The following is a 121,896-nucleotide window of genomic DNA, read 5'->3' on the forward strand; positions in this document are numbered from 1 at the left end:
ACCTTAAATTCTCCAGACTCAAAATCCCGGGGCCTTTCACTCACTGACCCCAAGACCCCTTCCCAGCCCCGCACTAACCTTCCCCCGACCCCCCCGCGCCCAGCGGGGGGGCCTCCTTTTCCTCCCCGAACACCAGCTTAAATTCCAGCTCCTCATCCTCGCAGCTCGCTGCCCCCATGGATCCGGACAGAGCCCCCAGGTCCCGGCCTGGGTGGGAGGGGGGAGCTCAGGAGGCTGCTGTATCTTCACGCGAGTGGCTCCCTCCCTCCCTTTTTCTGAGACGCCCCCTCCTCCGTCTCTGCCGCCTCCCTCCGGACGCCCCCTCGTTATTATAGAAACTTTTCCAAACTTTTTTCCCCCAAACTTCTTCAAAGCGGCCCCCCCAGCCTATCTCTGATTGGCTACTCGGGATGCTCCGGCCCCTCCTACAGGGATGAGATGGGAAAACCACGCGCCCCTCGTCCTCCCCCACCTCCCTCCCTCTTTCCTTTCTCCAGTCCCTCCCCCTCAATTAAAAAAAAAAAAAACTGAATTGGGAAACGATGCCTCCAAGAGTGTTAAGACCCTAAAGATGCCTATTGGCCAGGAGTTGTGACAATCATTTCCCGCAGGGCGCCCAGTCCCCACCCCTCTAGGTCTCTTTTCGGGGTTGTGGGTCCGAGCGTCTTAAAGGGGACACATCCTGGGGCCCTAATGTAGAAGGTCCAGGGTACACAAATTCCCTAAGTTCTTAAAACTTGTGTAGCCAGCACATAGCAAGGAAGGACTACCTCTCTCCCCCTTTCCCTCTTAACTTGGGGTCAGGCGGGCTGTGGTGTAAAGAGTGGTTCCAAGTTGCTTTGAAGAAGAAAAGGACTTTCCTCCCAAGTCTCTGGCTGAGGCCACTTTGCCTGGACCTTATAGAAACCTTTGCCCTCCTGAATCAGCAGCTCCACGCACCATCCCTCCCCATTCCCGGAGGTGAAGAACTTCTAGCAGAATTGGATGTCTCTCAGAGAAGTCCGAGCTCAAGAGGCTTGGAGATCTAGTCAAAGACCCACAACCCCTGATGGGCGTAGATCCAGGCCGGGCTTTGCAGCTACCTTTGTCCCAGTCACCCAGAGGGGTCATTAATTAGCCTCCAAGGGAAGTTGGCTCCCTCCTCTCTAGAACTGTAGTCTGGAATGAATCTTTGAATCGATGGCATCCCGCTCCGGCTCTCCTAAAAATCCTAGCCAGGTTTACTAGAGACCGGGGGCCTGGAAACCCACTGGGCCTCTGGGCTGGACACCTGTCACCTGGCTAGGGAGAGAAAGGAAGTCCCGGACTGGACTTTCCAGGAAGGACAGGCATGAAATGGCAAGGATTGTGTGAGGGTTGAGTTGGGAGATTGGTGACTCGGACGAGTCAGCGGAGAGGCATCGGAGTGCATTTACCATTTCCCACCCCCACGCATGCCACATGGTTCAAACTTCGAGGGGCCTGAGCGATGTCAAATCTCTAAATCCCTTCGGCTCCGGGGCGCACCCCCCCATAGCAACCCCAGACCAGCGCCTGGAGGGTTAAGCGACAGCCCTCGGGTCAGACGTTTACAAACACTGGGAGCCGGGCGGGGACCGCGCCCGTTACTCTAATGAGAAACAGGCTCGGTGGGGCTGGAGGAAGGGGGAGCTGGTCGGGCGGGCCTGCGCTCCACTGCGGCGGAGGCGGCTCCCCTCCCTCCCCTCAGTGCTCCCTCGGACCCGCCCAGGGGACCCCCCCCCGGCCCCCGGGGACCCCAATGACGTGCGGAGCTGCCCCGGCTGCGAGCCCAGGGCCGCGACGCAGGAGGGGCGGGAGAAGAGGCCAGGCAGGCGGGGAGAGAAGAATGTTCCGAAGCCAAGCGGGGAAGCGGCCTGGTTTGATTTTTCTCCACCCCCCCCCACTCCCCGCCTTTTCTGTTGGTCTTCTCAGGTTACATTTCCCTTCCAGCTTCAACGCGGAAATAAAGGAGAGACCGACGGGGAGGGAGCGTGGGGAACACCTCGAGACCCTTTACCAACTTGCGCCTAAGGGGGAGGCAGAGAAGGTGGGCGACTGAGGCCAGAAGATAATGGATAGAGACCCAAGACTCAGACCCTCCCTGCTCCCCTTCAACCCCCGCCCCCAGGGCAGCACAAGCAGACGCGCACATTCTTTTCAAATGTCATATTTCCTTTGATCCTGGGCAGCGTTTCTCCATGTGTCTGGCTCAGCTCCTGCCCAGCCAACCTCCCCCCCTCAGCGCCCGCGCCTTGTTTTCCTGGACAGCCCGCCCCCTCCTCCTAGCATCTGGAAGGCCCCGAGGGCTGGCGTCGGCTCTCATTCCCCTGGTGACTCAATTTCCCCTCTGCGGTGTTGGGGGATGTGACGGGGGCGGTCAGAGGGAAGAGTTGTTTAGCCCGAGTGTGGTTCGAAGGAGCCCAGAGACTGCTCAGAGTGCCAAGCTTCTTTGGGTGCAAGGCGGGGGGCGCCCCCAGACTCTGAAAACCCTCCAATCTCTCTGGCTTTCGGCAGAGGGATGGAACATATGACTTCTGAAATGTCTCAGTTGGCCTTGGAGCCAGGGGGAGAACTGGTAGTTTTAGATTAAGGTTGTTCTACACTCCTGCCCCCTGGCGACCACATAGACCCAGCCACCTTTCCTCCGACCTCGAGGTTGCTCTGGTCGCCTGACCTTGGTTTTAGCTTGCTGCCCCCTACCGCGTACACCTGGGCACGTTAGCTTTTCATACAGTGGCTTATGGCGCGCTTTGCCTTCTGCTGTCTATCAAGCATGGTTCAGTGGCTTTGGAGGCGGATTTTATCTTTTTTTAATCACACAAGATATATTCTCTTTTTAAAGACTCCAGCCATACAAAAATATGTTGTAAACTGAGATAGTCCACCCTTTTGTATATATTTACTAATGTGTATGTACACTCATGCTCTTTCTATTGAAGCAGGCCAGAGACCCCCCACCCAGAAGACCCTTACTATAATTAAATAAAAACCCCCACCATATTGTGGCATGTAAGTTCTTCTTATCAGAGAGCTTTTTGCACAGGACATTAGCTATCAGCAAAAATCTGCAGAAGATATTGTGGTTTGTAGCTTCCTCTTTGCTTAAAATGTCAGGTTTGTGGAAAAACATCTGTGAAACCCCTGTCTGTCCAGAGGATGGAACAAACGCACTTGTCATATGAACCTCCTAGTCCCTCCCTGCCACTGGATATAAAGTTCAAAAAATTTCTATACTTATTGTTCAGAGGAAGAATTCTTAGGGCAAGAGCCACCTCTGAACCCTGCAGTCAATAAACTTGCTTCCTGAAAATTCCTTGGGTGTCCAGCCTCTTCTGTCCTACTTCATTATGAGAATGAAATAATGCAAAAATGCATGGACTCTCTCTCATCCAGCGAGGAGGTCCATGGAACAGGGTAGAGGACAGTGTGGCTGTGGAGTCACTAATCAAGATAATCAAGACCTCCGGAGACCAAGCAGGAAGCAGGTCTGATTTTATTGCGCAGTTACCATGTATATATAGCCAAGCAGATTACAGGCAGCCACCAATACAATTTCTGGCCAACTGTGCTTGTAGCAACCAATCGAGGAGTGGGCTGTGGAGCAAGAATGGGCACTGCAACACTCGGCCTCATACCCAGGGCTGTGCCTACTGGGTAAGCAGTTTGTGGCTCACACGACTAGCACAGCGGAGTGGTTTGCCACTTAGACACTGTTAACATATGCCGTGTATACAGTACTCCATGCATTTGTCCCCACACTAAAATCCTGATTTGTTTTTCCCCCTCAATTAATGTTTTGTAGATCTCCTGCTAGTATAGATGCATCTGAAAATGGTGACCAAAGTGCCACTTTTCCTATTAATAAAATAAAGTGGTTTTCACAAATCAAATTAGTAGCAGTTAAGTCTGGAACCCAAGCCTCCTAAGTCCTTTTGCAATGCTAATTAACTACCCTACATTTTACATAGAAATCTGTCATAGGCTTGGTCTACCTACAAAAATGAGCCTGAGACAAGATTAAGATGCAGGCAGTTTATGGTAGAAATCAATCACAAAGAACAGAAATGGAGATCTGTAAAGAGTGAAACCAGAAAATATGTAAAGCCTACTCAAAGGTGTTTGTTGAACTGGTGACCACTCTGAACACCTGAAGATAATTTCATTGTGGTTTCTGTGGAACCATATAGAATGTGAAGAGACAGAGACAGAGAAGAGGAATTCTCTGGTTCCCAACATCCCACCCCACCCCCCAGTGAAAAGTTGTGAATTCCCTTGCTCTTCCAGGTTTACACAAGTGTCAGCATGATAGGTTTCCCACAAGGCTACAGCAAAGAAGCCCTTGGGCAAAACACAAAAGATAGAAACTGTAGGTGTAACCAAGTACTGTGAAATGACAGCTGCAAACAGTTGGTTACCACAGCAATAGCTAGAGCAAAAAGATGAATGGAATGTACATGAGGCAAGGTCCTATACAAGATCATTCATTCAAATTCATATTAACCTTTGTATTCAGAGACAACTCTAAGCATTGAATACATGTATTTATAATCCAAGCTCCCCCAAATAGCTAATTTTTTAATCAGGCTGGATACACACACACACACACACACACACACACACATGTGTGTGTATGTGTTTTTCACCCTTGACGTTTCCTTCTTCCTTGACCTCTTACTTTAGAAACCTATCAGTTTTATTCCTTCAGTATGTATAGTCTTCATTTCCATTGGTATTATTGCCATAGTTCAGACCAGATGCTGTGTTGCACACCCATCAACTCAGTAGAATTGAAAGTTCGAGGCCATCCTCAGCACTTTAGGGAGGCTCTAAGTAATTTAGGAATATTCTGTCTCAAAATAAGAAAAATTAAAAAGACTGGGGATGTAGATCAGTGTAAAGCATCCCTACAGTTCAATTCCCAATATAAAAAAAAAAAAAATGTGTGTGTGTGTGTGTGTGTGTGTGTGTGTGTGTGCGCGCGTGCGCGCACATTACCATTGGCATGCCCACCATGTGGAGGGCAGTCTATTTATAGTTCACCAATTCAGCTGTTAATCTCATCCAAAAATACCTTCTAAATTGATATGCTAAATTAACCATTAGAAGGTTCTTCTCCCACACAACAGGAGCTTGCTCACCTCCTCAGCCACACTGTTACAAACAGCCAGGAAGTACAGGAGAGTTAGTGCTCCCAGGTCTAATAATTAACCAATGAGTACACACTTTGGTGGATATATGTTCCATTCCAGCCTCCCATCTTTTGTGTGGACAATTCTTGGAGGCTTTCTCTAAATGGAGCTTCTACTTCAGTGGAGCCTCCATTGAGTACAACAGCTATCTCAATAAAACCTTTGTATCAGCTGTTCCTCCTTCCCTATGTCACTCTCTGTTCCCTCCTCCTTGCTTACTGGGATCCCCTTCCAGAGCATTTTCTGCATTTAAACCTGTTTAGATTCTTTGGAGAAACCCAAATTCAGACGCCTTCTTAGTAGCAGCTAACTAAGATGATTTCTCTCCTCTCTCGATTCAGATTCATTCTGCTCCTGCCTCTCTGTTCTCAGTTTTTCTCAATAGTTTCTCTCTCTCTCTCTCTCTCTCTCTCTCTCTCTCTCTCTCTCTCTCTCTCTTTGGGGGGTGGGGAGGCGCTACTGGAAATTGAACTCACAAGTGTTCTACCACTGAGCTAAATCCCAGACCCCCACCCACAACATTTTTTTTTTTTGAGACAAGGTCTAAGTTGCTCAGGCTGGCCTCAAACTTGTAAACCTCCTGCCTCAGTCTTATGAATTGCTGGGATAGTAGGCATGTGCCACCACACCCACCTTACTAGTTTCTCTTCTGCTGGCTAACCTTGAAGATTCAAGTTTCTCTGTCTTTCTTTTTCTTCCCTTCTCCCTCAAAGGTCCTCTTGATTAATTCCATTCATTTCAGCTTAGATCTCACTTTCACAGGAGGAGAAACAACTCCAGAAGAGTGTCCCAGGAGCTTGGTGGGGGTGGGGGGCTCCACTCAGGACAAGTAAGGTCCTTGATATGTGTGACTGAAAAGAATGTCAGCGCGTGTCAGTAGAGACACGAAGTTTTATCTAGGAAATCAAGGACTACACATTCACTGGAGAATGTGAGCCATCTTGAGAGTGAGAAATGTATTTTCAGGATTCCTGGTGAGTTCAAGGTTGGGTATGAGAAGGTATGTAAAGATGACATGAGTCTGGTGATCTCAAGACAGTTTATAGTGGTCTTGATGTTCTCAAGATCCTCAGGTTGACATGGTCTCCATGACCTGATCAATAGATAATACTGAAAGTCCCCTATATTATAGGTTTCTCAAAATGTCATCTCTCTCCTAGCTTAATCTATTGGTTGGCTAATTAACAGTGCACAAGGCAATTATCATAAGCACATAAATTTTCAGTTAAATTTAAAATTTGCAGATTTCTCAGAAATCTGGAAGTGACAGGCCTGGGAAAGAGACTGGTTTGGGGAGTGACAGGAAAATATATGAAAATATATGAAACTCTAACTTAAAATTACATTTCTTGTCTTTCCTCTATATCTTCTTTCTACCTATTTTTTATTCCTTCCATCCTACCTTATCACCACTCTCCCTGATCTGGTCTCATATTTTCTCCTGCCTGCTGGGGTCCCTTAAGGCAGCACATAGCACATAGTGTGTGCAAGCATTCTCTCCACCTCTGTCTCTCTTCCTCCTTCTCTCCCTCCCTTCCTCCAGATCCCTCTATTAATGCCTCAGATTTAGCTCTAGACTGGGTTTCCTCCTCCCTACCTGCCCTCCCACTGGCATTAAGTTCTTGTCTCTCATTTGAATTTCTCTGTCTGCGGTCCTGGTTTTCCCAGTCTTTAGTTCTCCCCATCTCCATCCACCCTCCAAGCAGCCACTGGCTTGGTCTTCCTAAATCACATGTTGCAAAATAACTAAAACCTTTCCACTGTTTTTAATCTTAAAGCACAACCCTTTAAGCCTTGGGTAGAGAAAAACTCTTGAAGACAATCTTCAGATAAGAACAGTGGTCATGTAAGCATCCTTGACGTTCATCTAGGTTAATTCCCCACTCCATTCCAAACTTACAGATGTGGAAAGCACCATTTTCCACCTGAAACATGGCCTAAGCTACAGAAATTTCCTGTTGGTAGTTCTTTTATCAAAAGTGAGTCAACCAAAATAAATAAATAAATAAATAAAGTGAGTCAACCTAAGACTTTCAATATAAACTTCCTTAACAGCGGGCTGGGGATGTGGCTCAAGCGGTAGCGCGCTCGCCTGGCATGCGTGCGGCCCGGGTTCGATCCTCCAGCACCACATACCAACAAAGATGTTGTGTCCGCCAATAACAAATAAATAAATAAATATTTAAAAAAAAAAAAAAAAAAACTTCCTTAACAGCTAAGGGAAACGTTTAAAGGACACATGAGCACTATAAGCAAAAATGTCTAAACCTTTAAGAATCGATTTTTTTTGGGGGGGGCGGCTACTGGAGAATGAACCCAGGGATGCTCTACCACTGAGCTACATTCCCAGTCCTTTGTATTTTTATTTTGAGACAGGGTTGCTGGGGCTGGTCTCAAACTTGTAATCCTCCAGCCTCAGCTTCCCACACTGCTGGAATTATAATGTACATCTCTATGCCAGGCTTAAATCTATTTTTAAAAAATTTTAATAAATATAAATGTAAAACTTAAACTCTACAACTTAGAAGAAAACATAAAAGGAAATCATTGTGACCTTGAATTATGCAAAGTTTTCTTACAAATGAAACCAAAAGCATGATTCATAAAACAAAATAAGTTGGATTTTATCAAAAGTTGAACTTTTGGCCTTCAAAAAACACTTAAGAAAATTTAAAGGGGGGCTGGGGATGTGGCTCAAGCGGTAGCGCGCTTGCCTAGCATGCGTGCGGCCCGGGTTCGATCCTCAGCAGCACCACATACCAACAAAGATGTTGTGTCCGCCAAGAACTAAGAAAAAATAAATAAATGTTAAAATTCTCTCTCTCTCTCTGTCCCCCTCTGTCTCTCACTCTCTCTTTAAAAAAAAAAATTTAAAGGATAAGCCATAGACAGGAAGAACATTTTTTAAAAGATACTATTATTATATGGGGCTGAGGCTGTAGCTCAGTGGTAAAGTGCTTGCCTTGTATGTGTGAGGCACTGGGTTCAATCCTCAGCACCTCATAAAAATAAAGATACTGTGTGTTCATCTACAACTAAATAATTTTTTTTAAAAATGCTATATCTTGCTGAGAGCCATAGCCAAGTAGGAATGATGCATGGCAATTTCCTTGTCAGCCTACCCAATGTTACTTAGAGGGAGGACTCTCCATTGTGGAAATGGGCTTGCCTTGGACTCAGGTCATTTGCAGTGACATTGCATAAATGTTTGAGAAAGGTGACCCTGCTCAAGGACCAGGGTGGATCCAGGTTTAGGGCGGTTCCAGATTTGGGGTGTGGATCCTGCTGGGAATTGGAGGGTTCCAGGTTTAAGGTGGATCCTGCTGGGAATAGGGTGTATCCTGCTGCCTCAGGCACCTGCTCCTTGAGTTCCCGTTGAGTTCTCCGGGATTCAGAGAGTATTTGGGATGCAGAGCCCGGTGGAGGTGTGGATTTTCCCAGAACGTGCATGTAGAGTGCATGCGTGTAGAGTGCCGGTGAGAGTTCGGGAATAAAGAATTGCTGTTTGAATCTACAAGACTTTTATGGTGGCTTGGTTATTTTGTGCCCAGCCAGACTGTGGCAATATCTATAAAAGGATTTATATCCACAGTTAAGAACTCTCAAAGCTCAATAAGAAGACAACATAATAATCCAATAAAATGCGGGCAAAATTTTTGAACAGATACTTCACCTAAGAAGACTCAGGGTAGCAAGTAAGTATGTGAGGAAAATATGCCTGTATTGTTAGTCATAAGGGAAATACAAATTAAAACCACAACAAGATACTTATCAGAACAGTTAGCATTAAAAGGACTTGAACACAACAAATGTTGGCAAGACACAGAAGTACTGGGACTCTTGTACATCCTGTGAGAGTGTGAAAGAGCATATCACTCTGGAAAATGATTTGGTAGTTTCTTAAGAATTTAAACACACACACACACACACACACACACACACACACACACACATATAGTATGTTAGGCATGTTGTATTCATACAATGGAATACTACCCAGCAACAAAAAGAACAATTTATTGAGACAACAATATGGATGAATCTCTAAAATATTGCATTGAATGAAAGAGACAAAAAAAGAATATATGCTGTGGGATTCCATTTCTATGTATCAAGGAAGGAGACCAAGGTCCCGTGTACTTTATTTCTGCGTTTCTTCCTCAGCTGACAGAAGTGTGGGGAGGAGAGGAAAGTTAATGTTCCTTTGAGGGCAGTCCTCTGCCCACGGAGGATACCAGTCAGTGCCCAGCCTCCTGATCCTTTTGAGGTACATGCTACAGCTTTTCAGAGGGTCTCTGATGGGCTAGCTCAACCTCTACCTTCTTATTGGCATTTTCTCCTTCCTTGATACATAGTTTCTGCTCCCTTCCTCCTGATCCCTGGGACCACCCCCCAGGAAATTTCAAATCTAGGTCCAGGCACTGTTTTCAGAGGAACACAATCCAAGACACACCCTGGACTCTGTTTCCTCCCCATTGTTTCTCCTCTGAATGTCTTTATGATTAGGGTTCCCATCTGCAAGGAAAGAGGAAAGCGGAGGAAAGGAAGGGACAGAAACAAACCTGAAGACCTCACAGATGGGACCTAAGGTATACTGCACCTGGAGTACGCTAGGGACTCTCTCCTCTGTCTCTTCTTTCAAATTTTAGCAATAAACTTATGAGGCAGAATTATTAGCCCCATTTGGTGGATAAAGAAACTAAGGAGGCTGTGGGGTTAAATAACCCACCCAAGTCCTTATGAAGAATTTGTGGCAGTTTAGGGTTTTAAACCCAAATCTATGTTCTTTCAGCTACTTTCCTTTTTGGATGAGGTCCTTTGATAGAACCTGAAGAGGCACTTTCAATCAAGTAAGACTATTACTTGTTTTGTTTTGTTTTTTAATTAAATAGTTTAACAGCTCTATTGAAGTAGAGTTAACACTGAGTGAACTGCACATATTTAAAGTGTACCATCCGATCAGTCTTGACATTTGTGTATACCCATGAAATCATCACCACAATTAAAATGAACATCTTATTTAACCTCAAGTTTCCTTGTGACCCTTTTCAACCCTTTCCTTCTGTTCTTCTGTCATTCCCTCTTTCCTGGTAACCACAATCTGCCTTGTGTCACTTTAGGTTGGCTTGCATTTTCTATTTTATAGAAATTAAATCACACAGCATGTATTCTTTTTTTTGTCTCTTTCATACGTACCACTCATGCTTTCCCTCTCCTGGCACAAAGATGCTCAGGGTTAAGAACATTAGGCTGCTGACCCAAGGATGGCTCTGGGCCTGAGGCAGCCCCTCTGGGTACCTTGTGCCACACATCTTCAGGTGGCCTCTGATTTGTGCCAGGCAGGCATGACCCTCTCAGCATGACCCATGCGTCTGCTCAGCCCACAGGCAGGGAACACTGACTGATTTCCTGAGTAGCTCCCTGAGGACAGGTGTCTGGGGGAAAGGAGAGGGAAAGCCCTGGGTGGCAAGCCATTGAAGGGACCCTGAGGAAAGGGTGGGGCTGGGAATTCATCAGAAGGAAGAGTTGGCTGCTTCTCTGAGCAGTAGAATAGTTCAATCAGTTTTCTCTGCTCTTACAAATAGTGAACTAGAAATGTTCCTCAGATGGGAAATACAATATATGTTTATTTTATTAAGAACTATCTCTTACCAGAGAAATGAAAAGTTGTACTCCGTTTGCATATAATGAGTCAAAGTGAATTCTACGGTCATGTATAACTAATTAGAACAAATAATTTTTAAAAAATTATTGTTTATTGAGCATTTAATACATGCCTGAAAATATGCTGTGACGGGTTCTCGCGACTAAAAGGCTCAGGGATCACTCCAGTTGAACTGGGCTGACTGGGCTGCACGAAATAACCACATAAGAGGCACAAATACCTTTTTCTTTAGGGTCACTGTGATGGCTCCTCTGACCTTAAGGGTCCAAAGAGAGAGAGAAGAGAGAGAGAGAGAGAGAGAGAGAGAGAGAGAGAGAGAGAGAGAGACGAGCGCATGCGCGGACCCCTTTTATTGAGGAAAAGCTATTCAAATGAAGCAAGGGGTCAGGTTTTTTCAGGGGGCTGAGTCTATCTTCATGATGTCCACTGTCAGCAGGTTGACTGACATCTGGGTAGGCCACACCCAAAGGCACAGTAAGAGAAGGGGATACACACAAGGCACTTCCTTGGAAGATTCTATCCTAAACAGATCAAGGGGTTATATTACAAAGGAACAGATGAGCATAGCTTCATCCATGGGGTTGTAGCAAGACACAGCTATGCACAAGACACTGTCCCTCGAACCCAGGAGAAAGCTTTGCCACATTTCTGTGATTGAGTGCCTCAGCACCCAGCTGGGGAGTGTGACTCAGTCACGTGTGAGGTTGGTCTCCCACAATGCTATGTTCTTTCAAGCCTTATTTCATTTCATCTTTGCAACAACCTAACCCAGGAGGCACTACATTTAACCAAAGCTCAGAGATTGAGTAACTTGCTAACAATTAAATAGCGAGTAATTGACAGATTGGAATTCCATTCCAGATAGCCTGATTCCAGAGCTTCACCATCAACTCCCTGTTAAAAAAAAAAAAAAATAGTAGTACATGCATCTGGGGTATCCATTTGAAGCAGGGGCCTGCCCCACTGGGAGGAGAGGGGCTAGGAGAGTGCAGAAAGTAGTTTTTTTTTAATATACTTATTTTTTAGTTATTTTTTTTAGGTGGACACAATATCTCCATTTTATTTCTATGTGGTGCTGAGGATCGAACCCAGAGCCTTGCACATGCCAGGTGAGCACGCTACCATTTGAGCCACATCCCCAGTCCAGAAAGTAGATTTTTAACATTAATTAGACACAGTAAATGGAGAGGAAGAACTCTATGCTGATGGAAGGTACATTATGGGGGTATATGTGTGGACATTTGGTAGTTACAGCTGCTCAAAATCTTTGTAGTCCTTCTATTAATATAGAATCAATGGGGAGGGGGGATAGTAGGAGATAGGAAAGGTAGCAGAATACAACAATTACTAATAGGGCATTATGTAAAATTGTGGATGTGTAACCGACATGATTCTGCAATCTGCATTTGGGGTAAAATTGGGAGTTCATAACCCACTTCAATCTAATGTATGAAATATGATATGGCAAGAGCTTTGTAATGTTGTAAACAACCAATAAAAAAATTAAAAAAAAATAAAATTAAAAAAAATATATATAGAATCAAAAGAAATTCCCCTTCCCAAACATCCTGCCCTTGAGAAGTTACAGGCAGGTGAGTTAGGGTCTGCCAATGCGACGCTCTGGTATACAACTCCAAGACACAATTCCTCATTGGTGAGGAAACAGATGAGGTGCAGTTATTCCATTTTGCTGATACAGGAAAGCACAAGGTGGACAGGTGAACAGCATAGTTCTTTGTGAAGGTATCAGTCTCAAGTTTGCTATGGAACTACAAGCAAAATGGGGATTTCAGACTGCTTGGAATCCCACAGAAGAGCTTGGGCAATGGGGGGCCTCCCCAAAACAAAAACAAAAACAAAGGGGAGGGAGCAGCAGGGGTCACAGTGGACAGGTTCCCTTTCCAAGTGGAAAGTTTTCCTATCACTCCTGTCAGCTCAAACACTGGAGTTTGTTTTGTGGCTTTTCCAAGTTGAATACAGACCAGTTTCCAAAAGTGACAGTTTGTTTGTGCCCACTACCCTCCTGTAAGGATTTGATTCTCAGTAGCTATGGGTAGAGATCAGGGTTCCCCCATGAGCAGAAGTAGCCTTGTGCCAGTGAAAGGGATCTGTACTGCCCCAGTAGAAAGGATTCCTTACCTTTTGTTTGTTCCCATCTAGACCAAAAAATGGGGCATTCTTATTTGTTCATCTGCAATAAGCCCAACCTCATGGGTTCGTGAGTATTTCCTGCAAAATGCTTTCTGAACTATCAAGTTGAAAAAGACCAGCATTATCATTGCTGATGATAATGAAGTGATGGTGCCTGGGAGCCAAACTAAACAGAAACTGAAACAGAAAAAGCAGAACATTCAGTCATACACTCTCACAAGGTTCACACTGGGAACTGTGCCCTCGGCTCACAACATCCTCTCTGACTAAATGACCTCTCCCAAGTTTATATCTGTCAAAATCTTACTGATCAGATGGAAACTCCAAGAGTTAATGAATGCAATCAAGCATCAAAAGTCAGCAGCAAAGAGTGAATGTCCAGGAGGCAGGAAAGGGGAGCCACCACATCCCTGGCCAATGTCCTAGGGAGATAGAGGAGGCTGAAGTGTAGTATCACTGTACACAGTTCACAGGTTTGTTGTAGGAAAATTAGGAAATACAGATGAAAAAATAAGGATACAGATATAAGAAAATAAATATCATCTATAAGCCATCTGTGAGCCCACCAACCGGGAATAACTACTTTAATTTTTTTCTTCTTGTCTACTCAAGTATTTTTCTAAACACATTCATTTTTTCCCCAGTAAAGTGTAATGTTTACACATAGCTAAATGCTTATTAATATAAATTTCACACATTCCTTTCTAGTACATAGCATTTATCTTTAGAATATTCTAAAGATAGCAGATCCATAAAATTTACCATTTTAACCATTTTTAAGTGTACAGTTCAGTGGCATTAAGTCCATTCACACTGTTGCATATCCACCCCTACTATCCATCTCTAGAACAAAACTAAAACTCTGGTAGCCACTATACCTTAATTTTCTTCATTTCCCAAACTAACATTTAACACCACAACTAAAGTCTACCCATTTCATTAACAGCACACACTGGACTAAAAGAACCCCCAAATTATTCCCTTAATTATTGGGCTGAAAACATCCACTAGGATTAACACAAAAGTAGCAGAATTAAAAGCCTCTATTCACTACAAAAACTGTTGGCGCAGGTTATTACAATTATCCAACTGATTTGGTGCTGACTTTACAAAAGCAGGTAGACTCCCTGGCAGTTGTGGCCCTCCAAAATCCATGGGCCTTTGACCTTATGCTGGCAAAAGAAGTAGGCGCATGTGTCTTCCTCCAGGAGGAATGTTGTTATTATTATTTTTTTAGTTTTAACGGATTTTTATTTAATTAATTTTTTATATGCAATGCTGAGAATCAAACATAGTGCCTCACACATGATAGGCAAGTGCTCTACCACTGAGCCACAACCCCAGCCCCAGGAATGCTGTTTTTATATCAACAAGTACAACATAGTTAGAGATGCAGCAGATAAACTTAAAAAACTGGCCACAAAAATAGCTAAAAGAGACCACTCCTCTTGAGGTATGGGCCTCCTAGGGTGCTTCTGGCCCTGGATAGCCCCCCTCATTGGGCCTTTTCTAATGATTCCCCTAGTACTTTATATAGGTCCTTGCATTCTCAGTGTTTCCAGAATTTCCTGATGGACCAGATAAAGATCTTCACCCATCGGACAGTCATCCAAATGGTCTTGAATAATATATGAGACTCCAACCTGAAGGGCTCCTAGAAGGTTACAGGATAACCACATCCGGAAACTATTAAAAATCCTAAACCCCATCCCCCCACCATTCACCCAGAGAATGCAGCCCCCTCCCAGCAAAAAGTAGTTACAGAAAACTGACTTCCAGCCCTCTACCATAATAAAACAAAAAGGGGGGAATAATGGGATATCCTGAACATGAGTGACTCCATTTTGGTTCTGGAATTGCCTCTTGACCCTGGGGCCAAGGCTTATGAGCTACCAAGAAAAAGAAACTCAAAATACCCTGTTCCCATAGCCCCCCACCTCACCCCCTTCCAAGGTCCCTAAATACAAAGTTCTTTTATTGTCCAGCTACCTTGCACTCAAGGTCAATTCTAGCTGCTACACTCAAAGCCATATTGAACTTGCTCTTATACCTTGTTAAAAAATATAAAAACCCTATTAAGATAACTCTTTCTGCTGCAAACCACTCTACTGGGCAGCCTGGCAGTCTTTCCCTGCTAATAAACTTCACTTACTAAACATGAGACTTTGTCTCAGCAGATTTCTTTGAGTGTTCTGTCCTAACAGCTGAGGCTGGCTTTGAACTCAACAGCTGAGGCTGGCTTTGAACTCACAATCCTCCTGCCTCAGTCTCCTGAGCCACAGGGATTACAAGGTTGCAACACCGCACCCAGCCCAGGGACTCTTAACCACTGAGCCACATCCTCAGCCCTTTTTATTTTTTATTTTGAGACAGAGTCTCACTAAGTTGCCTAGGGCCTTGCTAAATTGCTGACTTACCTCAAACTTGGGATCCTGCCTCAGCCTCCTGATTATAGGAATGTGCCAGCATGCCTGGCATGAACAATATTTTTTAAGACTGAAAAACATTTTATTGTATGTATATAACAAATTTTGTATATACATTCATCTGTTGATGAACACTTGGGTTTTTTTTTTTTTTACCATTTGGCTATTGTGAATAATGCTGCTATAGACATTGATGTACGAGTATCTATTTGAATTCCTGCTTCCATTTCTTTTAGGTACATACAAAAGATGGGGGCAAGTACTGGGGATTGAACTCAGGGGCTCTTGACCTATTTGAATTCCTGCTTCCATTTCTTTTAGGTACATACAAAAGATGGGGGCAAGTACTGGGGATTAAACTCAAAGGCTCTTGACCACTGAGCCACATCCCAAGCCCCTTTTTGTATTTTATTTAGAGACATGGTCTCACTGAGTTGCTTAGCGCCTCAGCTTTTGCTGAGGCTGGCTTTGAACTCATGATCCTCCTGCCTCAGCCTGCCAAGCCAATGGGATTACAGGCAAACTCCACAAGGCCAGGCCTAGATTAATTCTTGTATCACAATTCGAGGAAGGCTGGAATGGATTGACCTTGTTAGTACATCCTTTCCCAGTGTTAGCACAGCATATGAATGCAGGAGACAGTATTTGAAGGGCTCCTACAGTTGGTGGAAGACTGAAAAGAACTAAATTTCATTCCTAGTCTAAAATTCTGTAATCCTCACTGGTTTTAGGAAATGCACTTGCATCAAAAAAAAACTTGAGGTTTGAATACAGAATGACCTGGATTTGATTTCATTCTTAGATACCAACTATATGACTTTATATATGTGATTTACCTCTTGTGCCTCATTCTGGCCCTGGGAAAGAGGATAATCATCACTACATCAAAATATTATTATAGAATTAGAGATGAGGTTACATAAAAGCACAAAGTAACCACAAAATAAATATTACTATCTACATGTAACTCCTATAGATCCTTTAAACCTGGTACAGTTGCAATGTTGTATTGCTTTTTATTTAAAAAATTAACTTATTATGAATTTTCTGACTCTTTATCCTCTTTAAAAATTATGCCTTAACAATAAAGCCTAGTGACTACAAAAGGAAAAAAAAAAACTCTTCTAACATTTAATGAACCAGAAATTTACTCATTAAAATAAGCACTGGGGCTGGGGTTGTGGCTCAGTGGTAGAGTGCTCGCTTAGCATGCACGAGGCACTGGGTTCAATCTCCAGCACTACATAAATGTAAAATAAAGATATTGTGTCCACCTAAAACTAAAAATAAATAAATAAATAAATAAGCACTCAAACAAATTTGGGGGTTCTTATAAATGCCAGGACTTTAGAAGTTATCTCGTTGAACTCCCATTACAGGAATCCTTTCTTTCATTCTCTCATCCTGATGGCTGTTCATGCTTCTTAACCCCTTAGCCAGAAAAGGGTGAGGCAGAGAAGTTTATATGTGTTTTTGTAGCACTGGAAATTGCATTTTGTATTTTATTTAGAGACAAGGTTTCAAGATGCTTAGCATCTCACTTTTGCTGAGGCTGGCTTTGAACTCATGATCCTTTTGCTTCACCCTCCTGAGTGGATGGGATTGCAGGTGTGCACCACTGCACCTGGCTATCTGGGCATTTTTGATAATCTGTTGTTCCTTACTTATTTTTTCTGTTTCATCTTTTATTTATTTAAACATTTCACAATAGCTTCTTTAAATTTTTAATCTGATCATTCCCAACTTTGAAGTCCCTAAAAGTTAAGACCTGTCAATTGATATTCTTGCTACCTCTCATGGTAGTTTGAATTCTTATGTGTTAGTATTTTTTTTTTTTTGGGTGAGTTCATATTTGACTGACTTTAATCCAGCAGACTAGATTGAGCATGCTTTCCTCTAAGGAGAATTTGATTTGCTTCTGTTGGGTCTACTTCTTCAGGTGATATTAATCTGAGGCCACTAGAATTTTTTTCAGTTTATGGTTTACTTAAGTAAAGGGAAAGTAAAAATTCCACAGGTCCATATGAGAACAGGTCTTACATGGAAATTAATGTTTTTATTAATTTGAGCATCTAGTATTACAGCCAGATAGTTTTTCTTGTAGGCTCTCTCTGGAAGTAAGTGGACTTTCACCTTTTAACTAAGAATGTAGTGGCTTTGAGGGTTCCAGCTTCATGAAGATACTATGGTTTGTCCCCACCAAAACTCATGCTGAGGCTTGATCCCCAATGTAATGGTGTTGAGAGGTGGTAAAGCTTTAAGAAGTACCTAGGTCTATGTCAAAATGGACCCCACTGTTATCTATAAATATAATGCACCAAAAACAATAATTCAAAAAGAGATAACTAGGTCATTAAGAGTCTTTTGCGATGGGTTTGCTACCATGAGATCAAGATGTTATAAAGTGAGGCAGCTTTTTGTGTTTTCCCTCTTCTGCATATAACTGCTTGCCCGTCCACTTTCTGCCATGAGTTAAAGCAGGACAAAGCCTCAGCAGAAGACAAGATGCCAGTGCCCAGTCTCAGACTTCCCAGCTTCCAGAACCCTGAACCAAAATAAACCTCTTTTCTTTAAAAACAACAACAACAAAAAACGAAACAACAACAACAACAAAACCAGTCTTGAGTATTCTGTTAAAGCAACAGAAAGCAAACTAAAACAAGAAAATAGGGGACCCTCAAGTTTAGCTTTCCTATCTTTCTAAGTCCCCAGACTTATCATCTGGTTCTTCCTCAATCCGCATACTTAGTCCTCAAAGTTTCTAGTGAGTGAACCTCTCAGTTTACTTTTGGTTTATATTATTTCATCTCATTGCTTTTAGGAGATGCCTTGGGGGATTATCCTTATTTTCTTAGGAGCTCACTAGTAAACTTAAAATATTTATTGTGTTTTAAATATCACAGGTATTATGCCATGGAAAGTTCTTGAGAATATCAGGTCTATCAAACTACTAGAAGAGGATTTTTTAAACAAACAAAAAATGTGACTATATGGTACATATTGTTTTAAAACCTGCTTTTTTTATTTGATACATGATACACACCTTTCATATTGAAATATACGTCTGCAGCATCATTTCAATGGCTGTAGATTCTTTCATTACTAATTTATTCAACCTATTTTTCTATTACTGGATATTTAGTGTTCCGTTTTTTCACCATTACAAACTACATAATTCAGTGTTTTACATTATAACTAAATCTTTGCATTCGTTGTGATCTTCTTCCCTGTTTTTTTTTAATTTTTAGGTGTAAAAGGACATATTACCTTTATTTTGTTTATTTATTTTTATGTAGTGCTGAGGATCAAACCCAGTGCCTCACACATGCTAGGCAAGTGCTCTGCCTCTGAGTTACACCCCCAGCCCTTTTTCCCTGTTTAACAGTTTATAAAAGTCAGACGTGCTCAATGTGAAAAAAAAAAAAAAATTCAAACAGTAAGGAAAATAAAAATTCTCCATAATGTTCATTACTTCACCTTAATATCATTAGTTCTATAATTGGGATTCTTTTTTTTTTCTTTTTTGAAACCAGGGATTGAACCCAGAAGTGCCCAACCACAAAGCCACATGCTGAGTCTTTTTTATATATATTTTATTTAGAGACAGGGTCTCACTAACCTGCTTAGGGCCTCATTAAGTTGCTGAGGCTGGCTTTGAACTTGTGATCCTCCTGCTGCTGGAATTGCAGGCCTATTCAACTATGCCCAGGTATTCTTGAGATACCTTAATAAACAATGGGTGAGAATTAGGACTAGAATATGCAAGAGAGATCACACACCTGCCTCCTACTCTCCCAACCCCACAAAAACCAGGGAGAATCAGAACTCCTACCAGGGATGGGCTAAAGGTAATCAAAAACAATTAGGAGCTGAAGGAACTAAAGATACCAAAACAGACTCCAAAAACCTGGGACAACTGGGGTCAGGGACACCAGGCCTCAGGGAAGGCCAGAGTTCCAAAATCCAGGAATCAACTCTTCCTAAGTCTACCACCATCTGGCCCTCCCCCACCTCCCTGAGGCTCCTTGGAAACTGAAGGTTTAAAGTATTCATTCAAGGTTTTTCTTTCTGCTCCCTCTTTCTTTTAAAGGGACTCAGTTTATTTTGAGTCAAAAAATAGTACAGGCTCTGGCACCACTCCCATCCCTATCTATGCTTCATAGTGTCTTATCCCTGATTCTCAGGATCTTTTCTCAATCTAAGGAGAACAGGGAGCCATAAAAATTCACCCTTCTATCTCTTTTCTTCTTGGTCCCTTCAAATGCAAGCATTGAGCTCAGGATTTTCTCCCTGAAGAAAATCACAAAGGGATTTGTGATAACTTTTAGCTCCTCGTCCTAGGCTTTCCTGAGGATACTGCACTTGTCTTCTTGGATTCTGTGGGAGTCTACCACATCTCTGAAATTAAGCCTACTTTAGATGGAGTCATACATATGAGGACCCCTAAACCATAAAGAAGCCTGATCTCCCTCCACCCCTCCATGAATATGAAGTTCCATCTGAGGTGAGAAGCATTTTTAGGAAGTTTCACATGTTTTGGTTGTTCCTTTATTCATTCAATTCAGCAAATATTTATTGGGCACTTATCATGTCGTGATTTTTTAGGAGACTACAGTCTTATCATTCCCAAATTGCCCAAAGTAGCAAGGGCCAACCCTACTTAAATCCATGGATCTTGAAGTTCTGTTATTGTGGAAACCATTAATGGCTAATGTCTTCTGTTCCCACCATTAGAGCTTGTGGACCACAGAATGGAAAGCATGTACCAAAGAGAATACTTTTTAGTGACAGCTGACACTCAACCCATAGGGTTGGGTCTCCCTATGAAGGACTAAGTACCTAGAGCTGGCTCCATCTAGTTCCAACAACCTGCAGCCATGGTTAGGTCTTGGTGGGATAAAATATGCACACCTTTTGTCTACCCTAAATCCTTAAGTTTCCCCATGCTCCAGAGTTCTCAAAGGCCCTATCCAGAGTATATACTTGTCAAGAAATTAGGTATTTGCATAGAAGAATTATGTAAAGGAGAGGTCATGAAGCTCTAAAATATCTACTGCAATGAACCACAATGTCAGCAACTCTTTTGCTGGGTCAACACACCTAGCCTGATCACAACATCCTGAGAGAGGGTCTTGGGTCTTCCAGCCCCAGGAACTCCTGATTACTGGGCAGACAAGTCCGTTTTAGTGCAGGGCTTGCCTCAGCAAGAGCAGCTCTCAGGGACAGGGCAGGAATATGGATGTCAGCTCTTCACTGTATTGTCGGATGCTTTAGACCTTCCACTGTCTGCTTCACCATCAGAGGAATGGTATGGCCCTGCAGTTTATGTGAAAGTAGGATAACTTGAGCCTGGCATGAAATTTCATATGAACTTGAGCAAGGTACTTAAACCATCAATGCCTCCATTTCCTTATAAATAAAAAAAGGTAAGAAAAAGCAGTACCTATCTCCCTTTAGGTTGATGTGAGATTAAATAAATTAATATGTGGCCCTGGCACATGGTTAGCTTCATAGCTGTCTTACCCATGATCTTGGGCATCTGCAAGTGCTTGGACCACAAAACCCTCTTAACCACAATCTACACCTCACCCCAGTCCTGGCAGATGGTAGAGTTGGGATGCATTGGAGAAGGGAGAGCAGTGGCTGGAGGAGTAGGTTGATTGTGGTTGCCCAGAAGGTGAGGACTCCTCCCGTGGCACCTCCAGGGCTCAGCTACACCTAATCTGGTCACAGAAACCAGCAGGTGCACAGGAAACACTAGACAGAAGAAAAAGGCAGTAGTCTTCATTCTGCCCCACCCCGAGTGGGGCGGGACTGAAGAGTCGCTGAATGGGGAAGGAAGTTGTTCAGTCACTCCAACTAGGGGGAACGATCCGGAAAGCGGAATTCGTGCCGCGAGCCTAGAGACTGACCTCTGTTCAGACCCCATCCTCATCTCTGCTTAAAACCCCAGCCCCCTCTCCCCCCAGAAATCACTCCATCGGTGAAGCTTACAACTTCCAGAAGTCCCTAGCACCTTTCAGTCTGATGTCTTGCGTCAAGCTTTGGTGAGTGGGGGATTGGGATGTCGAGTGGCAGCCTCAGACACTCCCCCAACACACAGGACACGCTCACAGAATGCCTAGGTGCCACAGTCCAGGTGCCACAGTCGGGACGGTCGGGGCGGGCGGAGATGTTGGAGATTGATCTCACCACCCCCAGTCGGGGGAGCAGTGCGGTCGTGGGGCGTGGCCAGTTAGTGCACAAGACCCCTCTCTCAGGCCCAACGGTGCCTCCGCCCCCGTGCTGCCTCTCGAGGAATTGATAAACCCAAAGTATGTCGGCGAAGGCGGCTTCGGCTCAGTGTTCCGGGCACAGCACAGGACGTGGGGCTATGATGTGGCAGTCAAGATCGTGAACTCGTGAGTGACCTGGGCTGTAGCCGAGGTTTGACTTAGAAGGCGGGACGCAGCCTGAATGGGGAAGGGAGGGAGATCTTCCCAGGACGGGAACCTGACTGCAGCTCTCTCCCCGGTGTGTAGGGAGGCGATATCGAGGGAGGTGAAAGCCATGGCAAGTCTTCGTAATCAATACGTGTTGCTCCTGCTGGGGGTCACCGAGAACCTGGAGTGGGGCTACGTGTCCGGACCAGCTCTGGTGACCCGATTCATGGAGAATGGCTCCCTGGCTGGGCTATTGCAGCCAGAGTGCCCTCGGCCCTGGCCACTCCTTTGCCGCCTGATGCAGGAAGTGGTGCTGGGAATGTGTTATCTGCACAGCCTGAACCCAGTGCTCCTGCACCGGGACCTCAAGCCCTCCAACGTCCTGCTGGACCCAGAGCTGCATGTCAAGGTCAGCCCATCTAAGCTCCACTCCAGCCTTGGGACAATGCCCCGTTCCAGAGCTGTTCCAACCCCACGCACTGGATTCAGGACCTGTGGCAGCCCTGTCTATTGAATACCCTCATCCTTCCCCTCTGGACTCAAGACTGCCCAGGGAGTTTAAGCCAGGAGTTTAAGCTCCTGGCATATCAGGTGACAAAGGCCCTGACCCACCTGTTCACTTCCTCAGGCCCAATCCACCAGGCCTTCCTAGGAGCCATGGCAAACCCAGCCCAGTAGACTCACTTTTCCTCTGACCCTTTGTACCCCTTTTACAAAGCAGGACCTGTACCTTCTGGAGGGTGGGGACAGATTATTCTGGAGACTGTCCGGTTTTCTCAGTCTAATATCTCCTCCTTCCCTTCCTTTGCAGCTGGCAGATTTTGGGCTGTCCACATTTCAGGGAGGGTCACAGTTAGGGGCAGGGTCCAAGGAACCTGGAGGTACGGTGTCATACTTGGCCCCAGAACTGCTTGCTAATGTAAACCGGAAGGCCTCCCTGGCCAGTGATGTCTACAGGTAAGGTACCCACATCAAGTGTACATCCCAGATTTCTACCTCTGGGTCCTTGTTGGGATGGTATATTGGAGAGGAGTTTTGCCAGTGGTTGGCCAGGCTTCTATCTTGTGTCTCCTGCAGCTTTGGAATCCTCATGTGGGCAATGCTAGCTGGAAGAGAAGCTGAATGTAAGACTCGGCAGCCCTAGCTGCCTCCCTTTGAAGATCCCAAGCACTCCCTTTTCTTCTGAAACTGCCTCTACCCTCCTCACTGCCTCTACCCTCCTCACCTCCCCCTTGGGCAACACTCCCTGACCCTGCCTAACGTACAGCCTTTTCTTATCACCACCCTCATCCCACCCCAGTTGTGGGAAAGATATCACTGGTGCAAGAAGTAGTATGTGAGAAGCAGATCCGGCCCCCATTGAATGAGATACCTCTGCCCAGCCCTGAGACTCCTGGCTTGGAAGATCTGAAGGAATTAATGCAGCACTGCTGGAGATCTGAGCCCAAGGACAGGCCATCCTTCCAGGGTAAGCTGGCCATTTCAATGGCAACTGGGGTAGCCTTGGGTCTGTCTGCAGGGGACTTGTCCCAGGGAAGGACATTCTGCTCACCTGCAATCCATTCTGCTGTCTTTCAGAATGTCGACCAAAAACTGATAAGGCCTTCTTCCTGGTCCAGGGAAAGATAGATGCTGCTGTCTCCAAGGTGAGAGACCAACATCAGCTCTCCATCAGGAGTTGGTCAGGGATGGCACATATGTCTCTTGTTCATCTATTGACTCCTCACTAGCCACTGTTCTATCATCCCCACCTTCCCACCCTACCCATGAGTTCTCAGGCAGCAGACTACAGACCAAGCTACTACTCCTTCAAGTTTAATCTGGCTCTTCCAACTCAAGTTCTTCCGTCCCTACAGGTGAAGAAGTTTCTGTCTGAGCAAGGAAGCAACAACAGGACGTTGCCTGCCCCAGAAACAAGTCAAAGAGGGACAGAAATGGATGGCCCTGGGGGAGCCACAGGAAGCCAGTTCTCTTGGACTGATTCCACAATTTCTGAGCAGCTGAACAAGATGAATCTGGAGGAGTCCCCCAGCTCAGTCCCTGAAAAATCCACAAGCCCTCCTGAGGGGAGTAGGACACAGGAAGAGCAGATTCAGCATGCCAGGACAGCAAGAAGATCTTCAGATTCAACGACTCAAATTCCCCAAACACCGGAGACCTTACCTTTCAGAAACCAGATGCGCAACCCTATCTTCACTAGGATTCCAGGTCCTGAACCACAAGGGAATCAGGTGAGACATTGGCAGGACTCAGGGATGCTCCAGGACTCCTGTAAATTCTGTTCCCTTAATAGGGAAAACCTGGGACTGCGGGGGGGCGGGATGTAATGGGAGAACCAGACCCCAGGACAGAAAGCTTAAGAACTATGTGTTGTTTTTAGGGATCTAAGAGATATGATGCCAACTGGTCTTCCAGAGACCCAAAGTCAAATCCAACAACAGGTACCTATTCCCTACTCTCCTCTTTTCCCCTACTCAATTTTCCACCACCTTCTTCTTCAACACCTATATGTAGATCCAGGGTATTTTTAGGGTGGGGAGAAGAACTAGAGATCATCTAACACAATCTTTTAATTTCATAAAGAAAGAAACTAACATCTACTGGGAGAGAATCCTGCTGAGGTCACACAACAAAGTCTGGACATGCCCCTGGGTATTCTGACTTTCCCCAGCACTAGTCCTACGAGAGCCCTAAATTCTGTTGTTAATACAGAAGTACAGCAGAACTCCCAGCAAAAACACCTAAATATAGGTTATTATTTTCTTGAGTTTCTGCAAAATCAATCCTAGAGAGGCAGCCTGAGGGAAAGGCACACTTTGACATAGCCACTGGTAGGCTCAGAGACTCCATGCTTGCATTTCCCCAGGCTGAACACAAGATGCCGCTGCCCCTCTGCCCCAAAGTGCCTACTAACCTCATCTTTTTGACCACTACCACTCTTTCTCTTAAAGGGTCTATTATCTTAGACAATTGCTCTGCGGTGCAGATTGGAAGCAACAATTCCTTGATCATACAAGAGAGAACTACATTGCCTAAGCAGGGCCCAACACCCTTCAGCATGGGTAGGGGCAAGAACCCCCCCAAAAAATAGATTCAAAAGAAGGCTTGCCAAAACTTGAAGACTCCAGTGAGCCACAGAGCCAGCATAATCACAATGGGAATTAAAGCACCAGAGCCTAAGTTGCCAGCAGAGGCTGAGGCAACCAGTGTCACCCCTCAATCCATGCCCAAACTGACTTTGTGATCTGCCTCCTAAAAAGTCAATAAATGTGATGGACTATAAACCAAGCCAGATGAGGGAGTCTGACGTGTAATTGTCCTCTGTTATGGGTGGGAGAGACAGGGATGGGGGCAGGGCAGGAGCTCAAAACCAGGGAATAGGAGGTGCTGCAACTGGATTGACCAAAGCAGGAAGGAGGATAATGGGGGTTGGGGATGGGCAACCTTGTGGCACACAAGGTCAGGGCACAGCCAGTGGCAGGAAGGAATCCTAGAGGCCTGACTGCCCTGGTGCTCTTATTTCAGGGTGGGGTGCTTCCTCTAGAGCTCAGGACTGACCCCACCTTAAGCCTAAACTCACAGATCCCCTTTTCTTCTGGATTTCAGAGACTCAGCTTTGGGTCCCTGGGGGAAGGGGTGTTTGTGGGAAATCAAAGATGCCAGCCCTTCTCCTACCCTACTGGAATCCCTGCAAGCCCTCTCCCATCAGCCCCCTTACTGTCGTATTCCCCCCCCCCCTCTCTCTCTCTCTCTCTCACACACACACACACACACACACACACACACACACACACAAACACACAAGGCTACCACAGTGGCTCACAAACACCTTGCTTCCTAAGCTTGGGGAGCATTTTTGAAATGGAAAGCTATAGCTCACAAAGCTCCACACAGACTTCCCTGCTCCCAGAGCTGGACATGGTGAGAGTATGGACAATTCAGATTCTGCCACAACTGCTGCCAGAGAGGCCAGGAGTGGAGAGGAGTGTGTGTCCCTATTCTGACTTAGATTCCAGCCCCCAACTGGCCCACCAGGACTCACACTCTTCCTTATATTCTTGCCAGGCTTCACTCTAGCCCTCCTTCGGTCTCCCCACATCCAAATGTTCAGTTCCCATTTTGGCACATCCCATCAGGCAGACCCCACAGTCTCTCCCACTGTCCATATTCCCCTTTCTTGAGCGGACCGAGGACTGAAGGCGATAGTTCAGGAACACAATCCGACTCGGGGAGGAAGCCAGGGGAGTCGGCTCCGGCACGGGAAGGGGCCGGGCTGTCCTGTCGGGGAAGTGGGAGGGGGCCGTGGCGCCGAGAGGGAAGCGCCTGTCGCCCCAGGCTCTGAGCCACTAGTGTAGCACTGAGCCTGACTCCACAACCAGCTTCCCAGCTGCGGGAGTGTGGCGCGCTGTGAGTTGGGGGAAAGTGGGAACCCAAAGCCTTGCAGCGTCAACTCCAAGCCCTGTCTCCCCGGTGATGAAACTTTGCTAAGGCACCTCCACAGCCTGAGTTTGCGGGAAAGGCTGGGGTGAGCAGGGAGTCCGGTCACCGCCAGCTGGGAGCCAGTTGGGAGCGAGCTGGGAGGCCGCAGGGAGCGCCTGTAAGCAGACCGGGATTGCCTCAAGTTTGGGGGCGCAGAGGGAAGGGCCTTGGGGCAGGTGAGAAAGACACCGTGGAGCCGGTTGGGCTTTGAAAGTAATCCAGCGTCCGGTCCACCCCAGGCCTGGGGCTCGGGACAGGGCTACCATGGCGCGCCTCTTCAGCCCCCGGCCACCTCCCAGCGAAGAAGACCTCTTCTATGAGACCTACTACAGCCTGAGCCAGCAGTACCCGCTGCTACTACTGCTGCTGCTGATCGTCCTCTGCACGCTAGTGGCGCTGCTCCTCGTCGCCTGGGCCAGCGGCAGGGTGAGATGGGCCTCTGGTTCTGAGGCATGCTCCAGAGCGGCGACTCTGCTGCAGCCCAGAGAAGGATAGCTGCCTAGTTGACATTTGGGGAGTTGGGATTTATGGGATCTTCTTTTTCAACGTTCTCTTTGCTGGGAGCGGGAAAAGAAGCATTGAGCCTTGTTATGAACTGTGGTGACCCTGGGCAAGTCACAACACCCTGTGGGCCTTGGTCTCTGAGTCTGCCCAGGAAGGTTAACTGAGTCCTGGATATTTCCCATTTCACTCTAACAGAATTCTAACAGACCTTATAAGTTTTTGTGGTCTGCTGATTCTAGAACAATCCAATACCGAATTTTCCAGTTTTCCAGAGGGGAAATTCTACTCAAGCTGCTGGAGGAAATAAGTTTCTGGTTTTCTCTCCCACATTGGGAATGTGGGATAGACTCCCAGAAGGCACCTTCCATCCCGCTTTCATTTAGTCCCCAAAGAAACCCATTTTTAGTTTTTCCTTTGAGGAAGAAGAGGTCTTCAATTGCATTTCTGGTAATATACTGCTCCAGGGTTTCTTTTCACTCCTCGGAGAAAAGGTGGGGAAGTCACTGGGTGCGGCCAATTCACCCGAGTCCACCCCCAAAGTCCGGAAAGAGGTGGGGACAAAGGGCGGGGACCGAGGGGGACTACGCGTCAGGGCAGGGGCAGGTGGCGAGATCTTAGTCCTCCGCCGCTAGGGAGGTGCGGGACCAAGGCGGAGCTCAGGCGCCCCCTGCTGTTTCCCGCCCACCCCAGGCTTCCAACCTCTGACTCCTGGGGCGGGGATTCTTCCTAGCAAATCATCCAAATCATCTGATTTGGAGACTTTCTTTCCTAAGTGCCATCTTGTGAGTTAAGATTGGTCACTTATTTCCAGAGGCCAGGAGGGTGCTACAATTCCCGTTTGAAAGAAAACTGAGGCGTGGAAAGATCATAGATTGACAAACAGCCAGCCTGGCGTTGAAGCCTGTTCTGGGTAGATGTTGCAGGCTTGCAGCATCATGGAAACAAAATAATAGGTCGAACGATATGAAATTACCCATCCCTGTCGATAAAAACAGCAGGACATAGACAATTTCTTAGAGTTCAACCTAATATGAATGGCAAGTAGAGGGGTCATGCTTCTTTTGTACTTAGGTTTGAGGTGCCCTTTCAGAACTGCCGTGAGGGGTTATCTATTCTTCCTCTATCTAGTCGTCTCTCCTCACCTTTGGTGAGCTTCCCAAGCTTTTTTATCTTGCCTAATGCACTCTTTCCCCACAGGAGCTGACCTCAGACCTGAGCTTCCTGACCACAGTGCTATGCGCTTTGGGTGGCTTCTCCCTGCTGCTGGGCCTAGCTTCCCGGGAGCAGCGACTCCAGCGCTGGACTCGACCCCTGTCAGGCCTTGTGTGGGCTGCGCTGCTGGCTCTAGGACACGGCTTCCTATTCACTGGAGGCATAGTGAGCGCCTGGGACCAGGTGAGAGGGATGGCAGGCAAGGGATGGAGGACCACCTTAGCCTGGACCTGGCCCCAGGCCTTGTGAAGCATAAGTAGGCCTTTTGCTACTCCCACCCTGCTCCAGGTGTCCTTTTTCCTCTTCATTATCTTCACGGTGTATGCCATGCTGCCCTTGGGCATGAGGGATGCTGCTGCTGCAGGTCTCACCTCTTCTCTCTTGCACCTGCTGGTCGTGGGGCTGTACCTTGGGCGGCAGCAGGACTCCCAGCCTTCACTGCTGCCACAGGTAAGAACATAAGTAGCCCAGGCAGTGCCCAGGGCCAGCTCTGCTGCATTTGCTGAGCTATGACTGCAGTAGGGTGCAACACTGAGTGCAAGATACAAACACAAATCCCCACAGATACAAATACAGATCCCCTTGGTGGAGCTGATACACCAGTGCAGATACCTACTGATACCAGAAGAGGGCTCCGGACCCAAAGGGAAGGACCTCATGGCTCTTAAGAGAGCCAGATATGGAGATACAGATGATGGAACCATCACAGAGAATGTAAATCAGGACTTGAGTAGTTCTGTGCAGCTACAGTGGGCAGAGGATGAGGATGGTGGGATGGTATTCCATATATGCAGAAATTTCTAGACCTAAGAGCCCATAATGGACCAACAGTCAAGAATCTACAGCAGGGAAGATGAATGACCCTAGGGATGCTTAGGTCACTAACTATAGAGCCCAGAGGGTCTTGGAGACCAATTCCAACTACAGACTCCCCCAACTTCACCTGGGCACACACCTGTAATCCCAGAAACTTGAGAGGCTGAAACATGAGGATCGAAAGTTTAAAGCCTCCCTCTGAGGGTACTCCTCATCTACAGCTGGCAGCAAACGCAGTGTTCTTCCTGTGTGGCAATGTGGTGGGAGCATACCACAAGGCACTGATGGAGAGAGCATTGCGTGCCACATTCCGGGAGGCACTCAGTTCCCTGTATTCTCGCCAGAGGTTGGACACGGAGAAAAAGCATCAGGTCAGCTGGGCCTAGAAAGAGGGTTGGGACCAGTGCTCAGAGAAAAGAGTTGTTTAGATTACACAAGTGGGTTTCTTCACAAGCTAAGTGACTCATTTGATCTTCTATGGCATTTTCTCCTTTGTATAAAATGTGGCTATTGCCTATCTTGGAAGGTTGTTGTTAAACAAGCTGAAACTTAAGATGGTTATGAAGTGAAGAATTCTAATCGAGGTGTTAGTACTGAGAGTTCAGTCCCTAAAGGTGATTAGTCAGGATGGGGTGCTGGAGCATGGCTGGCCGTGTGCCCTGGTGGGCCTCTGGGGGAGCATCCTAGTAGAAGTGGAGCATTCTGTGGGCTTCTGGGAGACTGGGGGGCTGGGGCTCCTGGTTTTAGGGTATAGGATGGTTGGTGCTCAAAATGACCTCCTCTAGGAACACCTTCTCTTATCCATCCTACCTGCCTACTTGGCCCGAGAGATGAAGGCAGAGATCATGGCACGGCTGCAGGCTGTACAGGGGTCACGACCAGAAAGCACGAACAATTTCCACAGCCTCTATGTCAAGAGGCACCAGGGAGTCAGGTATGAGGAAGGATGGCTGAAGGGGAGAGCCTGTGGGCTGAGACCCTGACCCCACTGATGTGGTCTATCCTGTGCAGTGTACTGTATGCTGACATTGTGGGCTTCACGCGGCTGGCCAGCGAGTGCTCCCCTAAGGAACTGGTGCTCATGCTCAACGAACTCTTTGGCAAATTCGACCAGATTGCCAAGGTCAGAGAGGGCCTCCTTCCCCACTCAGAGATCCTCAAGTACCCCATCCTGGGGAGCCCCTTCCAAGGATAGCTTTTGTCTTCTAAGATCCCAGTCCTACCTCAGAGCCCCAGATACTCCCGTGGAATTAGGAGACTCTCTCAGATATTCCTAGTCTGAAGCTACTCACCATACACCTCAAACCTGAAGAGACTTTTCAACCTCTCTCCAGATGTCCCAACCATGATGCCCCCAAGTGTGCTTAAAGCTCCAGCATAGGTATCTCTACACTTTATGTTCCAAATCCCAAATGCCAGTAATCCAAGATTCTCAGGGGGATGAGGCAGAAGGATGGCAAGTTTGAGGCCAGCCTAGACAACTAAGAAAGACCCTGTGTCAAAAATTTAAAATATAGCTAGGTGCGGTGGCACAAGCCTGTAATCCCAGCAACTTGAGAGGCTGAAACATGAGGATCACAAGTTTAAAGCCAGTCTCAGCAATTTAGTGAGGCCCTGAGCAACTTAGCAAGATCTTGTCTCAGAATTTAAAATAAAAGAAAATAAAGGGCTGGGGATGTTGCTTCGTGGTTAAGCACCACCCAATTCAATCCCTGGTACAAAAAAAAAAAAAAAAACTCAAGAAAACCTTAAAAAGGGCTGGGAATGTATACCCCTTGTTTCATTCTAAGTACTGAATGAGGGCATGTATTTCTAAAAAATTTTTTTTAAAAATCTAGAGAGATTTTCAGGTCCTCCAAGTTGAGAGAAGTTGGAGGGGGAAGAGAAATTTCTGTCCTCTGCAACCTCAGCAGCACTTACTCAAACCCTAGGATTCAATCTGTTATTGCACCCCTTCAAGCCCTTCCATACTGAGATTGCTTCCATCCAAATCTAGTTACACCCTACACACACCAAACTAGGGAGAACCAGAGACACTCCAGAATTTGGGAATTCTTTCTTAAAAAAACATCCACAGGGGACACTTTAATTAGCCCCATATCAAATTAAGGGAGTCCCTAGATCTGACCTTGATATTCAGAACCTCAAAGACTCTCAGGAATACCACATTCACTCCCCACTTTTCTCAACTCCCTCCGACCCCTCTGACCTCTAATCAGGTTCCTCTATACACTCCCCTCACCACATTACCAGGAACATGAATGCATGCGGATCAAGATCCTAGGGGACTGTTACTACTGTGTCTCTGGGCTGCCCCACTCGCTGCCAGACCATGCCATCAACTGCGTGCGCATGGGACTGGACATGTGTCGGGCCATCAGGTTAGCATGGGCAAGTGGGCAGGAGGGATACGGAGGGATGGATGTGGGAGGGGACAGTCAGGGTGGTGGAGTTCTCCTTGAGAGAAAGAGGAATGTGGAATGGACAAGGCTAAAGGCAGGACTCAGACTGTACCACACACTCTGCTCAGGAAGCTGCGGGCAGCCACTGGTGTGGACATCAACATGCGTGTAGGTGTGCACTCAGGCAGTGTGCTCTGCGGAGTCATCGGGCTGCAGAAGTGGCAGTACGATGTCTGGTCCCATGACGTCACGCTGGCCAACCACATGGAAGCTGGTGGTGTACCAGGGTGAGACCTGAGGCCCCAGGCAACCACGCAAGAGATTGCCCACATGCTGCCACCCTTTTCATAGTTCCGTAAGATGAACACAACCCCATGTGGAGCTCATGGAGATCCTGGGGCATGGGGGGGCACCCCTTGTAACACAAGGCCTTTCTTGAAGTCGCTCTTGCAGGAATGATCTTTGAAAGAAATGGAAGGTTTGGAGGCCCTCCTTGATGACTCCTACTACCCTCTCCTTCCAGACGAGTGCACATCACAGGGGCTACCCTGGCCCTGCTGGCAGGGGCTTATGCTGTGGAGGATGCAGCTGTGGAATCCCGGGACCCATACCTTAGGGAGCTAGGAGAGCCTACATACCTGGTCATTGATCCTCGGGTAAAAGACCAGGAACCCCAGGGACTACACCATACTAACCACCTACAGGCAATAGGCCTGATCTCTTCTTCTATGTCAGGGATTGAGTTCCTGGGTACTAGTGGAGGGCAGGGACAAAAGCCTCTCAGGGGACTGGGGAGAAAAGGGGAAATGTCTGTGATCTTTATTCTCAGTCTTCCTGTGCCCCAGGCGGAGGAGGAGGATGAGAAGGGAACTGCAGGAGGCTTACTGTCCTCTCTGGAGGGCCACAAGATGCGCCCATCACTACTGATGACCCGCTACCTGGAGTCCTGGGGTGCGGCCAAGCCTTTCGCCCACCTGAGCCACGTAGACAGTCCTGTGTCCACCTCTACCCCTCTCCCGGTATGTGCACCTCCATTATAAGCCCCAGCACAGCAACCCCCATTGTCCTCAAGTCCCACTCCTAGCATCCCTCACCACTGGACCAGTGAGTCACTGGAAGATTGTGATATCCCAAGGTCATGAACTGTCTGGTAGCCCCAGCCATTGGTCCAGCCTGTCCTTGCACTTCCTTTTGTGGAAAGAGCAAAGACCACTGCCCTCGAGCTCACCTCAGAGAAGATGCGACATGTGCATTGTTCCTCAACCTCCCCTTGCCTTGACACCACAAAGGAAGTATACACTCTGCTTCCTCCTGTCTCACTCCAGTGCTGCACACCCATCACAGCAGGAGATGTCACTGCTTAATGCAATTCCTACAACTACACGCTCTCTTCTTTTAAAAAGAAATTTTAGTTGTAGATGAATCTAATATCTTTATTTTTATGTATTTATTTTTATGTGGTGATGAGGATCAAACCCAGGGCCTCACGCCTGCAAGGCAAGCGCTCTACCACTGAGCTACAAACCCCACCCCTCTTCTTTAACTCCCACTAGAAATGGGGAGATGGGGTCAAATTAGTTGTTGCCCCAATTCCCCAGAATTTGTGCATGGATAAAATGAGTGGAATTGAAAATCACACATGGCCTTGAAGCAGGAAGTCACCATGAACAGGAAGGGTAGTAGGGAAGGAGAGGTAGTCACCCACTCCTTGTCTAGGTGGAGCTAGGGTAGGGCCAATCACTGCCAGATTCCTTATGTAGCACCTGGAGGTAACTAGTGATCCATATATGGGTAGAGGAGCCTGCGTCTACCCTGCAGGCTGGCTCTTGAGGTTGATGCTCCATGATGAGCTGTCAAAACCCCCTCATACAGGGACTCTGGTCATGTTCCTAAAGGCATGTGCCAGGGTAAAGTCCCTGCTGTCTCTCATCTTTCTTAGACTTCTCCATATCTGTTCAGCATTCCCATCAACTTTCCACAGATCTCCCTGGAATCTTCCCTGTTGGATAGACCTGGTTGCATTTATAGGATGTCTTCAGAGTGCTTTTTCTTTTTTCCATTCTTCCTCCTCTTGCATCCAGCAGGAAAGAAGGCCAAAGATCAATGAACACTGGGAAGTCAGGGAGCATTGGCAGCAGTGGTTCAGGAGAGGACTAATTCTTAGTCTTAGCATGGGGAGAGGGAAAGGTCAAGGATTAAACTGGCAAAAGGCAGAGGAAGGAAGAATTCAAAGCCCCACTGACTATTTCAGGATGAAATCTCCAGGGTAGGAGTGGAGTTGTGTGCGGGGTTTACCATAAGCCCAGTACCACAAGATGACCTTGGGTGCAATTCCTGTGGTAGGAATGCCCACCAGAACCTACGATAGACCTCCTGGAATATATCAGAGTGGAGGAACAGTCACCCCTCTATCTCCTAAGGCAGGACCTTGCTAGCCCAGGAATTCCACTTCTCAGTCCCTGAAGTTCCAGGAACTCCATCAAATGTTAGAAATCCTGCCAGGCACTGTGGCAAATGCTTGTAATCCCAGAAGCTAAGGAGGCTGAGGCAGGAGTTTGAGGCCAGCCTGGGAACTCAATGAGACCCTGTCTCAAAATAAAAGATAAAAAGGGATGGGGATGTAGCTCAGCGGTAGAGCCCTTCTGGGTTCAACCCCCAGTACTTCCTTGCCCCCCCACACACAAAGAAGTTCTGAGAGTCACCATCAACCTACTTTGTTTTAAACAAGGTAAAACTTGGTTGAGTGTGTGCAGTATTTGTATTTACCATTCATCTTTGTATGCCCTCCAATTTGTGTGTGCTGGGGGGCAGGGGCAAATAACTGGGAGCACTGAGGATGGAGCCAGGGCCTATGCATACTAAGCAAGCACTCTACCACTGAGCTATACCCGAGGGCCCCCTTTATATTAAATTTTTTTTAGTTGTTGTTGGACCTTTATTTCATTTATTTACTTTTATGTGATACTGAGAATCGAACCCAATGCCTCACACATGCTAGGCAAGTGCTCTACCACTGAGCCACAACCCCAGCCCACCCCTCCATATTTTTGAGCACCTATGTGGCAGGTACTAGGCTAATTCTTTTCTTTTCTTTCTTTTTTTTTTTTTTTTTTTTTTGTGCTGGGGATTGAACCCAGGGCCTTGTGCATACAAGGCAAGCACTCTACCAACTTAGCTATAGCCCCAACCCTAGGCTAATTCTTGAGAAGATTAAAATAAATGTTTTCCCTGCCATTAAATAACTTACAGATATTGGAGGATAGGTAGGTAGTTTGAAAAAAAAAAAAAGGTGCATATATCAATGCCTACATGGGTCCATACAATATCCCCTCCCCCAACCCCTCGTTCCACATACCACGTTTTGGTTTAGGGGAAGATGTAACCCTGTGACCTTACTTCCTTCACATGAACCAAGGGAACAGGAAGGAATGAGGAATGGTCACTATACTGCTTGACTGGACTGTGGCCCACTGTACTTCATACTCTCCTTGAGCAGTTGCTTTGCATGCTCATTTTCCTATTTCTTCATACCCTGCATTCCTTTCAGTGAAGAAGAGAATATCTATAATCAGGTTGATTTCCTTTCCTCTTCTCTTTTCTTCTTCATTCCTTGTTATCCACCCCCACCACTTCTCAGCTCAGCCTGGCTAATCTCACAAAAGGTCAGAGTCACAATATTCTGAATTGTCACTTCAGTTTAAATTAACAAAGTTTTTTTTTCCCTCTTTTGGCATCCAATGGTGATGGGAAAGTCCCTGCCTTTGAATTTATGCAGTCTTTAGGAAATGGAAACACAGAATCAACAGCCCATCATGAATATAAAAGACAAAGGGTCGCTGGAGTTAAAAGTTATGGAAAACTATGAGGAAATAAAGAGTATAAGACCCTGGGGATCTCTAGTCAAGAGGAAACTTTAAAGAATAAATGGTTTGAACTGTTCCTTTAGGGAAGAAGGGATTTGGTGGGGAAGAGAGAAATATCAGTAGAAACAGATGAAAAAGCGAGATCAAATCTCCAAGGTCAAGGACATGCACAGAGCATACAGTACAGTTTGTGATCTCCCTCACTGTGGAGGTGACACTCACTGCTCCCTCATGTTGTCCCAACAGGAGAAGGGCCTGGCTTCTTTCAGCCCCCAGTGGAGCCTGGACCGGTAAGGAGACCTGAACCGTTTTGACAATGGAGCTGACTGGGTGACCTATCTCCATTCTCCCTGGTGCGGGGGCTGCAGTTTTTGCTCAGATACTTTGAGAATCTCCATGGTGATAGATTTGTTTGTCACCATGCAGGAGCCGGACCCTCCGGGGACTAGATGATGAGCTGGACACTGGAGATGCCAAATTCTTCCAGGTCATCGAACAGCTCAACTCACAGAAGTATGGAAAGCAAAGATGACTGGGTGGGCTGCAGGCCCCAAAGTCATATGGTGGAAGAGGGATGATGTTCCCCTGAGGGCCTGGAGGGAAGTGAGGAATTGTCCTGGAGGGAAGACCCACCTGACCACCTCCTCCTGCTCTCTGCTTTGCCCTGCCCTCCCCTGCCCTGCCTGGTCTTCTCTGGTGCTTACTGCCCTCTGCCCTACCTCCCACCAGACAGTGGAAACAGTCAAAGGACTTCAACCTGCTGACACTGTACTTCCGAGATAAGGAGATGGAGAAACAGGTAGGCTGGGGAGAGGGGCACCAAAGGATTTCCCATCTTTATTTCCTTGGTCCTTCCAGAGAGGTCAGGCCTTGTATGTCCCCTCCCCTCCCCAGGTCTGCTAAGTCTTTGACCCTGGGGTGGGGATGAGGGCTTTTGCCTTTCTCATAAAGGACAAATTATCCAGTAGATTGGATGATTATTGGGAGGGAATAGGAGGTATGGGCACAGTTCCTTTAAGAACTGGTAGGGGCTACATGGAACTGAACTGGAGGGAGAGCTATGAGGCTAGTGGTAGGCAACTGTCAATGCCCACCTACCTGTTCCCTTGCAGTACCGGCTATCTGCCCTTCCTGCTTTCAAATACTATGTAGCCTGCACCTTCCTGGTTTTCCTGTCCAACTTCATCATCCAAATGCTGGTGACAAACAGGTGAGAGCACCAGTCAAGGGAGGTCCTGGCTGTCATACACTGACTGATCGCCTTGCCCTTCCTGACCCCTGACCCACATATTCTTCCTTCACCCCTTCCCTTCAGCTTCAGGCACTTACTAAGGAAACGTGTTCTGGAGAACCAGGGATAACCACAGCCCTCATCTAAATATTATGTACCCAAGCACTTTCACCTGCTCACCTCTTTGGGCGCTAACACCATTCCCATGAGAGCAGTTGTATTCTCATTGAGAAGCCCAAATCTCATAGTAAATGAATAAGTTTAGAAAGCTCACCCTCATAGGGGCTGGGGATATAGCTCAGTTGGTAGAGTGCTTGCCTTGTATGTACAAGGTCCTGGGTTCAATCATCAGTGCGCGCGCGCGCACACACACACACACACACACACACACACACACACACACACACACACACACGGGACACCCTTGTTCCTAGTCCATTGCTATGAGGGGTATAAGTCTTGTTCAAAACTCACCAGAGCTGTAAGCAATGGTACACATTTTTAATCCCAGCCATTTAGGAAGTTGAGGAAACAGAATTGCAAAATCAAGGTCAGCCTGGGCAACTTAGTGAGAAACTGTCTCAAATAAATTTTTTTTTGTAGTTGTAGATGGACAGAATGACTTTATTTTATTTGTTTATTTTTATGTGGTGCTGAGGGTCAAACCCAGTGCCTCACACATGCAGGCAAGTGCTCTATCACTGAGCCACAGCCCCAGTCCCTCAAAGTAAAATTTTTTTTAAAGAGCTCAGGATGGGGGCTGGGGTTGTGGCTCAGCAGTATAGCACTCACCTAGCACGTGCAAGGCCCTGGATTCTATCCTCAGCATCACATAAAAAAAATAAACAAAATAAAGGTATTGTGTCCAACTACAACTAAAAAATAATTTTTAAAAGGGGAGCAGGGCTCAGGATGTCACTAAATGGTAAAGTACTTGCCTAGTATGTTCAAGGCCCTGGGTTTAATCCCTAGCACTCACTCTGCCCATATGTGCGTGAGCATACACACACACACACACACACACACACACACACACACACACACACACACTCAGCCAGGTTAAAGAGCTTTGGCCCAGAAATTGGACTGATACAGTCTCAGCCACTCTTGTGAGCACCTCCCTTCAGTGTTGTCCCCACCCTATTGGTTCCTGTTCCACCTAAACCCTGTCCTAGACCCTTCAGCTTTCTCAAAATACCAGAACATAATGTTCTTTATCAGCCTGGACCACTTTAACTAAACTAGATCCCCAGGAGCACCTCTAACCCACCTCCCCCTGCCACCTCCCAACTGGCTGCCCTAGCACCCACACAGCACAGAGAGCCTATTTTGGCACTTCAAAGCCTCCCTTGGTTTTCCCATAGGCCCCCAGCTCTGGCCATCACTTACAGCATCACCTTCCTCCTCTTCCTTCTCCTCCTCTTCATCTGCTTCTCAGAGTACTTGACGGTAAGGTGGATGGGGGTGGTAGGGACAAGCTGAGCCAAGACATGACCTGGCTTGAAGAATGTAACCCAGCCCAGTGGTTAAGACACCTGTGCTCCCTCCACAGAGGTGTGTCCAGAAAGGTCCCAAGATGCTGCATTGGCTACCTGCACTGTCTAACCTGGTAGCCACATGGCCTGGACTGCGAGTAGCCCTGGGCACTGCCACCATCCTGCTGGTCTTTACCATGGCCATCACTAGCCTGGTGAGGGCAAAGGAGGCCCTATTCACCTCCATCAGTGACTGAAAAGGGATCCCTGGCTTTGGGAGGGCAGCTGAATTTAGGCCAAAAGAAAATGTTGTAAAAATATAAAGGAAAAAATTATAGACTCCCACAACCTATCATCTGAGCATTATTATTATTAATAACACATTGACATCTTTCCTATCTTTTTCCTATGTGGGCAGATACTTATTACTTTATTTAGTAGGCTGGTTTTTACAGAACTTACAATAGTTCCTAGAATTCTATCTGTGAAATGCAGCAGGAAATTATCCCCCAGCCAAGATACAGAAAAGGAAGCTAAGGCTCAGAGAGGTTAAGCAACGGGGAAGAGTTGAAAAGGTGCATCCATGGCAGACTAGTACTCAAGATACCCTCCTACACTCCCTTCCCTCAGTGAGGACCCAGGCTGAGGCTTGCTCACCAACCAGAAATAACAGAATCTGCCTTTTGTGGGAGTCTGGCCCTAACTCATCCCTAGGTTGGCCAAAACTCAGCTAAAGCCACCATTGTGCCCAAGGAGCTGCCTGCCCCCTCATCTTCTCATCTCCTTCTGCAGTTCTTCTTACCAGCATCATCAGACTGCCCTTTTCAGGGCCTCAATGTATCCTCCATGGCTTTCAACCTCTCCTGGGAACTGCCCGGTTCCCTGCCTCTCATCAGCGTCCCAGTGAGTATTCTGCACAGCCCTGCATCTCCCTCCCCAGAGCCTTCCTCAGTAACCCCACCTCTAGAGTTGAGGCACACTCCTTACTATGGATTGGAACTGTGTCTGTGTGGATGACATTCCTGTCCCCCTGATAGAACCTGGGCCCTAGAAAGAATAGGACAGGAACCCTTGGGTGTCCTATGGGACACGCCCACTCCTGATCACCTTGCCTGGCCCCACAGTACTCCATGCACTGCTGTGTGCTGGGTTTCCTCTCCTGCTCCCTCTTTCTGCACATGAGCTTTGAACTGAAGCTGCTGCTGCTCCTGCTGTGGCTGGCAGCCTCCTGCTCCCTCTTCCTGCACTCCCACGCCTGGCTGTCTGACTGCCTCATCGCTCGTCTTTATCTAGGCCACATGGACTCCAGGTATGCATGGCCACTGGACAGTGGTTTTCAGGACCTCAGGGAAGGGGGTCAGAGAGGACACAGCAGAGCTGTCCTGGCCTCACTAACCTGAACCACCCACAGGGCAAAGGAGGAGGGGGGATGAGGGGTTACATGGACAAGGGAAGAAGGGACAGGGAGGTGGCCATCAGGAAGGGGCAAAGCAAGGGACAGCCCTGATCTGTGGCCTCCTCAGGCCTGGAGTGCTGAAGGAACCCAAACTGATGGGAGCTATTTCCTTCTTCATCTTCTTCTTCACCCTCCTTGTCCTGGCTCGGCAGGTAAGTCCTCAGCTCAGCCCTCTAGAGTCTGCCTGTGAATGGTGAATCTGGAGTCCCCATATTGGTGACTTTTCTCTCTCATCTCCAGGGTTAAGCCCAAGGGGTGTGCTCTTTGGAAGCTTCTAAGTGAACCTTCCTGTTCCTTTTCTTGCTTTTTCACTTCCCAAGAGGAGTGCCCTCAAGTTCTCTGGTCCCTCTTTCCCCCATCCCCAAATCTGGGAAAGGCCATGCTTTATTTAGTTGGCTGATTAAATCTTCTGCCAGTTCCACATACCCTAGTTTGAATCTAGTTTCCAGAATACTCTCTCCAAGGAGAGTTACCCATTTAGCCTTATCTCTAAGCTGGGGGTAGGGATGTTTCTAGGCATTGTGGAGTGGGGACATGAACACTCAGGAACTGAGGCTTCCCCTGCACTGTGGCTCTTCATGGTCCCCTGCTGACCCTCCCTAGAATGAATATTACTGCCGCCTGGACTTCCTGTGGAAGAAAAAGCTGAGGAAGGAGCAGGAAGAGACAGAGACAATGGAGAACCTGACCCGGCTGCTCTTGGAGAATGTGCTCCCTGCACACGTGGCCCCCCAGTTCATTGGTCAGAACCGGCGCAATGAGGTAATTCCTTATCTCTGGCTCCTAAGCCCCAGATGCTATAGGGAGTATGTTTGGATGAAAGCCTGGGCCCTTGTCCCATCCTCTCTGGACTCCCCCACAGTGGGTCAGACATTCATCAAGCCCTGTCCCTGTCAGGCAGGTGCCTCCATTTTCACAAGATTTTGAACTCTGTCTTTGGTGAGGACAGAATTTCTGCATTTCAAGTTCTTACTTGGGAGCGTGTCTTTTCCAACTCATTACCACTCCATACGTTTCTTTAGTCACATGTTGATGATAGTTATTTGGAGGATGTAATTCATCCATCTCTCAAGACTTAGTTTCTAATATGGTAGCCATTAGCTGTATATGGCCCTTCTAATTTAAATTTAAATTAATTAAAATTAAAAATTCAGTTCCTCTGTTACATTAGCTACATGTCAGGTACTCTATAGCCACATATGATTAGTGCCCATCATATTGGACAGCACATGATGGCAGAAATTCCTATTGGATGCTGCTGCTCTAGATACTCAGAAATCTTGCTACTATCAGACCATTGGAAAGTTATTGAATTTTGCACTATCTTTTTTGTGCCACCATCACCTGACACTCTTTACTGTGGAAATGTTCTTGTCATATACTGGAGGAAGTTAAAAGAAACACTTCAAGAGCTATTTCACAGACTTGTGTCCCTACCACCTACTCTCTGATCTCAAAATCAGAAGTAGTTCTACTTCTGGTTTCTTCTCTTGTGGACACAGGAAATTTTGTAACTGGTTCTGTTTCTTTCTTCACATTGGCTGTTAGAAAACTCAGAACTGGAATCTAGGATTAACAAGGACTTCATGGCACCCATTTTGTGAACTAATCTCAGACCTGCTTCCATCTTTATCATTTTACTCTAATTTTCCCTTTTTGTCATACTCACTGTTGATGCTTTATTTTGTGTTCCAAACTTTGGCTATTTTTGTAAGCTGATTTATCTGACTTAACATCTTTTAGCAATAATTTAGCAATAATTCCCACTGACATGATCCCGAGTCTAAGAGTGAGTCCCTTCATATATATAGCTATGAGGTTATCCTGACCCCAAATCTCTTGTCTTTCCTGGAATCACAACAACACCAAATCTTTGATTCCTGAGTCATATCCCTAGGATAACCTGGCCCTACTCCTTTCCCTCCTTCTCAGTGCTTCTTAAATAGAGGGACAAAGAGTGTGGCTTCAGTAAGGAGGACCCCGTACAGACCCAGAAAGGGAAAGCACATGACATACACCCCTCCCTCACCTCAGCCTCCTGTCCACTCCAGGACCTCTACCACCAGTCCTATGAGTGTGTTTGTGTGCTCTTCGCCTCAGTCCCGGACTTCAAGGAGTTTTACTCGGAATCCAACATCAACCACGAGGGGCTAGAGTGTCTGCGGCTACTCAATGAAATAATTGCTGATTTTGATGAGGTGACAACTCCAAAGGCCCCCCAGGACCTGTGTCCTGGGTTCTGGAATTTCCACTAGTACCTCCTTCTACTTTACTTTCTGGCCATGAGGCCAATTCTATCCACCACTCACAGTACCCCCTCTCTTCCTCTGATGCCACATATCTACTCCCTCCAGCAAATTGCTGACTATCAACTCTCTCCTTCCTACCACCATCCCCTATTCTACAGCCTGGTCCTTTAGCCTCCAAAGGCCTGAGGCTGAGCTTCTGGGAGAGGGGAGGGTGAAAGCAAGAGAGACTAGAGACAAGGCCTCCTCTCTGTACAGCTGCTCTCCAAGCCCAAGTTCAGTGGGGTGGAGAAGATCAAAACCATTGGCAGCACCTACATGGCAGCCACAGGCTTAAATGCCACCTCTGGACAAGAGGCCCAACAGGTATAACAACCCTTCCTTACCTACCAACCTTCCTTTGGGCTCTCACTGGTGGTCCCATGAGTGGGACTTATTCCTGTGCCCTCATTGGCCCATCCTGGTGGGCGGGCCCATTGCCAGGATGCTGAGCGAAGCTGCAGCCACCTTGGCACCATGGTGGAATTTGCAGTGGCCCTGGGGTCCAAGCTGGACGTCATCAACAAGCATTCATTCAACAACTTCCGCCTGCGTGTGGGTGAGAGCCCCCCCCCTTGTTGGGGTAGTGTGGTATCTCTCACCTTCCCAAGCTCTCCCCACTCCAAGTGCTTTGTTCACTGCACTGCACCCCATCCCTGGACCCCCTCGCCAGACTCACTCCTATGAATGAAGCATAAAGCTGCTGGGCCAGGAGCTAAAAGGCATGCCCCCCTCCTTTCCCTCAGACCCAATCCTCCAGCCCCAGAGACCCCTCCTCTCCTTTAAGTCCCCCCAGGTCCTTCCTCCTTCCCAGTTCCTTTAGCTTCCTCTTCCCTTTTCCCTCTTCAAAGTTCCCCCCATCAAACTGGGCACAGTGGTGCATGCCTGTAATCCCAGTGACTGAGGCTGGAGGCTGAGGCAGGAGGATCACAAGTTCAAAGCCAGCTTCAGCAATGGCAAGGCACTAAGCAACTCAGTGAGACCCTGTCTCTAAATAAAATACAAAAAAAGGGCTGGGGATGTGGCCCAGTGGTCAAGTGCCCCTGAGTTCAATCCCTGGTACCAAAAAACAGTTCCTCCCATCAGGGTTCCTCTTTACCATTTTCCTTCTCAGGACTGAACCATGGACCAGTAGTAGCAGGAGTGATTGGGGCTCAGAAGCCACAATATGACATCTGGGGCAACACAGTGAATGTGGCCAGCCGCATGGAGACTACAGGAGTCCTTGGCAAAATCCAAGTAAGTAAACCACATTGGAGGCATGTGGGGAGGGGGATAAGGATAGGCATGCCCCATACTCCCTCACACCGCCCCCTCCAATTGCAGGTGACTGAGGAGACAGCCCAGGCTCTGCAATCCCTGGGCTATACATGCTACAGCAGGGGTGTTATCAAGGTCAAAGGCAAAGGGCAGCTCTGCACCTACTTCCTAAACACAGACTTGACACGATCTGGACCCCCTTCAGCCACCTGGGCTGAGACCTCTCATCCCTTCTAAGATCCTCAATAAAAAGACTCTGGAGGGCTGGGGTTGTGGCTCAATGGTAGAGTATTTTTCTAGCATGTATGAGGCACTGGGTACAATTCTCAGTACCACATAAAAATAAATAAAAGTCCATTGACAACTAAAAAAGATATTAAAAAAAAAAACTCTAGGATGTCTAATGCCAATTGATGTCAGAAGTTGTGGATGCAGCTGAGAATCACCCCTCAGTTTCTTTTTAGGTTAAACTGAGTATGTATACATGTGTGTGCACATGTACCTAAGCAAGTGGGAAGGGAGTGATTGTTTTCACTAGCTCAGGAGAGGACTCTCTTGGCCGGCCTGCCTACACACTAACCTGATTCCAATATTTTGTATACCTTGGAAACTTAAAGAATTTTAGGCACATAATTCAAAACAAAGATATGTCCTTTCCTGCCCCTACTCACAAACACTGGAAAGAATTTCCAGGAAAATGACATTGAACTTTTATTCATTCAACGTAAATGCAGAATGGGCAAGAGGCCTACAAAATAATCTATTAGGTTCCTTCCAGTCTCAGCTGCTATTTTCAAATTGTCCCACCATGCTTTCTTGTAAAGACCTGTAGACAATTTAGGGGTTCGCCTGTACTCAGGGCCATTGGATGCCTGCCTTGCTTGCTTCTGCATCTTTCTATGCAAATGCTGATATAAAACACGTGACTTAGGTCAATGCTTCATTCTCGCCTGCTCATATTTTGAAGTCCACAGGAGATATCTTAATACTCTGCATTTGTTACAGATGTTGCACATGGACTTTTGGTTTTCCTATCCTCTCTCTCTCTAATGGACTCACACTGGTTCTTTGTTTGTTTGTTTGCTTGTTTTGTCTTGTTTTTTATGGGGAGGATCCACAGAACACAGCACTGCCACTGCTGCTGTCATCATCCTAAAATGTCATCAGAACAAAGCTGGGCCAAAGGTGCTCCAAGACAACAGTCACCCCTATGAAGTACTAGCTCATCCCTCTCACTTAGGGGAGTCTTTGTTTCCTGTGGGTGACCATAGCCACAGAGGGCCCTCAGGCTCACTCTGTACCAGGGTATATTGTGGGGCTGGTAGATGCTGAGATGCAGAATTCTAGGAGACAAGATGTAATGACTTTCATCTCAAATGAGAACTCCTTGGGAAATGGAGGAAAGGAAGGTAATGCCCTAGACCATCTGCTGAGAGGATAAAGATTCCTAGCAGGAAGCTGGACACTTACCAGGGTGTCAGGGAAGATGTTTCACAGCAGCACATTATCTCAGAAGGTTCCCTGAGTCATAAGCCTGCAATGAGAAGCCTACATGGGTGGTCTTTTTTGACAGTCTCCTTCAGTAGTCTGTGAACGCTGTTCAAAGTGGGATCTGCAGATCACCTACCTCAGAATCTCCTTTTGTTCTCTTTCCAAAACTGGAAATCACGGGGAACTAAAGAATGTGACTCTCAACAGTTGAGAGGAATCTCACCATGGTGCCTGTGAGCACTCCTACACCCCATAACACATGTGCCCCCACTCACAGGGTTGACGATTTCAAACTTTGAGTTTTAATTGTAAAGCTTCCTGCAGGAATCTGGCCAGAGAATGCTCTCTCATTCTGCCCTGACTTGCCCCACCCCACCCTCTTCTTTCCGCCCCACCCGGTCTCCCGCGCAGATTCTTCTCCCCGGGTACAGAACTGGGTCAGGCAAGCGTGGGATTCTCCGAGGAGGAAAGCGAGCTTCCTTCCACCAGATCTCATATAGTTAGCTTCATTGGAGAGGCTCAGAGGAGGCCGTGATGCTCTCGGCGGGTGCAGGCTCCGGAGAGAGAATGGCTCCCTTTACGGTCTGGACCATGGTGCCGCCGCGGCGTGTGCTGGACACCTCAGAGCCGGTGCCCTCCAGCAACTTGGCGACGAAGCCCAAGCCGGCCGAGCGCAGCAGGCCGCCGCCGGCGCACGCGTACAGCACCGGGTTCACGCTGCTGCTCAGGAAGGCCAGTGCGATGAGCACGTGGCGGGCCAGCTGCAGCCGCTCCCCGGCGGGACCCGACCCAGCGCGCAGACCGGCTAATGCGCGGAACGCCTCGGCCAGGTTCACCACGTGGTAGGGCAGCCAGAAAGCGGCGAAGGCCAGGATGATGAGTGCCACCAAGCGGCCGGTGCGGCGGCTGCGACGGAAGCGCCGCGCCCGCAGCCTGCGCCCGATGTCGGAGTAGCTGGCGACCACGGCCAGGAAGGGCAGCAGGAAGCCGGTGAAGGCCTCGAAGAGTAGATGAAATGCCCTGTGCCTTTCGTTGGGGTACTTCGGGAAGCACACCAGGCTCCTGTTGTTCAATCCCAAACTCACCGTGCGGTATGCAAGAACTGGCGTGGCCAGCAAAAAGGACACCACCCAGATAGCTGCCAACAACGGCCGGACAATCTCTTTGGTGCGCAGCTTCTGGGACATAAAGGGACGGGCCACAGCCAGTGACCGGTCCAGACTCATGACTGTAATAAACAACACACTAGCATACATGCTGACTCCACAGATATAGTGGCACAGCCGGCAGCCGGCCACTTTGAAACTCCAGGTGCCACGAGCCAGGAAGTGCAGGAAAAAGGGAGCAGTGAGCAATACGGCCAAGTCGGCCAAGGCCAGGTTCAACACCAGCAAGGCAGTGACAGAGCGTTTGTGCATCCTTTTCAAGATGCTCCACACCACAAAGCTATTGCCAGGAAGCCCCACAGCCAGTGCAATTGACAGTAAGATGATAGCCAACAGAGATATGAGCATGACACCTCGTGAGGAGGATGCAGCAGGAGATGTAGTGTTCGTGGCCATCACAATGACCTGGAAGTGAGGGTGGACACTCATAAGGGCAGGAAGCCAAAGGTTTCCTGACTCCCTGACACACTTAGCCTGAAAATGCTGATCTGTCTTCAAGATCAGCATCATCAGAGGCACCTCTGAAACTGCCCCATCACCACCAACTGACCTGACTTAAGGGGATCCGGTTGAGTAGAAAAACTAGTTTCCTAACTGGGCCACGGGGCCCCTTCCTGTTCACAGACCCAATTACAAAATAAACAGCCATCCCCAGTAACAACATTTTCATATCTTTTCAGACTCCTTTCTTGAAGTCCAGAATCAAACTGGGAGATTTTCCTCACCAGTGCTGTACCTTTTGAAAGCACCCTTGTCCCCTGCCTGAACCTTAGCCCCTCAGTCCCTTTGACTTCTTCCAATCACCTTCCCACTCTGACCCCAGAGACTTCCAGGGGTTCACCAGAAATAACAGGGATGGGGATGGAGTTAATGGGTAGGCTTTGAGGTCAAATCCTCCCAACTCCGTTTACACTGGTTGGGCTTTCTTTAGAGATTCCTTTGCACGTTCTCTCATGGCTGTAGCTGGTCCCCCACACCACCTTCCCAGTTTCTAGGATACTTACTTATAAGCTTTGCCAAACAGCTGAAAGCTGATGCCAATCCCAGAGCCAGGGCAAGGTGGTATAGCTTAATCTGGATCTGTCCCAGTGTCGGAGGCGTGGGCCTTGGTATGAGTGCTATCAGCTAAGTCAACCAGAGAGGAAGTACCACAGAACAAGGGAGGGGGAAGACACATCTTCCTGAGGGTGGGGCTGAAACCCCCACCCCCTCCCTTAACTGGGAGGAAGGGGGATAGTCTTTGTGCTCCAGGGCAGCCCAGCTAGAAGGAGGACTCCTGAGGGGTGAGATGCAATGAAAAAGAACCCAGGAAAGGGCATTAGAAGAGGAAATAGGGGTGCCAGTATGAGTTGGCTGGGGTGTGGTCTAAAGATGCAGGTCTAGACTGGAAAATTGAGCAAAGTTATGAATTACAGGAGGAGGGAAGAAGGCAGGAGAGGGGAAACAGGCTCAGACTGAAAGGCTAAAATGCCAATATCCAAATTTTTTCCTTAAATTTTTCATATGTTTCACAGGTACAATGTAGATCTTTAGATAAATGAGATGTGTAGGTTGAAAATGTAAGAGATTTGGGGTCTGGATGTGAGTTAGGTAACATTGTGATTTAAAGATAGCATGTTGGTAAACCAAAGAGGGCAGCATCCTGTTCTTGGCTTCAGTTGGGCCATGATCCTGCTTGTGGGAAAAGAGCCCTCTCCCCAGCACCTACCATCTCTCCCTTCATTTAAGGGGATTGGTTCCATTCTATGTTAACCAGTTCTCCATTCTCTGTTGTAGAAACCAGTCTAAGTGGTCTTTTTGGTACCATACAGAATGCAAATTTCTTCCCCTTCCCCCAACCACTTGCCTTGTTCTTGCCCATGTGGCTACCCTGCCAAGTTTAGATTTTTAAGAATAAGGGGCTGGGCAAGGAGACCAACATCACTTCTTTCCTGTATTCCCACAGACTTAGGTGGTCCAGTTCCACTTGTGAAAAGTAGAGGCTGAAGCCCTGGGCTGAACATGAGAAGCAGAAGCAAGGGCACAGTGACAAGAAATGCCTCACACCAGCCCTACCAAGAGAGAAATCCAGGAATATGAAAAGAGAAAGAGTCCCTTCTTTTTCCTGAATGGAAGGATGCCTTTTCTCCTTGAAATCTCCTGTAGAACATAAAAATTAAGAATACCTTCCTGCTTCTGTTTCAACCCTGTCACTTCTCAAGAAAGTTGCAAGGTCCCTGATACCTCACAGTGCTCCTACTTGCTCTGAGCAGAGTCGACCCAGTAATTGTCAGGCAAAGGATATGATGAAAAGAAATGGGCTGAAACCACAGCAAGAACTGAAGGCAGGGCTGGGGCTGGGGCTGAGTGGTAGAGCGCTTGCCTAGCATGTGTGAGGCACTGGGTTCAATCCTCAGAATCACATAAATAAATGAAATAAAGGTATTGTGTTCATTTACAACTAAAACAATTTTAAAAAAACCTGAAAGCAGAGTTGAGGAAGGGCTCTCTGACCAAGCTGGGTGAGAGAGATGGGGAACATGTAACAGGAAGTTAGGGAACCTCTTTCTGCCCTAGAACACCAGGACCGGAAGAAGCCTGTGTTTGGAAAAAGAAGCTCTTGGCTCAGAGCTCCAGGAAGAAGAAGCCCTTCAGACAGAAACTGGGCTGTCTTTGCCTCCCTTCTCTCCCCATCTTCCTTGAAGGTCTTTCTTCTCCCATCAAGGACTAGGCACTCTGAGCCCAATCCCTGTCACCCTAGTTCATTCCAACCTTAGTTTTGGTGACCCTGGCATGACCCTGGGGACTGGATTTCTTTTGCTGTCTTGACATCTGCCTGGAAGATGTGAAGATTTACTAAAGCAGGGCCTGGCTTAATGGCCAGAGTAACCACTCATGTGACCAACCATTTCAGTTTGTTAGGGGGATAACAGGACTGGGATAAGGGATTTACAGTGCTAACCTGAGAAAGTTCTGGACCAACTGGGATGAATTGGTCACCTGTGGGCTTGTGGATGGTCCCTGAAAACAAATCCAATGCTACACCCCCAAATTAAAAGTGTGAAGATCCAAACAGTTTTTAGATCCAGAAATAGAAAAATTCCAAAAGATAGGGCTAAGAAATATTGAAGGAGGGATTAGGAATAGCTAGCAGTCTTGGGAGAAGATAAAACTTAACAGAGAGAGGAGTGAGGAGGGGAAGGAGAAGAGAGGAAAAGAGAGGAGAGGAGAAGAGAGGAGAGGAGAGGGAAGGGGAGGGGAGGGGAGGGAAGTCCTCCCTCCCTGAAAAATTCTTCCTGTTTTCCAATATTCCTGTCATTCCTCATAATCCCTTAACTTCCAAACAACCCCTGGTGAAGCAAGAACAGGCTCCTGAGCTCTTTTTCAAGTTAAGTTGCTTTGGGGGTGGTCAGAGAGGGACATAAATCTCAGATTTCCAGGCCCCTACACCACTGCCCACCCATGTGCCTCTTTGTACCAACAAGACAGGTAAAACAGACCAATATCAATGGAGGAAATAGAAGAAACCATCAAAAGACTACCAACTAAGAAAAGCCCAGGACCAGATGGGTATACAGCAGAGTTTTACAAAACCTTTAAAGAGGAACTAATACCAATACTTTTCAAGCTATTTCAGGAAATAGAAAAAGAGGGAGAACTTCCAAATTCATTCTACGAGGCCAACATCACCCTGATTCCTAAACCAAACAAAGACACTTCAAAGAAAGAAAACTACAGATCAATATCTCTAATGAACCTAGATGCAAAAATCCTCAATAAGGGGCTGGGGATGTGGCTCAAGCGGTAGCGCGCTCGCCTGGTATGCGTGCGACCCGGGTTCGATCCTCAGCACCACATACCAACAAAGATGTTGTGTCCGCCGAGAACTGAAAAATAAATATTAAAAATTCTCTCTCTCTCTCTCTCTCTCTCTCTCTCTCTCTCTCTCCTCTCTCAGTCTCTCTTTAAAAAAAAAAAACTAAGTTTTTTAAAAAAAAAAATCCTCAATAAAATTCTAGCGAATCGGATACAAAAACATATCAAAAAAATTGTGCACCATGATCAAGTAGGATTCATCCCTGGGATGCAAGGCTGGTTCAATATACGGAAATCAATAAATGTTATTCACCACATCAATAGACTTAAAAATAAGAACCATATGATCATCTCGATAGATGCGGAAAAAGCATTCGACAAAGTACAGAATCCCTTTATGTTCAAAACTCTAGAAAAACTAGGGATAACAAGAACATACCTCAACATTGTAAAAGCAATCTATGCTAAGCCTCAGGCTAGCATCATTCTGAATGGAGAAAAATTGAAGGCATTCCCTCTAAAATCTGGAACAAGACAGGGATGCCCTCTCTCACCACTTCTGTTCAACATAGTTCTTGAAACACTGGCCAGAGCAATTAGACAGACGAACGAAATTAAAAGCATAAAAATAGGAAAAGAAGAACTTAAATTATCACTATTTGCAGATGACATGATTCTATACCTAGCAGACCCAAAAGGGTCTACAAAGAAACTATTAGAGCTAATAAATGAATTCAGCAAAGTGGCAGGATATAAAATCAACACACATAAATCAAAGGCATTCCTGTATATCAGCAACAAACCCTCTGAAATGGAAATGAGGACAACCACTCGATTCACAATATCCTCAAAAAATAAAAATAAAATACTTGGGAATCAACATAACAAAAGAGGTGAAAGATTTATACAATGAAAACTACAGAACCCTAAAGAGAGAAATTGAAGAAGATCTTAGAAGATGGAAAAATATACCCTGTTCATGGATAGGCAGAACTAACATCATCAAAATGGCGATATTACCAAAAGTTCTCTATAGGTTTAATGCAATGCCAATCAAAATCCCAATGGCATTTCTTGTAGAAATAGAGAAAGCAATCATGAAATTCATATGGAAAAATAAAAGACCCAGAATAGCAAAAACAATGCTAAGCAGGAAGTGTGAATCAGGTGGTATAGCGATACCAGACTTCAAACTATACTACAGAGCAATAGGAACAAAAACAGCATGGTACTGGTACCAAAACAGGCGGGTGGACCAATGGTACAGAATAGAGGACACAGAAACCAACCCACAAAACTACAACTTTCTTATATTTGATAAAGGGGCTAAAAGCATGCAATGGAGGAAGGATAGCATCTTCAACAAATGGTGCTGGGAAAACTGGAAATCCATATGCAACAAAATGAAACTGAATCCCTTTCTCTTGCCATGCACAAAAGTTAACTCAAAATGGATCAAGGAGCTTGATATTAAATCAGAGACACGACATCTGATAGAAGAAAAAGTTGGCTCCGATCTACATACTGTGGGGTCAGGCTCCAAATTCCTCAATAGGACACCCATAGCACAAGAGTTAATATCTAGAATCAACAAATGGGACTTACTCAAACTAAAAAGTTTTTTCTCAGCAAAAGAAACAATAAGAGAGGTAAATAGGGAGCCTAGATCCTGGGAACAAATCTTTACTCCTCACACTTCAGATAGAGCACTAATATCCAGAGTATACAAAGAACTCAAAAAATTAGACAATAAGATAACAAATAACCCAATCAACAAATGGGCCAAGGACCTGAACAGACACTTCTCAGAGGAGGACATACAATTAATCAACAAGTACATGAAAAAATGCTCACCATCTCTAGCAGTCAGAGAAATGCAAATCAAAACCACCCTAAGATACCATCTCACTCCAGTAAGATTGGCAGCCATTATGAAGTCAAACAACAACAAGTGCTGGCGAGAATGTGGGGAAAAGGGTACATTTGTACATTGTTGGTGGGATTGCAAATTGGTGCAGCCAATTTGGAAAGCAGTATGGAGATTTCTTGAAAAGCTGGGAATGGAACCACCATTTGACCCAGCTATTCCCCTTCTGGGTCTATTCCCTAAAGACCTAAAAAGAGCATGCTACAGGGACACTGCTACATCGATGTTCATAGCAGCACAATTCACAATAGCAAGACTGTGGAATCAACCTAGATGCCCTTCAATAGACGAATGGATGAAAAAATGTGGCATTTATACACAATGGAGTATTACTCTGCATTAAAAAATGACAAAATCATAGAATTTGGAGGGAAATGGATGGCATTAGAGCAGATTATGCTAAGTGAAGCTAGCCAATCCCTAAAAAACAAATGCCAAATGTCTTCTTTGATATAAGGAGAGTAACTAAGAACAGAGTAGGGAAGAAGAGCATGAGAAGAAGACTAACATTAAACAGGGATGAGAGGTGGGAGGGAAAGGGAGAGAGAAGGGAAATTGCATGGAAATGGAAGGAGATCCTCAGGGTTATACAAAATTACATACAAGAGGAAATGAGGGGAAAGGGAAAAATAATACAAGGGGGAGAAATGAATTACAGTAGAGGGGGTAGAGAGAGAAGAGGGGAGGGGAGGGGAGGGGAGGGGGGATAGTAGAGGATAGGAAAGGCAGCAGAATACAACAGACATGAGTATGCCAATATGCAAATCAATGGAAGTGTAACTGATGTGATTCTGCAATCTGTATACGGGGTAAAAATGGGAGTTTATAACCCACTTGAATCAAAGTGTGAAATATGATATATCAAGAACTATGTAATGTTTTGAAAAACCAACAATAAAAAAAAAAGAAAAAAAAAAGACAGGTACACATTCCTTTCAAACCCCACAGATTTACTTTCTCCTTGAAGATACAGTTTCTTCCCCCAGGCAGCTTTGTTAGGAGTCCAAAGAATGGATCTCATCCTCATCTCCCATCCAAACTCCCACACCTTCTCTTGCTCTTTCTCCATTTGCCAGGTAGTTCTATGGGTAGGCCTAGGGGAACCAGGCCACCTGGGCTGAGGAGAGCAGCACAAGACACCACTGAAGGCTGATACTTCCAGCCTTGGCAAGGTTGATCTACCTGGGAATTATGTGGCTTTAGTACAACTCACACAGGATTAACCACCAAAGGGGAAACTCACTTAAGTCATCATCTAATGACTTCCCAATGTATTTCACAATAAAGTCACTGGCAACAAGTAAGCAATGCTGGCACATGGGTATATGCCAACTTGCAAGCACACAGCATTTTTTAATAAGGGCCATCATTATCCTCAAAGTCCCTCCGTTTTGAGGAATCTGGACCTGCCCCAGGTATGTAATAATCCTACCCAGCCAGAATCCAAATTAGTTGGAAAAGGTCCCAAAATGCCTCAGAGGAGTGAGTTTCAGGGAAGATGAAAAGTGGTAGGGAAAAGCAGACATGGTTGTAGGGTTTGATGTCAAGGATCCCATTCCTAACTGCCCCTCTCCACCCCACCCCCTGGGTCTCCATTGCCCTTTCCCGGCCCCACTACTTGCAGCCGGGGAGTAGTTCGTAACTCCATGGTACCCTCCCTAGAGCGACTTCCCCCTCGGGCTTCTCCAGAGCCCTCGAAGAGCCGTGTGAGGAACCGGGGACCCGCCCGAGGCAGCAGATCCCCAGCGGTGAAGACGTAGAGCACCGGGTTGACGCTAGAGCTGAAGAAGGCCAAGGCTGTCGTTCCAGCCCGCGCTGCCTGGCCCGCGCCGCCGAGCCTCGCCAAGGCACCTTCTGGTGGAGCGAGTGCTGCCACCGCTTGCAGTAGGTTGACTGCGTGGTAGGGAGCCCAGAGCAAGCCGAAGGCGAGCACGATGGCGCTCACCAGCCGGCCCACCCTCGACCCCTGCTTCCCAGACCCCCAGCGGGCGCCCCTCAACCGCGCCAGCGTCACGCTGTAACAGCCAAGCACTAGCCCAAAAGGAAGCACAAAGGCGGTCAGAGTCTCCAGGCTCAGGTGGGCGGCGGCGTGGGCGGGCGACGGGTGGCACAGCTGGCAAACGCGGTCCCCCCAGAGATGGCGGTAGACAGCGGCCGGGACAGCAAGCAACAAGGCGGCCAGCCAGACTGCCAGCAGTAGGCGACGGGCCAGAGCCGGGCTGCGCAACCGGGGTGCCAGGAAGGGGCGGGTGACGGCGAGGCAACGCTGCAGGCTGAGCAGGCCGGTGAGCAGCACACTGGCGTACATGCTGAGGGCGCACACGTAGTACACAGCCTTGCAGCCCGCCTGGCCCAGCGGCCAGGCTTGCCCGGTCAGGAAGGCTACGAAGAGCGGTGTGAGTAGCAGGACCGAGCCATCGGCCAGTGCCAGGTGCAGTACTAGCGTGGCCGCCAGTGGTCGCCCACGTGCGGGCCGCCAGCCAGCCAGACTCCACACTACGAAGCCATTACCGGGCAGCCCCAGCAGCGCCGCCAGCAATAGAAAGGCCGTTCCAGTGGTCCGTGAGGCCTTCCAGCTCAGCAGTGTCTCATTCCCAGGGGGCCGGTAGCAGACTGACATCCTTCTTCTCCTGCGGGGCTGGAAGAGGCCACAGAAGTGGAACATAAGTCCACATTGCCTCCGATGCTAGGTGAGAAGGAACTGTGCTTCCCTCCACTTCCCTGCAGCCTGCCCTTCTTCTCTCTGGGAATCTTGACATGGAGGATCCTGACCCCCAATTCAAATACCACTCCTTCTTAGAACCTAGATCCTCTGCTTCAGGTCAGGTGGCCTTCACTCCTGACACCTCCCAGAGCCCAGAAGTCCTCTGTCCTAAATTTACTCAGGCCCCCATTCCTAACTTTAGGCTGTCCTAAATTTAGGCTGTCACTACTACCATCTCTGCCCCTTAAAAGTGGGCAGTGTGGAGAAAAAGGGCATGGGCAGATCTACTTACCCAGCTAGGAGCAGGTAGGGCTGGGGGCCTTCAGAGGCCTGGGGAAACAGAAAGGTGAGGCAGCAATGCATCAGGTGCCAATGTCTATCACATTTGCAGAGGGTGAGGCAAGAATAGGGAGGGACAAGATGGGGCTCATCCTGGCCTTTTCCTGGGGCCCCTCCCTCACCCCATTCTTTCCCATCACTAACAGGTCCTGACGTGTGGGAGCCTGCCTCCCTAGGAAACAGGATGAAGCTGAGGATGCAGAAACACTCAGTTGATACTTGACCCTGAACCCTGCTTTTTTTTTTTTAATACATGGACACAATATCTTTATTTTGTTTACTTATTTTATGTGATTCTGAGTGTAAGGTCAGGCACCAGTGAAGAAAAGGAGGCAGACTAAAAGCTGCTGAACAAGGCTTTATTGAGATTCGCTCTGGGCAAGACTCTCCAGTACAACAGAGTGGTCCGGTGGAGTTGCACCCAGGCTCAGCTGGATTGTAATTTTATCAGGCTTGGGGCAGGAAGGGAGAGCTTGGGACAGGAAAGGGCTTGCTCTCCTGGGGTTGGTCTGGAGATCTTGCTGAATTCTATGTCCTTCCAGGATCAGTCAGGAGACCCCACTGATTGACAGATGATTATCACTGCTTGTCTGTTGGCACCTGATTGGTTGTTAGCTGTTTGTTCCCTTAGCCACTTCAACTGACCTAACACTGAGGATCAAACCCAGTGCTTCACATATGCAAGGCAAGTGCTCTGTCACTGAGCCACAACTCCAGCCCCTGCTTTTGTTCTTGTCCCTTCTTCATTTCTGCCCCCCAATCCTTCCAGCATGCCTTCTGCAGTGCTTATGCTTCCTGGCCTCCTTGGCATGTATTCAGCAGAGGTGACCCACACAACTCAGTTTCTCAGCTGCTCTCACTTGGCCTATTTTCAGCCTCCCAACCCTGCTGAGTTCCCTTTTTCCTCAGCTCCCAGTCCACCCCCAACCATCTCTTGTTTTGGGAGTTTCTCTCCACCCTCTGGACTTTGGCTGGGTTGTCAATGACAACTTTTCAGTGTAAGGAATGGTGCTAGGTCTGTTGAGGAGGAAATAGAAATGCATGGAGGTTTAAGGGGTGTTGTGGTTTGGATCTGGAATGTCCCCAAAAGCTCATGGAGGTATGGCCCCTATTACAGCAAGATTTAGAGGTGGAACTTTTAAGCAATGACTAGGGTTCTGACCTTATATAAATCTATTTGCTGGATTAATCCACTGATAGCTGAATGGACTACTGGGAAGCTGGACATTGTTGGAGGAAGTAGATCACTTGGGCATGGCCTTGGACTATCACTGTCCCTGGCCTCCTCTTCCCTCTTCCTCTTCTCTCTCCCCCTCCCCCTCTTCCCTCCCTCCCTCACCCCTCCCCCACCCTCCTCCTTTCTGGCTGGTTGGTTCTCACAGGCTGCATAGCTTTTTTCCATCAGGCCCTTCCACCATGATGTTCTGTCTTACTTCAGGTCCAGAGCAATGGAGGCAGCTAACAATGGAATGAGACCTCTGAAACTGTGAACCAAAATAAACTTTTCTTTCTCTAAGTTGTTCCTGTCAGGTACTTTGATCACAGTGATGAAAAGCTGACTAACATAAGGGGCTTGCTTATAACCTGGCTGGGGAATCATTATTCACAACCACAAGATCACACTACCAATCTTTACAAGGATATAAGAAGAAAGGAAAGGGTGCAGTTTGTGTAGAGACATATTGAAAAGAAGTTCTCTCTGCTGGGAGAGGTCAGGCAAAGATTGGAAATGAAGAGATTGGCAGGGAATGGGGGAGCAACAGGGCCCAGCAGATCAATAGAGTGGAGGGAGGGGGAAAAGAAAGTCCTCTGCCCAGTCAACAGCCCAAACTGGAGTTTTCTGGGAACAAGGACACCAAAAGCATTGTCTTAGTTTGAGTTCCTCAATAGCAGAGCCTGAGATAAGGGCGTGGGTATAGGTAATCCTGTATTTGAAAGGTTGACTCAGGAAGCAGAGGGGAGGAAGCAGGATAAAATATAGAGAAGCTGGGTGTGATGGTGCACACCTGTGATCCCAGTGACTCAGGAGACCAAGGCAGGAGGTTTTCAAGTTTGAGGCCAGCCTCATCAACTTAACCTGTTGAAGCTAAGTTGAAGCCCTGCCTCAAAATAAAAAATAAAAAGGGTTGGGGATGTGGATCAGTGATTAAGCACCCCTGGGTTCAATCCTCAGTACCCACCCACACCAAAATAGGTACGAAAGAAGAAACCCCTAATAGCATGGCATGGCATTACATTCCTTTGGTAGGCACTGGACCTACCTCTGGGAAATGTACAGAATGCCCAGAACAGGAGACCAAGGTATGTCCACTGTTGGAAGACTGTCCTGAAGCATTAATGCCACTATAAGTGCCCCTGTGCTTGTAAGGGTTTTAGTAAGCTGACAACTTCTGACAAAGATTCTTCCATCTGGGCTAAATTCACAGCTAAAGTCACCCCAAAAGTAGCAAGAGAGTTCCCACAAGGTATCCCAATCATCCCAACATGGGGCTAGTTGGGAATCCAAAGAAGCACTCAACTCCAGGGTGACTGGTCCCAAGTATTTACAGAGCAGACTGCAGTATATCTTTATGAAAGGGAGAGTAAAAGATGTTCCACTTATCCCCACAGTAACGGCATCAGGGTACAGAGTTCATGAGAGGGTTTAAGGAATTTGGTTCAGGGCTGAGGCTAGTTTCTTTCAGTGTTTTGGGCAACAATCTAAACACCTTTTTCAGTATCTTGCCAAAGCCTTGAGCCTGCCTAAGAAATGCAACTGGCTGGTTCCCTGAGTAGTGAAGGAACTCCATGTTTCTTAGGAAAAAAAAAAAAGTTGGAGGATCTGGGGGACCCTATAAGGTTCCTTCCAAGGCAGGAGAGGAGGAATTGTGGTCATTTGAGGTGTTTAAGTTTAACTCCAGTTAGAGTCTAAGCTTCCATACAATGTTCATCCCACTGCAACTGAAATCAGAGATGGATAAAGCTGAAGTCCTGATGCCATCAAAGGACACCTCCTGCCCCATACACATCTCCTTCATGCCCATTACTTGGTGAAAGGAAAAAGGTGGGAACAAAGGTCACTACTGAAGCAACAGTTCTGGAGAATGAGCCAAGGATATGTTGGCAAGCCCCTCTCCTACCCAGGAAAGAGCAGGTCAACAGAAAGGAGAGGGTCTCAGACAGGATCAGGATCCATCCTTTCCTCAAACCACTTCCAAACACTTGCCTCACCTCTCATTTTATCCAAGCCTTGCCCAAGCCTGTTTCCCACCCCATTTCCCCACCCTAAACCCATTTCCTCACCTTCTGCCCAATCTTTCCAGGAAGCTACAGCCCATGGCTTTTCCTGTAGGTGGAGCACAGAATAGTGCACCTTACATACAATACAGCTTCTCAGCAGCTGGGAGCCAGAAACTATTCCTAGAAATTCTCTCCAAAGAAATAAAACACCAGAGGTCACATTCCATCCTTTTTACCCTCACAAGGGCCCTCAGCACACACAGATGTGCACATGCACACGCATAGGCACCTGCGCATGTCTCAGAGCCTTTTGCTGGGCAGTCCAACTTCTACCACCTTATCTAGGTCCCTCCTCCTTCTCTCCCCTTGGACTTTGTCCTTCGTACTGGCCAGGGAGGGGGGCCAGAGCTGGGCTTGACTCATTCCCCACCTCTTCAGGACTGAGAGCCCAGCTTTGTAAGAGAAAACGTCACTTCAGCCCCAGCACCACAGTGCAGCGTCCAATCCAGAGGCCCCAGGAAGGCAACTCTCCTACTTCCCTCTACCATGGAGTACTTCTCATCCCTGAACCCCAATGGCCTGCTCAGGTGATTACTAACTCTCCTCTCTACCCTCTAACTCTGGGGATATGGTTAGGTGGGGAACAAAAGTCCATTCAGCCCCTAAGAGACTCACTTCCCCTCCTCCCACTACTTTACACATTTGTCCAGTTCCTGAACTACTGGACCCATTCCAACGCCTCTCCCTTAGCTGATCTGCAAACCTAGGACCCTCCCTATTTGGCTCTTCAGTCATCCCACCCCTCTTCCCTCTTCTTCCCAACTTTACAACCAGGGCTGTATCCAGTATGAGCTCTGAGCTTGGCCGAAGGGTATGGACTTCAGCCCCACCGCCTCAGAGACCCTTCCGTGTCTGTGATCATAAGCGGACAATTAGGAAAGGTCTGACAGCTGCCACCCGCCAGGAACTGCTAGATAAGGTGAGTGAGCCAGGTTCCTAGGTTCCTATAACAGGGGCAGCCAAGGGGCTCAATAGTGACAACTTGAGATGACAGAGTAGAAAGGGCTAAGGTCACATAGCTGTCCCTCCAAGGGCTAAGAGTCAGTGGGGGTGGAGGTGTGACCCAAATAACTTCTGTTGAATTTGGGTAAATTTGTTTTTTCCAAGTTGTGGGCTTTTCTCTGGGAATAGGGGAAGCAGTATATAGGGAGGGCTGGAGAATGGAATTCAGAAGTCAGTATGAAATGGTGATATGTATGAAAAACCAAATTCAAATTCTGATTTTACCCCTTTCTTGCTGTCCAAATCTTGGGAGGTGGGCTGAGGATGTGGCTCAAGTGGTAACATGCTTGCCTGGCATGCGCAGGGCGCTGGGTTCGATCCTCAGCACCACATAAAAATAAAATAAAGATGTCGTGTCCACCGAAAACTAAAAAAATATTTTAAAATTCTCTCTTTAAAAAAAATCTTGGGAGGTTATGTGACCTATCAAATCAAAACCTGTTTCTTCATCTGTACAAAGGAAACAATAATAAACCACATCCTAGGGTTGTTGAAAAGAATAAAATAAGTATGTAATGTCTTCATAGATGCGTGGCACACGTATCTGTAACATCTGCTCCTCCTGCTTCTCGCCATCATTATTATTGAAAAATGATGTGGAAAACACTGAGATTGGGGGAAGAGGGAGGTGAGACCTTGTAGACAAGGCAGAAAGATGGATTTCAAGAGAATCTAGCTAGATTTTTTTGAGCTGAGGTGAGGTCTTGTTCTGTGCCAAGGCTCAAGCAATTTGACCTGTCTCACAAGTAGCTGGGACAAGCATGAGCTACTGCCCAGCCCCTGGCCAAAGTTTTTATTCTAAACCAGTAGGAATGACTTAGAGGGAGGGAAGCAGGAAGTGGTGACAATGACAGAGCAAAAAGGAAAAAAGGGGGCTAAGGGTTCAGTCTAGAAGCACAGCACTTGCCTAGCATATGGAGACCCTGGACCCTCAGCAACACAAAAATTTTTTAAAAAGGAAAAAGGTCGGCCCCTAATGAGGGTCCTCTAACAACTGAAGTATATAGAGAGCTACTGTCATTACCAGGAATAGCAAGTACTGGAGAGTAGACTTGGAATATTGACCATTGCCAAGGGACAACAGATCGATATTGTGGGCAACTAGAGGGGAGGGGCATAGTATAACATCTGCTCCTCCTGCTTCTTGCCACTGAATAGGCACTAAAGACCCTTCTGCTGCATGGAGCATTAACACTGGTACTAGAAGAGGATGGGACCTCTGTGGAGAGTGAGGACTTCTTCCAGATGCTGGAGGATGACACATGCCTGATGGTGCTGGAGTTGGGACAGAGCTGGAGCCCCACCAGGGTAAGAGGACCATACTTGCACTGTTCAGGCCAACAATCCTTTGTAGTTTTCCAATGCTCCTTCTTTAGCCTAACCCTGATCCTAGGGACAGAGGCACAGAGTGAGATGTGGAGTTACCTAGGACATAGTGGACAGAAGCCCAAGAGAGGGTGGGTCTGACCCAATGCTGATGGGGGTGTCAGTATCCACTGCACTAATGAGGATATCCTACAGAGTGGAGTGCTGTCATATGGCCTGGGCCGGGAGAAGCCAAAGCACAGCAAAGATATCGCCCGCATTACCTTTGATGTGTACAAGCAAAATCCTCGAGACCTCTTTGGCAGCCTGAATGTCAAAGCCACATTCTACGGGCTCTACTCCATGAGCTGTGACTTTCAAGGAATTGGCCCCAAAAAAGTACTCAGGTTAGAGATCAATATGTCATACTACCCCATCCCCTACCATCTACCGGATAGTCTCCATAATTCCATCTCCTATACTCTCTTATCCCCAAATAGCTCCTTTGTGGAAAAAAAAAAAAAAAAAACCCAGCTGCCAGCTCAAGAACCAACTCTCATGTTCCCCAATCATCTGATTTTCTCTTATCTCTGCCATTTAGGGAGCTCCTTCGTTGGATCTCCTCACTGCTGCAAGGCCTGGGCCATGTGCTCCTGGGAATTTCCTCCACCCTTCGCCATGTAGTGGAGGGAACAGAGCAGTGGCAGAGGCAGGGTCGTCTCCATTACTGAGAAGGGACTCTGCACTTCTGCTCCCAGACTTGTTTGATGAGACAATGCTGAAAAGACTACGACAGCATCAGGTTTTAGGCCCTATGGATAGTGTAACCTGGACAACTCACCTGCTTTCCCCACTGTCCTCCACCCCTATATCATGACAAAACTCATGAGCTGTTCTAACATCTTGTTCTCTTAGCTTATATCCTTTCCTGAAGAATACTGCCCTGCTCTACCCACATTTCCAGTCTCCCATTTACCCTGAAAGGCCACAAGCCTGTGCCCAGGCATCTTGATCTCAACCTGATTGCTGCTACATTGAGATACTTACTGACTCCCTAAGCTCTAGCACACTGATGACAGCCTTCTCTTATTTTATTTGAAATCTCTAACTTTCCTTTAAAAAAAATAACAAAAATATTTCCAGTAAAAATATAAAAATGTTTTCCAAGAAGACTTTTGATTCCAATTTAAATCAGGAAAGGGAGACAGTAGGTACTCCTTTCACCCTCCCCATTAACATCAGTTCCAGACTCCAAGGCCTCAGTCTTCAAGTACTGAGTTCAATGCCCGCCTTCGCTTGGCCATTGCACTCTGCTGCTGTTCCCAAGCTTCTCGCCGCTTCAGGAAGGTAGTCAGGGCCACATTCCGAGCCACATGGTGGCCAAAAGGGTCTCTTATCAGCTCCTGGTTCTGCTCACCTGCAAAGGGAACCACTCATGTTTAGTACCATTCATGCTCAAAGACAGGTTCTTCTTCTGGTAAAAACCCCTTCATTTTTTCCCCAATAATGGGCCTGTCACTGAGACAGTGAATGCCTCAATCTGCAAAGAACAGAAGCCAGAAGGACGGGTGGGAGCAGAGGACTGCACAGTCAGTCAGCAGAGGAGAAATTGAGAGCAGACTGCTAAGAATCTATGACCAAGATCACCCTTTGGAACTCAATTTTCTGCTGAATTTAAGCCCACTCCCAGTCACCCAGCATTCTGCCATAACAGAAGGGAAAGTTAGGAAACACTGAAGACAAGCATTGGTAACTCACCCAGTTCAGCAGCAATTTCCTTTCGGGTCCCCAAAGCTGCTCCATTCCAGATGGCATCTAGGACACGGCTGCCATGGCGACTACAGGCCAGAGACACGTATTGTCCCTACATTGAGGCAAGCAAGACTAGTTCTACTAGAGAAGTGCACAAAATGTCTTCTGTGTGTGTCAGTGGGGGCTGGAGATAAAGTTTCAGAAGAGTTGAGAGGCTGAGTCAAAAGTCAAAACAATTTTGTTCTAATCTCCTATCTTTGACTCTGAAGGTAGAGTCCTGGGGAAAACACACTTTCTCTAAATAGATAATGGGGGAAATCAAGCAAAAACCAGAAATCTCACCTTGAGGGCCTGCAGCACACGGCGGCGCTGTTTGTGTGTCACAGAGGGGCTGGACAGAATGGCATCAAGTATGTGAGAGCCAGCAGGGCTTTGGGCCAGAGCCAAAAGTTGTGGTCCTGTCAAGGAACCCAGACTTCGTAGTATAAGACCAGGAGCAGAGAAGTGCAGCAGATGCTGAAGCAGTAGAGACCCAAGCACTGTCACTTCTCCCAGGGTCCTGGTTGTGGCTATTTCTACCTGGGAGCACAGAGATAGGAAATTAGGAGGCGGCACAAAACGAGGTGGATAGGCTCATCCCCAGGTGCTGCCACCTTCACTTGGATGAAGTCAGAAGGCTCACTATCCTCACCCAAGGGGCTTCCTAAGTCCTGGAGAGCTGGTCCCCAATTACTCAGTAACTTGGCCTTTCCCCTACCTCACCTGGTGCTCTGAAGGCACTGCCCCCTCCTCTTCCGTTAGTTCATAGTACACCTCATAAGCCGTCAAAGTGGCAAAGAGAGGCACACAGGCCACTTTCCGGGATGAGGGCTCTGCACAGTGGAATGCCTAGAGGGGAAGACAATACATGACAACTCTGAGAACTACCCCATCCTTAATCTTGACTTTCTAGATAGAAAAGACATTCAGAAAAGGTGAGAAGGCCTAACTCTATAAGAAAGTGAGCTCCGTGAGGGCAGGATCCCATCTACCTTAATGTATCCCCAGCCTTCCTCCACACATTAACACAAGGGTTGAATAAACACTTGTCCCTTAAATAAACTTCTCTTTCAGTTCTGGGAGAGAATTTTCACTCCAGGGCTTAGCATCAGACCTCTTGGTCCAGAGGTACAATGCCTTAAGTCCTAACTGGTGTAATTTAGACCAAGGGCAATAATGGTTTGCAAATAACACCTACTCACCTCCAACAATAGCTGCAAGACCTGGGCTTGGTAAGCTCCAACTCTGCGGCAGGCCCCCACCAGGGCAATGACTACCCCTGGGTGGCCCTGGGCCAGTACAGCTTCCAAGGCAGGACTCAGTTCCTCAAACACAGGAGACAGCTGAGGGGAAACATGGGATGATCAATCTTTGGCATTCTGCTAATGGTGGACTACATTATTCAGAGGAATTTCCGGCTGAAAACAACTAAAAATGCTAAATAAAACATAAAAAGCACTAACAATGGGCAGTCTTAGAGGTACCACCTCACATAGGGAAGGGACTTTAAATGGCCGCTACGTATAACGGAGAATTAGAGGTAAGGGAAAACTAGAAATAAACCTGCCCCTTTTCAACACCTCCTAAACCATGAGACCACAGAGAAGCCCATCCTGCTGCTAAAAAGCAAAAGAAAAGAGAAGTTATGGCAAAGACCCAGTCAGTGCTTATGGGATTTGTGGTCAAGTACTCAGAGTCTGAGGGGGCCATGGATCTTCAAGGTGCAAACCAAATTAAGCCAGTTTCTTGCTGGTACTTACACCTGAAAAGCTAAAACAAATCCTCTCTGGGAGGAGTGTACCTCCATCCTGAAAAACCCCAAGGAATAACTTTATAAGGGCAATGGACAACACATTGTCAGAGATATATAGAGATAGGCATACAATAAAATTAGGCCCAATGAACAACAATAGCAGAAAGATACCCAGTGCAGACTTTCAAACTCACCAGCTCAGGGGTACTGATTGAATCCAGAAAGCGCTGCAAAGGGAAGTTAGCAATGGGATGTGCAGCCAAGGTCTGCAGCTGTCCCTGGAAGTGATCCTCAAAGAGGCTCTGGAGCCTCGGAGGCTCCAACACCAACAGCACCTGTTCCAGGAGTCTGGAGCTAGTTTGATCCCGAAGAAATAGCAATAGGGGGCTAGGGACAAGGAGAAGGGAATCAGGCAATCTTTTGTTTTTTTAAATATTCTTTTAGTTGTTAATGGACCTTTATTTATTTATATATGCTGCTGAGAATCGAACCCAATGCCTCATACATGCTAGGCAAGTGCTCCACCACTAAGCTATAACCCTAGCCCAGGAATTGGGCATCTTAACTCCACTTCATCCAAAATGCAGTTGTAGCACATCACCTCATTCATTTTACATAGTCCCATGAATTTTGATCATACCTGCCAGCTGCTGAGGAACTACGAGTACTCAGGTAGCCAATCACAGCATTGCACAAATAGGCACAAAACTGGGGCAGTTTGCGGTGTAAGACTTGTAAGGCCACTTGAAGGCAGAAGCTGGAGATCTTGTCAGTGATAAACACTGTTGAGAGGTCAGAAATGATTAAACAGCTTATCCAAAATTCAAACCACTTGTCCAACCTCAAACCTTAAACAACAAAGTAAGGGGACTATAGACACAAAACATCCATATAGAGTTACTCTGCAACATCAAACCAGATAAAAAAACAGAAAGGAAGAGGGAAGGAGGAGAAAGGAAAAGGAAAGAGAAGGAAAAAGGAAGAATGACCTGACCTAAGGGCTTCTGGTAATCACTTCCATAGAATTAGATCCTAGGCCCTCTTCCTACTTTCCTCCTTACCAGCAATGTCCTTCAAAAAGCAGGAGCTCAGATTCTGAAGGCAATTCAAGAAGGCTTCAGGGACCTCAAAATCAGTTGGCTTATATTCCCGAGCTATGACCCTTTGAGTTTCTGAATGAATATCAAAAAAACATGCAATGGTGAAATTACAAACTGCCGTCCAGGAGGGAGAAAAATTCCATACATGAACAAGAATTCAGTTTGACAATACAGAAGAGATGTCATACAACTAAATATCTTTTCTGGATAACTGAACTAAGATGATAGTTCTGTTTTAATTTTTCTAAGAAACTTCAATCAGCTCCCCTGTAATCCATAGGAGGTAGTTCAAACTCCCCAGCCAGGTATTTAAGGTATCCCAAAATCAGGCCTTATTTAAACTCTTTAATAACCTTACTTCCTAGACTTTTTCAAAAATGTAAGTCTCAGCCTGTAATTGTATAATTAAATCAAATTAATCTCAACTAGTATTTTTTTAAATGAAATGAGAGCAGAATAAAATTTAAAAGGAAAGAAAATATCAGATTAGGTTGCATATAGCAAAGGTATTGTTTCCCATATTTTACTTGATTCTTATATGTGTATACACACAAAGCTAAAGTCATGCTTACAAAAAAAACTTCTTGTGGGTTATGCTAAAAAGAAAACAAAGTTTGGGGGCTGGGGTTGTGGCTTAGCGGTAGAACACTGGCTTCCCCTGGGTTCGATCCTCAGCACCACATAAAAATAAATAAGTAAAACAACTACAACTAAAAAATAAATATTAAAAAAAAAGAAAACAAAGTTTGAAATCCTTTGCTCCGTACAAATCACCTCCCTCTCCTGCTCCCATGACAACAGCTGTCCCCTAATCATATTTGCACATGATTATCTCTAGGCCTCTATTTCCACATTTTTTAATTAGTACATTATAGTTGAATGTTGCTACATATTTATACCTGTACACAATATAACAATATAATTTGACCAATATCATTCCCCAGCACTTCCCCCGTCTGACCCTTGGTATCTTTCCTCTACTTATTTCCCTTTGATTTTCACAAGATCTGCCCCCACCTTTCTTTTCCTTTTTCCTCTCTAGCTTCCACATGAGAGAAAACATATGACCCTTGACCTTCTCAGTTTGACTTATTTTACTTAACATTATGGTCTCTAGTCTCTGTTTTCCTACAAATGATGTAATTTCATTTTTCTTTATGGATGAATAAAACTCCACTGCATACATATACCCTATTTTCTTTATTCATTCATCTACTGATGGACATCTAGGCTGGTTCCACAGTTTGACTAGTAATATACACACTAATCCTTGGCCTTCTAAGCTCTGCCCCAATTACTCTGCTAACTCTGCAGGATTAAGTCTCCTCCAAAAAGATTTACTCTTCTGCTTACTCTCTTCTTTTAAACTCTCCTTCCCACCAGATCCTTATCCCTTTTTTTTAATACTTACCAGAAGATTTGGAGCCACCTGGCCTGGCTCTCTCAGACTCCAGAAGAGTCCCTCCTAACACCTGCAGCAGAGTTCTGACCAAGAAGCTTCCATGTGTGTCTCCGCAGTAGAAAAGAAAATCATCACAAACCTCAGAGGCTAGTCCCAGGACCAGCTCCTCCAGGGTCTCCAAGGAACCATCTTTCCCATTCTCCTCCTCCTCGTCCTCGTCCTCCTCCTTCTCCTCCTCCTCTGCAGTATTCCTCAGCAATCGAGGCAGCTGCAGCAAAGTACTTTGCAGTACATGGACCCCGCACCGATGACAGGCCACAAAGCGCAAGTTGGAGCGCAGGGCAGCCCATATTCTACATAACGGTTTCAAAGGACTAAACCCCAAAAGTTCCTGCAGCATCTCACTGCCAGTCCTGTTCGTAGCCAAGGCTAGAGCCTGAGCCTCCACCTCTTTCAAAACATTGTGTACCATTAGCTCTGAAAAAAAAAAAAGGACAGAAATATTTTAAACACTGAGAAAAGCATAAGGTCCATCACTTAACCAAGAGGAGGAGAATGGGGACAGAGGATGAAGGCATGAGAGAGAAAACTAAGTGCCCACACCTTGGGGACCCCAGGAAGTTTCCATGCCTGTCCTGGATCTTGCGCTCTTGGTCCCACCCTTTAGTTGTTCCCTACCTCGTTCTTCCCCGGCTTCTGGAGCCTCTTTCAGCGCTGACAGCGCTTGTCGGAAATACCCCAAAGCTTCGGGGCTCAGGTGCGGGTGAGCATCTTGATTCCGCTCTGATCCCCTGTCTGCAGGCGACCGGGGATGCTGCTCGCGGCCTCGTGGGGGCCGCCCCGACCCTTTTGCTCCGCGTCCCCGTTTGCCGCCAATTGGGAACTGGCGCCCCGCCTTGTGGGGGGAGCGCGGACCCAGTCCCATATGTGTTTAGGGGCCTCTGGGTCTGGGAAATCTTCCTTAGCTGCAGAAAGAATCTCAAGCTACCAGGTGCGGGCCCACTAGTGATCAAGCTGAGGAGCGCCGGCACGCTCCTGGCGCAACGTGCTGCGTCATAGCTCCGCGACGGCCCTCCCTGGGCGCGGTGGGTGTGCCCAAGTCTCCCGCCCATCACCGGTGGGTCTTAACTCCCGCCCAGGACCCCGCCCCCTCGGTCCTACCTCAGAATCGGCCGGAATGCTGCTGAGGCGCGATCCTTGAACCGCCGCTCCACGTTGTCAGCCCAACTCCAGTCAGCACCAGGACTTCACCCCGCTTCCGCACTCTGACCCTGAAGAAGTAACCTCGTCCCGCCCTGTGTTCAGAATCAACATTCTAGAGCTGAAATATATTAAAGGTCTGGAGAATTAGACTGAACGAGAATCCCAGAGGCAACACTGGCTGCAGGTAAAGCGCACAAGCTCTTCCCGCTGAAGGCTCAGGATCTCGGGGCCTCTGCGTTCACCGCTGGCTGCGCCTTCCAGTCCAGTGGCCAGAGCTGTAGGTTGCCCGAGACACACCTCGAGGAATCGCCTCTGCAAATTCTCCCACCTAGTTAGCCCCATTCTAGGGGGACGCCATCCAGCCCTTTCTTCACATCCTGAGCCCCGCAAAAGGACAGTCAGACTAGCCTGGGGCCCGCACCTACTTGTCCTGAAGCTGAAGCTTTTCTCGAATCAAAGGATTCCAACCTTGACTCTTCTTCCTATCCCTTGCAGGAACTCGCCCCCCCCCTCCACCCGCCACCCCCACACACAGTCTGTAGATTTCCCCGCAAGGTAATTTTTTTGCTTCCACAGATATCCTTCTTTGCCTGTGAGTTATGGTAACTCCCATGAAGGGCCAAGTGTGTGTGGTGACTGGTGCCTCCAGGGGTATTGGCCGTGGCATTGCCTTGCAGCTGTGCCGAGCAGGTGCCACGGTTTACATTACTGGCCGCCATATGGACACCCTTCGGGCCACTGCTCAGGAGGTGAGTGACCACTTGAGGGAGTCCTTCCAATTAACCACACCTCCTGATCCCTTGTCTGATTTAGAAGACCCTGGTAAAGGGCAGCAGGTGGAGCTCGGTGGTATGACACCCTAATATTCCTCAGAAAACATGAATATTTACTTAGAGTAGAATAGATAAACCGCATAAATAACTTCAGGTAAGACTGAATTTTGCTACCAAATAAGTTTTATGGAAAAACTTTTTGAGTTTGAGAGTTGCAGCGGTTTGAGAATTGGAACTAAAGGGCTTTGGACCTGTGTTTTCCTCTAAGGCAGGTTTTACTGAACTGTAAATTTTCACTTAAAATTTCTGCTGGATTTCAGTAAATATTTGAGTATCTATGACTTGCTAGGCTCTGAGAAAATCACTAGGGTTACTAAGATTAATAAAATGTAATTTCGAGTCCAACAGGAAATCAGATACAGAAATCAGGCATTTCAATGTAAAGGGAATATGGTAAATGCTAAGAGAGCGAGATGCACAGAATGCTGTAAGGGTGTGAAGGGAGCTTGAAGATAATAAAGGGAGTGGTTAGGAAAAGCATTCTGAGCCCGGTGTGATGGCACATGACTGTAATTCCAGTTATTTCAGAGTTAGGAGGAGCCAAAATTCTAGGTCAACCTAAGCACTTTAGCAAGACCTGTCTCAAAAAAAAAAATTTTTTAAGGGATTGGGAATGTAGCTTAGTGGTAAAACACTTGCCTTGCATGTACAAGGCCCTGGGTTCGATCCCCAGCACCATAAACCCAAAAAAATTCTGGATCTTGAAAGGTAAGAATTAGATAAAGAAGGTTAGAAAAAACATTATAACAGAGGGAGCTGTGTGGAAACAGAAGGGAAATGGTGAAAGAATATGAATGTTGTAAGGTAATGCAAGGGAAGATTAGTAGGTGAAAAGGTGGGAAATAGTGAGTCTTAGAATACCCTGGTAAAGGGCTGCAGGTGTCTAGTGGTAGAGCAGTTGCCTAATGATAGAGCAAGATATTGAATTTGCTTCCTAGCACTGGAGAAAAGAAAACTGGTGAAGAACTTAGGCTTTATTCTCTAAGAGATGATCCAGCTACAAGATTTCAAACAGACAGTTCATTCTTTTTTAGATAGTTCATACTGACTTGATTGTGAAGGGTTACTTTTTTTTTTTTAAGTACTGGATATTGAATCCAGGGGCACTTTACCACTGAGCTACATCCTCAGCCTATTTATTTATTTATTTAGAGCCAGTCTTATTAAGTTGGTAAGGCTGGCATTGAACCTGTAATACTCCTGCCTCAACCTCCTGAGTTACTGGGATTATAGGCACACCCCACCAAAGAATTAAGGCAAAAAGATTGAATGTCAAGTGAGCATTTAGAAGCACTACAGTAATTCAGTCCATGGGCTAATAATGTGGGGCTGGAGCATGGATCTGTAGAAAAGAGTGTTGTTCTTGAATAAGGTACTCTTCTTCTTCTCTGAAACTGGAGAAAGGGGACCCATTTGTAGAGAGTGAGGAAGTAATTCCCAGTAGCTTTAATTTTTTGATTACCAAGCAAGAACACTGGTGGAGTGAGGGAAAGAGGGCTGGGATTGAAGGATGGAGCTAAGGGCATGAGAGTTGGAAATGACCAAGAACAGGAAAGAATAGCTACTTGTTTCTGGAAGTAGACTCCATGTCTTGTCTTTTACCCTTGGTTTGCAAAACACCTTGTGCATGATAGTAGTAAATGTTTGTAAATTTAAAATCTGAGATCCCAATCTACCCTACTGAAAGAGGACTCACTGTTCCTGAAGCTTTTCAAAAAGACACCAGAGGGGCTGGGGATGTGGCTCAAGCGGTAGCGCTCGCCTGGCATGCATGGGGCACTGGGTTCGATCCTCAGCACCACATAAAAATAAAATAAAGATGTTGTGTCCATCAAAAACTAAAAAAATATTTAAAAATTTTCTCTCTCTCTCTCTCGCTCAAAAAAAAAAAAAAGACACCAGAGGGCGGTATTGCCTACCATGTTGCCTGAACTGATCTTTTCACTTTCCCCACCCTCTTTCTTTTCTTTTTCTTTCTTTCTTTCTTCCTTTCTTTTTGCTGGGGATTGAACCCAGGGCCTTGTGCATGTGAGACAAGCACTCTACCAACTGAGCTATATCCCCAGCCTGCCACCCACCCATTTTATTTGGGGAAATTGTGTTATATCTTGTATTACTGTGCAACTATGAGCTCATATCCCCTGTTCCTCTCTAGGCACAATCCCTTGGGGGCCGGTGTGTGCCTGTGGTATGCGATTCAAGCCAAGAGAGTGAAGTGAAAAGCCTGTTTGAGCAAGTAGATCGGGAGCAGCATGGGCGTTTGGATGTGCTGGTCAACAATGCCTATGCTGGAGTCCAGGTACCCTTTGAACTTGATCCAGCTCCGCACTCCTTACCTCCCCCTCTGACCACTGAGTCTTCATCCCATTGTCCCTTCTATTACCCAGCCTTTTATACCTTCTTGCATTCAGATCATACAACCAATCACTTTTCCTATGCCTTCTAGACAATCCTGACTACCAATAAAGCATTCTGGGAAGCCCCAGCCTCAATTTGGGATGATATGAACAATGTTGGACTCAGGTATGTGCTACCCATGCCCCATTGCAGTGGCTAGGCTCCCCTCACTCATTTTACCTAAGGGCCCAAGCTTTTTCCCATATGCCCTTTTCTTTTCCCTCTGGCCTTCCCCAATTTCTTTTTTTCCTCCCTGTATTCCAGTTGCCCTTCTTATCTCTGGAGAAATTCTATACACATGAGTGTGTATCTGAGATTGTAACTTTCACCTTGTTTCTATCCATCATTTTCATCTGAATAAGCCCTTGGCCTCACCCCTGCCTCACTCTCTGCCTATATAAATGTAAGACCCAGAAGGGAGCCTCCTCCTCTCAGTAATGCTCACAGCCTGTAGTCTATATTTTAAAAAATTATTAGAGAGAGGAATTGATCAAGAAAATGTTAATAAGAAAGAGGGGGCTCCAGCTATCCTTAGCTTCCACATCTTCACTCTAGATCCACAGGCAAGTGCATTCCCAAATCAGAGTTGGGATGGCAAGGGTGTTATGGGATCACACACATATCTGGCACATAAGTGAAATGAAGTACAGCATTTAGAATTTGTCCAACATAATAGGCAGTTATATCTATGTTAGTTACTGTTGAAACAGTTTTACCCTCTCAGATAATTAAACTATACTTTATAGATTATAAGAGTAACACTTGGTACCTGTGAGAGTAACCAAGAGATTATCTGGAAATCTGTGACTAAAGCCTATAAGAACACACACTGCTTCAATTTTGGTACTCTGGTGGCAATCCCAGGAAGCAAAATTAGAATGCAATTGTGATTTCCACAGTGGAAGAAAGATTGTGAGAACAGTGAGGGATGTCAGTACAGAAGCAAGAAAGCAAAACCCAAAGAACTTAAAATTAGTCAATGATCCTTCTCCCTCAGCCTTCTGAGTCACTGAAATTATAGGTGTTCACCACTACTCCAGGCTGAAAATCAGTACAATTTTATTTCCTTAACTGCTATCCTTCCTCCTTTGCCTGAAACAACTACCATTAATAGCCTAGTATATATTTAGATTTTTTTATACAAGTGTGTCTGTCTGTCTGTCTGTCTGTCTGTCTCTCTCTCTCTCTCTCTCTCTCTCTCTCTCTCTCTCAACTACCATTAATAGCCTGGTATATATTTAGATTTTTTTATACAAATGTCTGTGTCTCTCTCTCTCTCTCTCTCTCTCTCTCTCTCTCTCTCTCTCTCTCCTTTTTCTAATTGAACACTGGGCTTCACACATGTTAGCAAAGCACTCTCCCACTGAACTTTCTATTTTTTTTTCCCAAAGCTAGCCTCAAATTTTTCAATATCCCATTGGAAAGACTTGCAATTAGATAAATTTTATCTAATCCTTTATTTGTTTCAGCAGTAGAATTCTTTTTTAAAAAAATATTTTCAGGGCTAGCACATGCGAGGCCCTGGGTTCGATCCTCAGCACCACATAAAAAAATAAAATAAAGATATTGTGTCCTCTACAACTAAAAAATAAAATATTTTTAAAAATTAAAAAAATATTTTCAGTTATATATGGACACAATACCTTTATTTCATTTATTCTTATGTAGTTCTGGGAATCAAATCCAGTGCCTCACATGTGAGGCACTCTACCACTAAGCTACAACCCTAGCCCCACAGCAGTGAATTCTTGAATCAAAGAAACTGTGTTAGATTTCTGTCACTGTGACAAAATGCCTGAGAATATCAACTTAGAGGAAGAAAAATTTATTTTGGTTCAGTTTCAGAGGTTTCAGTCCATAGTCAGCTGGCTCCATTGTTTCTGAGCCTGTAATGAGACAACGTATCATGGCGAAAGGATGAGGTGAAATAAAGCTGCTCACTTCATGGCACCCAGGAAGCTGAGAGAGAAAGGAAGGGGTCTGGGGAAAGAGACCCTTCAAGGACATGCCCCCAGTGACCCACTTCTTCCAACTAGGCCCCACTTCCCAAAGTTTCCACCACTATGCCACCTTCTGTAAACTAAGCCTTCAGCATGTGAACCTTTGGGGGACGTGACAAATCCAAACCATGACAAATATGTACTTCTTAAAGATTTAATAAATATTATAAACTGTCTTCCAAAAAGATCCCACCAAATTTTTAACTAGGGATTGAATCCTGGGGCACTTTACCAGTGAGCAACATCCCCAGCTCTTTTTAATTTTTTAATTTTGAGACAGGGTCTCTCTAAGTTGCTTAAGGCCTCACTTAGTTGCTGAGGCTGGCCTTAAACTTACAATCCTCCTGCCTCAGTCTCCTGAGTTATTGGGATTACAGGTATGAGCTACTGCACTGGCATTCCAACCAATCTTTAATCTCAAAACAATGAAGTAGAATGATTTGTTCCCTCACATTCTCAGGTATGCTAGACAATATCAAGCTACTCAGGCCAGCTTTGCTACTCTGATAAGCCAAAGTTTTATAAGAGCTTTGCTTTGTTTTAATTTTTGCACAATACTTGGATTAAGGGAAACGACAAAATCATAGAATTTGGAGGGAAATGGATGGCATTAGAGCAGATTATGCTAAGTGAAGCTAGTCAATCGTTAAAAAACAAATACCAAATGACCCCTTTGATATAAGGGGAGTAAACAAGGACAGGGTAGGGACGAAGAGCTTGAGAAGATTTACATTAAACAGGGATGAGAGGTGGGAGGGAAAGGGAGTGAGAATGATATATAAGAGGAAAGGAGGGGTAAGACAAGATAATACAAATGGAAGAAATGATTTACAGTAGAAGGGGTAGAGAGAGAAAAGGGGAGGGGAAGGGAGGGGGGATAGTAGAGAATAGGACTGACAGCAGAATACATCAGACACTAGAAAAGCAATATGTCAATCAATGGAAGGGTAACTGATGTGATACAGCAATCTGTATACGGGGTAAAGTTGGGAGTTCATAACCCACTTGAATCAAACTGTGAAAGATGATGTATTAAGAACTGTGTAATGTTTTGAACGACCAACAATAAAAAAAAAAATACTTGGATTAAGGGCCTTGTACATGCTAGGCAAGCACACTACCACTGTACTACATCTCCAGCCCTTTTTTGTTTTGAGACAGGGTCTCCCTAAATTGCCTAGGCTAGCCTCAAACTTGTAATCTTCCTGCCTTACTGTTCCAAGTAAGTGAGATTACAGGCTTGTGACAGTGTGCCTGACCATAAAGGTGATTTTAATTGATATTACTTTATCTATTTTTGAGGTTGACCTTTTATCGCATTGTTTATTGGCTCTTTATACTTCTGTGATTGTCATTTGTGTTATGAAGTTATTCTTTTTCACAATGATTTATAAGAGATCTCTAACAGATACCTTTGGCATATATTGTACTAATATTTCCCCCAATTTATCACTCATTTTTTGCATGCATATCCTTCTCTAGTCTCTCTACATATACAGAAATTTTATGTGTATGTGTGTGTGGTATGTGTGTGTACGCACGTGCATGTCCCCATGAGTGTCCTAACTATTAAGAAGTCATATCTTTGGGTTGTTTGGGATTTTTGTTTGTTTGTTTTGCACCAAGGATTGAACCCAAGGATTCTCTACCACTGAGCTACACCCCCAGGCCTTTTTTGTTTTATTTTTTATTTCAAGACAGGGAAGTTGGCCTCAAACGTATGATCCTCCTGCCTCAGCCTCCTGAGTAGCTAGGTTACAAGGCCTGCATCACTGTGTCCAGCTAAATCTGTCAATCTGGTTTTATAATTTCTGTCTTGGTGTGATGCGAAGGAAAGCCTTCCCTACCTCAAGTTTATAATTTCAATCAGGTTTTCTTTTAGTACTTTTGTGCATTCAATTTTTTATATTTAAATATTTGATCCTTTTGCAGTTTATTTTGAAATATAGTAGAGAATCAGTCCTTTCCAACCCAAGTAAATAGTCGCTTGTCCATCTCTTCTCCATTGATTTGAAATGTTCCCTTTATGCTATGTATGTACTTACACCTGGATCTATTTATTGACTGTTTTTATTTCATTAACTTACTTCATTAACAGATACCTTTGGCATAACTTGTCTACCTTATGCCAATACTACATTCTTTTGATTATTATGTCATTGTACATTTTAATATGGTGATAGTGCAGGTAGCAAACCCCCTTTACCTACAAGATACTATTATTATTTTTCAGAATTTTCCTGGCTGTCCTTGCACATTTATTTTTATCATTGATCTTTATTTTGTCAGTTCTTCCAAAAAGTCTTATTGAGATATAACTCAAATTTACTACATCTGTGAATTAATTTACATAGAACAGATGCTTTATATGTCAGTTCTTTGGATCATTTTATCTGCACTTGTTCTTTTATAGTTTTAGAAGTTTTCCATTTAGACCCTAATACATTTCTTAAGTTTCTTTCCCCTGAACTATTTTATATTATAATTGCCATTGTAACATGGCTTTTTGGTCTTCTAAAGATTGCCATTTCTCTTCCCAGAATGTGGCCTCCAGCCCTATGCAGCCTCCCTGGCTGACTGCAGCCACTAGAGGGCACAGGAGGCAGCCAAGGGCTGTAGTGTCAAAGCCAGCATCTGTACCATTCATTCCTCCTTCTTTCCTGCTAGAGGCCACTACTTGTGCTCAGTATATGGGGCACGGCTGATGGTACCAGCTGGCCGGGGGCTCATCGTGGTTATCTCCTCCCCTGGAGGTCTGCAGTATATGTTCAACGTCCCCTATGGTGTGGGCAAAGCTGCGGTAAGGACACAGTGGCACAGGGATTAGGGAGAGATAGGACAGTGATGATATTTACAGCTTGGGAGGTATAATACCCAATGGTCAGAATGATAATTCTGGCTGTTCTTCATCTCTCCCTTTGTTCCATGAATGATTCCTTTTGGACTCCCTAGGTCTGCCAGAGTAGATATTGCATGGGGGAAAGTGGGCTTTTGGTAAAGGGCAAGGACCTGGGGCATCCCCATTGGAGACAAGAAGGGCAAGGGAGGAAGGTGACATGATCAGGTGCCTTGACTCTCATTCTACCTTCTATCTCTCCAAAGTGTGACAGATTGGCTGCTGACTGTGCCCATGAGCTGAGGCACCATGGGGTCAGTTACGTATCTCTGTGGCCAGGGTTGGTACAGACAGAACTACTAAAGGATTACATGGCAGAGAAGGGGCGCTCTGAAGATTCTCTCTTTAAGCAGGTTGGTAAAGGGAGGGGAAGGGAAATGGAGAATGTAGGAGAATCACCCTCTCCATCCTCAATGACAAGACAATGACAAGTAAATATTCCCATTACCTGAGGCAGGCATAGGACTAAGCACTATACACATATTATTTCTTTTGATTTTGTAAGGAAAATACAATCTCCATATTACATATCGAAAAACTGAAACCCAGAAGAGTTAAGAAACTTGTTCCATGGCTGGGGATATATCTCAGTGGGTAGAGCATGTGCTTAGCATGTGCAAGCCCTGGGTTCAATATTCAGCACCAAAAAAGAAAAGGAAGAAAGGGAAGGAAGGAAAAAAACTTATTTCAGATCATACATGTCATAAATGGAAAAACTATCTAGCTCCAAAGCCCATGGACTTGACCCCTGCATTAAACTAGCCTCAGGGCTTAGGTGTGGCTCAGTGGTAGTGCACTTGTCTAGCATGTGTGAAGCACTGGATTTGATCCCCACATTAAAAAAAAAAAAACTAAATAAACAAAATAAAGGTATTATTTCCATCTACCACAAAAAAAAAAAAATTAAAAAAAACTAGACACCCTCAGACCCTTCTACTCAGGAAAGGCAGCATGTTGTAGTGCTGGGTGCAGGGCTTGCCAGAACATGGAGAGAAATGACTCTGGGTCCCTTCTATTACACTGGATCCTGCAAGTCCAGCTTGAGATCTTTGGTCCCTCTTTCTCTTAAAACAGAAGTTAAAAGGGGGAAAGATTTGGCAAGCACTCTACCTCTGAGCCACACCTCCAGCCCTCAAGGAGGAAAGATTTGGGCAGTACTCTTGGAAATTAACCCTTTACTTCTCAATCCATTTTTCAGTTCAGACCAAATTTCTCATCGGCAGAAAGTACAGAAATGAGTGGCAAATGTGTGGTGGCTCTGGCAACAGGTGAAGACACTGGAAACACTTGGTAACAAGAAAGGGTGTGGAGGATCTGCAAGGCAGTGGCAGCCAGTGTCTAGTTTTGGTTTGGGAGGCTATTGAGGAATATGCCCATCTTTTTTCTCTTTTGGAAGCTCAAGGGTCAGGATTCCTAGTTCAAGCTTTGCAAGCCTCAGCAACTGGCTCCTGGAAGGTGTGGCTAAGAGCCTTCCTAGGAACAGAGAGAAACAGTTCTCCAGGCCCCCCACCTGTCTCAGCAATGCCTTGTCCTAGTGGGTACCTTGTCACTCTGCACCACTCCTATGCCTGCTATCTCCAACTGTACATTTGTCCACAGACCCCAATATTCTGAGTCTGAGTGGGAAGGTGCTACCATCCTGTGACCTTGCTCGACGCTATGGCCTTCAAGATGTGGATGGTAAGAGCTGGGCCCAGCAGCCAGACTTGACTGCCATTTCTTTTGTTCCCTGCTCACTCCTTTCTCAGTCTCTTTAGCCAGGGTTGGGGTGCCTGAGAAGTGGGAAACAAAGATCAAATTCTCCTTTTTTGTCCCCAGGTCGCCCTATCCAAGACTATTTTTCTTTGCACTCTATTCTTTCACATGTCTCCAGACTGAGCTGGCTGGCCTCCTACTTGCCCAGCTTCCTCCGCATGCCCAAGTGGATTATTACCCTCTACACCAGCAAGTTCTAACTCTCCTGTCCTGAAGTCACAGCTCTGCTTCTCTTCCCTTTGGGGCTCAGGTGATTGGGACAGTGGAACAATTGGCCTTTCTTGCATATTGTGCCCTTGATATGAAGAGAAGGCCTCTGCTTGGCATCCATGGTCAATTCTGAGTGCCCCGATAGGTCCTTTTTTATGCCTTTGTTTTCCTTGTCTCTACATTTTACTTTTTGCGTAAATATTGAAAAATGCTCTGGAAGCTAATAAAGATCCCATTTTTCCTCCCATGTGTCTGTGAGTACTAACTCTGTGCTCAGAAAGTGACAAGGACTTGGGAGAATGACTCAAAGATGCACAAATGTGTGAGTTCTCAAAGGGTTAGGATAAGACCCATTTCCTCCAGACCTATTTCTGCTCTTTCCTGCAAGGTCTGTTTCCTGTGCCCCAGCTGGGAGGGAAGCAGGGTCCCTTCTTGACTAGAAGCACCCCTCTCCCACTGCTTTTACTCTCATTCCACTCTCTCCATAGATATCTGTTGCCTTATAGCTGGGATCTAGATGAGGTTCCATTCAGCAAGGGCAGATTTCTGTCTGTGATTTCCTGGAATGAGGAAGAATTTACTGGCAAAACCCCAGGAAAGGAAAGAGGAATGGCTGATGGCAATGATGCACTCTCATTGGAGTTGTATCACTTGAATCAGTTCCTGCAGAACTGATTGCATAAGCCCTTCAGGGTCATCTTACTTACTCGGTTAAACTGCTATCCAGCACAAAAGGCCACAGGAGGCCAAGGGCAGTTCGCCAAGAACCACAGGTATCAACCCTAATGGCACACTGAGGGGGGCACCAGGCACAAAAGTGAAAAAAGTTTTCAGGGGCATCTGGACAGACCCTGTCATTGTCAGCTGTAGGAGGATTTAAGCAGAAAACCTGCATGATCAGACTGCATTTGATGAAGCCTCCTGGGGCTGAGGTGTGTGTAGACGGAACAGAGGGAGGAGAGGCAGGCCTGAGAGAAGCAATGGCAGGAGGCTGGTACAGTGTCCACATTTCCAGGGATGTGATCAGTGAAGGTGTGGGCTGAGGAGAGATTGTAGGAGGCAGCACCTGCAGACCAGGGTCTTCAGTCAGGACAAGACTTCAACAGTATTAATCCTGGCATGGGAGACCAAGAGACCAGCAGCAGGCACAGGGAGGAGAAGGCAGTTTGCCCATAGCTGGCCCTAGTGGGACGCTGGGGGACTGGCTGAGATGCAGCCCACCCTACCCAAGCAAATCGAGGTGATTCACAGGTCCCAGGAAGATGATTAACCCCCCAAAGGAGCCCAATGAGGAATGAAGAAAAGATTTTGTTTTGCATTTTTAATTTACATTTTTCAGAGATAACATATCTACATGGCCCAAGATCCAAAAGAAGGTTGTACAATGAAAAGTCTCACATCCCCTGCCCACTAGTGCTCAGTCCTCAATCTGAGGCGGACAGTACTACCACATTCTCAGGTAGCCACAGAGAGCCCATGCCTATACAAGCAAATATATAAACATCCAGAGAAGAGAATTGGCCTCTCTTTCTCCAGCTAAGGGGTTCTGTTTTCTTGTCTCTGAGACCTTCTGACCTTGTGTCCCACCTTTCTAAGGTAGGCAGCTACCCTAGGCCCAAAGACAGCATCCCTTCCAGTCCTATACAACTGTTCCCATACCTGTAACCTCCCTGCTCCACCAGCAGGGAGGGTGAGAGAAAGAGAAAGAGTGTGTGTGTGTGTGTGTGAGAGAGAGAGAGAGAGTGAGAGAGTGTGATGGCTTAAGGAGGAAAGACTACAGGCTGTGGAGAGGTGCTGTGAAAGCTTGGAAGAGGCCAGTCTGAGGCTCAGCCCAGCCCTGATCTCCCCCACTAAAGTAGGCCAGGTCTCACCTGAAGTGAAATTCTTTTTCTAGAGCAGCTACCCATGTGTTAGGGGTGTTGAAATGAGACAGACTGGAGCCTATGCCCACGGTGTCCCCATGGATATGAGCTCTGACCAGTTTTCCTACACTAAATAGGAAGGTGATGGAGGCAGGGCTGGACTGAGGAATCTAAGATTCCAGTTTTGGGAACAAGTCGATGAGGAGTTTCCATTAACTGCTTAAGGCCCCTTTGACCCGTGATAGAAGGGAAGTTCCCTGGCCTGGCAAACAAGGATAGTAGTAAAGTGAATGAGGTAAAGTGAGTCATGCTGGGGACGGGGTTCAGGCATGATGAAGGACATGCATAAGGGCCCCACAGGAGCTGAGTTCAACGAGTAAATCAAGCCAAGGTAGCTGAGTTTGGAGCTGTCCTTTTTCCTCTTCCTCATCCTCAACCCCCAAAGGCCTCCAAGCTGTCTTTGAGAGTCAGATGAGACATCTGGTCCCTTCAGTTGTTTAGCCTTCCATCCCTGGGGAGAACCCCCACCATGACCTCAGAAGTCACTTTGTCATGGCACCTCCCCCATCACCTCTGGTCCCTGGTCCTCTTCCCTAGGCTGGTTCATCTTCTCCACAAAACTCCTCCTCCCTGGGATTTTCTGCCTGTGTCCTCAGGTTTCCCATTGTTCCACTGTACCTCCTGAGACTCAGTCCCATTACCTGTTGTTCTTGTCACAGGAAAGCAGGAAGCTAAAACTCCAAACCTCGGTTCTTGTGTTCTGAAAAAAGAAAAAAAAGAATTGAAAGTCCGACACCAAAAGCCAGGCAAAAGAACTTTATTATAAGCGAAAGTAAAGAGAAAGTGAGATGAAAGTAAAGTGAAAGCAAAGTGAGGCTTAAGCAGAGCACTCTCAAGAGTGGGCCATCTCTAAGCAGAGAATGACAAAGGAGATAAGCTGTCTCCAAATTTACTAGTTTTTTTTTTCATGTTTACCAGGAGAATTGGAGACTACTTTCTGTACTCTTTGCTACTTAAGTGTTCAACTCCTCCTTCACATTGGGCAGTGGAGTTTTGACCTTAGTTGGTCCTCTCTGGAACTGTCATGGTGGCTGTCCTATTTAGGGGGCTTCATCTACCAGTCAGTACCATGTTAATATGGGCACTGAGGTCAATAGCTGGTCAAAAGTTACCTTAGTGCAGCTGTGCTACTAAAGGACTCTTCCTATCAGACCAATGGAGATACTGATAACCATAACTCCTAGCTTCACATCAGCATCATTGCAGCCTGTCAAGAGATAGTCCCATGAATCCTTTTCTTTTGACATATATTTTCCCATTAGCTCCTTTGCTTCTGCTTATTTTCTACAAATTAACTACCACCCTTTGCTTTCTCATCTACTTTGAAAGCAGTTTAAAGAAGACCTTAATATAAGAACACTTGTGACCTTGCCATGATTACACTGCTTATTGCTAGCTACTACCTAACATTCCCAACTGACTCCTCCACTGGAATCTTTTCTCTAAACTTCCATCTCTTAGTCAACTGGTATTTGTTGCTACTCTTCAGTGCCCAGCTCTGGGCAGGAAAGAGTGGACATGTATAAGCAAGACTGTAAAACAAAGGTCAGTTCTCCAAGACCTTTCTGCTACCATCAGGAGACAAACACTTCAGGGTAGGGACTCAGAGAAGCAGGAGGGGTCACAACCCCCAGGATCCACCCTAGGCTGCACACAACCCTTTCCTATGAAGTTTCACCATCTACAGGGAGTTACAACATTCTTATCTCTGCTTTTTTTTTTTTTTAACCCAGGGACACTTCACTGAGTCACATCCCCAGACCTTTTTTTGTATTTTATTTAGAGACAGGAACTCACTGAGTTGCTTAGGGCCTCTCTAAGTTGCTGAGGCTGACTTTGAATTTGTGATCCTCCTGCCTCAGCCTCCCAAGTTTCTGGGATTACAGGAGTGAGCCACCAAGCGTGGCCTTTATCCTTGCCTTTCTCAAACCTACCTCTGCCTCAGCTCCTGTCTCCAGGTGGTCAAGAGTGTCCTCATCCATCTTAGTCTGTCCTGATTCCCTGCCTGACATTGGTTTGTCAGCTCCCCAACAAATACACACCTGTGGGTGCTCTCACCCACAGATCATCCTTACATTGAGCTGCAGAGGAAGATTCACCCCAGGACTGGGCAGAGGTTAAAGAGGGGGACAGTCTAGATTTTTCTACCAGGAGGTATCAAAGATAAAAACATTTGAATGTTAATTTTAAAGAGTGAAAATAGATTTTATTCAGCATCTGGTGATAGTAGGAGAAAGAGTTGAGCTCCATTCTGATTAGTGCAGAGGTAACTTTGGTGATTTAAAAGAATGGGGGAGTGGGGAGTGAGCAGAGGCGCAATAGAGTCAGTCAGTGTGGTTAGACTAGTTGTGTTTGTTATCAGTTATCTAAATTAGGATTCTCACCTCAAAGAAATGAAGAAACAGGCCATTTCCTTTTTGATGATAACATTTCAAAGAAAGGGTTCTTAGGTCCTTGAGAGATGCTTCTGCTTGTAAGAGATACATATTTGCAACTATATATCTAGCTCCATGGTGCACGTCTGAAATCCCAGTCAATCAGGAGGTGGAGGCAGAAAGATCACAGCTGGAGGCCAGCCTCAGCAATTTAGTGAGACTGTCTCAAAGTAAAAAGGGCTGAGGATATAGCCCAGTGATAGAGCACCCCTGGGTTTAATTCCTATTGCTTTGGTGGTGCATGCTTGTAATCGCAGTGGCTTGGGAGGCTGAGACAGGAGGATAGCAAGTTCAAAGCCAGTCTCAGCAAAAGTGAGGCACTAAGCAACCCAGTGAGACTCTATCTCTAAACAAAATACAAAATAGAGCTGGGGATGTGGCTCAGAGCTTGAGTGACCCTGAGTTCAATCCCTGATATCCTGGTACTCCCCCAAAATGAATGAATAAATAAATAATCCCTATTGCTGTTAGGGAAAAAAAGAGAAAAAAGAAACCTAAGCCCATTTTAATAGATGATCTAAGAACAGGAAGGTCAGGGGTCTAGCATAAGGTACAGACTAGAACATATAGTAAATTTTCCTGGCAGCACTGAGTTTTCTCAAGCAGGCACTTTGGTGGGGTAGGGGGCTAGTGACATCCTAGGGACATGACCTTATGCTGCTAAAACCCATGCTAGAGTCTGGTCAAGTCTCTTAGTTCAGGGTTTGGCCAGAGCTGTTTTTTATCAAGAGGTCTGCAGTTCTCAATGTGATGTACTCTCCACTGCCCTCTCCTCCGAAGCACCCAGGCCACTTAGCAAGGGACCACTTATCAGGGGTGAAGAGTTATTCTAGCCAGGGCCCAGGGACAGGCTCAGCTTGGAGTGTGGTGGAGGAATAGAAGGACTGCCTGTACTTGAAGGCCAGGAGTGAAGAGGAACTGGAAGTAGCCTGTGCTTAACTTGATAATGAGAAATCACTAGGAGAAGATTCTTCCTTAGGTCCTTGGAAACGGAGGAGTCTGTGAGGAATGCTGGGAAAGAAGTGGAGACAGCTTTGTGCAATTTCTGTTAGCAAGTACCAACACAAGATGCATGCGCCATTAAGTGAGGTCTTGGCTCCCCCTCCTCAAAGAGGTAGTTCCAGAAGAAACAAAGCCAGAGCAGACATGGCCTAAGCATCCTGAGCACACCTATAGGGACTTCTTCAAGAGGGAGCACTAATCTGGAGTTATGGCTCAGTGGTAGAGTGCTTGCCTAGCATGCGTGAGGCACTGGATTCAATCCTTAGCACCACATAAAAATAAACAAGTAAAATAAAGGTATTTTGTCCATCTACAACTAAAAAGATATTTTTTTTTAAAAAAAAAAGGGAGCACTGACAACATATCCCCCACTATGCTGTGGCCACCTTCCTCACACAGAAACTTTGATCCCTGCAGCACAGAACTGAACAGTGCCAAGCCACCAGACTGTGGCTGAGCTCCCACTGGGACCCACTGGTGAGGGCTCCACCTTCCCTCCCTGTGGCTTTAACACCGCAGAGGTGCCTGGTGTTATAAAGGCTGAGAGAATTTATATGTTTATTAAGCGCCTGCAATGACCAAAACACTCACCTAAATCTTAATTTTTCCATCTGCCCTATGAAGTAAGTACTTTTAAATAGATAAGAAAACTGAGACTCATCTTTTAAAGAAAAGTTGAGTAACTTGTCCCAACTTTGGGTAAATTAAGAAAAGGTGGGAAACTTGTCCAGGATTGTAGGTCCTTACAAAAGAAGAGTCTGGATTCGACTAAATATGCCCAAGTTCTTTCCTCTGTACCAAGCTGGTTCTGCTGCTTTGATTTTTGCTTGGCTGTGGCTTTGGAGGACCTTTTATTTTCTGCAGAGGGAGTGTTGGGGAAGGGCAGATGGTAAAAGTATTCAAAGTTTACTCAGCCTGAGGACTTCCCAGCCAAATTCAGTCCTGCCCTTGCCTGAATTCAACCACACTTCCTTTTCTCTGTACCTTTGCTTGAGTTATTTTGATCTCTGTAATACCACTCATTCCTCCTTCTCAGGCCCCTCCCCATTTCTGCCTGCCAGATTCAACTCACAGGCCCATCTCAAGCTTCTAGAAGCTTCTCCTGGTTTCTTGTACCCTTGCTTTTACTTTTCTGGGGAACCTCTTTCTATGATGTTCACTTGGGCCTTGACTAGTATTAGAGCTAAATGTCCTCCATTGCCTAAATAAGAATAAGTACCCCAACCCCAGGTCAGGGCTGGGTCTTAGACCCTTTATACCCCACTATGCTGTGGCCACCTTCCTCACACAGAAACTTTGACCCCTGCAGCACAGAACTGAACAGTGCCAAGCCACCAGACTGTGGCTGAGCTCCCACTGGGACCCACTGGTGAGGGCTCCACCTTCCCTCCCTGAGGGCTGGTGGGTTGGGCAGCCTGTGGCAACATCTGCACCTGAGTACTAATCCTCTGAAGACTCAGTAACTTCTACTATCCATTAGTCCTTAGCCTGGACCCCACATGCTAAACCTCAACCTAATGCCTCTTACTGAGAGGTTTAGAGTGTGGAGAGGACCTCCTTACAGGGCTGTCAGCTATGAGAGCCATGGTGGCTCTTTGGACAACTGCAGATCCTTCTTATCCTCCTTCACCCGTGTCATTTGCCAGAAGCAGAGGTCAAGCCTGAGTCATGATTAGGTGCACAGCGTTGCTCCTGTCAGCAATTCCAGGCAGTCTCCTTTACACTGAATTCTGAGCATCTGCACCACTCCCTATCCACTCCCTCCTGTGCCCAAAAGCCTGGCTGTGAGGACCAGAGTATGCCCAACCCTGCCTGATTCACCTAACCCACACTCCCTGCCTTGGGATCTGAGATCCAACCCCCACCACTAATCCCTTACTCCAGCCCAGTGGGGTGCAGCCTGTCTTACTCTGGCCTCTGCAGCTCATCATTCATTCATTCTTTTTTAGCTTCCACCACTGCCACTAGCTCTGTCTCAATACATGGCTTAATTTTCCCCAGAATGCTTATGAAACCATCAGGCAGGTATATTGACTTCTACAGGATTTGTCTCTCCAACTAGAATGTAAGCTTTCTAAGAGCAGGGACCTTATCTATCTATGTTGGTCTCTGCTATATTTGGAGCTGTGCTGGCGCCTAGCCATTGTCATTTTGATAATGAACTAGCTGAATTACATAAATGTTTAAATGAAGCAGTAATCATGGTGCTGGCACCTTTTTAGTGAAGGGAAATGCAGTCAAATGCAACCTGGATGGTTCATAGCAGGGTAAAAGTGGATGCTGTACCTCATGATGAGCTAGAAGGCAGGTACCACAGGACTGGTGCTGAGAGGCACAAAAGAGGTGTACAATAGAGCCCCAAACCAGGGCTGTTCCTCCTCACCTGCAACCCAGCCCGGGATTTATTTCTTCTAGGAAGTCTATGTACTCCCCATTAGATGCTCACCCAGCACCATATACCTCTCTGAGATCACATTTGCTTATCTGATTATTTCTGTCATTAAGAAATTTATATTGAAAAGCACTGCTTTAGGTCAGAAGCTCTGTGAGGTCAAGTACTGAGTGGTGTTTGGCTCACTGCCTTAGCCGCTGTGCCTAGTGCAGGTCCAAGGAAAGGGCAGGCACTCACTGTTGTGGAATGGGTGAATGCGACTCCCCCAGGGGATCAGGTCCTCCTTCCTGTTTCTCACTGGGCACAGAACTTCAGAGCTTCTGCTTCCCGGCACTAACATTGTAGACACCCTAAACTGATTGTGATGATGCCCCCTCAAATTGTGTAGTGGCCCTGGCACAACACTGAAGGTAGTATGCTTCTTGGCCACACTTCCAGCCCCACCAGTGCTCTGGGCAATTTTAAGCCAATATGTCATCTTCACCAACCACCATGCATTGCCTGGCTCCTGCAATGGAGGATCCAGTTCTGGCTCAAGAAGTTTTTCCAGATTTTCAGTCCCATCTCCTTGTTGCTTTTCCTTCATCTCTTTCTGCAGAGATGCCAACCTGAGTCAGCACCCACCGCACCCTGGGTGGAACAGAATGTCCCATATGGGGACTTTCCCTCTGTGGCCTTCCTGTCCTTTAGGTCCTTCCCTGGGAAATTTCCCTCCCCTATCACTGGTCAGCCTTTTTCCTCCCCTACCCCAGTCAGGAAGTATGCAGAGTGGCATCACTGGCCAGTGAGGAATTTTCCCAGTCAGAAAATTTTCCCAATTTTCAAAAGGAATTGGTGCAGGGAGGACCAGAAAGAATCCAAGTGCCCAAACACTCCATACTACCTATTTCCCCAGGACCCTGGGGAAATAGGTAGTATGGAGCATTTTCTTGGGCTCTGAATCACTATAGTTCCCTGGTATATCCCAAGGATCAAGAATCTTATAGAACTTCAGGGTAGGAGACTCTGGTCCTTGAATGTTCTCTACTATATTCTCACAAAGTGATTGACACTTGCATGATTGCCTCCCATGATGGCGAGCTCACTACCACTCATTAAGGCCCATTCTACCTTTGGGCAGCCTTATTTATTAGAAAGTCCTCCATAATAAGGCTATATCCACTTACTTGTCTTTGTTTTTTCTTTCAAGATACACAGAATCAGTGTACTTCCTGTTCCAGGAGTTTGAAGACTATTATAACCTGCCCGTTGAGCCTTCACTTCTGGTTCAGCATCTCCCTTTCCTCTCTTTGGTTATGGGTTCTCCTGACCACCCTGATTTCTCCTTCCTGGTCCTCTCAAATGGGTCACACTCCCAATGGGGTCTGACTGTCACTGAGTTTGGAACCTAGGAGGTCCATCATTCTGGGTACTGAAGGTCTCTCAGTGCAGCTCAGTCATATTAGTGCTTCTGGCAAGCAAATCATAGAGTCTGCTCCTACCAACCCTGTGCCAGCCACAATCTCCCTTCCTTTACCGGTTAGTGTTGTTCCATCTCCCACACATTTGCTCTTGTGCAGACAATAGGGAGCAAAGAATCTGATTCTGTTTCTGCTCAATTCTATTCCTGTGTAAGCCTCTTCAGAGTTCCCTCTACTTTTTTTTTTTTTCAGTTCTGAAAATTGGACCCAGAGGTGTTCTACCACTTAGCTACATTCCCAGATGCATTTTTTTTCTTTTCTTTTGAGACAGAATCTTGTTAAGTTTCCAAGGCTGGCCTTGAATTCATGAGCCTTCTGCCCCAGCCTGCAGAGTAGCTGGGATTACAGGTTTGCACCAACCAGCAGATATTTCTCTCATTTCCATTAGCATGACTTCTGCTGAGTGTCAGAATTCCCAACATTTGATTTATCCTCAAGTCCCCAGGGTGCCCCCAGGGTTCTTCTTCATCCAAAGGTCTTGTATAAACACCAGTCCCTAGAAACCAGCTGAGCTACCTCAGGCCAGAATTCCCTCCCCTTGTTAACTCTTTCCCCTAGGAGGTGGGAGGTGATTCTCTAGCACGTCCACCGCAGCTCCCCAGGAGCCTCCTGAGCTTCCTTCCTCACTTCCTCCTACACTCCCTGCCTTGGCCATCTCGGGCAAAGTACAGTGTGCAAGGCCAGGCTATAAAGAATCTGAGCAAGACTGTAGCATCCAGGAATCTGACAGCCTGGGCTCCAAGGTCTATCATCTCTGAGCACGTGTCAGTTTCTAGTCATAATGGCTGTAAAGCAGTTAGTCATTATTCTGTCTCTTTAATAATGGCTTTGGGAACACTGCAGCTGTCTTTCTTACTTCATTGTACACTTCTCTCTTTGCTCCCCCATTGAGACTCCTCTATCTGCACCCTTAGTCCTGCCCTTGTGATGACTCTACCAAAGCTGCTTCTTCCCTCCCCCCAATGCCCATTCCCTGCCTGGGGGGTGGGTAATGACTACCTGTGCATGCCTGACACCCACACCAACCTCTTCTGCCCTGACCTCTCAGCTTCTCTCCAGGCAAGTATTTCTTACTGCCTCCGGACATCACCACATCAAACTGAACAGGTTAGAAGTACGTTTTTCTCTTCTTACACAACCCTGTCTCCCCACACTGCATTCTAAGACCTCCGTGGAAACCATAGATCCTCAGTCTCTCAGCTTTACAACCTAACTCAGAGCTGCCTTTATCTCTATATCTCGGTCCCACCTACTACCTAATCCTGCCTATGAGTCCTCAGAAAGTTCTTTTTGCCAAGTATGGTGGCACATGCCTGTAATCCCAGTGACTTGGGAGGCTGGGGCAAGAGGATTTCAAATTCAAGGCCAGTCTCAGCAATCTAATGAGGCCCTAAGCAATTTAGTAAGACCTTGCCTCAACATAAAAAAATAAGGGACTGGGGATGTAGTTCGGCAGTAGAGCATGTGCCTAGTGTGCGGAAAGCTTTGGGTTTGATTCTCCAGCACCACTAAATAAATAGAGCTGGGGATGTGTCTCAGTGGTAAAGCACCCCTGGGTTCAATCCCCAGTACCAGAGAAAAAAAAAGAATAGTCCTTGTCTCTTTCTGTCCTCAATGCACACCCACCCCTCCTGGACATAAGGACTCAGATCTGATTGCAGGTCCTAAACATCCCCGAAGAAAAGGTTTTCTAGCCTTTCCCACATTCACCTCCACCCTCTGTGTTTTCAGTTCCCCCACTAACCTCTACCCACCCCTGTGATTGGGAGAATTTTAAAATAGGAGAATCAGAGCTGTATGTTTATAATTTGTGCATTTTTAATATGTATGTATGTTATTCATTAATAAGCTTTACAGGAAGAATAAAACAAGCATCTGAAGTTTAAAAGAAAACTGTAAACCATTACATATCACCAGATCTAGGAAAAGGCCTTATAACTCAATTCTTCTGTCCTACTCCAGCTGACATAGCTCACCCATGAGATTTGTCCTGCCTAATTCTTGCCACAAGCCTCAGGTGGATCTTTGAATTTAAATTAATTAAAATTAAACAGAATTAAAAATTTAATTCCGGGGCTGGGGTTGTGGCTCAAGCGGTAGCGGGCTCGCCTAGCATGCATGCGGCCCGGGTTCGATCCTCAGCACCACATACAAACTAAGATGTTGTATCCGCCAAATACTAAAAAATAAATATTAAAATTATCTCTCTCTCTCTCTCTCTCACTCTTTAAAAAAAAAATTTAATTCCTCAGTTGTACTAGCCACTTTTCAAGATCTCAGCAGCCACATGGAGCTAATGGTAACTGCATTGAATGGTACAAATGATGAGCGTTTTTTCAATTGTCAAAAAAAGTCTATTGAGGGGGCTGGGGATGTGGCTCAAGCGGTAGCGCGCTCGCCTGGCATGCGTGCGGCCCGGGTTCGATCCTCAGCACCACATACCAACAAAGATGTTGTGTCCGCCGAGAACTAAAAAATAAATATAAAAAAAATTCTCTCTCTCTCTCTCTCTCTCTCTCTCTCTCTCTCTCTCTCTCACTCTTTCTAAAAAAAAAAAAAAAAAAAAAAAAAGTCTATTGAGCCAGACACAATGGTGCAAGCCTGTAATCCCAGCCACTCAGGGAGGCTGAGACAGGAGGATCGGGAGTCCAAAGCCAGCCTTAGCAAAAGCAAGGTGCTAAGCAACTCAATGAGACCCTGTCTCTAAATAAAATACAAAATAGGGCTGGGGATGTGACTCAGTGGTTGAGTGCCCCTTAGTTCAATCCCTGGTACCACCCCCCAATTTTTTAAAAAATTCTATTGAATAGGATCTATCAACAAATATATGAAAAAATGTTCAACATCTCTAGCAATTAGAAAATGCAAATTAAAACTTACATTGAGATTTCACTTCACTTCAGGCAGAATGGCAATTATCAAGAATACAAATAAAAATAAATGTTGGCAGGAATTTGGAGAAAGAGGTAAACTCATACATTGCTAGTGGGACTGCAAATTGGTACAACCACTCTGGAAAGCATGTGGAGATTCCTCAGAAAACTTGGAATGGAACCACCATTTGACCCAGTTATCCCACTCCTCAGCATATACCCAAAGGACTTAAAATCAACATACTATAGTGACTTGGCCACTTCATAGAAGCTCATTTTACAATAGCAAACTATGGAACCAACCTAGGTACCCTTCAACAGATGAATGGATTAAGAAAAATGTGATATATATATATATATGATATACATGATATATATGATATGATGGAATATTACTCAACCATAAAGAAGAATGAAATTATGGCATTTGCCAGTAAATGGATAAACTTGGAAACTATCCTGCTAAGTGAAATAAGCTAATCCCAAAAAATCAAAGGCTGAATCTTCTCCCTGAAATGAACTCACAATAAAGGGGTGGGGCTAGGGAAAAATAGAAGTACTATGGATTAGACAAAGGGGAATGAGGGCAGGGAAGGGGAATGGGAAAAGGAAAGACATAGAATGAATCGGACATAACTTTCCTATGTTCATATATGAGTACATGACGAGTGTAACTCCACATCATGTACAACCACAAGTTAAACTCCATGTATGTATAATATGTCAAAATACACTCTACTGTCATGTATACCTAAAAGAACAAATAAAAAAAAATTCTATGGGACAGGGCTGCAGTGGATCAGAAGGTCCAGGAAGAAGACAGTATTTTTTTTTGTCCAGCACTAGATCCCTGGCAGCCACTGGCACACTGTGACACCAAACTATGATGCTAAGTATCAAGCAACTGAATGAATACACACAATGCCACAAGCTACACAGGGCCCAAGTGATAGCATCAGTATCTGCCTCCTACTTATTCCTGCTGCCTTCACACCATCCATGTCTGCTATCCCACTTTGACTGGGACCTGACCTAGGGCTCATCAACCCTTTCCTCCCTACAAACCATTTCTGGTCTCTGCTCAGGGTCATAGGCAGTGTGTGTGCATGTGCATGTTGGAGGCAGAAGGAGAGAAAAGATTAGCAGATGTGAACAAACACCAGGGTTCCAGGGCTCAAAAAGTTCAAGTCTAGGCCTTTGGCAATGACCGTTCTCACCTATGCAGTGAACACCCAGGCTTTGGTTTGAATTCTGGCCATGTTTCCTCCCAGCTATTCTACTTTGGGCAAGCTATGTAACCTCTGTGAACCAACTGCATGCATTGTTTCCTCACTATAAGATATGGAAAGTAACACCTGCTTCCCATCCATAATGAATGTATTAAATAAGCAGTCTGGGACTTATTGACAATTATAACTTGTTCCTGTCTCTACAGAGTACAGTAAAACTTCTTCCTCCAATCATTCAGACTGTGGCCCTCAGACACCTGGGTGATTCCCACTTATCTCACAGAGGAGGCCAGATATAATTTCTGGAATCTCATTTTGCCTTCAAGCAAGAGTCTTATCATTAATTCCATTACTCTCCAAAGAGGCACCTGGCTCAGCACCTCTCTGCCAGCCAATTAAGTCTGTTTGGCTTTCTCTCCTCCACCTTCACGTCATATACATGCCTGAAAGCCCTTCCTGCCCTCTCTTTCCAAAACCCAGGCCCTACCTTTTTTAATTCAAATTTTTTTCATGAGACTCACTTCCTCTCTTAAGCCTGCCTGACTCAACCTCTGTAGTTTCAAGATTGCTAATCACTAAGAACTATTTCATGCTTACCTCAGCCTTTGTCCATCCCCTTTCCTCCTCCCTTAGTGACTATGATGTAACACTGTACATGGCAACCTGCACCTGTGGGTATCTGTGTTCCACGCACGATGTTCCTATGAGTGTATATAGAGCAGGAAGTAAGAACAGGTGGTAGATAAAATTCAAAGCAGCTGGTGAAGTGGGAGGACTGAACTAGACCAGACACAGGTCCCATTTGGCTACTTACTACATGGGTGGCCCTCAGCAAGTTACTTAATCTTTTCGAACCTCAGTTTCCTTGCATGTTTGTTATGAAGATTAGAAATAATAATAATTATAGCTACTATTGTTATTTACTGAGTTTGTTACTCAATATAGTTATTATTCTAAGCACTTTATATAGATTAATTGTAATTTCAACTCAAGCAGCTAAGTAATATCTTCTATATGACACTGCTGAAGAAATTTAGACACAGATGAAACTCAAGACAGGTTAAATACTTGCCCCACGCCCCCAGTCACATAGCTAATACTCACAAGCCGGGATTTATTACCAGGCAGTCAGCTCCAGGGTCCATGTTCTTAACCACTCTGCTGCAGCCTCCCACATGTGTCCTGAATGTATACACACACCTAGTATTCACAAAGCTCCCATCACGGTGATGGGACAAGAATAAGTTGAGTAAGTCCTTACTCATTAGGACTATAAGTACACCAGGCCAGAGAAATTGTCTCTTTTCCTCTTTAACTTGTTACAAGTTCGGAAAGGACAAAGTCTACACTGAACACTTTACATACATTTCCAGGGTCTGAGAGAGGTATATAAGAAATATAAATATTTAGGGGCTGGGGTTGTAGCTCAGCGGTAGAGCACTCACCTAGCACATGTGAGGCCCTGAGTTTGATCGTCAGCACCAAATAAAAATAAATAAAGTAAAGGTATTGTGTCCAACTACAACTAAAAAATGAATATATATATATCCAGCACGTGTGGGCCCTGGGTTCGATCCTCAGCACCACATAAAAAATAAATGAATAAAATAAAGGTTTTATGTCCAACTACAACTAAAAATTTTTTTAAAAAGATTCCATTAGGAAACCCTCCTGCAATGGTCAAGGCCTCATGAATGCCTTCCTGATCCTTGAATGCCAACCACACACATTACTGGACCCAGCCATACTAGCCTTCACAATGTGGTATTTTGTTCATCTAATTAATTACCAAGAACTGAGGTCAGCCAGGTGTGATGAGGCAAGCCTGTAATCCCAGCAGCTCAGGAGAGTGAGACAGGAGGACTGCAAGTTCAAAGCCAGCCTCAGTAATTTAGCAAGGCCTTAGGCAATTTAGGAAGACCCTGTCTCAAAATAAAAAAGCAAGAAGGGCTGGGGATGTAATTCAGTGGTAAACTGCCCCTAGGTTTAATCTCTAGAACAACAACCAAAACGAAGCAACAATTTATAGGATGTGACTTATAATTGTTTCTTGAATTTATGGAGCAAATTCCAGTCATTGCATTTCATTTTTAATAACAAATGAGCAAAGTGTCTTATAGATATGATACGATTTCTGGGCCTGGTGGTGTAGACCTGTAATCTCAGAGACTTGGAAGGCTGAGCAGGAGGACTGCAAGTCTGAGGCTAGCCATTTAGTGAAACTCTGTCTGAAAATGTGGCTCAGTGGTTAAGTGCCCATGAGTTCGATCCCTGATATAAAAAAAAAAAAAAAGAAAGAAAAGAAAAAGAACCCAGGCAGATATGAGAGAAACTAGACCAAAAAGTATGGTTCTTGTCCTCTAGGAAATTTTGATCTGATTGGAGACATTGGTGCATAAACCAAAACTTGTAGTAGGTAAAGAAGCATTTGACAGCACTTGAAAGTCTATCGATTCTGACTGGGGTATTTCAAATTTCCTGTGGTCACTCTTGTTTTAAACTTAAAGATGAACAGTAGTTAGCTTGACAAGGGAAGGATACAGAAGAAGAAGAGTCAAGAAGAGGAAACCCCATGGCATAGTGGCCTCTGCCTGTAATCCCAGAGACTTGGGAGGCTGAAGCCAAAGGATCACAACTTTGAGGCCAGACTCAGCAACTTAGAAAGACCCTATCTCAAAATAAGAATTAAAAGGGCTGGGGTGTAGCTCAGTGGTAGAGCACCCCAGTTTCCATCCCCAATACCTGGACAAGGAGTAATGACAGGGAAGAAGAGGAAACAGATTAACATATTTGGGCAACTGCAAAAGGTTCTATAAGCAAAGATGAAGGATTTTAACGGGAACAGCTGTAACCTAATTAGTCCATACTAGTTTGAATGGACTGAGAGGTAACTGTAGGCAGGTGAGGCATGGCTGGAGGAGTTGGATCAGTGGGGGTGTGCCCTGGAAGGGTGCATCTTTTCTAAGATCCCTCCCTTTGCTTCCTGGCCCTTCCATGAGCAGCTGAGCAGCTCTCCTCCTCTGGGCCTTTCCCCCATGATGCGCTGCCTCATCTTGGGCCCTGAGCAATGGAGTCAACCATCTATGGACTGAGACCTCTGACACCATGCAACCCAAATAAAGTACCTTCTCTAAGTTGTTCTTGTCAGGTATAGTCAGGTTTAGTCAGGAATGCAAAAGCTGATTAAATCAGTTGGACATGGGGTCAGGGGCTAAATGCCAAAACGCCGGATATGCTGAAAGATTCAAATTCTGTCCTGAACCAGCAGCTCAGGAGGCTGAGGCAGGAGGATTGTGAGTTCAAAGCTAGCATCAGCAATTTAGTGAGGCCCTAAGCAACTCAGTGAGACTCTGTCTCTAAATAAAATATTAAAAAGGAGCCAGGCATGGTGGCAAATGCCTGTAATCCCAGCAGCTCAGGAGGCTGACCTAGGAGGATGGTGAGTTCAAAGCCAGCCTCAGCAAAAGCAAGGCACTAAGCAACTCAGTGAGACTCTGTCTCTAAATAAAATACAAAATTGGGCTGGGGATGTAGCTCAGTGGTCAACTGCCCCTGAGTTCAATCCCCAGTACCTAAATAAATAAAATTCTGTCCTAGAAATTGTCAAGAGCCACTGAGGGCTAGGCAGAAATGTGACACTGAATCTCCATTTTAAAAAGAATGTTCAAGCAGCACAAAGGATGAACTGATGATAGAGGGTACAGGGCAGAGATGGTAAATGGCAAAAAGACTCAACAGTTCTAGTGGCAGCAGGAATGGAGAAAGTAAGTATTCAAGAGAGATTAAGAAATGGGGAGGGGGGAGGACTGTGGCTCAGTGGTAGAGCACTTGCCTACCATGTGTGAGGCACTGGGTTGGATGCCCGGCACAACATAAAAGTAAACAAATAAAATAAAGGTATTGTGTCCATCTACAACCAATATATATATGTATATATATATATATATATTTTTTTTTAAAGAAATGGGGGAGGGAATAGTATTATTGTCTACCATAGGAAACATGAAGCCAATATCCTGACAGGATACATGGGGAACAATGATACCTTTTGACTTCTAGAGTTTGAGATACCTCTGCGGCACCCAGGTGATATCCAATTTTGAATATGTATGTATACATATACATGAATACATTTATTATTAAGGTTCATAAGACATCTGGGCTGGAGATAAAAATTGGGGTGTCATCACCTTACAGGTAGTAATTAAAACCATGAAAGTTGATGAAGTCACCCAGAGAAAGTGTAGGGTCAGAAGATCTGTGGGCCAAGGACAGAGCTCTGGGGAACTTGATCCCTCGTTGAACAAGGCTTGGATGTGTTAACCCTGGAACAATGTGTGCAATGAAAAACACTGAGAACCCAGATATCGCCAACATTTCAAAAAACTGAACTGATAAAAAGAAAGAGGCAAAAGTAAAGAATTAGGAAAGGGACATCAGGCATAAAGAAGGCAGTGAGTGGTGTCAGTCAGAGGTCAGGGAAGATACGGGCAGGAAACTCCATCCGTTAGATTTGACAACTGGGAGGTGGCCAGTGTAGCCACAGTAATTACGGTCAGTGGAGTTGTAAGGGTGTGGGTTTCCGGTTGTTGGAGAAACCTCTTCAACCAGACTTAAGTTTGAGTCGCTAACTGGAATAGCCGTTCCAACACACTTGACACGTACGCCGTGGCTGCGCGTGCGCACTCTTACACACTAGGGCCCTCAGAGGAGCCTCACGATCTGTCCTTCTCCACCACGGGCACCCACCCGGTCCTGTAGAGGGCGCTGCGCCTTAGTGAGCCGCGGAGTGACGCCGCTCTAGCCACCGTACTGGCTCGGTGGCCAGCGCCGCAGCTCCGGGTCCCCAGCGTCTCCTCCTAGCGCAGGTGGGTCCGCCCGCAGCGGGCGGGGGTACCTGGGAGCCGCGGGGCAGGCGTGCAGTCGTCCCTAGTGCTCAGGTGCCACGACTTGGGCTGCGGCCCTGGTGGATCGGGCTGTGGAAACGGGTGCGCGGGTGGAGATCCCAGTCCTGGTGAGCTCCTCCTGGACGCACAGTGCTTGCCCAGCTCCTTTACCACCCTGAGGGTCTCCGCCCAATCCCGCGTGCAGCTTCCGGTGGACACCTGAGGGCGGAGCTATTGGGGGCGGGGACCCGTGATTGACACCTCTCTCCCCAGACTTCGGTGCTACCCCTGGACCCCTCCCCTGCCCTGAACGCTGAGCCGGCACCATGGTGAGAACCCTAAGCCCAGTCCCTCACCTCTTCGGGCCCACGCCCTCGTCCCGTGAGACTCTGCTTCCTTTGCCCCATAGGAACTTTGGACTCTCCATTAGGGGGTTCTGTTGGGTCGGCCCCTGCAAGGCAACCTGCATTCTTCCAACCTTCCCTTCCCTGTAGCACGGGCGCCTGAAGGTGAAGACGTCAGAAGAGCAGGCGGAGGCCAAAAGGCTAGAGAGGGAGCAAAAGCTGAAACTCTACCAGTCAGCCACCCAAGCTGTCTTCCAGAAGGTGGGGTTCTCAGAGATGGCTCCGATTCCAGGAGGCCCCTTAGCATTCACAGAGGCCAAGAGCTGGGCTTTAGAGCCAAACGGCCTGGATCCAAATCTAGGTTCTATCGCTTACAGTGTGACCTTGGGCAAGTTTGCTGAATCTCTTTGGGCCTCAATTTACTCATCTGTAAAGTGGAGCTAATAATTGCACCCACTGCACAAGAATAGTTGGGTAGATTTAATGAGAGAATACCTGCAAAGCTTTTTGCATAGTACCTGGTGTATAGTGTGGGATTTACAAAATGTTTTGTAGTTTCAAGTTATATCATTTAGCCCTGTGGTTGGAGAACCTCTGACCCTGAAACATGTCTTCTCAGCGCCAGGCTGGAGAGCTAGATGAGTCAGTACTGGAACTGACAAGCCAGATTCTGGGAGCCAATCCTGACTTTGCTACCCTCTGGAATTGTCGACGAGAGGTGTTCCAGCAGCTGGAGACCCAGAAGTATGTCAAGGCTCAAGATCCCATGAAGATTTCCCTAACCCTGACCTTTTTTAAGGGTTGGAGGAGGAGTGGGGCAGTGGTGTGTTTAGAGATAGGGGAAGGGAGTGGAAGCAGAAAGTGAGGGTTAAGCTGAGATTGGGTGTTAGAGGGCCCTGATTTTCCTTTCCCTCTGCATGTAGGTCCCCTGAGGAGTTAGCTGCTCTGGTGAAGGCAGAACTGGGCTTCCTGGAGAGCTGCCTACGTGTGAACCCTAAGTCCTATGGCACCTGGCACCACCGCTGCTGGCTGCTAGGCCGCCTGCCTGAGCCTAACTGGGCCCGGGAACTGGAATTATGTGCCCGCTTTCTTGAAGTCGATGAACGGAACTGTAAGTGCAAAAGATTCTGTTCCCACAACTCTCACATCCTGGTATTGGGGCCTCAGTAAGGCTCATAGTGGAGTGAGAAGTTGCTGGTGGTAAAAAGAGTGACGGAGTCAAATGCATCCTCTGTGGAATCCATCAAGGTGTTTCTAGGGGTCTCTGAGGGAACTCTGGAGGTACCAGTGAGATAACTACTCTTTACCCTGCTCCTGAGATATGCTGTCACTACCATCCTCTCTAGTTCACTGCTGGGATTATCGGCGGTTTGTGGCTGCACAGGCAGCTGTGCCCCCTGCAGAGGAGCTAGCCTTCACTGACAGCCTCATCACCCGAAACTTCTCCAACTACTCCTCCTGGCATTACCGCTCTTGCCTCTTGCCCCAGCTGCACCCCCAGCCAGACTCTGGCCCACAGGGCCGCCTCCCTGAAGATGTGCTGCTCAAAGGTAAGCAAGGCCAGGGGATTCTGGCAAGTATTCTGCAGTGCTACCCTTCCAGCCCTGATGCCTGCCTGGCCCTATTCCTGTACCTCAGTAAACTTGGGTGATTGAGGACCTACTTCATGCCTGTCTTTGGAGATGCATAACACTTAGTCCCTGGCTGTAAGGAGCTCAGGTGTCCAATGGGGAAAATAAAACTGACATGTGAAGCCCCATGGATGGCCAAGGCATATATGAGACAGGACTGGAGATGTTTCAAGATGTGTGTGGGTTGGTGCGGTGGCCAGGAGCCCACCAGCATACTCACAGCTCCATGCCTCCCTGGCCCCACAGAGCTGGAGCTGGTGCAGAATGCCTTCTTCACTGACCCCAATGACCAGAGTGCTTGGTTCTATCACCGCTGGCTTCTGGGCCGAGGTGAGCAATGGGGGAAGAGACTGAGTGTTTGGGTTTGGAAGGAATGGAATAAGATTATGGAGACCTGAAGCTGTCTCTCCCCAGCTGATCCCCAGGATGCGCTGCACTGCCTGCATGTGAGCCGAGATGAGGCCTGCCTGACTGTGTCCTTCTCTCGGCCCCTCCTAGTGAGTCTTGTGACTTTTGCTGGAGAATATCGAGGGATTATGAGCCTGGTGCTGTTGGGGCTGATGGGTCTTTTTTTTGTCCCTTGTGCCAGGTAGGCTCCAGTACAGAGACCTTGCTACTCATGGTTGATGAGTCACCCCTGATTGTGGAGTGGAGGACCCCAGACGGCAGGAACCGCCCCAGCCACGTCTGGGTATCCCAGGATTGGTGGGGAAGAAATGAGGACTTGGGAGACAGCTGGGTGGGACAATCTGAAAAGTGGTAAGGCTAGGGCATTTCCTTGACCCAATGCTCCCAGCTCTGTGACCTGCCCACTGCCTCCCTCAATGACCAGTTGCCCCAACATACATTTCGTGTCATTTGGACAGCAGGCGATGCTCAGAAGGAGTGTGTGCTTTTAAAAGGTAACGCAACCTGCAGCCCTGCCCCTTTCAGCAGTCCTCACCCCTCTCCTCCTCTCATGGGTATCTTCTGCTAACTCCCCTTTCCCTCAGGCCGCCAGGAGGGCTGGTGCCGGGACTCAGCCACTGATGAGCAACTGTTTAGGTGATGACCTGAAAGCACACAGATAGGATAGGGGTTCTGGGCTCTGGGCATCAGGCTGTTGGGGCAAAAGTCTTGGGCCTGGGGGAGATGTTCTCAGACTGAATGCTGGGGATGACCCGTATCCCAGGACTATGGGTATCATCCCTTTCCCACCCTGCCCACCCTCAGGTGTGAGCTGTCAGTGGAGAAGTCCACAGTGCTACAGTCTGAGCTAAAATCCTGTAAGGAGCTTCAGGAGCTGGAGCCTGAGAATAAATGTGAGGCACATTCCCTGAGAGTCTATTCCCCAGAACCCATCTAAGGAAGCCCTCTGGGGAAAGCAGGAATGGTCTCAAGAGGATGGGAACAGAGGAGGATCCAGAAGAACTCCTCCATTTCTCTGACCTTTCCTCAGGGTGCCTGCTTACCATCATTCTGCTGATGCGAGCACTGGACCCCCTCTTGTATGAGAAGGAGACACTGCAGTACTTCCAAACCCTCAAGGCAAGTTGGGCCTGGGGGAACTGGCCAGGGGAAGACCAGTTGGCAGGAGGAGAGCAGCTGACTTACTTACCTGCCTGCTGCATTCCCACCAGGCTGTAGACCCTATGCGAGCAGCCTACCTGGACGACCTGCGCAGCAAATTCTTGCTAGAGAACAGTGTGCTCAAGATGGAGTATGCCGATGCGCGTGTGCTACACCTGGCTCACAAGGTGTGTGCTGCTGTGTGTGCCCTCTGCTAGGCCCCTGCCCACTGGCCTCACCATATTCTCGATATATCTTCCCTACCCAGATTGAATCCATCATCCTTCTAGCCTTTTCCTTGAGTCCATGCTTTCTGTCACTTGGCCTATTTTCTTCACGCCTCCCAGTTTCAAATCCTGAGTTACCAGGGCCTCGTGCTGCTCCTTCTACCAGACTGGTCAAATCATTCTGCCTCCAGAGTGACCCTTGACCCACCCCTGCCATGTATCCCGTGCTTCTCACCCTGAAGCAGACCCTAGAACATAAAAGTTCAAATGGTTTCTAGAGGTTTCTAGGCTTCACTTTCCCTTTTCTAGTCCTTACCAGTCTTCCTATAACATCCCTGAAGCCTACCTCTCCTCTTGACAAGCCCCTCTTCCTGACTCAGCAGTCACCCTGGCACCCTCACTGTCCTCTGTCCCTTCCACACTTAGTCTTCCTCTTCCATTCACTCCCACTGGCCACCCCACCCTTAGTACTCACTGTCTGTTGCATGTCCCTGACATGTAGCATGTGCTGCCACAGGCTGCAAGACAACCTTCCCACATGCTATCATCCTCTCCTCAGCAACTTCCCCAGGGGCCTATATAGGGCACAGAGGGCAAGAAGCTGAGGATCCTCCCCCCAGTCTTGCTGGGTATCTCATCCCCCTCACACTCCTAGGATCTGACAGTGCTCTGCCATCTGGAACAGCTGCTTTTGGTCACCCATCTTGACCTGTCACATAATCGTCTCCGAACCCTGCCCCCTGCCCTGGCTGCTCTGCGTTGCCTTGAGGTAAAACATTCATTCTTCCCTTGCTATTCTGTGTGGTCCTTTTTCCATTCCTCCAACTGGGAAGTCTGCCTGTGCTACAGAGATGTCCAGGACCTCCCCGTCCCTACAAGTGACCAGTTGCCCTCCCCCAGTCTATCGCCCAGCCTGACTTCATGAACCCTTCCATGTACTGTAAGCTGATCACCCTGGGCTCTTGTATTGCTTGTGCAAGCCCCAAGCTGACAACTGCCCACTCAATCTTGTGCCTTCCTGCTCCCCAGGTGCTGCAGGCAAACGATAATGCCATAGAGTCCCTGGACGGCATTACCAACCTGCCCCGGCTGCAGGAACTTTTACTGTGCAACAACCGTATCCTTTTGGCTCCCTTGCTTACAGTGTAGAGTAAGGAGGACACTGTGGAAGGACAGACCGCAGACATAGACAGAGTACCATCCTGAGACAGGGCGGGAGACAGGGGCTCTGGCAGTGTGAGCTGAGGGGAGATGATAGCCTGGGGTTGTCTGGAGCTATCATTAACTTGCATCAGTGGAGTTTTGCAGAGGGTAAGTGACTTCCTCAAACCAGAGTTCACAAACGGGCAACCTGAAGGTGGTTCCTGGGGACCACACAGTGTTATAAAAATCAGGAAATTGCATATTTTTTAAAAAATCTAAGACTGACTCCTCTTTTAAAAATTGGAAGTTAGAGCAACCTTTGACTTTATTTCCACTTGGCAGCACTTGGTCATTGCTGAACAGTGAATGCCTCTTTATATCAGGTTAGTTTTCTTCTTTGCCATAGTCTCCACCACTGCTCTGGAACCACCCCCAGCCAGCTTCATGTGCTTCCTGCCCAGCCACTGTGGGCAGGTGTTTGCAGCCCTGCCTTGAGCCTTACTCCCTCCATGGGAATGCCCATCAAACAGGCTTCCAGGCAGCAGTCACCAGCTCTCAAAGGTGCCAAGTAGTAGAGGGATCTGGGGAAACCTGCTGAACTTTCCTTGACTCTCCACCCAAGGCCTCCAGCAACCTGCAGCACTCCAGCCTCTTGCCTCCTGCCCCAGGCTAGTCCTTCTCAACTTGGAGGGCAACCCACTATGCGAAGAGGGGGGCGTCTTGGAGCACCTGTCTGAATTGCTGCCTTCAGTTAGCAGCATCCTCACCTAAGAGGCCCTGCCCTACACCTTTGCCCTTTAACTTATTGGGACTGAATAAAGAATGGAGAGGCCCCTTCGGCTGCTGAGCTGCTGTCACTGCCGCTTCTGTGTTACTACTATCATTACTACTGCCATATATTCTGGAAAAAGAAAAGGAAGAGACTTGGGGTGTGTCTGCTTTCGTTTAATGATCTACACTGTTATTCCCTGTTACAGAGAAGCAAAACCAGTGTTGGGCACAGAAGACAGGTCTGGATTTAAGCTTATCTTCTGGTTTTGTAATTGGGTTTGGGCCTAGGTTCCAGATTGGGATAGGAACTGGGAAAACCACAAAACAACTGTAAGTCTCTCCAACTGGCTGGGCATGGTGGCACACGCCTGTATTCCCAGTTGTTTGGGAGGCTGAGGCAGGAGGATCGTAGTTCAAAGTTAGTCTCAGCAACTTAGTGAGGCCTGAGAAACTTGGCAAGACTCTGTCTCTAATTAAAATATTTTTAAAGGGCTGGGGATGTGGCTCAGTGGTTAAGCACCCCTGAATTTAATCCCTGATACCAAGAGGGAAAAATGTCTCTCTAGCTGGAAGAGATCATAAGTTTCCCCCATGACACCTGCCCCTTTCAGATGCTCTCCTGTCTTCCCTGGCTCTCATTCACCTCAACTGAGAAGTCTCCAGTGTTCCATGTTCCAGGAGGAGCAACTCAGAATTCCCTTTTTCCACCCTGTTGTAGCAATAGTATCGGTCCCCATGAATAGTGTCTCACAGTTGAAAAACCTTTTAGAAATACTTGATCCCATTTGATCCTCACAAACTCTCAGGGGTGAGGGTGATTATACCCATTTGTACTAATGAGGAAACTGCTGTTAAGACTCGCCCAAAGTTGCTGAGCTCTGAGGTGCTGGAGCCAAAGTCTTCTACCATCCTGGTTTTTTCTATATCAATATTAAATGAAAAAAGTACATGAAATGGGTGGGCAAAGTCTTGGCCTCAGCTCACTGAGATACTGAACTGAGTGTCTGTTTCTGTGGTTTTTCCCTCTTCTGGTCCCCTACACCTTGTCCAGACTGAAAACCCTGAGGCACCAAGCCTCCAGGAAGGAGGAAAGGGGGAGTGGCTCAGGGTTAGGGCACCCAGTCAAACCTGGCTGGGTAGAGAAAGAGAAAGATTGATTGAAACAAGGGAGAGTGTGACAAAGGCATTTTCCTGGTTCTCTGGGATCTGCCTGGGCCCACATGTGCTCACACACATCAAGCCATACAGGGCCTCACCCCTTCCTGTACCATAAGTGGTATTCAGACAGCCCCAAGATGAAGCCCTTTGGCTGACCTGCCTCACACTGCCTGGGATTTTTATTTCCACCAGTATGTGCTGAGAGTTAGAAGGTGCCACAGACCCTTGCTGGGGCTTGCCATTGGACAAGAAAGTTGGTGTGGGGCTCCCCTCCCACTGGAGTCTCTGTCCCCAGTTCTCCCTTCCTGGTACATCAGCACCCTCTCCTCAAGTCTGTTTCCTTGTCTTTTTTGGCAATCCTGTTTTCATTATCTTCTGTTCAGTGGCTCATAGACAGAGCTGGAACACCACTGGGTTGAAGAGAAGGGACTCCTAGCTGCTGAGCATGAGAGTTAGGACCCAAGGAGAGCCTCCCTGAAGATGCCTAGTGCGTCTGCCTTGAGGTTGTCTCCCTGGCATCTCAGGTGTTTCTCTCAGAGCCAGGGGTGGAGCTAGGAAGCACACAGGTAGGTGCCTGGAGCCGGTTGGTCTGGATTCCCAGGAAGAATTCCAGGATGAAGAAGAGGAAGAATTTTCAACTCCAGCTGACCAGACACTCCTCCCAGGAGAAAAATGAATATTGTAGCCTGGGGAGGGGCCTCAGTTTCTACCCACGCCTGAATGTAAAGGCCTAAACCTCCAGGCTGAGAGGAGAAAATAAGAGATTGTTCCTACTCTGACCCCCAACCCCAGTCCCAAACGGGAGACACAAGATGCTGAGAGGCAGCTCACTCATGCTGGGAACTGTGGAGCAGCTGGAGGAAGGAGAGACATGGGGGGTGGCGGTCAGAAGATCTGGTAAAGCAGGCAGGTCAGGGGCTGGCTGGTGGAGCCAGTCTGAGGGCCTGGCTGTTGATGTCACCAGTCTGCAGCCCAGAATGCTGGAACCTCCCTAGGCAGAATGAATTCCAGGACCAGACCCATGAGCCAGTTTCACAAGGCTGAGCCTGGCCTAGGCTGCAAAAGAACTTGGCAGCAGGGGTCTGCAGGAGTAGAGGTAGGCATCCTCAGCTTGGGAACATGAGGTCAGCCAGACACGGCTGTGGGTAGAAGGGTCTCCCTGCCCCAGCACTCTTTACGCACCCTGTCTGGCAAGAACAAGCCTGTTCTGGGGTCCCTCACACCGATAGTCCCACCAAAGTCTTACCTTTTCATTCCAGTCTTGGTCCTGACATACCCGGACCCCGCCCCTTCGCTAGCGTCGTCCTGGTTCCTAGAAAGGGGAAAGGGGTGTGGCCGGTATCCATTTTCCGCCCCTACCTCCCTGAGACAGCCCCCAGAGGCCAGGCCTCTTCCCCCCACCCCACCCCCAGGGATGGAGCAACCACTCTTCCCCTTCTTCCTAGCAGCTCGGCCCCGCCCTCCCTCCCCTCATAAACCACTTACCCCGCCTGCCCCACACCTTCTATTCGCGCAGCGGCGTCCAGCCCGTGCGCCGGTGCCATCAGTCCCGACCTGTTCCCGCCCGGGTCCTGGGACTCAATACTGCCGTCGCCAACATCGCTGCCAGGTGAGGGGCTCCAACAGTCATCGTGGTGCTGAGCCTCAGCGGTCTGCGCTTTCTGGGGGCCACACGCGCACAGGTCCAGCCCCAGAAAGGAGGAGTGCCGGCCAGCGGGTACCTGTCCGCTGGGCTGGAGAAGCAGCTTTCGCTGGACCCAGCGCCGGCTCCCGCCACCTCCTGTGCCTTGGCCCTCCTGGCAGCCCCATGTAGGGTTTGCCCCAACGTGAGGAATGCCAAGGACCCCAGGTCCCCCATGCCACCCGCCGGTCTTATGGGGAGCCTTGAGTGGGGAGCTTTCTGCAAAGAAATGGGTTCTAGAGGCTGTCAGCGTCGTGGACCTCTAGACTGAGAAGCCAGCAGGTGGAGGGACCAGGCCCAGGGACACTGAGGTGCACTGGTGTGTGGGGATGCGTCTTGAGGCTGTGACAGGTGTTCATTCAAGGAACTGTGTCCATTTCCTCAGATGGGCCCTTGAGTGGGTTTTTCCTTTGGGCATCCATCTTTTGGATGTGGTTTGGTGGGTGTGAATAAGGAGATGGGGAAGGCTTTTCTCTGCATTATGGGAAGTTTTCCTGGGGTGTCTAAATGGAGTTTTTGGGGAGGGTCTCAGACGGGTCTAGGGGAATTTCTGGGTCAAAGTCAAATTGTTTCAGTCCTCTGGTTGGGATGACTGAATCAATTCACTGGAGAAGGGTTTCTGAGTGGACTAGCTAGGTACAGCTCTGAGTGAGTGACCAGAGCCTCCCCTGCCTCTTCTTCACAGGCACGATGGATGGTCCTCGCTCAGACGTGGGCCGTTGGGGCGGGAACCCCTTGCAACCCCCTACCACACCTTCTCCAGAGCCAGAGCCAGAGCCAGACAGACGCTCTAGAGGAGGAAGAGCCCGGTCCTTCTGGGCTCGCTGCTGTGGCTGCTGCTCACGCAGGAATAGGGCAGATGATGACTGGGGGCCTGAGCCCTCTGGCTCCAGAAGTCGAGGGTCTGGCTCCAGAAGTCGAGGGTCTAGCTCTCGAGACCGAAGACCTGACTCCCGCGGCAGTGGTATAAACGCAGCTGGAGATGGCACCATCCGAGGTGAGGCCAGCTGTTCATCTTGGCTGAGAGCTGAAAGGCCTTAATGGGACCTGAGACTCATCACTAGGGGCATAAGGGAGTTCTGGGTTCCTTTTTGGGGGCTTCATTGACCCAGATATGTGGCCTTGCAGAGGGCATGCTGGTGGTGACTGGTGTGGATTTGCTGAGCTCACGCTCAGACCAGAACCGCAGAGAGCATCACACAGATGAGTATGAGTATGATGAACTGATTGTGCGCCGTGGGCAGCCTTTCCATGTGGTCCTTTTCCTGAACCGGAGCTATGAGTCCTCTGATCGAATTGCCCTTGAGCTGCTCATTGGTGAGTGTGGCCTGGATGGAAGGGCGAAGGCCCTAGATTTGTTGGAGGAGAGGCTGGTATCGGATCAGAGAGATCTTTAGGCTCCTGCCTATCACCCCTCACCCCTGCCAGATAAGGCATATGCAAATGTCATGTATACATGACTTCTTGGGGAGGGTCTCGGTGTTTTAAGTTTTCCCAAGTTTTCTCTCCTCAGGCCTCCAGGGTATCTGTTTCCTTTCTGGAGTCAGCCTCAGTGTGCCCTTCTTTCTTGGTCTGCTCTTTCTACAGAGTGTGGTTGGTTCTCCCCCACACAAACACACTGTATCTATCTGTATCTCTCAATCTCTCTGTCCAACCCTGACTCTCTCTGTATATTTCTGTCCCATGACCCAGGGCAGGTGCCTCTCTCACCGCGTTGCTTGGTGACCGTTGACTGCCCAGGCTAGTGATTATGCAGCTACCGGGGGCGGGCGACTCTTCTTACCCTCTGATTAGAGCCCAACCTTGCCCACCCAGCCTCTAATTTCCCAGATACCCCTACCACCTCCATCAGGGATGCCCTGGGCTCTGGGAGCTGCAGCTCTGGGGAGCAGGTAGGGCTGGCCTTTGGTATGTGGACTGCCCTTTCTTTCAGGATAGGGGGATTTGCATCAGCCAGTGTGGCTCTGCTCCTCCAGCCCAGGCACTGGGATTGTCAGGCAGGAAAAGGGTAACAATAGCCCTGGTCTCCCCTCCCTATCTCTGAGTTCAATGTCAGGGGAACAGGTTTGGGATGTTGGACTGGGGCTCTGCCCTAACTCGCAGGCAATCATCGGGCGGACACAGCTACTTTGAGGGAGATTGTCACAGAATGACCCAACTCAGGGACACTCATATATATACACTGGCTCATAGACATTTTGGGTGGGGCTGGGAGAAGTCTAAGCAAGGCCTTACCAGCTAATTGCTAATTTTCCCATTCTAGGTAACAACCCTGAGGTTGGCAAGGGTACCCACGTGATCATCCCAGTAGGCAAGGGGGGCAGTGGGGGCTGGAAGGCCCAGGTGATGAAGGCCAGTGGGCAGAATCTGAATCTTCGAGTTCACACCTCCCCCAATGCCATCATCGGCAAGTTTCAATTCACTGTCCGCACACGCTCAGAGGCTGGGGAATTCCAGTTACCCTTTGACCCCCACAACGAGATCTACATCCTCTTCAATCCCTGGTGCCCAGGTAAGCCAGTTGGGGATAGAAGCAGAGGTTGGCAGGAGGGAAAGACAGGCCAGGGCTTCCTTTTCTAGGATCTGAGTGGGTGCCTGGGTACCTGGCCACAGAAAAAGTCAGCCTCCCATTGTCTGTGGAGGGGAACTACTCCCAGTATAGAACATGACCTGTCTTACCTCTATTGAGGAAGACCCTGGCTAGGACCAACCTTCTCCTACCATCTGTGTTGTGGTCCTTCTGTCCTTCCTGAGAGCAGTTCTGTCAGGCTAGAGTTATACTCTGTTCTTCTATGGTCACGAGATCTGCAGACCTGGCCAAGGGGCAGGTAGGGCCCAGAGAGAGAGTATAGGGATTAAAGTGTGTGTTTTCTGGGGACACAGAGGACATTGTATATGTGGACCATGAGGACTGGCGGCAGGAGTATGTGCTTAATGAGTCTGGGAGAATTTACTATGGAACTGAAGCACAGATCGGTGAGCGGACCTGGAACTATGGTCAGGTATGACTGGTTAGGGTCACCTGCAATGAGGGGAGGCAGGTGGAGAAGGGCCTGGCCCAGTGTCAGAATGTCTCCAGAGTGATCTGTAGCCAACTCTGCCCTCCCTCCTACCAGTTTGACCACGGGGTGCTGGATGCCTGCCTGTACATCCTGGATCGGCGGGGAATGCCATATGGAGGTCGTGGGGATCCAGTCAGTGTCTCCAGGGTCATCTCTGCCATGGTGAGCACACTCATATCTCTCAGTCTTACACTGTGTCTTCCTACTGCCTCTTCTGCACCCTGCCCAGGGTCCTACCCTTGCTGGATTCCTTCACTATTCTCAGGAATGTCCCTGCCTTTGCAAAGGGTATTGCAGGAAGGGGGTCTCGCTCTTCTTCTCTCCCTTGCTTGCTCTCACTACACCCTTCCTTGGCTCCTGTCCCAACTCCTGTGTAATGTAGGGCCAAACCCACAACTTGGCACACCCAGGATTCACATTCCTGTGTCAGAACAGGATAGGAGGGGGTATAGATAGTTCGGGGAAGGGATAGGTGGGGCTCAGGCTGATGTCTAGGTCTTGAGGCATTTAGGGGTAAGGGGTGGTTGCAGGGTCAGGGGCTGGGCTGGGGACCCAGCCAGGTCCTGAGCACCTCCCCCAACTCAGCCCCACCCCATCTTGTCTTGGGCAGGTGAACTCCCTGGATGACAATGGAGTCCTGATTGGGAACTGGTCTGGCGATTACTCTCGAGGCACCAACCCTTCAGCGTGGGTGGGCAGCGTGGAGATCCTGCTTAGCTACCTACGCACTGGCTATTCTGTCCCCTATGGCCAGTGCTGGGTCTTTGCTGGTGTGACCACCACAGGTAGTGAAGGGATCAGGACAGGAGTGACTTGGGTCCTACAAGGAGGAGGGAGGGAAGCTAGTCTCCATCTTCATCTAGCCCAACCCAGTCATGGCTACTACAGCATAGGGTGCAGGCAAAGGTAGATGATAAGCTGCCTTAATTATCATTAATTATTTGAACAACAGAGAAAGGCCTAAGAGAGAGGAAAAAGAAGCCATATGCAGGGTTTGAGCCAGGCAGGTGCCCTGGCTTTCGCCAACCCCAAGTGCTCTATAGCCCAAAGGTTCCTGGGCCCTGTAACCCCTGACCATGGTGGTGAATTTCAGCTTGGCATCCTCAGTTGTCCTTTTCCCCTGATATTGATGACCTGATGCCTTACCTTCCCCCCACCCTCTGCCCCGAATCTCAACCCTGGTTCCTCCACAGTATTGCGATGCCTGGGTCTAGCTACCCGCACTGTCACCAACTTCAACTCTGCACATGACACAGACACATCCCTCACTATGGACATCTACTTTGATGAGAACATGAAGCCACTTGAGCATCTGAACCATGATTCTGTTTGGTGAGGCTGGGGCTGGGGCTTGACCTCCTATATCTGCTGAGGCTGAGATGTGGAGGGGCAGGCAAGGCCTGGAGCTGGGAGCCCTGCATTGGAGTCTCAGACCCAGCCCTTCCTCCACTACCCAGGAATTTCCATGTGTGGAATGACTGCTGGATGAAGAGGCCAGATCTACCCTCAGGATTTGATGGGTGGCAGGTTGTGGATGCCACACCCCAGGAGACCAGCAGTGGTAAGGCAGGCCTTCCCTGGCTCTCAGACCCCATCCTGGTTCCCTCCCTCCCACTCCACCTGGGTGACAAACTCTAAGTGTCAGTCTGGGACTCAGCCTGAGAACCAAGATCTTCAGCCTCAAAGTTCTTTAAATGGGTTTATCAACTGAATCGCCATGCAACTGTTGGTTTATTTTCATCTTTTTATGTAATTATTTATAATGGCTAGTTTTATTTATAATGTCTAATTTTATTTATTTATAATGACTAATATACTCAGATGGCTCAAAAGCTAAAAGATTCAAGAGTTGTCAGTGTGAGGTTTCCCTCCCCAGGCAAGTCCACTATTCTTGCTTGCTTTTCTCACTTACATATCTGGGAGATAGTTAAAAGACCCTTTTATATATAATTTAAATATATATATATATATATATATATATATATATATATTTATATATATACACACACATACATGTATAAATATATAAATTCCATATAAATAAATATATTTTATACAAACATATGAACTGAAATATATAAATATATTTATATGCATATAAATATATTATATATATATATTTTAAATCCTCTATTGGATCTTTATTTTATTTATTTATTTTTATGTGGTGCTGAGGAGTGAACCTAGTGCCTCACATGTGCTAGGCAAGTGCTCCCCCCACTGAACCACAACCCCAGCCCCAGCTGGAGTAGCTGAAACAATGCCCACTATCTATATAAAAATATATATTTTTGAAAATTTCCATGATGATTCTGAAGATCACCTAGGTTTAGGATTCACTCCAAGCCCTGTGAGACATGTGGGAAACTGTGGCCCTCAGAGGTGAAGGACTTTGGGGTACAGGACACTAGCTTACCAGGAGAGCACATGCAGTCCCCGACTCACTCTCATTGACACACACTCTCACTTTCTCCAAGTTCCTCTCTGTTTGCTCCATTATTCAGTGTAAGCTTTATGTACAGGATGAACAAATATGACTCAGACAGATTTAAAGAAAACAGCCCCTATAACCCAGCCCTAAGATATAGCCTGGGATCACATAACCTATCAGCCTTTCCTCTGCAAAAATGAGACCTATTGCACAAACAGATCCCCACCAACTTCCAACCTTGGAATTCCAGCCCAGGAAACCTGGTCTGCCCCTCCAGTTTCTTCCTTCCAGACTCTCCCTTGCCTGGGTCAGATAGCCTTTGCCTGGCCTATCTTCTTTCTCTGGTCCCCTCCAAGATCCCTCCCTCTCAATCATCTATGAAAATGGTACCTCCAATGTTTAGCAATACAGTGGTGCCCACCATGCTGGAGCCAGAACTCAGGCACTGGCAAACCTGAGTTCTGGCCCTGCTCTGAGAACTGGTGGGGACTCTGGGGCCAGCCAGGCCAGGGCTTGATTCCTCCTTGATCACTTCTCAGATAAGTGATCTTGGGCAGGTGAGTGAGAATCTTGCATCTTTGGGCTTCCATGTTTCTGTGTATAATGTATATCATAGAGGGTAGCTGGGAGGATTCAGTGAGAAATAATGAATCCAAGAAGACTAGCAGCATACCTAGAACATTTGAACATAGTAGCCACTCAATAAATTATTAGCTCCTTCCAGCTGTCTTATGAGATCCTGGCATCTACTTTACCTGGCTGAGCCTGTTTCCCCATCTGTAAAAGGAGGCCACAGTGTTAGGTGTTGTTAAGATTATTTCCTGTTAGATGCCCTCACTTCCTGTTGGCCTTCTCCTACTGGGCCTCCTGCTGCCAACCCACATCCTCTAGGAAACCCTCTTAAGTAGGATAAGGACAGACTTTTTTTTCCCCCACATGTTCCCCCCACTACACCACTTTCCAGTAAAGAGCACAGAGTGGACTGCAGAGCTGAGGTGTGGTTCTGGATCTTTCTGGAATGGCGATGGTGGTGTCATCACTTTCCCAGCAGAGTCACCATGGCGCTGGATGGATCCTGATGGAGGATAGGGAGATTGCCCTGTCCTCTGGGCATCACAGATAATGGGCATTGTTCCATCCAGCCCAGAAAGGGTGCTGATGACCTGGCTGTGAAGGCAGGCTGTCCACAGGCTTGCCCCCAACCTCCATCTTCCCACAGAGCAGCCTGGGCTGAGGAAAGCTGACTGGCTGCTGTCTTCTTTGTTGTCCCTCCCTTGGTTAGACTGGGTGTTCACTGGCCCTGAGTATTTGGTGAGGATTTTTGGCCCCTTCCAGAGGCTACCAGCTGGGGGTACTGGACTTTGCTGGGTGGGGGGCAAAGGAATTGTGTTATGGCCTCTGCTCAGGGTCTGAGGGTCCCTCTTGGCTTCCTTGGATCCCTCACTTCTGTCCTATCTGATTCCCTAGGCATCTTCTGCTGTGGCCCCTGCTCTGTGGAGTCCATAAAAAATGGCTTAGTCTACATGAAGTACGACACACCCTTCATTTTTGCTGAGGTGAGAGTGAGGTTCCAGGTGCCTCCTCAGGCAGTCCAGAGTGATCAGAGCATTGGCTTCAGTCCTGGATTCTCTGGTCCTGACTTTGCCTTTGACTAACTAGCTGTGTGACCTTGGGCAAGTCACTCATTCTAGAGTCTTAGTTTCCTCAGCTGTAAAAAGGACATAATAATGGCTACCTTACTTCCTGTGCTCAGGATCAAAAGAGATAATGAGTATGAAACTGCTTCCTAAGTTGTAAAGCCAGTGAACAAGTGCAAGGGATTACTGTTATTAATGTCCAAATGTACTGCATGGAGCCTCCCAGGCCAGCTTCTTCCCTACTCTCTTGTCTGGCTCAGCTTGGGCAGTCTCCCAGTTGGGCTCTCCCAAGAAGCTTCCACTTTTCAGACTTAACCCTGCCCTGCAGCCCCTGGAACTGATAGAAGGCACTTGGGGTCAGGCCTCCCCTCAGACATTCTGGCTCACTCAGTCCTGCTCATGCCCTCACTCTGCAACAGGTGAACAGTGACAAGGTATATTGGCAGCGGCAGGATGATGGCAGCTTTAAGATTGTGTATGTGGAAGAAAAAGCCATTGGCACGCTCATTGTCACAAAGGCCATCGGCTCCAACATGCGGGAGGACATCACCCACATCTATAAGCACCCAGAAGGTACCATTCCCCACAGACAGTCAGCTCCATGCCGAGTGTTCTACTGAGCGCTTACCACCCAGGCCAAAGCTGCATCTCACCCTTGACCCTTAACCCCTAGGATCAGAAGCAGAGCGGAAGGCAGTGGAGACAGCGGCTGCCCATGGCAGCAAACCCAATGTATATGCCACCCGGGACTCTGCTGAGGATGTGGCCATGCAGGTGGAAGCACAGGATGCAGTGATGGGGCAGGACCTGACAGTCTCCGTGGTGCTGACCAATCGTGGCAGTAGCCGCCGCACTGTGAAGCTGCACCTCTACCTCTCTGTCACCTACTACACTGGTGTCACCGGGTCTACCTTCAAGGAGTCCAAGAAGGAAGTAGCACTGGCACCAGGAGCCTGTAAGTGCTCCTTACCCAGCCCTGCCCCCTAGATAGCCAAACACCAGGGGCTATAGACACGGAGACCCAGAGCAAGGGGGTACACCTCTGGGAAGGCCTCATCTGGAGAGACATGCCTTAGTGACCTGTGCATACTCTCCCCAGCGGAACGTGTGACCATGCCTGTGGCCTACAAGGAATACCGGCCCCACCTTGTGGACCAAGGGGCCATGCTGCTCAATGTCTCTGGCCATGTCAAGGAGAGTGGGCAGGTCCTGGCCAAGCAGCACACCTTCCGTTTGCGTACCCCAGACCTCTCCCTCACAGTGAGTGCAGTTTTGGGGGGCATGAGATGTGATCTGGGAGTGGTGGCATGGGGTTAAAGGAAACTGAAGGAGAAGAGGGGAGAGTGCTGAGCCAGGAACAGGCTGGCCTAATGAGTCTGTCTAGGAGAAAAATGTTAAGGACCAGCTCTGGTCTCCTGGGCCTCCCTCAGTTTCCTTGTCTATGAATTGGGAACTCATATCTCTGATTCTTTGGTAGCCTTGGCTGTAGAGTGGGTTGGAAGTTTCCTCTCTGACTTTTGGGGAGCCTTCTCTCGGGACAGAAACATAGGACTTATGGGGAAGTTTTGATTCTAAGGGTCTTTTCACTGGGGTGTAGCATATAGACTCTGTGTGTTTGGTCAGGGTCTCTGATATGATATGGGCCTCTGTTTTTCTCAGTTACTGGGAGCAGCGGTAGTTGGTCAGGAGTGTGAAGTACAGATTGTCTTCAAGAACCCACTGCCTGTCACCCTCACCAATGTTGTCTTCCGGCTAGAGGGCTCTGGGTTACAGAGACCCAAGGTCCTCAATGTTGGGTAAGTCTGGCCTCTCCTCCTGGCCCCTGCTGCTGCCCTCCATTTTCCCCAGGTTACCCTGAGCCCCAGCTTTGCTTCTTCTCACTATCAGGATTCCACAAAGTACTCTGGGGCCAGCCAGTAATCCCTCCCAACTCCAATTTAGTCCAGTCCAACCAGTGCTTAAGGAGATCTGCTGGGTGCTTTGTGCAGCACTCCAGGGGCCTGACCAGCTCATCAGGGAGCTAAAACTCCATGTGGGAATCATTAGTAAGCCATGGCTAACATCTGCCCAGCACTGAAAAGTTGGCCAGGCACTTGCAGGGATATTATCTTATTTGGAGATCAGGAAAGCTCTTTAAAGTGAATTAGAGGATTGTCACATGACTACAAGCAAAGCTGCGGAAACCTAAAGACATGGGTTCAAGTCAGCTCCATTACTTCTGACTAGATAGCCACGGGCAGGTGACAGCTCTTCTAAGCCTCAGTATTCTTGCCTATCAAGTGGGGCTGCCAGTAACACTTCGTCCTTGGGTTGTTTAGTCTCACATGTGGCACAAATTTACTGCTCTGCATCTAGTCATTTCTATTTTTGCCATCTTCATCCCTGCTTTATAGACAGGGACACTAGTGGCCATCGCTCACAGGGGACAGACTCTGCTCTCTCCTTTGGAGCATATACCACCCCAAGCTCTTGAGCATGCTGCCTGGTTTGTGCCATAAGAGTGGAATAGCAGCTCCAAGGGATAGAGCCACATGCCTCAGGCCCTCACTCAGGCTGAGACTGATCCTGACTGTATGAGGCTCTGGGCCTAGGGAGGGTACAGCACTTGTGTTCTTTGACTTCTGTATTTATCATCTCTGACACAGACACATGCTGCCCTGCCCCTCCCCAGGAAAAGCAGAGGGAAAGCAGAGAAGGCCAGAAGCTGACCTTTTAGACTGGCTTTCTGGCAACAGGGACAAGCGTTCCCCTCTTTAGAAAGAGGGCTTCTGAGTGCTGTGAGAGGGCCTGGAGTGAAGCAGGACATCCCTGCCCACTTTGCCCACCTTTTCTCCTGCTTTCCTCCCCTGCTTTCACCATCAGGCCAACTACAGGAAGGTTGCTACCCTGATCTTTGTCTCAGCCAGGCTCCTGGGAATGCCTGATACATCCAAAAATAGTGTTGTCCTCTTGCCACCCTACCAGGGTTCCTAGCAGCTCAGACAGTGAAGCTTGACATCTGCCTTGCTAGTCCTCCCTGAGACATCTCTCACCCAGACTCACACAGTGATGGAGGGAGTCTCCCCCTGTCTGAGGTTCTCCAGAGCCAGATATCCCTCAGCAGCCCTACCAGACCTTTGACCCATGCCTGCAAGTAAGGAAAGCACCATTCTGCAGAGTATCAGGAGACCTAGCTCCTGTCCCCAGCTGCAGGGCTTGTGTGCATCTCCCCACCATTTAAGGGCCCAGCCTGCCAATAGTTAGATGATGGCTTCTCAAGGCAGGCCCTCCAGGATTTTCTGTGGCTCCTTGGTTGCTGTGAATCCAGAACAGGGCCTCTAGGACTTTTGGGAGCCTTTAGGAGAACATCCCAGGGCTGTTGGTTCAGATACATTAGATTCCATGACGGGTGTTATTTTACCTCTCATTTGCACATCAAAGGCTGTGGAATGGAACCCCATTATACCAGGAGGCATGCCGCCCAGAATGGTGACTGGCCACTTAATAAACATTCCAGGACTTCCTCCTCCAGTTGACTGTTGTCACATCAAAACAGTCACAGGGAGGCTGGAAGTCTGTTCCAAGCGCTTCTTGGGGATTTTCCCCAGAGTCTGAATCACAGTCTCTAGCACATCCTTAAGAGTGGCCAATTTGGGGGCTGGAGTTATAGCTCAGTAGTACAGCACTTGCCTAGCACTTGTGAGGCACTGGGTTTTATCCTCAGCACCACATAAAAATAAATAAAGGAATTGTGTCCATATACAACTTAAAAAAATATTTTTAAAAAAGACTGGCCAATTTCCCTTCTTGGGGAGTAGATTAGACTTTGGGGAAAAGCCCGAAGTCATTTAGAGACTAATAAGGTAAACAAACAAAGGGGTAAAGATGCCCTTTCATTCCAAAATGAAGCACTTAGAAAAGGAGGGGCAGGCTGACTGCATGTGTGCATGCGCTCATGTGTGTTTTTTATTTATTTTTTTTAAAATATTTTATTTTTTAGTTGTAGTTGGACACCATACCTTTATTTTATTTATTTTTATGTGGTGCTGAGGATTGAACCCAAGGCCTTGCACGTGCTAGGCAAGTGCTCTACCACTGAGCCACAACCCCAGTCCCCCCACCTCATGTGTGTGTTTTAAATGGCTCTAAACAAAAGTCCAAGAAAAGTTTTTAAAAGTGTTTCAAACCCTGGCAACAGGGTTGGCTGGGTACACACGGAAGGACAACCCTCTCCAAAATCTCCTTCTAGTGCCCTTGTTTGGGAGTCAGTCTCATTAGATCTCATTACCCACAAGCAGTTACGAGCACATTCCAGCTTTAGTATCTGATTTGTAGTCAGCTTAAACTCAAAAACAGGGGTGTGGCAGAGGCCTCACCTGACACCAAGACCAGGGCAGGGAGGAACTTTGACATTCCCAGAGGAAGCTGGAAGGCAGCTTCTTTTGGAAATAATGCTAGTAATTGGAATGTAAAAGTTAATTTCTGAAATATTGCAATTCAACTATAGTTAAACAGACCTTTTTTAAGGAAAAAAATTTTTGAGACAGGATCTCACTATGTTGCCCAGGCTGGTCTGGGACTCATGGGCTCAACTCATTCTCCTGCCTCAGCCTCCCAAGTAGCTGTGACTATAGGTGCCACAGTTAGACTTTGAAGGCTGTTTTGAGCTTAATTTATCTTTAAATTTGTATCAATGGAGAAGTGAGCAAAAAATTAAAAACACAAATTTATACACAGTCAAAACATAACCTATCTGTTGATTTATAGATTGTTAGGTTTCCTATTATTATATTGTATTATATTATACACTCTTGTTTTCCTCCTTCATGGAGCTCAGAGGCACCTTCAAAGCCATTGATTCCATCACCTCATTTTACATTCACTTCCACTTTATGGGCTAGAAAGTGAAGATCAGAGAAATGAAGTAATTTATCATAAACCACATAGCTAATTAGTAGTAGAAGGGTAGACCAGCCCAGGGAAACCTCTCAGAAACAGGCTCCAAGCAAAAAGCTTTGCCCTATGGAGAACTTGTCTCTGGGGTTAGGGATGTTGGCTTATTCCCTTAGGGATGATGATGACTGCACAGGGTCTGACTCCAAAGAGGGAGCACAAGATAGGCTTGTGTTAAAAGGGGGCCAGAAGCAAGGGTTTAGACAGCGGCAGGCAGGACAGGCATGAACAGATGCCATATATATGCAATCATGTTCAGGGCATAAAATGCAAAAATGTAAATTGCTGGAGGAGCTCAGAGAAGGGCGAGGTTCTCTTTCCTAGCAGCTGGAGGTACTCAGGAGCCTCAGTGAAGAGGTGGTATGAGCTGAGCCTTGGAGGAAGAACAGGGGTGGGGAGCCAGTGCTAAGAGCTCATGCCATGTAAGGCAAATGCTGCAGAGCAGGACAGTGAAGGTGAGCTGGGAAGGGGAGGTTCAGTGACACCAGTGCACAGGAGCAATGTTGCGAGATGGTGTAGCTGTGTAGGTAAGAGGGGATGAATCAGAGAGAAGCTGTGTGTCAGGTTGGGGAGCTGGGATCTCATTCTTTAAGGAAGCCAAGTCCTTGAAGGACTTACTATACCTCTGGTTGGCAGCATAGAGTGGAAAAGGAATATGGGAGACAGGAGGGCAGTGAAATTGGTGAAATCATGAAGATTGGTGAAATCATGACTCCCAGAGAGGTAGCCTGATAATAGATTTTCAGAGGTCCATGAATAAGGGAAGACATTATAGTGTGTATGTGTGTGTGTATGCACACACCTTCCCACATATAACACAGACTCACAAACATGGTGGTGCATGTCAGATTAAAGATGCCAACTGTCTCTCCTTGGGTAGGCTTTTCCTTTTGTTCTAAGACAACATTTTTCTAATGGGCGCTTTTTTCTTTGGAAAGATGATTGAAAGATGAGAATAATTAATTCTCTTCTTTTCCCCTAGTACTGGGGATTGGACCCAGGGCCTGTGCATGCTAGGTAAACACTCCACTACTGAGCTAAATTCCAACTCTTTTTTTTTTTTAAGAGAGAGAGAGTTTTAATATTTATTTTTTAGTTTTCGGTGGACACAACATCTTTGTTTGTATGTGGTGCTGAGGATTGAACCCGGGCCGCATGCATGCCTGGTGAGCGCACTACTGCTTGAGCCACATCCCCAGCCCTCCAACTCTTTTTGTTTTGATATAGTCTCAAAATAGTAGCCCAGGCTAGCCTTCAATTTGCCATTGTTTTGCTTCAACCTCATAAGAAGCTGGGATTACAGGCCTATACCACCACACCCAGCAATTAATTTTCTTTAATACTTTTCTGGCAAAACCTAAAGCATTTGGCAATACTATGTTGGGCTCCAAAATCTTATTTTGAAGTTTTTTTTTTTTTTTTTTTTGGTCTTTGAAACCCTAGTGAGATGGGAATGGTCTGGTTAGGGCAGGAGCCATGGGGATGGACAAGAGGGGGCTGTGAGCTGTCTCTGGGATGGCATCGCAGTCTTTGTCCACGTGGATGTGAGAGCAGGCAGGGAGGAGTCCCCAATGATGGGGAGATTTTTAGTTCAGGCAGCTGGGCGTGAGGCTGCTGATCTGGCTATGTGGAGGCGGTCCTGGGGCTCAGTCTTTGCCCTGGTTGTGGGTGTGGAGATTCCATCTGAACCCAGAAATGCCTGAGTGGCTCCACCTGTTGCTCCTTCCTTACTGATTGCCCTTCCATTCTTCCCTGAGTTACTCTAGGCCTATGACCTTGTCTCTGTTCACAGGGACATCGGGGGCAATGAGACAGTGACACTGCGCCAGACGTTTGTGCCCGTGCGACCAGGCCCCCGCCAGCTCATTGCCAGTTTGGACAGCCCACAGCTCTCCCAGGTGCATGGTGTCATCCAGGTGGATGTGGCCCCAGCCTCTGGGGGCATGAATTTCTCAGATGCTGGAGGTGACAGTCGCTCAGGAGAGACCATTCCTATGGCATCTCGAGGTGGAGCTTAGCCCTGGACCAGGAACAATGGGACTGGAATCAGATGAGCAAGGACACTGCCCAAGATGGGAACCCACCACAGAATAGCTCCTCAGGAGCTCAGGTGGGAAGGCTGGAGCACTTGGGGAGAGAGCCAATCTTCACCTGCATTGGGTGGCACAGATGATAATAAACTTTTTTAATGAAGCTGCTGTTCTGTCCATCTGTGAGTCCATGCCAGGTCAAGGTGTGTGGGGCTACAATATTTGCAGGGGATGCATGTGCACCTGGTCCTGAGACTCATGGCTGGCAGTGATGGTGCCAGCTCAGCCACCCTTGAATAGAGACTGCCAAGGGTCAAACAGCCTTCCTAACTCCCCCACCCAGAGGCTGCCTCTGACCAGAAATCTAGGAAGCCCCCTCAGGTAGGGCTGGACTGCCTGCTGACCACAGTACCCACTGTGGGAGAAAAGAACCTACATTCTCTTTTATAGACACATGTTGGAGGTAGACATAAGGTAGAGTACTCTCTGAGCAGCAAAATACACCTCCAAATACTTATTTTCAAAAATACTCAGATCTAAGAATTTTTGCAAAAGTGAAATGTGTTCAGTTTTGAAAGTTAAGAAAATATAGAGCTGGGATACAGTGGCTCACACTTATAATCCTAGTTATCTGGGAGGCTGTAGCAAAAGGCTCTCAAGTTCAGAACCAGTCTTGGCAACTTAGTGAGATCCTATCTCAAAATTTAAAAATAAAAAATGTTTTAAGGCTGGAATGTAGCTCAGAGGCACACTACTTGCCTAGCATATGTGAGACCCAAGGTTCAATACCCAGTACTGAGGGAGAGGGAAAAAGGAAGAAGAGGATAAGGAAAAGAAAAGAGAAAGAAGAATTGTAAAGAAAATAATAGTTGGGCATTACAGTGCTCACTTGTAATTCTAGCTTCTCTGGAGGCTGAGGCAGGAGAACCACAAGTTTGAGGCCAGCCTCAGAAACTTAATAAGACCCTGACTCAAAATAAAAAATAAAAAGAAAGCAAAAGGGCTGAGAATGCAACTCAATGGTAGAGTACCCCTGGGTTCAATCCCCAGTGCCACAAAAAAAAAAAAGATGAAGATTGAATAATAATAACTCCTCAATCACTGCTGAAAACTCTTAGCATCATTGCTTCATATATTACTTCCCTCTACATAACCTATGTTGAACATTTTCTCACAGTAATAAGTATTCTTTGAAAAATAATTTTTAAAGACCGGACAGTGTCTTGCTCCCAGTCCACCTACCTGGTCTTCCTGAGTCTCAGTGCAGTCTTTCTTGGTCTCCTTAGCTGCTACTTCCTCCTCTGATCATCACTGGGGTGCTGGAGCGACACAGGGTTTCCCCCAGTGCTTTCTCTTATCCAACTACATCTGCCTACATGATCTCAGTCAGACTTATGGTTTTTAGAATTTTTATTTTTGGTACCAGGAATTGAACACAGGGGAACTTTATCACTGAGCTACATTCCCAGCCCTTTTTATATTTTTTATTTTGAGACAGGGTCGCACTAAGTTGCTGAGGCTGGCCTTGAAATTTCAATCTTCCTGCCTCAACCTCCTTAGCAGCTACGATTACAGGCATGCACCATAGTGATTTTTAAAAACCATGTATCACCAACCCTACTCTTTTCTTCAAACCCCCTGAAACTTATACATCTACCACCTTCTCAACATCTCTATGGATGCCTGATAGACACTACACGTGTAACATGGCCTCCCTCCAACATATCCTCCTCAGAGGCTGCAACTCCAACTTTTCCAAACTTCTCGGGTTCAAGATCTTGGAGTTATTCTTGATTCCTTTCTTTTTCTCATATCCCACATCCATTCTGTCAGCAAATCTTGATGGTTCTGTCTTCCACGCATGAGTCCAAAATCTGACTGCTCCATTTACCCCTACAATGTCCACCCTGCCAGAGCTGCCTTCATCTCTCACCTGGATCACTACCTCAGGTTCTCAATTATCCCTCTAGCTTCCACACTTGCTCTTTCATACTCCACTTATCACACAGCAGCCAAAAAGAGTAGGTGAATCTGATCATGTCAATCCTCTGCTCAAAACCTTCTACTGGCTTTACCCAAAGCTAGAGTCCTTATAATAGTCTGTTCCTGCTTTCTTTCCTCCAGGCTCAGTCTACCCCAGGCTACTGGCCCTTTTGTTTCCCTTCAGGGCTAGGCCTACTTCAGGGCCCCTGAGCAGCCATATCCTCTGTATGAGATGTTCTTCCCAAGATATCTATGGCTTGCTTCCTCATCTCCTTTAAGTCTTAGCCATAACCATCTTGGTTATGTCTTCCTTACATCCTACTTTTAAATTGCAATATCCTCCATACTCCCTATCCATCTTCATGCTTTATCCACCCCCATAGCTTATATTACCATCTGACATTCTATATGTTTAATTATTTGCATTATCAAATGCATTATCAAATTCTCTTTTCTGGGTCTATCCATCATACTCCAGGCCTCCATCATCCCTGACTTGGAAAATCACACCAGCCTGTTCACTGGCCTTCCCCTATCCTGTCTATTCTCAGCTTGGCAGTCAGAGGGGTGCTTTTATAACGGTGAGGTCATGTCACTGATCCACTCACCTCCCTCAGTGGTTCCTCACCTTGTGCAGATCAGCAGCCAGAAACCTCCCTGAAACCCTCAGGGTCCTTCAAGAATGGCCCAACTTCTCTTCTGATGTCACCTCATCCTGTCACTTGTTCCACCTCTCTTGGTGTTTCTGGAGCCTTAGGCCTCCTCCCACCTCATGTCATTTCCCTTACCTGGGACACTCTTCTCCATATATAAGTATAGCCAGTGCCCTCCCCTCCTTTAGGGTCTTTCCTTTAAGATTGCTACTCTAGTAAGGCCTTCCATAGCCATCCTATTTTAGAATGCAGACCCCTCCCCTCTTACTACCATCCCCCCCAAAGCATTTATCCCCATCCAACACAATAAATAATTTAACCATGCATGTTTATTGCATCTCCCATTCCCCAACTAAAATATAAATTCCACAGGAGTAGTGATTTTTGTCTGATTTATTCTCCTATATCTATGGACACTGGTAATAGATATGTCCATTAAATACTTGCTGAGTAAATAAGAATGTAGGTACTAATCTATATATATAAGTCATATAATCTTTACAATAACCTCATCAAGTAAGATATATTATTATTCACATTCCACAAATAAAGAAACCGAGGCAAATAAGTTAGGTAATGTGTCAAAAATCATTTAGCAGTCTAGACTAGAACTGGAGTCACAGCCTATATTCTATCTCAAACTGAAAGTGGTCCACATAGCTCTTAATTCTACTTCAAATTGTTCTTCCCCTAGTTTTCTCCTATCTCAATGGTGTTCTAATGACCCAGTTGCTCAAGCCCCAAATTTACAAGTCAAACCTTTTTCCCCTTTTATTACTTTTTTTTGTTACTGTAACAAATTTTTAATTTTTAAAAATTTTTTAAATTTTTTTCATATCTTCATACATGTATTTTGTATAATGATGAGGGTCTCATTCCACTATCCATGCTATTCCCTTTCTCCCTCCCTTTCCCTCCCCCCCTATTCCCTAGTTAGAGATAATCTTCCTCTCTTACTCTCCCTCCCAACCCCATTTTGAGTCACCCCCTTCATATCAGAGAAGACATTTGGCATTTGTTTTTTTGGGACTGGCTAACTTCATTTAGCATAATCTTCTCTAATGCCATCCATTTCCCTGCAAATGCCATGATCTTATTCTTTTTTATTGCTGAGTAATATTCCATTGTGTATAAATGCCACATTTTTTTAATTCATTCATCCACTGAAGGACATCTAGATTGGTTCCACAGTTTAGCTATTTTGAATTTATGGGCTGCTATAAACATTGATGTGGCTGTGTCCCTGTAGTATGCTATTTTTAGGTCCTTTGAGTATAGTCCG

At 46.9% G+C, this 121,896-nt stretch overlaps 10 protein-coding genes across 30 annotated transcripts in view; 6 read left to right on the forward strand and 4 right to left on the reverse strand.

Annotated features, from left to right (window-relative positions):
• The window catches only part of Nfatc4 (nuclear factor of activated T cells 4), a 10,582-nt gene extending 8,726 nt beyond the window's left edge, over window positions 1–1,856 (reverse strand). Inside the window, exons 1-2 of one of the 3 annotated variants that reach the window (XM_078050282.1) lie at window positions 1,083–1,856; window positions 79–207 (exon numbers count right to left, since the gene is read on the reverse strand). In XM_078050282.1, the coding sequence (XP_077906408.1) occupies window positions 79–207; window positions 1,083–1,110 (157 nt within the window). In that variant the 5' untranslated portion in view covers window positions 1,111–1,856. The remainder of the gene's footprint in view (window positions 1–78; window positions 208–1,082) is intronic. The other 2 variants (XM_078050280.1, XM_078050281.1) reach the window with 2 other exon arrangements.
• A 19,386-nt stretch (window positions 1,857–21,242) lies between these two features.
• Window positions 21,243–25,145, forward strand: Ripk3 (receptor interacting serine/threonine kinase 3). The gene is made up of 10 exons (XM_013364463.4): window positions 21,243–21,478; window positions 21,692–21,832; window positions 21,953–22,262; window positions 22,665–22,810; window positions 22,931–22,977; window positions 23,154–23,321; window positions 23,432–23,499; window positions 23,710–24,084; window positions 24,234–24,294; window positions 24,805–25,145. Exons 1-10 carry the CDS (start codon window positions 21,459–21,461, stop codon window positions 24,942–24,944), a joined length of 1,476 nt encoding a protein of 491 aa, XP_013219917.2. The 5' UTR covers window positions 21,243–21,458; the 3' UTR covers window positions 24,945–25,145.
• Window positions 25,146–26,174: 1,029 nt separating this feature from the next.
• Window positions 26,175–43,101, forward strand: Adcy4 (adenylate cyclase 4). 12 transcript variants are annotated; one of them, XM_013364503.3, is made up of 26 exons: window positions 26,177–26,450; window positions 26,572–26,758; window positions 28,034–28,231; window positions 28,337–28,498; window positions 29,086–29,235; window positions 29,650–29,798; window positions 29,876–29,987; window positions 31,118–31,245; window positions 31,395–31,553; window positions 31,790–31,922; window positions 32,112–32,285; window positions 35,376–35,419; window positions 35,556–35,642; window positions 35,859–35,928; window positions 36,242–36,339; window positions 37,725–37,809; window positions 37,913–38,050; window positions 38,628–38,738; window positions 38,960–39,144; window positions 39,359–39,443; window positions 39,895–40,053; window positions 41,343–41,489; window positions 41,796–41,903; window positions 42,021–42,135; window positions 42,691–42,815; window positions 42,903–43,101. In XM_013364503.3, exons 2-26 carry the CDS (start codon window positions 26,597–26,599, stop codon window positions 43,071–43,073), a joined length of 3,255 nt encoding a protein of 1,084 aa, XP_013219957.2. In that variant the 5' UTR covers window positions 26,177–26,450; window positions 26,572–26,596; the 3' UTR covers window positions 43,074–43,101. The 12 variants fall into 12 exon arrangements, 11 of the variants coding, with proteins under 11 accessions (XP_040131115.2, XP_040131114.2, XP_040131112.2 ...); XM_040275173.2 differs by having other exon boundaries at window positions 26,177–26,378; XM_078050283.1 differs by having other exon boundaries at window positions 26,177–26,758.
• A 433-nt stretch (window positions 43,102–43,534) lies between these two features.
• On the reverse strand, window positions 43,535–49,434 carry Ltb4r (leukotriene B4 receptor). The gene is made up of 2 exons (XM_005338712.5): window positions 46,498–49,434; window positions 43,535–45,898 (listed from the first exon to the last, which is right to left on the reverse strand). The coding sequence occupies exon 2, from the start codon at window positions 45,887–45,889 to the stop codon at window positions 44,834–44,836; it is 1,056 nt and encodes a 351-aa protein (XP_005338769.3). The 5' UTR covers window positions 45,890–45,898; window positions 46,498–49,434; the 3' UTR covers window positions 43,535–44,833.
• A 2,714-nt stretch (window positions 49,435–52,148) lies between these two features.
• Ltb4r2 (leukotriene B4 receptor 2) lies at window positions 52,149–54,357 on the reverse strand. The gene is made up of 2 exons (XM_021735550.3): window positions 54,212–54,357; window positions 52,149–53,853 (listed from the first exon to the last, which is right to left on the reverse strand). Exon 2 carries the CDS (start codon window positions 53,833–53,835, stop codon window positions 52,774–52,776), a length of 1,062 nt encoding a protein of 353 aa, XP_021591225.2. The 5' UTR covers window positions 53,836–53,853; window positions 54,212–54,357; the 3' UTR covers window positions 52,149–52,773.
• Cideb (cell death inducing DFFA like effector b) lies at window positions 53,690–61,014 on the forward strand. 3 transcript variants are annotated; one of them, XM_078050287.1, is made up of 7 exons: window positions 53,690–53,905; window positions 54,405–54,943; window positions 57,916–58,064; window positions 58,312–58,456; window positions 59,698–59,847; window positions 60,061–60,251; window positions 60,446–60,745. In XM_078050287.1, exons 3-7 carry the CDS (start codon window positions 58,024–58,026, stop codon window positions 60,573–60,575), a joined length of 657 nt encoding a protein of 218 aa, XP_077906413.1. In that variant the 5' UTR covers window positions 53,690–53,905; window positions 54,405–54,943; window positions 57,916–58,023; the 3' UTR covers window positions 60,576–60,745. The 3 variants fall into 3 exon arrangements, with proteins under 3 accessions (XP_077906413.1, XP_005338771.2, XP_077906414.1); XM_005338714.5 differs by lacking the exon at window positions 54,405–54,943; XM_078050288.1 differs by lacking the exons at window positions 53,690–53,905; window positions 54,405–54,943; window positions 60,061–60,251 and having other exon boundaries at window positions 57,862–58,064; window positions 60,446–61,014.
• Nop9 (NOP9 nucleolar protein) lies at window positions 60,981–95,618 on the reverse strand. 4 transcript variants are annotated; one of them, XM_078050285.1, is made up of 12 exons: window positions 95,395–95,618; window positions 79,748–79,806; window positions 66,494–67,185; window positions 65,900–66,367; window positions 64,450–64,560; window positions 64,029–64,170; window positions 63,583–63,775; window positions 62,838–62,978; window positions 62,359–62,484; window positions 61,939–62,175; window positions 61,603–61,708; window positions 60,981–61,261 (listed from the first exon to the last, which is right to left on the reverse strand). In XM_078050285.1, the coding sequence occupies exons 3-12, from the start codon at window positions 66,813–66,815 to the stop codon at window positions 61,104–61,106; spliced, it is 2,004 nt and encodes a 667-aa protein (XP_077906411.1). In that variant the 5' UTR covers window positions 66,816–67,185; window positions 79,748–79,806; window positions 95,395–95,618; the 3' UTR covers window positions 60,981–61,103. The 4 variants fall into 4 exon arrangements, with proteins under 4 accessions (XP_077906411.1, XP_040129818.2, XP_077906412.1 ...); XM_040273884.2 differs by having other exon boundaries at window positions 95,247–95,618; XM_078050286.1 differs by having other exon boundaries at window positions 67,052–67,185; window positions 95,247–95,607.
• Dhrs1 (dehydrogenase/reductase 1) lies at window positions 67,139–77,431 on the forward strand. The gene is made up of 9 exons (XM_005338716.4): window positions 67,139–67,277; window positions 67,670–67,842; window positions 70,082–70,225; window positions 70,373–70,449; window positions 74,991–75,123; window positions 75,426–75,572; window positions 76,418–76,487; window positions 76,819–76,899; window positions 77,038–77,431. Exons 2-9 carry the CDS (start codon window positions 67,693–67,695, stop codon window positions 77,172–77,174), a joined length of 939 nt encoding a protein of 312 aa, XP_005338773.1. The 5' UTR covers window positions 67,139–67,277; window positions 67,670–67,692; the 3' UTR covers window positions 77,175–77,431.
• Rabggta (Rab geranylgeranyltransferase subunit alpha) lies at window positions 95,220–101,123 on the forward strand. 3 transcript variants are annotated; one of them, XM_005338717.4, is made up of 17 exons: window positions 95,220–95,365; window positions 95,657–95,712; window positions 95,878–95,988; window positions 96,347–96,471; window positions 96,651–96,838; window positions 97,074–97,277; window positions 97,605–97,688; window positions 97,773–97,855; window positions 97,948–98,049; window positions 98,155–98,260; window positions 98,351–98,402; window positions 98,571–98,659; window positions 98,797–98,885; window positions 98,978–99,094; window positions 99,789–99,902; window positions 100,163–100,250; window positions 100,899–101,123. In XM_005338717.4, the coding sequence occupies exons 2-17, from the start codon at window positions 95,710–95,712 to the stop codon at window positions 101,045–101,047; spliced, it is 1,704 nt and encodes a 567-aa protein (XP_005338774.1). In that variant the 5' UTR covers window positions 95,220–95,365; window positions 95,657–95,709; the 3' UTR covers window positions 101,048–101,123. The 3 variants fall into 3 exon arrangements, with proteins under 3 accessions (XP_005338774.1, XP_040129820.1, XP_040129821.1); XM_040273886.2 differs by having other exon boundaries at window positions 95,253–95,365; window positions 95,589–95,712; XM_040273887.2 differs by lacking the exon at window positions 95,220–95,365 and adding an exon at window positions 95,372–95,511.
• Window positions 101,124–101,269: 146 nt separating this feature from the next.
• Window positions 101,270–118,141, forward strand: Tgm1 (transglutaminase 1). Its single transcript, XM_021735543.3, has 15 exons — window positions 101,270–103,814; window positions 104,572–104,883; window positions 105,015–105,203; window positions 106,150–106,398; window positions 106,770–106,888; window positions 107,003–107,110; window positions 107,559–107,733; window positions 108,142–108,280; window positions 108,406–108,509; window positions 110,847–110,935; window positions 111,436–111,589; window positions 111,690–111,971; window positions 112,116–112,276; window positions 112,676–112,812; window positions 117,741–118,141. The coding sequence occupies exons 2-15, from the start codon at window positions 104,577–104,579 to the stop codon at window positions 117,964–117,966; spliced, it is 2,439 nt and encodes an 812-aa protein (XP_021591218.2). The 5' UTR covers window positions 101,270–103,814; window positions 104,572–104,576; the 3' UTR covers window positions 117,967–118,141.
• The last annotated feature ends 3,755 nt before the right edge of the window (window positions 118,142–121,896 follow it).

This window comes from Ictidomys tridecemlineatus, chromosome 5 (assembly GCF_052094955.1).
Source record: "Ictidomys tridecemlineatus isolate mIctTri1 chromosome 5, mIctTri1.hap1, whole genome shotgun sequence".
Taxonomy (NCBI): Eukaryota; Metazoa; Chordata; class Mammalia; order Rodentia; family Sciuridae; genus Ictidomys; species Ictidomys tridecemlineatus.

What these genes read in the sequence shown, in the direction of transcription:
- Adcy4 (XM_078050283.1), top strand. Translation starts at nt 26,597, where the DNA reads ATGGCGCGCCTCTTCAGCCCCCGGCCACCTCCCAGCGAAGAAGACCTC. An exon ending in GCTTCTCAGAGTACTTGACG is followed by an intron (nt 37,810 to 37,912) that starts GTAAGGTGGATG and finishes CTCCCTCCACAG; the next exon opens with AGGTGTGTCCAGAAAGGTCC. An exon ending in TCCTTGTCCTGGCTCGGCAG is followed by an intron (nt 39,444 to 39,894) that starts GTAAGTCCTCAG and finishes GACCCTCCCTAG; the next exon opens with AATGAATATTACTGCCGCCT.
- Nop9 (XM_078050285.1), bottom strand. Translation starts at nt 66,815, where the DNA reads ATGGGACTGGGTCCGCGCTCCCCCCACAAGGCGGGGCGCCAGTTCCCA. An exon ending in CTTTTTGAAGGACATTGCTG is followed by an intron (nt 64,171 to 64,449) that starts GTAAGGAGGAAA and finishes ACCTCTCAACAG; the next exon opens with TGTTTATCACTGACAAGATC. An exon ending in AGTTCCTCAGCAGCTGGCAG is followed by an intron (nt 63,776 to 64,028) that starts GTATGATCAAAA and finishes CCTTGTCCCTAG; the next exon opens with CCCCCTATTGCTATTTCTTC.
- Ltb4r (XM_005338712.5), bottom strand. Translation starts at nt 45,889, where the DNA reads ATGGCCACGAACACTACATCTCCTGCTGCATCCTCCTCACGAGGTGTC.
- Cideb (XM_078050287.1), top strand. Translation starts at nt 58,024, where the DNA reads ATGGAGTACTTCTCATCCCTGAACCCCAATGGCCTGCTCAG. An exon ending in GCCAGGAACTGCTAGATAAG is followed by an intron (nt 58,457 to 59,697) that starts GTGAGTGAGCCA and finishes GCCACTGAATAG; the next exon opens with GCACTAAAGACCCTTCTGCT. An exon ending in AGAGCTGGAGCCCCACCAGG is followed by an intron (nt 59,848 to 60,060) that starts GTAAGAGGACCA and finishes GATATCCTACAG; the next exon opens with AGTGGAGTGCTGTCATATGG.
- Tgm1 (XM_021735543.3), top strand. Translation starts at nt 104,577, where the DNA reads ATGGATGGTCCTCGCTCAGACGTGGGCCGTTGGGGCGGGAACCCCTTG. An exon ending in CATCTATAAGCACCCAGAAG is followed by an intron (nt 111,590 to 111,689) that starts GTACCATTCCCC and finishes CTTAACCCCTAG; the next exon opens with GATCAGAAGCAGAGCGGAAG. An exon ending in CCCAAGGTCCTCAATGTTGG is followed by an intron (nt 112,813 to 117,740) that starts GTAAGTCTGGCC and finishes CTCTGTTCACAG; the next exon opens with GGACATCGGGGGCAATGAGA.
- Dhrs1 (XM_005338716.4), top strand. Translation starts at nt 67,693, where the DNA reads ATGGTAACTCCCATGAAGGGCCAAGTGTGTGTGGTGACTGGTGCCTCC. An exon ending in ATGAACAATGTTGGACTCAG is followed by an intron (nt 70,450 to 74,990) that starts GTATGTGCTACC and finishes CTTTCCTGCTAG; the next exon opens with AGGCCACTACTTGTGCTCAG. An exon ending in TGTGGTGGCTCTGGCAACAG is followed by an intron (nt 76,488 to 76,818) that starts GTGAAGACACTG and finishes ATTTGTCCACAG; the next exon opens with ACCCCAATATTCTGAGTCTG.
- Rabggta (XM_005338717.4), top strand. An exon ending in CCGCTGGCTTCTGGGCCGAG is followed by an intron (nt 97,689 to 97,772) that starts GTGAGCAATGGG and finishes GTCTCTCCCCAG; the next exon opens with CTGATCCCCAGGATGCGCTG. An exon ending in ACCGCCCCAGCCACGTCTGG is followed by an intron (nt 98,050 to 98,154) that starts GTATCCCAGGAT and finishes CAATGCTCCCAG; the next exon opens with CTCTGTGACCTGCCCACTGC.
- Ripk3 (XM_013364463.4), top strand. Translation starts at nt 21,459, where the DNA reads ATGTCTTGCGTCAAGCTTTG. An exon ending in CTGGCCAGTGATGTCTACAG is followed by an intron (nt 22,811 to 22,930) that starts GTAAGGTACCCA and finishes TGTCTCCTGCAG; the next exon opens with CTTTGGAATCCTCATGTGGG. An exon ending in AAAGTCAAATCCAACAACAG is followed by an intron (nt 24,295 to 24,804) that starts GTACCTATTCCC and finishes TTTCTCTTAAAG; the next exon opens with GGTCTATTATCTTAGACAAT.
- Ltb4r2 (XM_021735550.3), bottom strand. Translation starts at nt 53,835, where the DNA reads ATGTCAGTCTGCTACCGGCCCCCTGGGAATGAGACACTGCTGAGCTGG.